This window comes from Triturus cristatus, chromosome 12 (genome assembly GCF_964204655.1).
Source record: "Triturus cristatus chromosome 12, aTriCri1.1, whole genome shotgun sequence".
NCBI classification, from domain to species: Eukaryota; Metazoa; Chordata; class Amphibia; order Caudata; family Salamandridae; genus Triturus; species Triturus cristatus.
The window spans coordinates 22,726,100-22,870,278 of record NC_140595.1 but is presented as its reverse complement, the minus strand read 5'-3'; the positions used below and the strand labels follow the sequence as shown (position 1 = coordinate 22,870,278).

Sequence of the window (144,179 nt, the reverse complement as noted above, 5' to 3'; positions counted from 1 at the left end):
CTAAAGCAAGGTTTCACGCGTTAGCGTGGCCCTGCTAATTAGGCGATAAAATTATTGCCGCTTTTCGGCCAAGAAACGGCCGCAAAAGCGGCGATAATTTTTTAACGCCTGCTTGTAAATATGCCCCCAAGAAAGTAACTGGACTCAAGGATGAAAAAACAAACACGTGGGAACGAGGTTTTGTGTGAACTGAAACTCAAGTGAAAAAAGTTGTAACAAGTGGTGTAGCCAGACGCCGCCTCTCAGGGAGTTTTGTGCCATCTGTGGGATCTATCGGGTGCATACCTGGAGTTTTCTGAGGTTTATGGTGCCATGTTACATGTGGGATTAGGGAAACCATGCCTGGTCACAGGCCATCAGCGATGACTGCTGCAAGCCCTTGGTACAGCTCCATGAAGCCACGTCGCCAGAGACAAATTAATCTATAATATTTTCAGTTTGATTGTAAGTGCTTCTGGCGGAAGTGAAGGAACGGATACGGCCTTCACAGAGGAGTGCACTTTTAAGAGCAGCTTAAATGTAAAGATATTTCTAAATGCATAATAGAGAACAATGTCACATTGTGACTAGATGGGAATGAGGTGAGTTATAGAAAACAATACACTGATCCCTGCGCTCACAGCAGATTCGAGAAACCATCGTTTGGAAGCATATTAAGAAACGTCATATATTATCAACAGGGTGATAGGTTCCAGTCACAAAGAAGATTGTAGTCTTAGACATGGCCTGAGACACCAGCAGGGTCCTCGAGTAGGTCACCCATTACAAGGTTGTAACGCCTTGCATTCTGGGACTTGTAGTTCTGATTTTACAACAAGTCTCAGAATGTAAAGCACAAACATGGCCTGGATGAGGTACTCACACCTGGACCCGGGCAACATGAGTACTCCGAACCTGCCCAGTGTGAGTAGCTACTCAATAGCTATGACTGGGCGACTACCATTCAATTAGGCAAATTTAACAGCGGAAATGTACAGCTCTTAGGGATGGAAAACACTGGTATGAAGCAATATATACACTGGAGATATGCTGCTGCCCCCATACTCAGATGGAGCTGTGGGGGGGGGGGGGCAGCTATGACCTTCTTGCCTTTTCCATCTCTGTTATGGGTTGGGTTGTAGGGCAGCTGGGATACCCATGTTCCCAACTGGTGCAAAGTTTGTGATGATGGGAAAGCCATTCTTACCTTTCTGCTCCTCATTTTACTTATCTGAAATTGTTAAACAACTTATGGGGGATTAGATTCAGAATGCGTGTTTTGCTGAATAAAATCATACATAGTTAAATAAGGACTTTTCCGCGCTGTGCAATTCTAGACTGTATACTCCCTCTGGGACGCGGCAGGCTTGACTGCACGTCATACCCTATAAGGTGGCTCTGTGAGTTAAGCTCTGGCCACTGACTGACAGCTGCTCTGATCTGGAAATCACGCCTGCAGGCTGGACTACGGCAACACTCTCTCTACACTGGAATCTCCAAACTCCAGAACACCGCCACAGCACACGTACTCTACCGCCCACGCCGCACCCACAGCACATCACACCTCAAGAAGCTTCACTGGCACCCCATTCACAAGCGCACCCAATTCAAACTTCTCACGCACACATACGAAGCCCTGCACAACACAGGACCAGAATCCCTGAAGAGCCGCATACACTTTCACCAATCCACGAGACACCTACGCTCTGCCTCACACTCCCGCATCTGCAAAAGCAAAACTGGAGGTGGCTCATTCTCCTACATCGCACCCAAGACATGGAACGACCTCTCTCAACTCATCAGAGCCTCCTCCTGACTTCAGCTTCGTGTGGAACTCCAGACCTGGCTCTATGCATAAGCACCCTGGGGACCACACACCTGCCCAAGTGCCTACATACAATCTCATGTGATTAGTGCGCTTTACAAATCAACATAACATAACAAAATGGTGAGAATTTTTGTGCAATAAACTGCTGCCATGTCACTTGTGCCATCAGGTGTATATCCTGCCAAGCCACCACAAAATATCTGGTGGCAATTCACAGCAGGGCGGTGGTTGGTTGGTCATCCCTCCTGCTGCACCCTCACAATCCGTAGGGTACCTCTGGCTGCATCGTGACCCTCTTACTTCACAGGCCAACTTCCTGTTGCACCAACACAATGACCCCCCACTGTGTGGACAGACCCTCATACACAACTGGCCATCTCCTTCCTCTTCCCGGATCCCCACACTCTACTGGCCACCCTCAAAGACCGCATACTCCATTGCCCATCATATACACCTGCATTCTCACACTCCACTGGCACCATACTCCTGTGCACATATCCTCACACTGGACCGGCCACCACCCTTTTGTGCCCTCGCACTCTCACTCCACTGGCCACCACCACCCTGTTCTCACAGTCCTACACTCCACTGGCCACCTTACTCCTGTGCACACATCCTCACACTGGACCGGCCACCACCCTTCTGTGCCCACACACTCCCATTACCCACCTTCTCCTGAGCCTACATACTCTCACTCCACTGGCCACAGCCATCCTTCTGAGCCAACACACTCTAGTGGCCACCATGCAGTAGCCACAGACTCATACTCCACTAGCTGCCAATCTCATGCGCCCACACCCTCACTCTCCACTGGCCACCACTATCCAAGGCCCACACACTCACACTTCAGTGGCCACCATCCACCTGAGCCCCCACCCTCAGACTCCACTGGCCCCCACCATCAAGTGCCCACACACTCTCCACTGGCCACCACCATCCAGGACCCACACATTCACTCTCCACTGGCCACCACCTTCCAGGGCCCACACACTCACTCTCCCCTGGCCACCACCATCCAGGGCCCACACACTCACACTTCAGTGGCCACCATCCACCTGAGCCCCCACCCTCACACTCCACTGGCCACCACCATCAAGTGCCCACACACTCTCCACTGGCCACCACCATCCAGAGCCCACACACTCACACTTCAGTGGCCACCATCCACCTTAGCCCCCACCCTCACACGCCACTGGCCACCACCATCAAGTGCCCACACACTCTCCACTGGCCACAACCATCCAGGGCCCATATCCTCACACTCCAGCGGATTCCATCCTCCTGAGCCCACACCCTCACACTCCAGCGGCTTCCATCCACCTGAGCCCACACCCTCACACTCCAGCGGCTTCCATCCTCCTGAGCCCATACCCTCACACCAGCGGCTTCCATCCTCCTGAGCCCATACTCTCACATTCCACTGGTCACCACCATCATGTGGCCGCACCCTTACACTCCATTCTCCTGAACCCTCACACTCCAGCGGCTTCCATCCTCCTGAGCCCACACCCTCACACTCCAGCGGCTTCCATCCTCCTGAGCCCACACCCTCACACTCCAGCAACTTCCATCCTCCTGAGCTCACACCCTCACACTCTAGTGGCTTTCATCCTCCTGAGCCCACACCCTCACACTCCAGTGGCTTCCATCCTCCTGAGCCCACACTTTCACATTCCACTGGTCAGCACCATCATGTGCCCGCACCCTTACACTCCATTCTCCTGAACCCTCACACTCCAGCGGCTTCCATCCTCCTGAGCCCACACCCTCACACTCCAGCGGCTTCCATCCTCCTGAGCCCACACCCTCACACTCCAGCGGCTTACATCCTCCTGAGCCCATACTCTCACACTCCAGCGGCTTCCATCCTCCTGAGCCCATACTCTCACATTCCACTGGTCCCCACCATCATGTGCCCGCACCCTTACACTCCATCCTCCTGAGCCCACACCCTCACACTCCAGTGGCTTCCATCCTCCTGAGCCCAAACCCTTAACAGTCCAGCGGCTTCCATCCTCCTGAGCCCACACCCTCACACTCCAGCGGCTTACATCCTCCTGAACCCATACTCTCACATTCCACTGGTCACCACCATCATGTGCCCGCACCCTTACACTCCATCCTCCTGAGCCCACACCCTCACACTCCAGTGGCTTCCATCCTCCTGAGCCCACACTTTCACATTCCACTGGTCAGCACCATCATGTGCCCGCACCCTTACACTCCATTCTCCTGAACCCTCACACTCCAGCGGCTTCCATCCTCCTGAGCCCACACCCTCACACTCCAGGGGCTTACATCCTCCTGAGCCCATACTCTCACACTCCAGCGGCTTACATCCTCCTGAGCCCATACTCTCACATTCCACTGGTCACCATCATCATGTGCCCGCACCCTTACACTCCATCCTCCTGAGCCCACACCCTCACACTCCAGCGGCTTCCATCCTCCTGAGCCCACACCCTCACACTCCAGCGGCTTACATCCTCCTGAGCCCATACTCTCACATTCCACTGGTCACCACCATCATGTGCCCGCACCCTTACACTCCATCCTCCTGAGCCCACACCCTCACACTCCAGTGGCTTCCATCCTCCTGAGCCCACACTTTCACATTCCACTGGTCAGCACCATCATGTGCCCGCACCGTTACACTCCATTCTCCTGAACCCTCACACTCCAGCGGCTTCCATCCTCCTGAGCCCACACCCTCACACTCCAGCGGCTTACATCCTCCTGAGCCCATACTCTCACACTCCAGCGGCTTCCATCCTCCTGAGCCCACACCCTCACACTCCAGCGGCTTCCATCCTCCTGAGCTCACACCCTCACACTCTAGTGGCTTTCATCCTCCTGAGCCCACACCCTCACACTCCAGCGGCTTCCATCCTCCTGAGCTCACACCCTCACACTCTAGTGGCTTTCATCCTCCTGAGCCCACACCCTCACACTCTAGTGGCTTTCATCCTCCTGAGCCCGCACCCTCACACTCCAGCGGCTTCCATCCTCCTGAGCTCACACCCTCACACTCTAGTGGCTTCCATCCTCCTGAGCCCACACTTTCACATTCCACTGGTCAGCACCATCATGTGCCCGCACCCTTACACTCCATTCTCCTGAACCCTCACACTCTAGCGGCTTCCATCCTCCTGAGCCCACACCCTCACACTCCAGCAGCTTCCATCCTCCTGAGCCCACACCCTCACACTCCAGCGGCTTACATCCTCCTGAGCCCATACTCTCACACTCCAGCGGCTTCCATCCTCCTGAGCCCATACTCTCACATTCCACTGGTCCCCACCATCATGTGCTCGCACCCTTACACTCCCTCCTCCTGAGCCCACACCCTCACACTCCAGTGGCTTCCATCCTCCTGAGCCCACACCCTCACACTCCAGCGGCTTCCATCCACCTGAGCCCACACTCTCACACTCCAGCGGCTTACATCCTCCTGAGCCCATACTCTCACATTCCACTGGTCACCACCATCATGTGCCCGCACCCTTACACTTCATCCTCCTGAGCCCACACCCTCACACTCCAGTGGCTTCCATCCTCCTGAGCCCACACTTTCACATTCCACTGGTCAGCACCATAATGTGCCCGCACCCTTACACTCCATTCTCCTGAACCCTCACACTCCAGCGGCTTCCATCCTCCTGAGCCCACACCCTCACACTCCAGCGGCTTCCATCCTCCTGAGCCCATACCCTCACACTCCAGCGGCTTACATCCTCCTGAGCCCATACTCTCACATTCCACTGGTCACCACCATCATGTGCCCGCACCCTTACACTCCATCCTCCTGAGCCCACACCCTCACACTCCAGCGGCTTCCATCCTCCTGAGCCCACACCCTCACACTCCAGCGGCTTACATCCTCCTGAGCCCATACTCTCACATTCCACTGGTCACCACCATCATGTGCCCGCACCCTTACACTCCATCCTCCTGAGCCCACACCCTCACACTCCAGTGGCTTCCATCCTCCTGAGCCCACACTTTCACATTCCACTGGTCAGCACCATCATGTGCCCGCACCCTTACACTCCATTCTCCTGAGCCCTCACCCTCACACTCCAGCGGCTTCCATCCTCCTGAGCCCACACCCTCACACTCCAATGGCCACCCTCACGTTCACTCTCACTCCGAGCGCTGAGAGAAGGGCTGAAGAACGGAGGGCTCTTGGCACAGCGCGAAGATCATGTGTCTGACACATCAACTCCTTAACAATGTCCCTTCCTCCGGGAGCCAGGCCGACCCTCCGGCTTCAGGGGCATCCGGCTGCGCAGGAAGGAGCCAAGGGTGCGAGGATGCACCCCGTCCACCAATGTAAACACCCGGGCTGGGGCAGAAGGGGAGGGCTGTCAACACTGGCCACACCCCGAGCATAAACCCATCGGCCCCTACGGGAGGGAGGTCAGTGCGCGCGTGAGCAGGGACTGAGAGTACAGGGCGCGCAAGAGAGAGCTCAGAGCGCGCAGGAGACAGGCCCGGAGCGCCCAGAAGCCCCGGGGCACCATGGACAAGAGCCCCTACATGTCCAAGTTCGGGCTGGAGTACAAGGACAGCCTGCACTCGAAGCAGAAGGGCTGCTGGTCTTACCTGAAGTACTTCTTCCTCTTCACCTCGCTCATCCAGTCCCTCATCATCCTCGGCCTGGTGCTCTTCATGGTCTACGGGAACCCGCAGATCAGCAACGAGTCGCACCTGCAGGAGAAGGAGCGCAGCGTGCACGACATGAACCGGCAGATCCTGGACCTCAAGGCCCAGAAGGCCAACGTCTCGCGGCTGCTGAACGCCACGGCGCGGGACGCGGAGCAGGCCCGGCTGCTCCACCAGATGGCGCTGCGCCACATGGCGGCGCTGAACCAGAGCAACACGTTCCTGCGCAATGAGAACGTGAGTCTTGGCGACGGCCCGGGGCGCCCAGGGCGGCACGAGGGCTCCTGTCAAGCAGGGGTCTCCAAAGTCGGTCGGGGGAGCACGGATCCATGCCAGATGTTTTGATCATCCCCATTTAGATTAATGTAGTTATCTTAAAAATCTGGCATGGAATCCGGCCCCCAGGACCGACTTTGAAGACCCCTGCTGTAAAGGCTCAATACAGTCATGTAGGTGGAAATGGAGTATGAGGGTAGGGGATTAATGGGTGGAGGGTGGTCTGTGAAGTAGGGACCTGTGCTAGAGGGGAGGTGCTCTCGGGGAAGAATGGTGGTGTGAGGAGAAGAGGCTGAGTAGAGGAGAGAGAGGTGGTTTGCAGGTGCGTTTAACACGGGTCCCTGCACCCCCTGCGGTGCATGGGGACCCTAAACCTTTCAGGGGGCCCTCCTTCAGCTCAAGGCCAATGTACATCTGTGAGATATTGGCGCCTAGGAGCCCCTTTTCACGTTCCTCAGAGGGGCCTCACAATTTTGCGTTACGCCACTAGTGGTAGGTAGGTGAATTTGGTCTAGCAGAGAGGTGGTGTGTGGATGGGAAATGGTCTGAGGTATGTGGGGGATTGGTGGTCTGGCAGAGAGGTGGACTTGGTCAAAAGATATTGGAACTTTGGGTGAAGTGGTTCACTTAGGAGAGGTGGTGTGTGGTCGAGAGTTGGTGTGTGGAAAAGAGTTCCTCTGTGGAGGAGAGGAGGCATTCTCTGTGAGATAGGTGGTCTGGGGAGGAGAGATGTCAGTGGAGAAGAGGCAGTGCGTGAAGGATTGATGGTCTGGTGGAGAGGTGGTCTGTGGAACAGAGAGATGGTCAGTGAAGGAGAGGCGATATGTGGAGGATTGATCTTCTGGCAGAGAGGTGGTCTGTGGAAGAGATTGGTGGTCAGCAAAGGAGCGGTGGCAGGTGGAGGATTCATGGTCGAGCGGAGAGGTGTTCTTGGTCAAGAGATATGGAAATTTGGGGAAAGTGGTCCACAGAGGAGAGGCGGTCTGTGGAAACTGGTAGTCTTTGAAGGAGCGGGGGGGGTCTGTGGAAACTGGTAGTCTTTGGAGGAGAGGGGGTCTGTGGAAACTGGTAGTCTTTGCAGGAGAGATGGGTCTGTGGAAACTGGTAGTCTTTGCAGGAGAGAGGGGGTCTGTGGAAACTGGTAGTCTTTGCAGGAGAGAGGGGGTCTGTGGAAACTGGTAGTCTTTGCAGGAGAGAGGGGGTCTGTGGAAACTGGTAGTCTTTGCAGGAGAGAGGGGGTCTGTGGAAACTGGTAGTCTTTGCAGGAGAGAGGGGGTCTGTGGAAACTGGTAGTCTCTCACTGGTAGTCTTTGCAGGAGAGGGGGGTCTGTGGAAACTGTCAGCCTTTGGAGGCGAGTGGTGGGCCTGTGGTACTCCTGAAGCCTGGGGAGGGGACATGAGCTCGAGGGGAGCGTGGCCTCGGACAGGTCATGGGCCGGAGTGGTGTGGTGTTGGGGGGTCGGTGTACCCCAGTGCAGGGGTGTCATGTGGCTCTGTCGAGAGTTCACACTCTTTGTGTGTTGCTGGGATGCAGCTGCTGTCACCCTGTCCCTGTGCCTCTCGGTGTTTGGGTGTTTTGAGCGAGATATCTGCGTCACGGCAGAGGTTAATTTTGGTCTCGCAGCATAGGTCAGACTGTCTTCATTTGGCGAATGCAGTGACGTTCAGCAGCATGTTCTTTTAATATAATCAACTTATTTTGGTTTTCAATTTTTAGGCATTACAGGATAAGAAGTTTGGCGGCACAATTTATTTACCTGTAAATATTCCCATGATGGCGGACGATTTATATATTGTTTGTGCGCTAATTCATTTGCCTATGCAATGTATAATAATGGTATATCATGTTAATAATTATATGCACGGTGCAATTTATACATTAGAATATGCTTTACCTGAAACATCGCTGATTTTCAGCTGAGAGCATTTATGAGAGGTTGTCAGTGGTGTGTGGTATAAATTTGAAAGTGGTGTGCGGTGTGAGAAGCTGTCACTGGTGAGGGATGTGAGAGGTTGTGAGTGGTGTGCAGCAAGCGAAGCTATCACTGGTGAGGGATGTGACATGTTGTCAGGGATGTGACATGTTGTCAGGGATGTGACATGTTGTCAGGGATGTGACATGTTGTCAGGGATGTGACATGTTGTCAGGAGTGTGCAGTGTGCGAAGCTATCACTGGGGAGCAGTGTGAGAGGTTGTCACTGTTGTGAGGGGTGAGAAGCTATCACTGGTGAGCAGTGCGAGAGGTCAGGCGAGTGCACTGGTGAGCTATGTGAGAGGTTGTCCGGCCTGCGCAGTGAGCCGGTATCCCTGGTGAGCAGTGTGAGGTTGCCAGTGGGGTCCACTGTGAGAAGCTATCGGAGGTGAGCAGTGTACGAAGCTGGCGCTAGTGAACAAGGCGAAAAGCTGTCCCTGAGGAGCCTTGTGAGTGGCTATGATGGCTGAGCAGAGAGGCTTGCCCTGACGGGCAGCGTGGGGGGCTATCGCCGGGGAGCAGCATGAGGGGCTGGCTCTGGTGGGCAAACTGAGGCTGTCACTAGTGAGAGCAGCTGGCACAGAGGAGCAGTCTGTGACTATCACCAGTGAGCGGTGTCAGGAGCTAGAACTGGTGAGCGCTGTCGGAGCTTCATTTAGTGAGCGAGGTGAGCTGCTGGCAGAGGCGCAGCTAGAGCCACATTTCGGGGGGGGGGGGAATTCTTCAAGCAATATGCAGAGTGGAGCTGCAGGGGCGCTAAGAAGGGGTGACAAACAAAGCCTCATTAACAAGCAAATTGTCTTTTAAAGACCTGTGAAGTGCTCGGGTGCGGCTGCATGTGCCCGGGAAGCTGTCTCAGCCCGGGCTGACACACACGAGGGGGGGGGGGGGGGGCTGAAGCCCTGTGAGCCCAATGGGCGTTGCGCAGCTGGCGCAGGTGAGCGGTGGGAAAAGCTGTCACTGGTGAGCAGCATGTGTGATGCTCCGGCCAGCAGCATATGAGCCTGTAGCTGATGAATCAAGAGTCATGCTCTGGTGAGCATTGTGAAAGGCAATCCGTGATGAGCAGTCTCAAAGTATGTCTGCATGTGAGCAGTGTGAAAGGCAGGCACTGGTGAACACTTACGAGTGAAGCTTTCACCGGTGAGCACTAGGAGTGAAGCTGAACACTATGAGTGAAGCTTTCACCGGTGAGCACTAGGAGTGAAGCTTTCACCGGTGAGCACTAGGAGTGAAGCTTTCACCGGTGAGCACTAGGAGTGAAGCTTTCACCGGTGAGCACTAGGAGTGAAGCTGAACACTATGAGTGAAGCTTTCACCGGTGAGCACTAGGAGTGAAGCTTTCACCGGTGAGCACTAGGCGTGAAGCTTTCACCGGTGAGCACTAGGAGTGAAGCTTTCACCGGTGAGCACTAGGAGTGAAGCTTTCACCGGTGAGCACTAGGAGTGAAGCTTTCACCGGTGAGCACTAGGAGTGAAGCTTTCACCGGTGAGCACTAGGAGTGAAGCTGAACACTATGAGTGAAGCTTTCACCGGTGAGCACTAGGAGTGAAGCTTTCACCGGTGAGCACTAGGAGTGAAGCTGAACACTATGAGTGAAGCTATCACCGGTGAGCACTAGGAGTGAAGCTTTCACCGGTGAGCACTAGGAGTGAAGCTTTCACCGGTGAGCACTAGGAGTGAAGCTTTCACCGGTGAGCACTAGGAGTGAAGCTGAACACTATGAGTGAAGCTTTCACCGGTGAGCACTAGGAGTGAAGCTTTCACCGGTGAGCACTAGGAGTGAAGCTTTCACCGGTGAGCACTAGGAGTGAAGCTGAACACTATGAGTGAAGCTTTCACCGGTGAGCACTAGGAGTGAAGCTTTCACCGGTGAGCACTAGGAGTGAAGCTTTCACCGGTGAGCACTAGGAGTGAAGCTTTCACCGGTGAGCACTAGGAGTGAAGCTTTCACCGGTGAGCACTAGGAGTGAAGCTTTCACCGGTGAACACTATGAGTGAAGCTTTCACCGGTGAGCACTAGGAGTGAAGCTTTCACCGGTGAGCACTAGGAGTGAAGCTTTCACCGGTGAACACTAGGAGTGAAGCTTTCACCGGTGAACACTATGAGTGAAGCTTAGGAGTGAAGCTTTCACCGGTGAGCACTAGGAGTGAAGCTGAACACTATGAGTGAAGCTTTCACCGGTGAGCACTAGGAGTGAAGCTTTCACCGGTGAGCACTAGGAGTGAAGCTTTCACTGGTGAGCCTTTTGAAAGCCTGGCTCTCGTGAGCAGTGTGAGCCTGGCTCTGAGATGGGGCATTTATCCCCGAAAAAGAGGGTGATATTATTCATAAATAATACGGGTGTGGGGGCCTCCATTTAAAACACACGCACACACATGTACATATATAACTTAAATACATAGATATTTATAGGTTTTGTTTTTGGGGGGGGGGGGACTTATTTAGCGCGAACTCGACTCAAAGGAATCGGAGCGCTTTCCATGAGCACCAGTTGCGTTCCAGACGGACCAATATACATCAGAAGGGAACAGTTCCTCTCTTGGGGCCTAAGTAGAGAGTATCAATGGCTTTCTACACGATTATAAATGGTATCTGGGGAGATCTGAAGTTCAGATCATAATGCCCTCGCACACCTGTTAGGGTGTCATGCTTCATCATTGGGCGCTCCTCGTCGGACCGGCGCTGCAATGTCCAACGGGCCTGGTGGCATCTTTATCGGAGATCTTCTGATCTGAGAAACGCCCTTTTGTGAGTGAGGTGTGTGGGGCTATTAGAAAACAATGTCTTCTGATATGTGCGGAAAGTGATTTAAAATAAGCCCTAACCTTGTTGATTCTCTTTAAGTGTTCAAGGTTGGGGCTAATTAAAAGTCAGTGAGGCTACGTTAATGAGTAAAGGTATTGAGGTAGCCTTTAGTTGACTTGTGTCAACATGTTTCGTGTATTAGTGCTCCAAGATAGAGCGACACTTCGTCAGGACCGAGGGGTAGAAATCTATATGTAATGACCTTCAATGGTCAGACAAAGGATGTGATCTACCCTTCTGAATAACAAGGCCCTAAATTTAGGGTTCTTGAACTGACGTTCCACCTCCCAGGAGTGAGGTGGAAGGCCTTTTAAAAAAATAGGAAAGACGACCGACCACTTGAACGGGTTCACCTAAGATGGGTGCGGGTTCGTAATAGATCCTGCTCGTCTTATCCGGTTAAGATGAGCAGGATCTATATAGATATAAACAAATATATAAATAGCTGCATTTTATATATATATATATATATATATATATATATATAAAACTTATTTATTTCAAACTCTAACCTCCTGCTATGAGGCACAAAGAAAAGCGGCACAGCAGTCACTTAAGGTGTATCGCCTCCATGTTTATTCACCGAGCTTATATATATATATATATATACATACATACTTAAAAGCCAGCAAGATGCCATGTAAAGGTACTCTGGATGACGGCTCTTTATTGTTACGCAACTCAAGAGTACTCTTTATCGACATCGACAGGATGAAGGCCTTAATGGCATTTGAACCTGGGACCGAGGGACACTGATCCCTGCAGTGGACGCATTCGGGCCCTGAGCCACAGGACCCAGTGTTGTCTTTGTAGCGGGACAGCACACATTGTCATGGGTGCTGCCAATCATCAGGTGGGGGGGTGGGCTACCCACAGACTCGCATCTTCAGTGTGTGCAGTGCTTAATTTGAGCCGGTGGTGGTGTTATTCTCGCCCTGAGGGAGGGCTCCCTCCCAGCCTCAGAGACCACCCTGCCATAACAACCAGGTACCACCGGTACCAGACTTGCCACTCTGCATGACCCACCTATGCCCCTTGGCTAAGTCTTGTGCAGGTTTTAAACATTTTTGCCAGGACTTATTTTGGGGTTCAGTCTGGCTCTGAGCACCAGGGCTGGAAGTCTCTGCCAGGGAAAGTGTTGGCTGCCTCACCACAGCCTGGCATACCTACCCAGGAACAGCATAAACCCTCTGCGGGACAGCAGTGTCTTCTGCCCAACAGCAGTGACACCGGAATATGAGGATGACAGACAGCAGCGAAACCCTAAAAGTTTCATCAACACCCCGCTACCAGCCTCACCTGCTGAACCACCACCAAATACTTAGAGAAGGAATCCTGGCCTGCCCTAGTAATACCAGGGCAATGTAGAACTGGCATAAGCATGGAGCATTTAACACTGAGGCATTGTGGGAACGAAGTGGGTATGAACAGTGCTTTGCATGGTGAGGTATTATGGGTACACTGTGTGGTGGCAATGTTACGTTATATACTACTGGAATGTTGATATTGGTCTACCATTAGAACTTCACATGCTAGGGCAATGTGTATTCTGGTCTGGCATTAGACCTTCCCGTGCTAGAGCAATCTGTATTCTGGTCTGGCATTAGATCTTCACATGCTAGGGCAATGTGTATTCTGGTCTGGCATTAGACCTTCCCGTGCTAGAGCAATCTGTATTCTGGTCTGGCATTAGATCTTCACATGCTAGGGCAATGTGTATTCTGGTCTGGCATTAGACCTTCCCGTGCTAGAGCAATCTGTATTCTGGTCTGGCATTAGATCTTCACATGCTAGGGCAATGTGTATTCTGGTCTGGCATTAGACCTTCACATGCTAGGGCAATGTGTATTCTGGTCTGGCATTAGACCTTCACATGCTAGAGCAATCTGTATTCTGGTCTGGCATTAGACCTTCACATGCTGGGGCAATGTATATTCTGGTCTGGCATTAGAACTTTACATGCTGGGGCAATGTGTATTCTGGTCTGGCATTATCACTGCACATGCTGGGGCAATGTGTATTCTAAAATAAAATACTAAATATTTACCTATCACAAGCCTAATGTTTGCTGTCACTTTGTTTAGGTTTCTCACCAAACTTTTTCTTCCCCTGTTGTCCCAATTCGCAGTTTCAACACCGAATGCTTACGATGAATTGCAGAAATGCAATAAATATAGCAACCAAGTGCGAACAACAGATGAAGGAGCTGAACCTGACATGCAGCGGTAAGAGAGACTCTGACAGATCCTTATTTCAGGGCTGTGAAAAGCCTCGTGGCCGGAGATGGAATAAGGTTGGGGCTTTCAGCAGAATAAAAACAACATTTAATAAAGAAGAATAAAAATAAAATGGAGACAAAAATTAGAAAAAGAACTGTGAAATATATATATTTTTTTTTTTAAATCGAAAAAAGATGTAAAACATGCCTGGGTATGTTTAGGGGCGAGAACTGAGGAGGTCGAGAGGAAGTTTAGGGTTAGTGGCAGTTATGTGCAGGGTATTTTTCGGGGTAGGTTATGCTTGAGCAAGGTCTGGTGCGAGTGATTGTGTTAGGTACATTGTAGAAGTTAGGTCTAGGGTATAGGAGGTGTTGGGGTAAGGATTGGGGTAACAGGGATAGAAAAAGAGTAAGGGGTAGATTAACTTTGGAACTTGGACCATGGATGGATTATGGGTAAAGGAGGGTGTAAAGGGTGATGCAGGAAAAGGTGGTTGTGGTTAGACTAAGGGTTTGTGTTTGGATTCTTTCTAGTAAGGGTTGTGGTAAGGAATTGGCTGAAAAATGATGATCGGTTTAGTTGGTGTAGGCTGGGAATATCAAACCCGAATTTCTAGGGGACAGAATATTGCCGACGCTACATATACATACCTAGGAGATATATATTTTTAGGGTACGTAGACTTGAGAATAGTACATCCTTGCCTCTCCCTGTGGACGTATCTTTAGATATTTGGTCCATCGATGTTGTAACAATGTTCGGTTTCAATATTCCCTACTACAGTCAGTTTAGTTGTTGGCATAAGGATGGCATAGTGGGAAGGGGAAGGAAAGTTTGAAGGTTAGGGTAATAGTAGGGTTTGGTTAACTTTAGGTGTAGGGTACAGGTTGCATAAAGCAATGGTGTGTGGGGGGGAAAGGTTAGTGTTAGGATGTTGGTAAAGGTAAGGGATGAATTAACGGTAAGTGAGGTAGGGAGTTTGGTCATAGAGTAAGCACGGTGGAAAGGAAAAGGAAACGCGGACAGCAGTATGGTGGTTACCCCGTCTCCCCACCCTTGTAAAATGGGAACAACGTGGAGTAAAAGGAAAAAAGTCTATAGTTACGATTACGTTTGTTGAGGGTGTAACAGGTAGGGGTAAGGGCTGGAGTTAATGTTAAGCGTGGGAGTAACAGATGGGGGGTATTTTAAGTATTAGCATACGTCTGGTTACAAATCTAGCGAGGAGTACTTGTTTACCTATTTGTGTTTCAATAAATATGACTTTCTTAACTCGACTTTTTCAACAGAAGTTTCTTAAATCTACTTTTTTGGTATTGCATATTTTTATGCACAATGGAGTGGGCCCCTAGGAAGCTCTCCGCCCACCACAAAGATCCTAAAAGTCTAGCACGGCTTAACCCAGTGTAGTAGAACCTAAGTGGTAAAGGGTAAACCGCTGTTTACATCCAGCGGCAGGCGGTGAGCCTCACGACATCGTCTAAGAGTATCATACGGTGGAGTGGCGGAGAGGGCTCGTCAATATATGCATCTTATGGCCCTGGGCTCCCAGAATAAAGATGCTTGCTGCCCATTGATAAAACCGTACCCCTACAGATCGGACCCCAGTCACCCAGAATCCTTTTCGCCCTGTAAACCAATTTGTACTTTTGAGGAGTTAAACCACTGCGAAAGTTGAGACTAGAAGTAATCCAGATCTTTAGAAAAATACATGAACATTTTTTTATATATTTTCACATTTCTTACCAGAAAAAAAGGTATAATCAAACGTGACAATCTCCGAAATCTGCAGAAACGTCAGTGAAAATCTATCTCAATTTTCCTATATTTAATGCTAAAAGCATTGAAACCAAGGTCGCCAAGCACACTTATTCCATTCAAAAATGTTTTGGAAGGAAGCTAATGGAAATATGTGAGGACTCTAATTCCTTCACTACATCTCTCCTCAAACCCTCTTTGTTTCTGCCGCATACGTTTCCTCATCTCCTGTGTCTTAGGTTCTCTGCCCCTCCACACTGTATCCTTCCCTAATATCGCATATTCAATATCTTTCTGTGAAAATAAAATTGGCAAAGTATGGATTACAACAATATCATGAGGTCTGTACATAGAGATAAGTAGAGCTTACTATTCTTAACTCCTTAAACGTACTTTGGTGATCTAACCATCTTCAAGGTATATCGGTGAAGAGCGACGTGTAGGACATCTCTAGCCGTGTGTACGCACCTACCTTGACGATACTGTGGTAGCCAATATTATGGATTAGATAATTTTTGCAGGACAATATTTTTGTACACAGTCAACTGACATACGACCATCTCCTACAGTTACGCGTCAGTTCCAGTTTGCATCGTTGGTTCCCATCCGAGAGCTTGCAACATCAAGCCATCCGATATTAAGCTTTATTCCATGGGGACGTGGGAGAGGAGACCTCCCTACAAAGATTTCCTCTTCAGGCTCCTCTCGTCACTCGGTCCAGGCTCTCAACTTATCTCCGCCTTTTATTACAAAATCCGTAGCTCTATCTGCGCCAATAGTTTGTCCGAGGCCACATTAGCCGCCGTGTCTCCACTTCTCAGCCTCAGTCATTCGCCCTTCCTTTCAGAATCAATTGCAGCAAATTTCCTAAAAGTCCAACATTTGCAGGAATTGCAAAATAACCTAAATCCATGGGAAATTCTCCAACCAACACAATCAGCCAGTAGCTGACAATTGTGTGTTCTCTGCAGAAAATCTCTCCCTGCAGATTGAGTAGAGACTATTCCTCGTTAAAATGGAGCTGGCGAGTAAGGCCAATTGTGTTACCGCACGCAGTGCGGAGGTTGGCCCAGGAGGAGTCTGTTAATTCTCGGAGCTTGCGTTTGTGCGACAGTGGACGAGGACACAACTACTTATTCAGGCTTTATTCTGGGGTGACCCAGTAGTAAACCCTGCCCATCACTGTCTCAAGTATCAGAAAAGACCCAGAATCAGTCTTATAGCATTGGAATGATGGGAGCTCCATTGAAGACAACCGAGCGGAAGAGGGCCGGTAATATCTGTTATAGGCCCCCTGCATTAACATTTTAATATGTTTGTGTTTCTCCTTGTTTAATTTAGAACATTCTACCCACAGTGTGTGGAATGTCCTAATAGCATTATAGCACTTCCTTCTTGGGGTATCCAGTCGTTTAAAGCCCTCTCCCCATGTTATATAACGAGGGAGGGTGATAAAATGCAATTTTCTCTCCAATAAGGGTAGAAAATGAAACGGAGAGGAAACGCAGAGTGATGGAGAAGGCGTTTATCAGCCATTGTTGGCCGAGCACTACTCCACTGTGATCAAGAGCTCCCAGCATGCCAGTGTTTTTCCTCCTGCTTCCAGGTTGTCACACCATGCATCTACGCCCAACACAACACCTGCCTTGTCTTCTTGTGCAACAACAGTGGTCAATGACTAAAGTTACAGCCGTGTATGCTGGGTGAGTTCCAGGCTATAGACACATTGTGTGATCCAAGGCAAACCTCTTTGCCTTCCTATAGGAAAGCGTAGTCCTTTTCAATAGACCCCAAACTTTGAGCGCCTGAGAGCATGAAAAGTAGTCCGCATCAAACAATTCTCTTAGTTGGTAATAAAAAGGATGAGTTTTTCTTCCGCTAACCCTGACCCTTCTTTCTTGCACGTCTAGCTGAGAAGTTGCAGCTGAGGGAGGAGAGGCATCGCTTGGAGACGAACCAGCTTGCTGCAATTCACAACTGCACCACAGGCAAACAAGCACTGGTGCAGACAGCAGATTCAGCGGTGGCGGAGCGCGAAAACTTCCACAAGCAAATGATTGCGTTGCGGGAAGATAAGAGATCCCTCTCAGACCAACTCAACCAGTTCAAGGCCTCCTGCTCGGCCATTGATGACCGGTTCCAGGAGGAGCTGAGGCAGTTGGAGAGTAACTTTAACGCAGCTTTGCAGAAGGCCATGCCCAACCAGGCCTCGTCTCCCTTCGAATCTCGCACTAGCGTTGGTCAACATTTTAACCCGCTCGGCCAGGACTGCAAGCTTCTCTCCGCCGAGATCAACAACATTGTGAAAGACTCGGTGGAACGACTCAACCGTCAGGTGTCCTCTGTCTTAGCAGACAACAGCCTGCTCAGGACACAGCAGGCACAGGCCACAAACCAACTGGAAGAATGCCGGAGGACCAAGGAGTCCATGGGGCTGGAGATGAAGGCGGCGACCCAGCGGCAGCAGGCCATGTGCGATGCCGAGATGTCCATCATCTACAAGGAGAAGGAGGGTCTGAAGCGAGAGAAGGAGGACCTGGGGAAGCGCTTTGCTGAGACGGGCCAGGCGCTACAAGCAACCCAGATGCATCTGTCTACTAAGACCAGGGAGGCAGAGCGCTGCACCAAGATCCCGGTAGGTGACCCGAACAACCCATTCATGGAGCACAAATACACTTGCTTTTTTATTGATATAAATTGATTGTTGAGTTAACAAGTTTGTCATTTAACAGAGTCCTCTTTAGACTAGAGTGACATAAAGTGGTCATGGGTGAATGATGTCACAATAGATCTAGAAACCCAAGCAGACGTCATCAGACAAACATTCTAGAATGCCTGTTCTTGCTGATTGTGAGAGATGTAGGCCTGAGTAAAAATAACTGTTTTTTGTTTGTAAAGATCTCTACACTGAATAGCTCCTTGAAGTTAATTTTAAACAGCACAGTCCTACGAGAGAGACCATTGTGGGACACTGCCACATTGACAAAGAGCAAATTTAAAGATACTCGAACGAGTTGGGTTGAGAAAGCCCTCGACATGTGCCCTCTCATTCTAAATGCTAGGAAGCTGACGGGGGAACGCATATCCAGTGCTAAAACAAAACCCCTAAATTGATAGTGAATTTATTGGTAGAATAATTAAATATGTAAAAACTACGAATCCGGACAATCAATTTATTATACACTTAATACATTCTAATATTTTCTACGCGAATTGCAGTTTACTTTTCCGATGTTTGATTTGCTGGAGTTAATTTGGTAAAGTGGAGCGAATTAGCTCCCATAATTAATGGCTATTATATAATTCTGGCAATTTACGTATTTTGGAACCTTAAGATCACGAAAGTAAACTGCGGAATGCTAGCGGTGGCTGTAGCGAAGCCTCCCGGAAGTGTTCGTGCAGGGACCGAGGCCTGTTTAGCATTGGATGAGCTGCAGTATGGGTATTTCCACGCTGGCCTGGTCTTGCAGACCGGTAATCGGGTATCTCTGAGCTAGTCTGGGCTTTGGGATGGGTTTTCAGGTTTTTCCGAGCTGTCCTGGTCTTTGGGACCGTTTTTTATGTATTTTCGAGCCGGCCTGGTCTTTGGGTCAAATTTTCAGATATTTCCTAGTTGGCTTGGTCTTGCGGAAGGGTTCTCGGGTATTTCCAAGCTAGCACCGTAGTTAGGGATGCACCGAACTTCCAAACTTTATTAAACTGCATATGTATCCAGACCACACTGGGATTAAGGATGTTCTTAATGGTGAAAATGATCCATCCATTTTGAAGGAAGGAGTTTAAACAAGCTCTGATTTTCTTAATAATTTGGGCAAGTACAGGAGAAACAAAATCCGGTTTAGGAACAAACCTTTTAAAATCCACACCACCTGTCTAAGAAAAACATCTGACATTGAGACACGCAAAAATGCTGACCGCTCTTCATGTGCATCTCTTATACAATCTAGAGACTTACTTCAGTGTTCCATGGGATGGATTCACTAGAATTATGCAATTATGTGGCTGCCGTGTTTTCAGCATTTACTGAGATTGCCACATAATCCACCATGTGCCGTATAATTTGCTAATTCAAAAAACTTTTTTAACTCGGGTAAACTGATCGCCGCGAGTGCTGCATTCGGGTCTCAAAGTGGTACTTAGGGTGCAAAACGCCCTCCCAGACAGTATTATTGTGTGTTAAAATGGCTATATGGCGAGATAGCATTGGCACAAAATGTTTCACATTAAGCCACAGATCTTGCCTTTATTTGTCGCCTAATGTAGTCTGCCCTGGCCAATAATTCTGTCTTTCTTTGCTGTATAATTTCAGTGGGACTACATATAGGGCAAATACATGCCTACATTTCTAAAAGTTTATTTATACCCAATAATAACAACGTAAAAGAGTAAAGTTTATCAGTAAGACGGTCTACAAGTTGTCAATGTAAAAATAAATTCACAATCCATTAGAGATAGTTGGGAAAATTAGAATATCTAACACATTATTAAACCATGTTCCACCAAGCTACAGCCAATTAAAGACATACACATTTCAAAAAGCAGACATACAAAAATATTGGGAAGCAAGAAACGACAAAAAAAACCATAAAGAACAATCACGAAAAAGCAAAGACAGAGATTTTTACAAAATCTTTAAAAAAAAAACCACATGCCAATTGAAGTTTAGTTAGAGACACATTGGCCTTTTCATTTTAGAATTTTGCCATATTTTAGACTTTTTTTTTTAATCGTTGTCACTGTTCACCAAATTCATGAAACTGTCACAAAATATGCATTTTTGGACCTTGTTTCTGGATTTTAACACAGTGAATTAGCCAACAATGTATGGTATATTTGTGCAGAAGGTTTACGCAGGACTCATTTCCGAACAAATTTAGACTAAATTGTCTGGATCAAATTTCACAAGTACACACGTTTCGGTCTCGTTCCGCACACCTTGTAATTAATGAAAATTATTATCGTAATACACTTTAAACTTTTGACTTTTATAAATTTTATGATTTTATACTTTTGACTTTGAAGATGCGCCTGCCTTTAAGATTCTAAGCCTTTAAGTGCCAGTTAACCTGCAGACAGTTCTTGGCACTTTAGATTAGGGGGAAAAGTTTGCCAATATATAGACACTGGGTCGCCCCACTAATCTAAGATGCCGATTGATTTTAGTGGTGAAATAATAAAAGTTGTGTATTCTTTAGTCACAAAACTGAAGATACAAATTTGCACATACTGGCCACTTCAAAAAGCACACCATTCACCTCCATCACTTACATGTTAGTACAAAAGTTGGTGCAAAACCGGGGAGAGTGGAGAGGAAGTGTGCGTGTGTCCGCGCACTAAGCGTACACCTATTTAACTGTATACAAAACTGGTAGGCAAAATTCACCCTACATGAGCATTCTAGAGTGTCATAAATCAGCTCAGTTAAGAAGCTCTTCTTACAGGTGTCAAAACGTATTTCTGATCAGAAGTTGTGGTGTAGCAGAGTGTCCTCCTGTACACAAGTAGTAGTCCGGTATCTTTTGCTGCACACAGAAACTATTTAAAGCAAAACAGAATATAATTTTTTTATTAAAAAAAAGAAAAAAACTTCACAAATCTGGATTTTAAAGTTACACAATCTAATGTAAAAGTTTCAAAACGTAGTAATTTCTAAAAAGAAATACCATATAAGTATTCCCACCTTTGTGCGACTGCCTGATGAAAGAAACACTTCCTTCCCCGGGAAGTCCATATTTTGTTGTTAAAAACAACATTAACCAGTTTATGGCAGAGGTTTTTTCCAATAAACATAGTCAAGTAAAAAATTGCCAATTCTGTGAAACCTTAACCTCAGACCGATATGAGCTGAATTGGGCGCACCTCACGATCCCTTCTGACTTTGAACACCAGTAACAAAGATTTGATTTTAAAAACTTGCTACGTAGGCAGTATGCGCTGTATCAATGATTATTACAACGAAGGGTTCAAATACCGCTGTTAAGACCCCAATGTTTTTTGCAGTTGCTCTTTGCTCCACGTTTGTACTTTTCTGATGCGTCTCTTGCTCTCTCCCACAGTTCGGCACAGGAACAGGCATGAAGCCAGCCGGTAAGTGTTTGCATCTACCTTACTGCGCAATCTGCACGCCTGTGAGGTGAATTCTGGCAGTCAGTGCCTGCTCCCGCGCGCCCGCCCTAACCGTAGTGCTTGCAACTCAAACCATGTGGGCATGATATTGGCAGTGACCTGCATCCTCAAAAGCACATAAACTTGGAAGAACCAGCTGTTACCAGCACATGGTACTGCCCTGATGGTTCGGCTGTCCCTCCCTGGTGGTTCGGCTGTCCCTCCCTGGTGGTTCGGCTGTCCCTCCCTGGTGGTTCGGCTGTCCCTCCCTGGTGGTTCGGCTGTCCCTCCCTGGTGGTTCGGCTGTCCTGCCCTGGTTTTAAGTGGGACTGTCTTGGTCCTCGGTGGTATTGCAGTTAGCAAGGCCGTGAAAATAAATGTGGCTCAAAAACACCGAGTTTAGAGCAACCGTACTAATAAACATGCATTCACCCATTTATTACTACAGTGCAAAGGTCAAGTTCCACGTTGTTGCCACAGTACGGCATCACTAACATGTGAAAACACTGGTTCCTGCCTCACGGATTCCATGCTACGATGACTACACAAGAAACCAACTCTGCTAACAGGGCCTATTTTGGGATATCATTTGAATGCCTGGAATTAGGCCTTTGTGTTCTATTTGAGTTTCAATACTTCTGTTTACAACTACTACACCTTACAACACAACACACCACAACATGAGCCTCCCATGCAGATCCACAGGGTCTAATATGCTAAAGTTATCTCAGGTCACTGCATATCAACCCGCTCAAAACTCCACCTCTGAGTTTGTGCTGACCTGTTTTTTCGAAATAAGTACACAAAACAGTGATGGATGGAATGCTTGAATTAATCTCAGCCACTGGAAATTACCCCAGCAGCATCACAATCTATTGTTGATTTGCCCTCCATGCCACCTCCGTTTGGACCCAGCTATACGCAAATCAGTCTTTACCTTGCACCTATAGGAACAGTCCAGCCCGAACTGCCACGCCAGGCCCTCCCTGAACCAGAACTCAAGCAGCCCAAGACAGGTTTTGCCCTAGTTATGGGCTCATCAGTGACACAGTGTGCACGGGGCCCATGTTTGGGCGTACACGTCCCACTTACGGCGGCACAATAAGTATACAAATCAGTGATGGCTGAAATGCTTGTTTCTTCTAAGCACTTATGCATTTTCCTGACCTTTACTGGCACATCTGTAGGCTCCTGGTCTTTATTGTCACACATGCTCTGCCCTGGTCATATCCGCGCCTACAACATCTGTCCTCTTCATGCCACAATGCAGACAAAGCACCAGTGCTTGAGGTGGACTTTTAAGTACTTGTTCGCAGCCAGCCTGTGACACGCGCTCCTGGATAAATGGGGGCATTCTCTTTTTGGGACCTTCTGATAAGAGGTCCACAGCCCCTTATATGTGACCCTAACCATTGCACTCATTCCTAACTCGGACAACAGGCTTTGCCCCTGCATAACTCAGGCCCTTCCTTGGATCCTGCTACCACTGGTCCCGAGCCCCACATCTGAACACAACCGCATTCTTGGCTTCAACCCTCATCCCTTGCCCCCGTCTCTTGCCCTAACCCTTGACACTAACCCTTCAACCATGCCCTCTGAAACCAACACCAGCTACGACAATATTCCTAAACCTCCCACAAACTCCTGTCTCTTGTCCTAACCCTTGATGCTAACTTAACCCTCTCTCTAAACCGAACACTGGCTCACTTTAATCCCACACTTCTCACAAACCCCTTCTCTTTCACCGACCATATCCCTTACTCTTAACCCTAAACCTATTCCTCACTCTAAACCGAACCCCATCCCTAAATCTAACCCTAAACCTTCTACAACCTAATAACCCTGCCCGCTGCCCTGGACCCTGTCCTTTTCCTTAACCCTGGATAAACGAGGGACAGTATCTGGCCTGGGTCTGCCTGTGACGGGCCCTTCACTCACCAAGGCAGCCGACCCCCGGCCACTGGGGTCAGGCTTGATTGTGCAGTGTGGTTAGGTGCCCTCCTAAACCAATGTCGATACCCAGTTGGGTGTCAACATGCTAGGTTCAGGGAAGTTTATTCATTCCTAACACTCCGGCCACCATCGACAAAGATGCCGCATGAAAATCCACATGTGATGCCACATTTCAGAGATTAACTTCGACCCCAAATGTCTTTAAACCCTCCTGAGGAGGGCAGTTCTTCTGACAAGTAGCCCTGGGAACAGACACAGCCACAAACTACAACCTGCAACAGGGTCAGATAACTGCACAACAGCAAGCAGTAGGTGGTAAGCCTATGGGTAGACCTCTTGGTATGGGGGTGGAGTAGAAACGTCACTTGTGAGATGGTGGGCGTCCCTACATGCCTTTCCGTGACAACTCTATTGGAAAATCTGAGTATGCATAAAGGTCAATCCACCCCTCAGTAACTTTAAGAACCTGTTTTTTTGTACCCACTGTATATGCTCTTTGCAAACTCAGCTGTGGTAAATTCTCTGTGTGCATCAGTCGACGCACCATTAGCACAGTCGGAGAACACAAGACATCCTGTGTATGGGTGGCTTATTGTGCGAAGTGATGGACATGAAGAAAGTGTGTATCAGGAGGGTTTGAATGGGGCAGGTGACCCAATATTCAAGGCATGTACTGGTAAATGCTTGCAGCACAACTCCCACCCTCCCAACCAAGCTTATATCTGTTCTTAATATTTTCTGATTTGTTTTTTTTAGGCAGTGTGAACCTAAATGATTTGGGTGATCAAATAAACAAGCTTTTGGGAGACAAATCCAGGAACCCGGGCTCATACTGAAGGTAAGAGGGGAAGAAACCATAGGGAGAGCCCTGAGAAACATATTGTGGTTTTTTTTTTCCTTTATTTCTACAGCGAACACTTCGGTTATTGGGATGGATTGGTATCGCTCTCGCCTCACTGGTGGTGCCATTCCTCACCGTTGCAGATAAGAGTCTGGGACTCCACTAAGGGTTTGTCTTCTGTTCTATGTCCAGGTTGGGTGAACATGTCCTTTTCAGTGACCTGAAGGGTGGATGAACACGTCTCGTTCAATGCCCTGAAGGGAGGATGAACACGTCTCGTTTAATGCCATGAAGGGTTGATGAACACGTCTCGTTCAATGCCCTGAGGGTGGATGAACACGTCTCGCTCAATGCCCTGAAGGGTGGATGAACCCGCCTCGTTCAGTGACCTGAAGGGTGGATGAACACGTCTCGTTCAATGCCCTGAAGGGTGGATGAACACGTCTCGTTCAATGCCCTGAAGGGTGCATGAACACGTCTCGTTCAATGCCCAGAAGGGTGGATGAACACGTCTTGTTCAATGCCCTGATGGTGGATGAACACGTCTCGCTCAATGCCCTGAAGGGTGGATGAACCCGCCTCGTTCAGTGACCTGAAGGGTGGATGAACATGTCTCGTTCAATGCCCTAAAGGGTGGATGAACACGTCTCGTTCAATGCCCTGAAGGGTGGATGAACACGTCTCGCTCAATGCCCTGAAGGGTGGATGAACCCGCCTCGTTCAGTGACCTGAAGGGTGGATGAACACGTCTCGTTCAATGCCCTGAAGGGTGCATGAACACGTCTTGTTCAATTATCGGAAGGTATATGAATTTTGAATCTGACAGCTGGGGAAGAGGTCGTCACTTTGAGGTTTGGGTGGCTTCCACTGAATCCACAGAACGTCCTCCTCGCTTTCACCGGGGAAAAGATGGCAAAGGATTGAGGACACCAGAGGGTCTAGGATGTGTTTAGGGTCAGTTCTTCCTACACTGGCCTTCGTTCAGGCGGCTGGCAGATCTTTCAGGACCTGCTCATGTCCGCGGGAAGGGAAGAGGTTAATGGGTCCTGCTCTATCTCAAGGCGTCTCTTGATGCTCCGGTGTAGTGATCTATCGAGTAGGAGCTCAAAAGCAACTCAAAGTTAAAATGTGGTCTCTGAACTGCAGGCAGAGGCTGTTCAAGGACAGGGACAGCACACACTACATGAACACCAGAGGGAAAAGAATGGCCATGTTACGAGTGACCAATCACGATTTTGTCCGAGAATCAACAGAGTCCTCACACAGGTTGCCGGATAAAAAAAACATGCCTGAACCCATGACAGTCACAAGGGCAGGAGGAGAGGATGGCACGATGCCCAAAGCTTTACTCTATCAATGACCCCGTGATCCTTTAGCAAAATGTATTTATATATATTTTTTATTGAACGTAAGCCCCATTAGCAATGAAGCAGCTTACATATCCCATACCACTAGACGGTATCAGACGCCATGTTTTTTCTTTCCCTGAACATTTTCTTCTTAGTACTTGGAAACAAGTGCTCATTGCACGTGGTAAGAACGAAAGAAGATCCGATAGGGCCCCACAATACGTTTTTGACCCAAGCCGCACAAGAACTTCTAACAAGCCTCCCTCTGCAACCAACTACCAGCCGCCACCAACTGGCAGCCTCGCCATAGCTAGTGTAGGGGCAGAAACTCTCCTCAACTAGGAATAACTTTCATCCTTGGATATACAACCATTCTTGCACGGTTTAGAGAGGACCCATAGGATGAAACAAATGTTTGAGTATCTCAAAGTTCAGGAGAAGTAAGACACACAGTTAGGTAATCCATTGTGTATATATACTGGAGGAAGACACGAGATGGACATTTACAGATACAAACTCATTAGAGAAGGAAGCTGTGGTAAGAGGCACCTAAATGCGTCAGGAGTAGAGATTGTAGGAATGGGAATCAGAGGCATGAAATAGACTTTAAAAAAAACTTACAGACAGACACGTTAGAGCAGGCAGCTGTGATTAGAGGCATTTAAATATATTGGGTATAAACAAATGGAGAGAAGGGCATGAGATAGACATTTATATCTCTCGGGTATAAACACACTGGGAGCAACAGACATGGGACAGGTATTTAAATATTTCATGGGTAAAAAGTACCTTACAAGATGGAGACCTGAGGTAGACTGAAATAACTCATAGGTATACACTTGTCAGAGGAGGGAGGTGTGATAAGAGACAATTAAATATTGGTGGGACATAACCTACTAGAAGTGGGAGACATGAGAAGGCGTTTTAATATCCAAGGGGTTTAATAAACACCCTACAAGTGTGGGGAGCATGAGAAAGTTATTTAAATAACTAATTTGTACAACCACACTAGAGGCGGGAGACGCAATATTTACTTATAAATTGATAATGGGTATAAAAACATCAGACGGGTGAGATGTGAAATGATAGATTTCTTTGGAGAAGGGACACTCAAAGTACGGCCCGGGGGCCCCATGCGGCCCTCCTGAACTATAATTGCGGTCCGCTGGTGACCAGCAGTTCTGGGCTGCTGTTCACTTGATGGATCAGGACCGTTCAGAAAGCTGTGAAACTGGCATAAATAAGGGTTTTCTGGTTTCACATTTTGCAATTCCGCCACCAGATGATTATCTTGTCCGCTTTCACATTTTACATTAGAAGTTAATGCTTTGACTTTAATTCTTGGTGCTTGAGAATAGAGCGTTGGTGGCGGACAGAAGTCACGTGGCTCAGGTTTGTTGTCCACACCATGCATCTGCCTCTCATCTCCTTATGCCCACCTTACATTACCTCGACTCTCGCCCTGTCGGCATAGGTGCGGCCCTCGGGCATGCCACAGACAGTACTTTGTGGCACCCGGGGAAATGTTTGCGAGCATCTATGCTTTGGAGAAAGGCTGATGAATGTGTGGAATGGCAGCTAGTTGGAGTGGTGGGACTTGTTCATGTCTTTCTTCACAGTTTAAATTATTTTCATATTTATTGAAGCCATGACAATAATATGATTTCTAAGATTTACGTGTACAAAACCGGTCATGAGCAGAGTTTCGTTTTTTTTAAGGAAGGATTAATGTTTCTCAAAAGTGTGCAATGTTGTGAAGCCTTCAACTTGCAACTTCAAATGCATTAAAAATAAACTTACTGAGGTTTATGAAGTGTGATGCTTACAAAGTTTGTTTTTTAAAGCATGGAAGTTTCATTGGCCCAATGCAGCAACAGGAAGTTTTTCCCCCCTGTTAAGAGAGGCAGTGGGTAAGCTGTTATTTTTCCCATTTCCAACACCTCCTCACCTGCCTCTGGAATTCCTCCCACACTCCACACCAAGGTCTCAGTGGCCCAGATCTCCCTAACGCGAATGCATGTCCCAGGACATGTCACCCCATCCCCACCCAGTCGCATGCCATGCCTTTCATGGGTAGGTAATCCTGCGGCTGGGAAACAGCACTGTTGTTGGGGCTCTGTGATCCTTTGACAAAGCCAAGTTTCCCAATTTGCCCAACATCGCGTGTGAAGGCTTTGCTGTCGCCCTTCCCTAGGTGCTTCTTCCATTCTGGCACCTGCACTATGGAGTCACTTTGAGTAGAGTGAAATTGAGAAGGGGTAATGTTTTGACCGTTTTTTTCTTTCTATTCTATATATAACTCTACACACGTCATGGTCCTCTCAGTTACTTTCCGTTCTTTTCAGAAAGTCAAAAGTTAGAGGACATGAGGTCCAGCGTCCAAGATTCAGACGGTTGGTGGAAAATCTAGGAGGGGTGGGACGGGGAAACACATCCTGAAGACCACTTGAAAACAATGAAAAACAATTTACGCAAAACCAGACGCAATTTGTAACATCCTTTATGACACATGCATTGTTTACAGAATCTACTGGCCATGTTTAATTCTGTGGCTTTTCTTTCCCACCTCAGGGGCCAATTAAACAATCTTATCGCAGGAGAAAAATGTGTTTGACTCAACAGGAAGCTCCCAAGAGAGACTCATCTGGGACACAGACTTGAGAACTTGCGTGCGTCGTTCCTCGTTTTACTTCTCCTGAAGGATGTGCCATCTATGAGTAAGGTCAACAAGATCCCACCGCTGACACCGATTGTTAGCCTGGGTTATACGGAATATTCCAAGTCTCCAGTTCCTCTTAGTGGGCGTCTCCCTTCTGGACTCTGAGACGCCACAGCCTTCATAGAAGCCAAGACAATAAACAGAATATTGCTTGGAGAGGGCACTACTCTTATTTGGAAATTGGCACGCAACAGGAAATCTGAGAGACAAGCAAGATGGAACATATGTAGGCCAAACCCACTTCTACGCAACTGCTCAATGTACAGATCTACAACTGCAGAGTTCCCAAGTACTTGTACATCACACCAAGCCTTCTCTGTACTCTAGTGCTGACTGTGAAATTCTTTTACAGGAGGTATTTATATCTAGCTGCTCTCCGCAGATTTTCCCATTGACTCTCATGGTTGACGGCATGTCCTCATGATTTAACATTTTGCCTCCATTGTCCGAATGCTATTTAGTCAATCTAGTACATACGTCTTGTTTCTCATATACATGCTCCCCATCCTCAGCAGGCCTCTAAATAATGTTGTTACAATATTTCTCAGCACAGTCAGGTACAAACTCTGCACAATAAGTACTGACATCAGTCTAATGTATGGCAGAATTTGAGAACACAGAGGTACAAAATACCTTAACCTCAAGACCCAGTTGAACCAATTTCTTTCCTTAAAATGTGTTCTTCTTTTATAATACATCATTATGGTGTGTATTTCTATGTCTTTTTGCGGAGTTCGTGCTGTACATTTAGCTGTGTTTGCAACATCAGTGCCTGTTATGTTGACACACGAAGCTGATTTCTCCATGTAGAATGAAGCCAGTTTCTTGTAGCAGTAAAGATATTTGGAGCTTCAAGCAAAATCTGAATTAAATTAGCCACATTTGTGCTTTCTTTTGGAAGAAATATAGTCTAGCCCTCAGGGGGTGAACTATGGAACCAGAACACCTGCACTGTAATCCCATTGTCAACATTTAAAAATGCATTGTGTGGTACTGGACAATGTGTTTAACTCTTTCTCACTCACTCACTGCTTCCCTGTATACCAAAGAGGGGGAAAGCAAGGTAATCTCCACTATCTTAAACAAGCATTGGAAAAGTCAATAGGTCTGGGTTTAATTTGTTAGTTCATGGAGCATTAGTTCATTAGAGAGGGATACACACATTTTGCACTTTGTGAAGCTTGTAAACATTCATCAGCTCCACAAACCTTTGCTTGTGGGACACATTTTTTCACAAAAGGAGTTGTCGCAGAATAATTCACAGCAAATATGTTATTTTAGCCAGAGAACCGTTCAAATAGAGGCAGGTCTTAGAATTTGTCCACCAAAACGTACTTTTGCCAGATTTCCCCTCATGATTTAAAATCTTTCAGAAGATGGTGGAGCTTGTGAAGTGCTGGAGGAGACACCTTGATGTTTGCGGAGTGTGTCTTTAAGCACACGTACCACAAATAGACACAGAAAAATCCCTAAATATTTTATCTAAGGTCTCCTTGTAAAGTAAACCTAGAACACACAATCGCATCTTTTGCATTCTTTGTTCTCACTTTTTGTTAATAAACCTGATATCTGTTGTCTCTGATCTTTGTTCTATGGTGACGCATCTTTCAGTTACACTTTTTATGGTGCAATTTTGTTGATCACCTGTAGAAGACCCACAGCAAACGTAATTTTATTGAGGTGCAAATGCAGGTAATATGACTTGTAAATATTTTGACCCTGCTGTGGATTTTGTTTTACAAATAAACACCATGTTCTTTGTAGTGACGAGGCTGTGCATTCCTCTGTTAGCCGATGTAACTTATCCTGATAACAGTAAAAGGCTACTGAAGAAATTTGACTTGTAAATATTTAATCCTTTGTGGTGCACAATAAAGATTTTATGTAAAGTCATTTGTGGTTTGTGGTTTCCTCACAAAGGTTTTACTAAAATACTTTATTTCGTGAAATGTTCTCTTTGGTTGTAACTGAATTCTCTGAGGAGTTATTTTTCTTTACAAAAACCTTTAGAACCACAAAGTGCCAAATGTAAGAATGAGGTTACCAAATACTACAAACTTATAGGATCTCATGTCCAGCTGGGTGGTCATGAAAACTCTTCCGCAGGAGAATCGATCATCAATCGGCAAATTGTCCTCCACCGCTGTATCCCCAGGAAGGTCAACTCTCCACCAGTGGATTCTTTTCCCCATTTAGCACTTCCAACGGGAACTTGAGGGTTTTCCATTACTATTCACCGCTACATCAGGCACTCTGCTAATCACAAGATATGTACATTAAGTTACAGATATGGTGGTGTTCTGACAATAGAGGAAGACGAAGAGTCCGGGTGAGGTGAGTTTTCGCGGTACATCTTACACAAGTCTTTCCTTGAACCACACCACCTCCAGCCTTCAATCATGGAATCATCCGCGCCCTTCGACAGACGGGTATTCCACTCCTATGGATATCAGCAGAGAGCGAGGTCCGAGCGCCTCGGTATTCTAAGTTAGTATATCAGGAAATCACCCGTGTCAAACTTCCTCTGCTGGTCCTAAGGCCTACTGATTGGCTGTCCCTTGTTTGATGGGCAGACAGAGGAAACCTTAAAGGCTTTGCCATTAGTGACCAGGAATGGCTCTCGTCAAGTGGAGTCGAAGTTTAAGACACAGATCTTAACCACCACCACCATTTTCAATTCACACCAATGTTTCTTTTTTTAAATCTTTTTATGGCTATAACACTGATATGGATATTAAATACATTTCCAGTACTCCTTTGATATATAGTAAATGTGTAGTCCTAGTAACTGGCCGAGCAAATTAGAAGTATGATTGTGGGATACTGAACGCCATGTTTTGGCCACCGGTTTCAACTGATCACAATAAACGCACCAGTCACGGCACCAAAATGCCAGGAAGAGCGAAGCCAATACGGAATAATAACTCCTGGGTTTCACTTTGCGAAGATTGATATCCTCACAAGCCTCACTCGGGTGAATCTCATATTATATATAGTTCAAACGTACAACATACAAAGTACACACACTCAACAGCGTGGCGATTAAGTGATTCGAGAAGGAACAAAGTGCATGAACGTGACTATGTCTAAAAAGAACTTTATAAAGAAAATTTTGCATATACGATTGTGCAGTTACTTTTTGGCAACACTTTTAGCACACAGTTACAAACATTTGAAGCACAATACACATTGACTTTTTTACATTCTAGCGACAGCATCTGCAATGCATTTTACTCCGGTGCGGAGCACAGATATAACATTTCATTTTATCATTTCTTTTCTATAAATGTTGATGTTTTTGATAATCCGCTGGAGCCGAGACAAGTTGGTGCTAAACTAAATCCGCCCTGCAGAATTAAGGTAGTGGCAGGTTCATCCGTGGGACCTAAGGAAGGAACTGAAAACAGTATAGACTCTGTAAAGGAACCGACGTATCCGATCAAACACCAGCGACCATAAAAGTAGCCATGGGTGACATTTAAATTTCGCCAGAATAATTCGCATAATTTCATGAGTTTCACGTAGTGTGTATTTAAAAAAATGTGTGTGATGAGCATAATTTGCAGTAAAAAAAACAAGTATGCGATCTAAAATTGATGCACAGATGCGGTTCATGCTAAAATATAGCGCTAAATGACGGAATAACATTCCACATAATTATGTGTAATTTCGCATAATGTCCAAATTTCACATAAATACTTGAAAGCAAATTACGCCCATTCTGCATACTCTACATAACTGAAAGGTGCACCAAAGAGCCAGGCACACCATTGCCTTCTAAACCAATGCCCTTTAGCAGCTGGTAAGTAGAATGAGACACTATATAAATGCAACGGCAATATGATGCAAAACCTACTTGTTTTGGAGAATAAAGCTACTGTAAAATCTGTTTTTTTTAAATTGGGAAACCTAGCAGTATTGATTTGCAAAGTTGCTAAGCCAGAGGCAATTCCCATTTTGGAAGCGGCTATCTAAGGGGCCTGCAGGAAAGACCTCCAAGGGAGCGATGGTCTGTAGCTGTCACTGATACCTCTCTATGGTCTACGGAACATTCTGGACCCCCCCCCCCCCCCCCCCCCCCGAGAAAGCGCCCTAGAAGAATGACAGAGCACAAGTGGTCACGAGTCCACTGGGCAGTGATGAGCCTCACATGAGGGATGCCGAGGAGATGAAGGCGCGATCTTCGTTCGCACCTGTACCGCTCCACACGCACCCCCCCCCCCCCTTTCCCATAGCCAGGCCCACCGCGGACACACAAGTAAACATACTCCCCAAAAAACTCGAATATGTCTCATTCTAGGACAAACAGAGAGGCGGACGCCTCCAAATTTCACGGGGATACAGGGAAAGGCGTTCCTACCAATGGAAACATAATTTTCTTGATGGAGAAAAAAAGAATACGTTTGAAAAGCAAATCCACCAACCTGCTTTAAGTACACTTTCAAGCAGTCTACGTGAGTGAACTAGGCGATAGAAGCGCACACGTAAATGTACAGCAATTTATGGGAATTCTAAAAAAAAATCAAGAATCTTTTCCAATCTAAGGGGGAAATCTCTACCATTAATTAAAACCACTTTAGTATTTTGTGCCCAAAGCGTTTCACTTTCATTCAGAATAAGAAAAGCCCAGTTGCATCCCTCGGTCTGAACTTTGAGGCTTGGATATATATATCTATATATATATATATTTTACTCCAACCATAAGGGTAAATACTGTTTCTAACATTAGCAGATTCGCTGGCCGCCACTGTGTCCTGGCCAGGCCCTCTCCAGCCTTCGGATATATTGTTATCTTACAAAAACAATTCCCCAGTTGTGTAAACTCGCGCCCATCGCATCCGATCTCTGGGGCGAGAGGCGCTTTACGTAAATAGTGTCCTGTCCGGACATGCAGGCGCTGCCAGGGCCCTGCCCGTTCCCGTAAACAGCGCTATTAAAATCTATACAAAAATAAATGAATATACGGGTATACACAGAGCAGAAGTGCGTGCTCCCGCGGACAGCGGTGCTCGTGCCAAGTTTACAGAAGCTCCCGGCTGGACGCCAAGGTCAGGTGTTAAATGTTTTATTTTTCAGCCCTCGTGAGACGGTAGCCGGAAATTTCACATCAATTTCTTTAAGAAGGAAACAAAAAACAGCATTGTTCGTCCTGACGTTAAATGTGCCTTTCCTGCGACAGCGGCGCTGCGTAAGAGCGTCTGGTGCTCGGGCCCCTCGCGGGGCGCGCGTCGACGACTGCTGTATTTTCTTATTTGTATATAGCGCTTAACCCTCTGGTATCGAAGCGCTGCTGGATCCCACAGAGGGGTGCAACACCCAGGGGCGAAAGGCAGGTATCTGAAGAACAAGGGCACACCAACCCTTCAGTGCCCTCTCTGCCCTTCAGAGGGCCGCAAACCCCTCAGGGGCCTCTCTGCCCTTCAGAAGGCCCGTAACCCCCTCAGGGGACACTCTGCCCTTCAGATGGCCCCTAACCTCCTTAGGGGCCACTCTGCCCTTCAGAGGGCCGCAAACCCCTCAGGGAACACTCTGCCCTTCAGACAGCCCGTAACCCTTCAGAGGCCACTCTGCCCTTCAGATGGCCCCTAACCCCCTTAGGGGCCACTCTGCCCTTCAGAGGGCCGCAAACCCCTCAGGGGTCACTCTGCCCTTCAGAGCGCCCCTAATCCCTTCAGGGGCCACTCTGCCCTTCAGATGGCCCGTAACCCTTCAGGGGCCACTCTGCCCTTCAGAGGGCCGCAAATCCCTCAGGGAACACTCTGCCCTTCAGACGGCCCGTAAGCCTTCGGGGCCACTCTGCCCTTCAGATGACCCCTAACCCCCTTAGGGGCCACTCTGCCCTTCAGAGCACCCCTAATCCCTTCAGCGGCCACTCTGCCCTTCAGATGGCCCGTAACCCTTCAGGGGCCACTCTGCCCTTCAGATGGCCCCTAACCCCCTTAGGGCCCACTCTGCCCTTCAGAGGGCCGCAAACCCTCAGGGGCCCCACTCTGCCCTTCAGAGGGCCCCTAACCCCCTCAGGGGCCACTCTGCCCTTCAGATGGCCCCTAACCCACTTAGGGGCCACTCTGCCCTTCAGAGGGCCGCAAACCCCCCAGGGAACACTCTACCCTTCAGACGGCCCGTAACCCTTCAGGGGCCACTCTGCCCTTCAGATGGCCCCCTAACCCCCTTAGGGCCCACTCTGCCCTTCAGAGGGCCGCAAACCCTCAGGGGCCCCACTCTGCCCTTCAGAGGGCCCCTAACCCCCTCAGGGGCCACTCTGCCCTTCAGATGGCCCCTAACCCACTTAGGGGCCACTCTGCCCTTCAGAGGGCCGCAAACCCCCCAGGGAACACTCTACCCTTCAGACGGCCCGTAACCCTTCAGGGGCCACTCTGCCCTTCAGATGGCCCCTAACCCCCTTAGGGGCCACTCTGCCCTTCAGAGGCCGCAAACCCCTCAGGGGTCACTCTGCCCTTCAGAGGGCCCCTAACCCCATCAGGGGCCACTCTGCCCTTCAGAGGACCGCAAACCCCAAAGGAGCCCTTCACTCCGGATATTCCACCTTTACCTGACCCTATATTTTTGCTGGCTTTAAAACTCTGAGTACTTTACACCTGCTAAACAGGAGTAAACGTGTTTAAGCTCACCCTTTAAACATGACTGAAGAGTGAAGACAGGAAGAGGTGTGGCGCCGCGGCCAGGGCTGGGGATCACGGTTCGATCGCCGGTGGCAGATTAGCCCCGCACCATGTGATTCTGGGCTGTAGCTTGCTTAATCTTCCCGACGGCCCCCAGCGCCTAGAGACCCTTACGGGGGATTGTTCGTGCTTTACAAATGTGGATTATTATTATTAATTGACTTATTTCTAACTGGCAGTTTAGACTAGCCTAAAAGTCCCTAGTATATGGTACAGAGTGTAAGTTAAATGCCACCAGCGGACTGCAGCACCGACTGTGCCAACCACTACAGTGGCAGTGCAAGCATGGCTTCAGGCCTACCCCTGTAGGCTGACTGTAACACTGCAAACCCTGCAATACGACTTGTCAAAAAGGCGTACGGTGAAATCTAGACTGGGCCGCCTTCGGTATGCGGCAACCCCGGCGTTCAGTGGCGCCCACTGTAGGCGCCTCAGGAAACCTGCAGGGCCACTGAACCCATTTTTACAATTGAAGTACCAAAGACAGATATGTCTCCTCACGCTCACAATGCCCTCTAATATGGGGATAGTCTGAAATAATAACCCAATACAATGCACAGCTATCGTGAACAACCATTGGCAAAGTCAACACGTCTGACTTGCACAGTGTAACCATCAGTGAAATGCTATGGCCCTGTATTGATGACATGAGAGCTTGGAACAGACAGCAAAAGCTGTCTGTAGTCAGATGATATATATATATATATATATATATATCTATCCACCAGCAGTAGCCAGAACATGGCTGCCGTGGCTAGTGAGTACATCTGGAATAGGCGGTTTTCACACTGAGTACAAATTGTACGGCATGGCTACTATGCACGCTGCCGTACTGGCAGCCTTGAATTACTGGATTCATTTAGGCTCTAGTGTTTGTGATCACATGAGCGCAGACCATGCATGATAAGGATGTATGCACCCATGCATGATGGACATATATGCACTTCCAAAAAAGATGCTCTTGGAATACAATATGTATTTGTTTGTCCTTTTTCTTCTTCTCTCCTTACAGGCAGAATTTTTCGTAACAGGAAGAAGGGAGATAAGTATTCTCCCAATTGCGATTGTTTTCACTGTATATCATTTTCACAAAGGTTGCAGCTTTCTGCAACTTCAAAACCAATACATAGGTTAGCTAACATTGCTTTTTGATCCAAACTAGGGAGGGAATCTCTTTTTTGCCCTGACGAAAGCCCAGGACCAATTTTGTCCAACCACTTTTGGGCTGAAACATGTTGGCAGTCTCTTAGGGTCTTAGGACCATAACTTCCAATAAAGACCCATTTTCTATTTTTAATATCCACTACATCACCACCAATTAAGGAATACCTGGCGGTGCAGTAGGATTTTTATCTTTAAGTCCCCCTGGCCTACATTTCCTAAGAGCTCCCTGAAATATGGTCTAGCCCACCCTGGCCGTTAGGAGTCAGGGTGAACCCGATGATGAAGCGTGACACCAATAGAGTGTGAGAGGGTTAAATACTCAAAGGAATCATTTCCTTCCCGCCACTGCGGAATACGCCATCTAAGTAGCTGAGAAGGCTTGTGAGCCAATTTGGGGTCAGGATACACTGTTGTGAGTATAGTGCAGACACTGTCCAGAGGTCCATCTCGGCTCCCCACCGTGGTGTGGATCACTTAAGTGCTCCTGTAGATTCTTCTTCCAGAGCCTGCGGTGTCTTCATCTGGAGGCTGAGACCAACTGCCACCCCTTTTCCTGGCCCTTCATGAGACCCCGCTTTAAAGGACTCCCCCTTCAGATATCTGCCTCAGTCCCACCAGTTCACAGTCTGCCAGGACCCCAGAGGAGGAAACAGGCTGGCTCCTGGCAGCTAGGAGACAAATGCCCCCCTGGGAGGAAATGGCTCATATCTCAGCTAGGAAAAAACAGAAGGGAGCCTTCAATTTCAGACCTCTGCTGTGAATCTTATCTAAATGTGCTTCCTGTTTCCCAGGTCATTGGAAATGGAAAAAGCAATGAAAAAAAACCTTTTTAGGAAGGGGGCATTTATTTTTCAGTAATTTTATATGTACGCGTTGCTGACAGGGGAAAGGAACAGACTTATCTAGAGGCAAACTCCAAATATTCAAATGTTACTTCAAAGGACTTCAGCAAGAGGAACAGTGCACTCTCAAAGGTGCGACCCTGCACTCTCAAAGGTGGGACCCTGCACTCGCCAAGGTGGGACCCTGCATTCGCCAAGGTGGGACCCTACACTCGCCAAGGTGGGACCCTGCACTCGCCAAGGTGGCACTCTGCACTCGCCAAGGTGGCACTCTGCACTCGCCAAGGTGGCACTCTGCACTCGCCAAGGTGGGACCCTTAACTCGCCAAGGTGGGACGGTGCACCATCAAACATGGGACCCTGCACTTTTAAAGGTGGGACCCAGCACTCTCCAAGGTGGGACGGTGCACTATCAAAGGTGGGACCTTGCACTCACCAAGGTGAGACCCTGCAATCTCAAAGGTGGGATCCTGCACTCACCAAGGTGGGGCGGTGCACTATCAAACATGGAACCCTGCACTCTCCAAGGTGGGACTGGGCACTCTCAAAGGTGGGACCCTGCACTCGCCAAGGTGGGACGGTGCACTATCAAAGGTGGGACGTTGCACTCACCAAGGTGGGATCCTGCAATCTCAAAGGTGGGATCCTGCACTCACCAAGGTGGGGCGGTGCACTATCAAACATGGAACCCTGCACTCTCCAAGGTGGGACTGGGCACTCTCAAAGGTGGGACCCTGCACTCGCCAAGGTGGGACGGTGCACTATCAAAGGTGGGACGTTGCACTCACCAAGGTGGGATCCTGCAATCTCAAAGGTGGGATCCTGCACTCACCAAGGTGGGGCGGTGCACTATCAAACATGGAACCCTGCACTCTCCAAGGTGGGACTGGGCACTCTCAAAGGTGGGACGGTGCACTCACCAAGATGGGATGGTGCACTCTCAAAGGTGGGACCCTGCACTCTCAAAGGTGGGACGGTGCACTCTCAAAGGTGGGACCCTGCACTCGCCAAGGTGGGACGGTGCACTCTCAAAGGTGGGACCCTGCACTCGCCAAGGTGGGACTGGGCACTCTCAAAGCTGGGGCCCTGCACCCTCAAAAGTGGGACCCTGCACTCGCGAAGGTGAGACTGTGCACTATCAAACATGGGACCCTGAACTCTCCAAGGTGGGACCAGGCACTCTCAAAGGTGGGACCCTGCACTCGCCAAGGTGGGACCCTGCACTCGCCAAGGTGGGACCCTGCACTCGCCAAGGTGGGACCGTGCACTTGCCAAGGTGGGACCCTGCACTTGCCAAGGTGGGACCCTGCACTGGCCAAGGTGGGACCCTGCACTCTCAAAGGTGGGACCCTGCACTCTCAAAGGTGGGTCCCTGCACTCGCCAAGGTGGGACGGTGCACTATCAAACATGGGACTCTGCACTATCAAAGGTGAGACCCTGATCTATCAAAGGTGGGACCCTGCACAATCAAAGGTGGGACCCTGCACACTCAAAGGTGGGTCCCTGCACTCGCCAAGGTGGGACGGTGCACTATCAAACATGGGACTCTGCACTATCAAAGGTGAGACCCTGATCTATCAAACATGGGACCCTGCACTCTCAAAGGTGGGACCCTGCACTCGCCAAGGTGGGACCCTGCACTCGCCAAGGTGGGACCCTGCACTCGCCAGGGTGGGACCCTGCACTCACCAAGGTGTGACCCTGCACTCACCAAGGTGTGACCCTGCACTCACCAAGGTGTGACCCTGCACTCACCAAGTTGGGACCCTGCACTCACCAAGTTGGGACCCTGCACTCTCAAAGGTGGGACAGTGCACTATCAAACATGGGACCCTGCACTCTCCAAGGTGGGACTGGGCACTCTCAAAGCTGGGGCCCTGCACTCTCAAAAGTGGGACCCTGCACTCGCCAAGGTGAGACTGTGCACTATCAAACATGGGACCCTGAACTCTCCAAGGTGGGACCGGGCACTCTCAAAGGTGGGACCCTGCACTCTAAAAGGCGGGACCCTGCACTGGCCAAGGCGGGACCCTGCACTGGCCAAGGTGGGACCCTGCACTCTCAAAGGTGGGACGGTGCACTATCAAACATGGGACCCTGCACTATCAAAGGTGGGACCCTGATCTATCAAAGGTGGGACCCTGCACAATCAAAGGTGGGACCCTGCACACTCAAAGGTGGAACCGTGCACTCGCCAATGTGGGACGGTGCACTATCAAACATGGGATCCTGCACTCTCAAAGGTGGGACCCTGCACTCGCCAAGGTGGGACCCTGCACTCGCCAAGGTGGGACCCTGCACTCGCCAAGGTGGGACCCTGCACTCACCAAGGTGGGACCCTGCACTCACCAAGTTGGGACCCTGCACTCACCAAGTTGGGACCCTGCACTCTCAAAGGTGGGACCCTGCACTCTCAAAGGTGGGACCCTGCACTCTCAAAGGTGGGACAGTGCACTATCAAACATGGGACCCTGCACTCTCCAAGGTGCGACTTGGCACTCTCAAAGGTGGGACCCTGCACTCTCAAAGGTGGGACCCTGCACTCGCCAAGGTGGGACGGTGCACTCTCAAAGGTGGGACCCTGCACTCTCAATGGTGGGACCCTGCACTCGCCAAGGTGGGACGGTGCACTATCAAACATGGGACCCTGCACTCTCCAAGGTGGGACTGGGCACTCTCAAAGGTGGGACCCTGCACTCGCCAAGGTGGGACCCTGCACTCGCCAAGTTGGGACCCTGCACTCTCAAAGGTGGGACCCTGCACTCTCAAAGGTGGGACCCTGCACTCTCAAAGGTGGGACCCTGCACTCTCAAAGGTGGGACCCTGCACTCTCAAAGGTGGGACCCTGCACTCTCAAAGGTGGGACCCTGCACTCTCAAAGGTGGGACCCTGCACTCTCAAAGGTGGGAACCTGCACTCTCAAAGGTGGGAACCTGCACTCTCAAAGGTGGGACTGGGCACTCTCAAAGGTGGGACTGGGCACTCGCCAAGATGGGACCCTGCACTCGCCAAGGTGGGACCCTGCACTCGCCAAGGTGGGACCCTGCACTCGCCAAGGTGGGACCCTGCACTAGCCAAGGTGGGACCCTGCACTAGCCAAGGTGGGACCCTGCACTCTCAAAGGTGGCACCCTGCACTCTCAAAGGTGGCACCCTGCACTCGCCAAAGTGGGACCCTGCACTCGCCAAGGTGGGACCCTGCACTCGCCAAGGTGGGACCCTGCACTCGCCAAGGTGGGACCCTGCACTCTCAAAGGTGGGACCCTGCACTCGCCAAGGTGGGACGGTGCACTATCAAACATGGGACCCTGCACTCGCCAAGGTGGGACGGTGCACTCTCAAAGGTGGGACCCTGCACTCGCCAAGGTGGGACGGTGCACTATCAAACATGGGACCCTGCACTCTCCAAGGTGGGACTGGGTACTCTCATAGGTGGGACCCTGCACTCTCAAAGGTGGGACCCTGCACTCTCAAAGGTGGGACTGGGTACTCTCAAAGGTGGGACCCTGCACTCGCCAAGGTAGGACGGTGCACTCTCAAAGGTGGGACCCTGCACTCGCCAAGGTGGGACGATACACTATCAAACATGGGACTGGGCCCTCTCAAAGGTGGGACCCTGCAATCTCACAGGTGGGACCCTTCACTCGCCAAGGTGGGACCCTGCTCTCGCCAAGGTGGGACCCTGCACTCGCTAAGGTGGGACTCTGCACTCGCTAAGGTGGGACCCTGCACTCGCTAAGGTGGGACCCTGCACTCTCAAAGGTGGGTCCCTGCACTCGCCAAGTTGGGACGGTGCACTATCAAACATGGGACCCTGCACTCTCCAAGGTGGGACTGGGCACTCTCAAAGGTGGGACAGTGCACTATCAAACATGGGACCCTGCACTCTCCAAGGTGCGACTTGGCACTCTCAAAGGTGGGACCCTGCAATCTCAAAGGTGGGACGGTGCACTCTCAAAGGTAGGACGGTGCACTCTCAAAGGTAGGACGGTGCACTCTCAATGGTGGGACCCTGCACTCGCCAAGGTGGGACCCTGCACTCGCCAAGGTGGGACGGTGCACTATCAAACATGGGACCCTGTACTCTCCAAGGTGGGACTGGGCACTTTCAAAGGTGGGACCCTGCAATCGCCAAGGTGGGACCCTGCAATCGCCAAGGTGGGACCCTGTAATCGCCAAGGTGGGACCCTGCACTCTCCAAGGTGGGACCCTGAACTCTCAAAGGTTTGACCCTGCCCTCGCCAAGGTGGGACGTGCACTATCAAAGATGGGACCCTGCTCTTTCAAAGGTGGGACCCAGCACTGTCCAAGGTGGGACGGTGTACTATCAAACATGGGACCCTGCACTCTCAAAGGTGGGACCCTGCACTCGCCAAGATGGGACCCAGCACTCTCAAAGGTGGGACCCTGCACTCTCAAAGGTGGGACCCTGCACTCTCAAAGGTGGGACCCTGCACTCTCAAAGGTGGGACCCTGCACTCTCAAAGGTGGGAACCTGCACTCTCAAAGGTGGGAACCTGCACTCTCAAAGGTGGGAACCTGCACTCTCAATGGTGGGACCCTGCACTCGCCAAGGTGGGACGGTGCACTATCAAACATAGGACCCTGCACTCTCCAAGGTGGGACTGGGCACTCTCAAAGGTGGGACCCTGCACTCGCCAAGATGGGACCCTGCACTCGCCAAGGTGGGACCCTGCACTCGCCAAGGTGGGACCCTGCACTAGCCAAGGTGGGACCCTGCACTCTCAAAGGTGGCACCCTGCACTCTCAAAGGTGGCACCCTGCACTCGCCAAAGTGGGACCCTGCACTCGCCAAGGTGGGACCCTGCACTCGCCAAGGTGGGACCTGCACTCGCCAAGGTGGGACCCTGCACTCGCCAAAGTGGGACCCTGCACTCGCCAAAGTGGGACCCTGCACTCGCCAAGGTGGGACCCTGCACTCTCAAAGGTGGGACCCTGCACTCGCCATGGTGGGACGGTGCACTATCAAACATGGGACCCTGCACTCTCAAAGGTGGGACCCTGCACTCGCCAAGGTGGGACCCTACACTCGCCAAGGTGGGACGGTGCACTCTCAAAGGTGGGACCCTGCACTCGCCATGGTGGGACGGTGCACTATCAAAGGTGGGACCGTGGGCTCTTCAAGGTGGGACCGTACGCTGTCAAAGGTGGGACCCTGCGCTCTCAAAGGTGGGACCCTGCACTCGCCAAGGTGGGACGGTGCACTATCAAACATGGGACCCTGCACTTTCAAAGGTGAGACCCAGCACTCTCCAAGGTGGGACAGTGTACTATCACACATGGGACCATGGGCTCTCAAAGGTGGGACCGTGGGCTCTTCAAGGTGGGACAGTGGGCTCTTCAAGGTGGGACCATGCGCTCTCAAACGTGGGACCCTGCACTCGCCAAGGTGGGACGGTGCACTCTCAAAGGTGGGATCGTGCACTCTCAAAGGTGGGATCGTGCAGTCTCAAAGGTGGGACAGTGCGCTCTCAAAGGTGGGACAGTGCAGTATCAAACATGGGACCCGGCACCCTCAAAGGTGGGACCGTGCACCCTCTAAGGTGGGACCGGGTACTCTCAAAGGTGGGACCGGGCACTCTCAAAGGTGGGACCGTGCACTCTTAAAGGTGGGACCGTGCGTTCTCAAAGGTGAACCGTGGGCTCTCAAAGATGGTACCGTGCGCTCTCAAAGCTGGGATCGTGGGCTCTCAAAGATGGGACCGTGCGATCTCAAAGGTGGGACTGTGCGATCTCAAAGGTGGGACCGTGCGCTGTCAAAGGTGGGACCCTGCGCTCTCCAAGGTAGGACCCTGCGCTCTCCAAGGTGGGACCCTGCGCTCTCCAAGGTGGGACCCTGCGCTCCCCAAGGTGGGACCCAGCGCTCCCCAAGGTGGGACCCTGCGCTCTCCGAAGAGGGACCCTGCACTCCCCGAAGAGGGACCCTGCACTCTCTGAAGTGGGACCCTGCACTCTCCGAAGTGGGACCCTGCACTCTCCGAAGTGGGACTCTGCACCCTCAAAGGTGGGACCCTACACCCTCAAAGGTGGGACCCTGCACTCCCCAAGGTGGGACCGTATGCTCCCCAAGGTGGCACCGTATGCTCCCCAAGGTGGGACCGTGCGCTCAGCAAGGTGGGACGCTGCGCTCTACAAGGTGGGACCCTGCGCTCTACAAGGTGTGACCCTGCGCTCCCCGAGGTGGGAGCCTGCGTTCCCCGAGGTGGGAGCCTGCGCTCCCCGAGGTGGGACCCTGCGCTCCCCGAGGTGGGACCCTGCGCTCCCTGAGGTGGGACTGTGCACTCTCCAAGGTGGGGCTGTGCTTTGTCAAAGGTGTGGCCGTGCACTGTCAAAGGTGGGACAATGCACTCTCAAAAGTGGGACCGTGCACTCTCAAAGGGGGGACCGTGCAAACTCAAAGGTGGGACCGTGTACTCATCAAGGTGGGACCGGCCACTCTTCAAGGTGGGACCGGGCACTCTCCCAGGTGGGACCCTGCGCTCTCAAAAGTGGGACTGTGCACTCTCCAAGGTGAGACGTGCACTCTCCAAGGTGGGACGTGCACTCCCAAAGGTGGAACCGTGCACTCTCAAAAGTGGGACCGTGCGCTCTCAAAGGTGGAACTCTGCACTCTCCAACGTGGGACCCTGCACTCTCAAACATGGGACCGTACACACTCAAAGGTGGGATCCTGCACTCTTGAACGTGGGACCCTGCACTCTCTAACGTGGGACCCCAAACTCTCCAACGTGGGACCCTGTGCTTTCAAACGTGGGACCCTGCGCCCTCAAAGGTGGGACCCTGCACCCTCAAAGATGGGACCGTGCACCCTCAAAGATGGGACCGTGCACCCTCAAAGATGGGACCGTGCACCCTCAAAGGTGGGAACATGCACACTCTGAAGTGGGACTCTGCGCCCTCAAAGGTGGGTCCCTGCACCCTCAAAGGTGAGACCTTGTGCTCCTCAAGGTGGGACCCTGCACTGCCCAAGGTGGGACCGTATGCTCCCCAAGGCGGGAACGGGCACTCTCAAAGGTGGGACCGTGCGTTCTCAAAGGTGAACCGTGGACTCTTAAAGATGGTACCGTGCGCTCTCAAAGCTGGGATCGTGCACCCTCAAAGGTGGGACAGTGCGCTCTCAAAGATGGGACCGTGTGATCTCAAAGGTGGGACCGTGCAATCTCAAAGGTGGGACCGTGCGCTGTCAAAGGTGGGACCGTGCCCTGTCAAAGGTCGGACCGTGCGCTCTCCAAGGTGGGACCCTGTGCTCTCCGAAGAGGGACCCTGCACTCTCCGAAGAGGGACCCTGCACTCTCCGAAGAGGGACCCTGCACTCTCCGAAGTGGGACCCTGCGCCCTCAAAGGTGGGACCCTGCACCCTCAAAGGTGGGACCTTGTGCTCCCCAAGGTGGGACCCTGCACTCCCCAAGGTGGGACCGTATGCTCCCCAAGGTGGGACCGTGCGCTCTCCAAGGTGGGACCCTGCGCTCTACAAGGTGGGACCCTGCGCTCCCCGAGGTGGGACTATGCACTCTCCAAGGTGGGACTGTGCGCTCTCCAAGGTGGGGCTGTGCTTTGTTAAAGGTGTGGCCGTGCACTGTCAAAGGTGGGACAATGCACTCTCAAAAGTGGGACAGTGCACTCACAAAGGAGGGACCATGCCCTCTCCAAGGTGGGACCATGCACACTCAAAGGTGGGACCGTGTACTCATCAAGGTGGCACTGTACACTCTTCAAGGTGGGACCGGGCACTCTTCAAGGTGGGACCGGGCACTCTTCAAGGTGGGACCGGGCACTCTCCCAGGTGGGACCCTGTGCTCTCAAAGTGGGACTGTGTGCTCTCCAAGGTGAGACGTGCACTCTCAAATGTGGGACGTGCACTCCCAAAGGTGGAACCGTGCACTCTTAAAGGTGGGACCGTGCACTCTCAAAGGTGGGACCGTGTACTCTCAAAGATGGGACCGTGCGCTCTCAAAGGTGGAACCCTGCACTCTCCAACGTGGGACCCCAAACTCTTCAACATGGGACCCTGCACTCTCAAACATGGGACCGTGCACACTCAAAGGTGGGATCCTGCACTCTCGAACACAGGACCCTGCACTCTCCAGTGTGGGACCCCAAACTCTCCAATGTGGGACCCTGTGCTCTCAAACGCGGGACCCTGCGCCCTCAAAGGTGGGACCCTGCATCCTCAAAGGTGGGACCCTGCACCCTCAAAGATGGGACCGTGCACCCTCCTAGGTGGGACCGTGCACTCTCCAAGGTGGGACCGTGCGTTTGCTCCCTGAGGTGGGACTGTGCGCTCCCCAAGGTGGGATCGTGCACTCTCCAAGGTGGGGCTGTGCTTTGTCAAAGGTGTGGCCGTACACTGTCAAAGGTGGGACCGTGTACTTTTCAAGGTGGGACCATGCACTCTCAAAGGTGGGAACGTGTACTCTCAAAGGTGGGACCGTGCACTCTCAAAGGTGGGACCGTGCACTCTCAAAGGTGGGACCGAGCACACTCAATGGTGGGACCGTGCACTCTCAAAGGTGGGACCCTGCGCCCTCAAAGGTTGGACCGTGCACTCACCAAGGCGGGAAGGTGGGACCGTGTACTCTCCAAATGTGGGACCGTGCGCTCTCAAAGGTGGGATTGTGAGCTCTCCAAGGTGTGATCGTGCACTTTCCAAGGTTGGACCGTGCACTCGCCAAGGCGGGAAGGTGGGACCGTGTACTCTCCAAATGTGGGACAGTGTGCTCTCAAAGGTGGGACCGTGCGCTCTCAAAGGTGGGATTGTAAGCTCTACAAGGTGGGATCGTGCACTCTCCAAGGTTGGACCGTGCACTCTCCAAGGTGGGACCGTGCACTCACCAAGGTAGGACCATGCACTCTCCAAGGTAGGACCGTGCACTCTCAATGGGGAAACATTTCACTTTGCAAGAGGACACCGTGCACTCTTCAAAGGGAGACTTTACAGTCTGCAAGAGGACACCATGGACTTGCAGACTGTGCACTTTCCAATGCGGACCGTGCACTCTCTAAGGGGGAGACTGCCATTTGTAATAGGAGATGTGCACACCCCAAAGGGAAACACTAGACCCCAAGAGGACATCACACACACATTAAGGGGGGACTGTGCACGGTCCAAGGGGCTTCCTTTTGCTATGCTAGAGAACATGTAAGGATGTAATAACCTTTTCGGAGATTGCGTGGTATTAACCGTTAAAACCCCGCAGCTCGCACAAATGATATTCAGCAGAGCAGGCAATTGTTCCATCTCAAGGCAAGGTATCAACTTAGTCCCTCTGGGATACTTTTACTAGCCTGCTAATAACAACTACAGCAAAGCATTTGGCGGGCCTGACAAAGTTAATCATGGTCCATTATATAACGTCCCAGTTCACAATCGATTTGACATACTCCCAAACTTAGAGGAGGTTGATTGACTCCCCTCAGTAGGCACTAGGTCAGCCGAGATAAGGGAAAAAACTCATATCCTTACACAAGCAATATGTTTAGGCATTCAGTCCCCAGGACCATCAAGTGCCTCAACCTATCTTAGCCAAACCACTATCACCTATCGATAGGGTTCCTGACATTTTGATCATGCCTGATGGCACCAAGACAGATATCGATAATCTTCCACCTTCAGTCCCATTCGATATCTCCATATTAACTTCAGATGGAACCAAGATAGAGGTGAATAAAGAACATAATAGAAACGATTACTGCCATGTAATGTTTTGGAGTGTGGCAGGTATAAAAACCAAGGTAGACAACCAGGTATGGTCTGATTTTGTTGGAAAATTTTATGTAGTCAGCCAACAGGAAACTTTGGTGGAAGACCCTATATACATCAATGGCTACAAAACCTATCATAAGGCAGCAGTTAAGTCGTCCCACGGAAGATCAAAGAGGGGCCTATGTACTTATGTTTCAAACTGTATGAGTACAAGTAAAATTGTATTGAATGTCGCAGATAGGTATTTCCAACTTATTACCATTGATGTTGACAAATCACTTCGTATTGCTTTACTGAACTTATATAATAATGTTCCCCATGAATTGATTGAGGGGGTACTGAGAAGAATAAGTTATCATCTACAAAGCCTGCAGGCATCCACATCAAAGGATTTACATACTGTTTGGGGAGGGCACTTTAACTCCACTTTATATCAACATGCTGATAGAGGTGTTTGTGGTATCTCAATTGATGAAGACATTAGTCTTTTACACTTCCCGCACACAAACTATGGGGACTTATTAAATTAAATAATTTTTACTGTTGATTTAGGATTAGCTAATAATCTGTGTTCCCCGCCTATTTCTGTTAGCCCCACATTTAACGGCCGTGGTACGTTTTCAACTATAGATTTGATCTTATTATCAAGCAGACATTCCTCTAGAGTCCAGGATTTTTGCACGCACGCGATTCCCCCGAGTGATCTTTTTCCATTGAGTGTCGGTTTATCAGTACATAGAAACGTGATAAACACAAGTGATAGTTCTACTCATATCGTTGAGAATATAACTTTGAGTGGGTCGAATGGAAACACGCTGCGTTGGGCAAATGTGGACTCTGATGAATTTACAAGAAAGGCTGTGGTAAACGGTAAAGACACCTTTCTTGCTTGCCTTGACGAGACAACTTCTCATAAAGACATCATAGAAGGCTTCTCTAAAATATCAGATTATATTTAAAAAAAAGCCCTTTTTGTGAAGACTGATAAAAAAGTTAACCAAGATAAAGCGTGGTTCGATTCAAAATGTACCAAGGCCTACGAAAAAATTAAACATATTCTACATAAATCAGTTAATAATCGAGACGTTATTAAAGAGGACAGAAGGGAATATAGGTGTGCTTTAAAAGAACGGAAACACGCACTAAAAGAAGTAGCTTGGCATGCCCTACATATAGCCTCTAAAACCAGAGATACTTCTGCTTTTTGGAAGGCAGTTAACGCTCCCTTTCTGGTGAAGAGAGACTCGGCGTCAATAGAGATAGCTATTAGCGAGGTGGAATGGGTAGAACATTACTCCAAATTGTACAATAAACCACTTTGTGATGCATCTAAAGAAGTTGGCATAGTTGACGAGTTAGAACTATTGCCAAGTAGTCGCCAAATCGACATATAGTTCGACCTTGCTGAGGTTAATCAGGCTAACATGTCAAGTATGGGAGGGAAGGCCCCCGGATCTGACGGTATCCCCGTGAATCTCTTTAAATCTAACATCTTGCTATGGGGCCCGCTTTTAACGCAAGTAATTAATGCAAGCTGCTCGACCTGTTTTTTATCGACATGGTCAGAATCGATACTGGTATCGATTTTTTAAAAAGGTGACATGGAGAATCCAGCTTGCTATAGACCAATTTCTCTGCTGGATTCTAAGGTCAAAGTCGTGGGCCGAGTCATTCTAACTAGATTGCAGGACTGGGCCGAGGACCATTTGATTGTTAGTGATGTTCAATACAGCTTTCGTAAGGGTTTGGGTATCGTGGAACAGAATCGTAATTTAACCATCCTCCTAGGCAAATATACTAAGGCAAAAAATGGCAAGTTATATCTTGTATTCGTTCATTAAACCGCAGCTTTTGACTACGTCACCCACAAAAAGCTATGGAGGATTTTAGAGGGAATGGGGGTGGAAAAGTCACTTATTTTATTTTTGAGACAACTCTATTCAGAGGCGAAGGCAAGAGTCCGTTATGGGGTTGGCGGGTAGTGTACAGAATTATTTAGTATAAAGAGAGGAGTAAGACAAGGTTGCGTCCTGGCACCCTTCCTCTTCACACTCTATATAAACGATCTAGGAGGTGTATTGGCGAAAGAGTACCAGGACCTACCGTTAGTTGATAAATGCCCCATACCCACGCTTCTGTATGCGGATGACACAGTCCTTATTGCATGCACGGCGCTGGGCCTCCAACGGGTAGTTTCCAGTTTTGCTACATTCATGTCTGACTTGGGTCTCACTGTTAATACCTCAAAAACATTTATAATGAAGTGCGGTAATAAGAACAGAGATTTCTACGTAGACGCCAAAAGGATTGAATGTTCAAAATCTGTTTCTTCCTTAGGGATTTTGTTTGACCGAAAGGGGACCTGGACAGAGGCAGGTAAAGCTAGAAGATTATTATTTATAAAGGCATTGGCAGCCCTATCAAATTTTAGCAGAAAACTGGGTAGACGGTCACCTTGAACTGCTGCAAATAAACAAGGCAAAGTGTGTGTCAATCGCCACTTATGGTGCTGGCATCTGGGGTTATGTTGATGTTAATTCTTTTCAGATTGCCGAGAACACCTTTTTTAGGTTCTTGCTGGCCGTCCCAGACAGTACTTCCACCCACATTTGCCATACAGAACTGGGCATGTCATATTTAACGGACATTATAAAAATCCAGCCGGTCCTACTGTGGCATAGGATCTGGACCAACGAGAAAACGTTACTTAATCGCCAAATCTTAGACTGATAGCGGGGGGTTAGATGGGGCCATGCACATTAGGTGGCTAAACTATATTTTAAAAAAAATCACATGCAATCTTGGCCATCCGGAATATTATAATGACCCCAACACTATGAGTAAAGTTGCCAGGAAAGATCTCAAAAGTAGTTGCCTGCGTTTATTGTAAACAAATAGAAATAGTTCCGAAATGACAAAATTAACTGTACAGGCGCACCATCTTACCTTAACCAGATTTAATATACAGCCGTACATAAGGATTATCACAGGCGACTACGACAGTTTCCTGCTAACCCGCTTTAGATTAGGCATTATACACAGATCAATTCGTTTTCCTGAATTAAATGATTGGTCCAGACTGATGTGTAAATGTCCGTGCGATGACTTATCTCCACAGTCGTCATTGCATGTATTTTTCTCTTGTAAATTGTATTCCGTCCAGAGAAGGAGGTGGAGCCTTCCGATTTTAAGATCATTCGGTCTTAGACAATGTCGTCCCGCGTTTCTGGTCTTACAATATCTAGAGAATGAATTTGGTATTACTTCCAGTATTGTGTTTTTTAAAAATGTCTTTAAATGTAGGAAAATCATTATGATGTGAGATCCTCTGAGCGTGATCAAGTGAATGGACTACTGTTTTTTATATCAAATGAATTTTTGAGACTGTATACCCCATAATTTTAAAATTATTTTATGAATTGATAATCATGCTGTCATTTTTTATGTGCTTTTATGATTCTTTCAAGAAATCGAAAAAAGCTTTATTTGATTTGATTTAGAGAAAATTGTGCACTTTCAACAGGGACTGTGCACTCTTTCTGAGAAGTCATGCACTCTGCAAAGAAAACCAAGCCCACTTTGGCGGTCATGTCCACTCTTCGATGGAGGTGTGTATTCTCCAACGTGAAGCTGTGGTCTACAAATGGGAGCCCATGCACTCTTCGATGGGGATGTGCATTCTCTGAGGAGAAACTGTGCTCTCCTGATGGGAGCCCCTGCACTCTTGTTGGAGGTGTGCATTCTCCAAGGTGAAGCTGTGTTCTCTAGATGGGAGCCCACACACTCTTCAATGGAGCTGTGCATTCTCTGAGGAGATGCTGTGCTCTCTAGATGAGAGCCTGTGCACTCCTCGATGGTGGTGTGCATTCTCCGAGGAGAAGCTGTGCTCTCTAGATGGGAGCCAATGCACTCCTTGATGGAGATGTGCATTCTCTGAGGAGACGCTGTGCTCTTTAGATGGGAGCCCGTGCACTCTTCGATGGAGATGTGCATTCTCTGAGGAGAAGCTGTGCTCTCTAGATGGGAGCCCCTGCACTCCTCGATGGAGATGTGCATTCTCTGAGGAGAAGCTGCGCTCTCTAGATGGGAGCTCGTGCACTCCTCGATGGAGATGTGCATTCTCCGAGGAGAAACTGTGCTCTCTAGATGGGAGCCCATGCACTCCTCGATGGAGATGTGCATTCTCGGAGGAGAAGCTGTGCTCTCTAGATGGTAGCCTGTGCACTCTTCGATGGAGGTGTGCATTCTCTGAGGAGAAGCTGTGCTCTCTAGATGGGAGCCCGTGCACTCTTTGATGGAGGCGTGCATTCTCTGAGGAGAAGCTGTGCTCTCTAGATGGGAGCCCATGCACTCCTCGATGGTGGTGTGCATTCTCCGAGGAGAAGCTATGCTCTCTAGATGGAAGCCCCTGCACTCTTGTTGGAGGTGTGCATTCTCCAAGGTGAAGATGTGCTCTCTAGATGGGAGCCTCTGCACTCTTGTTGGAGGTGTGCATTCTCCAAGGTGAAGCTGTGCTCTCTAGATGGGAGTCCACGCACTCTTCGATGGAGATGTGCATTCTCCAAGGTGAAGCTGTGCTCTCTAGATGGGAGTCCACGCACTCTTCAATGGAGATGTGCATTCTCCGAGGAGATGCTGTGCTCTCTAGATGAGAGCCTGTGCACTCCTCGATGGTGGTGTGCATTCTCCGAGGAGAAGCTGTGCTCTCTAGATGGGAGCCAATGCACTCTTCGATGGAGATGTGCATTCTCTGAGGAGAAGCTGTGCTCTCTAGATGGGAGCCCGTGCACTCCTCGATGGAGATGTGCATTCTCCGAGGAGAAACTGTGCTCTCTAGATGGGAGCCCATGCACTCCTCGATGGAGATGTGCATTCTCGGAGGAGAAGCTGTGCTCTCTAGATGGTAGCCTGTGCACTCTTCGATGGAGGTGTGCATTCTCTGAGGAGAAGCTGTGCTCTCTAGATGGGAGCCTGTGCACTCTTTGATGGAGGCGTGCATTCTCTGAGGAGAAGCTGCGCTCTCTAGATGGGAGCCCGTGCACTCCTCGATGGAGATGTGCATTCTCCGAGGAGAAACTGTGCTCTCTAGATGGGAGCCCATGCACTCCTCGATGGAGATGTGCATTCTCGGAGGAGAAGCTGTGCTCTCTAGATGGTAGCCTGTGCACTCTTCGATGGAGGTGTGCATTCTCTGAGGAGAAGCTGTGCTCTCTAGATGGGAGCCCGTGCACTCTTTGATGGAGGCGTGCATTCTCTGAGGAGAAGCTGTGCTCTCTAGATGGGAGCCCATGCACTCCTCGATGGTGGTGTGCATTCTCCGAGGAGAAGCTATGCTCTCTAGATGGAAGCCCCTGCACTCTTGTTGGAGGTGTGCATTCTCCAAGGTGAAGCTGTGCTCTCTAGATGGGAGCCTCTGCACTCTTGTTGGAGGTGTGCATTCTCCAAGGTGAAGCTGTGCTCTCTAGATGGGAGTCCACGCACTCTTCGATGGAGATGTGCATTCTCCAAGGTGAAGCTGTGCTCTCTAGATGGGAGCCCATGTACTCTTCGATGGAGATGTGCATTCTCCGAGGAGATGCTGTGCTCTCTAGATGGGAGCCCATGTACTCTTCGATGGAGATGTGCATTCTGTGAGGAGAAGCTGTGCTCTCTAGATGGGAGTCCACGCACTCTTCGATGGAGATGTGTATTCTCCAAGGAGAAGCTGTGCTCTCTAGATGGGAGCCCGTGCACTCTTCGATGGAGATGTGTATTCTCCAAGGAGAAGCTGTGCTCTCTAGATGGGAGCCCGTGCACTCTTCGATGGAGATGTGTATTCTCCAAGGAGAAGCTGTGCTCTCTAGATGGGAGCCTGTGCACTCCTCGATGGTGGTGTGCATTCTCGGAGGAGAAGCTGCGCTCTCTAGATGGGAGCTCTTGCATTCCTCGATGGAGGCCTCCACTTGGTTGCATTTTAATATATAATGTAGTATTGTTTGGCATCATGCAGGCTTGAATTAGCAAGAAATGGGTAATAAGATGCAACTGCTTTCCACACTGGGATACCAAAATATGTCTTTCCTGGAGCTCCTAAAATCCTTACGATAGCACTGGCTGGAGAGAGGCCACACTTTAGCACAATGACCCGCTTTCTTGGTTCCCAGCCAAAGTCACGTCTACAAGTACAAACAGAACACGAAAAATATGGTCTCCCAGAAAACCTTGTGCACCCTCGGAGCCCACGGGCTCCTCCTGACGCGAGTCTTAAAAACTAAAAAGAGATAATTTACTATTGTGGTTGCCAACTTCACTGTGAGGTAGGGACACTAGAAACATGCCCGGATGTGTAAAACCCCCTGTCACTGTTTACGGAGTAGACCTCAAACTAGGCATGTGTCTCTGTGACCCCCCCCCCCCCCTCCTCAGGAGCAAGCATGGGGTCGTGAATGTGAGGGGAAGAGAAGCAGGGCCCCCACTTATCAAGTATGAGGGTCCAGACGTGTAGGGCTCGCCGTGAAATAGGTTCCCCAGATCTCCTCCGTGTACATTGCAGGGGGGCCCCTTAAACTTTCGTTACGCCACTGCAGATCTCAGCTCCATCATGGCGTGGACACGTGCCAACCACCAGCTCGGAGTCTGACTCTGGCTCCGGAGAGTTCCCACAGTGACGAACATTCACACGTCCACACAAGGCCGGTGTCTATTGGAGTCTCGTTTATATGGTGCCTCCTACCTCCTAGCAAAGCAAGGAGGCACTTAGAACCGAGAGACACAGCTCCGCGGGTAGTGCTTGGTTGGAAGGGTCAGTGTGTGTAGTGTGGCCTTCGTGGGAAGTGTTTGTGTGTCCCTCCTGATGAGAAGTGTTGTGCTCTTGAATGTCACGCGGTCGTGAAGATGTGTTCTCGCGTGGAGCACACCAGGCGTGCACGCACCCACGAGAAGATACAGCTAAGCGGACCACCAGCTCCCCGGACTCCTGGGAGTGTTTAGAAGTCCCCACCCCAGGGACTGTGCGCTATGCGCCAACAGAGGTGGCGCACCATTGATAGAAACGGCAGATAAGCAGGAAACGCCCCCTGCGTGGGACAAAGGGACACCACCCGGCGGCTTCCCTAAGTAGGCCCCACTTCCGGCCCTTTAATTCGCGTCTTCCGTGCCCTGCTCCCAGAGGAAACCTCGCATTCCTCGGCCCGTCACCCCGCCCGCCTTCATGGGGTCTGCTTAGCAGCGTGAAAGGAGGGGCGCTCGGTTCACACTTCTCCACTTCCTCCCCAGGCCCCCGACGATATTAAAGCCCCTGCGGACCTCTCTCATACCGGATACAGGAAGCCGTCCCACCGGAAGAGGAGAAATCGGCCCTACCCCAGCCCAAGCTGCAGATGCACTTGAGGGATTGTGCGCCATCCCTGATAGCCAAAGCGCCCTGAAGCTGCACGCGTGGAAGGGGACTGCAGCAATAAACAACACACGTCGATGCCTCGTCAGGGGTAGTAAGCGCCTTATAAATGCAATTTAAACACCCATGCTTTTAGTAGGAAGAAGGCATGCAGCAGGTTTATTAAAGAAAGACTGAGGTTCATCTACTCGCCGAAAAAGCACTTCGATGCCTCGTCAGGGGTAGTAAGCGCTATATAAATGCAATTTAAGCAGAGAATATATTCGGCATATTAAGTTGCAGGAATTGATCAAGTAACGTCTGGGAACCCTCTTGAAGATAGATACGATTGGAATTTTGTCGGATTAAAGCAGGATGTCTACATTTATGCTGCATTAAGTTATTGAATTCGTAAGCAAATGGAAGCTGAATTTTAAGAGCTCACATTCCTTATGTATATAATTCTAGAATTCAACTGATACGCAAGCACGGATGTAAATTGTGCTTTAGATTAGGTTTATGATTAAATTCTCTGGTGAGATGCTCAGCTATCTAATTGTCCTGATGATGACCATGTACTTGTGACAAAGGTCGAAACGCCGTCGACGCATCTGTGGCCACAATTTATAGAGGACACATTGTTTTGTGTGTTGAAGTTCCAGTGTTGTCTTGGAACTCCGACTTTTATGTAAATCTCTGTTTGTGTACGCCATTTTTGTCTGGTTTTATATGTTTATTGAATTGTCTATTTGTACCAGCTTGTATGTCTGAGCATTATTTTATTTAAGAATATTTTATGCTGATGATTAAAGTTGTTTTTTGTATAAGGCCCTTATTTTCTATTTTATACAACTTTTTTGGTTTTTCACTATTTCTAGGAACAAGGTATAATTTGAATGGTTATTTGTTGATTATATATTTTTTATATGTTGATTATTTTATACACACTGTGAACCACTGTTAGGATACATTATTGATTGCCCCTGGTTCAGGTGGTTAGGGCTGCCCATGTGGTAGTTTATTATTTTTTTTAATAGAAAGAAGGCATGTGGCTGGTTTATTAAAGAAAGACTGGGGTTCATCTACTCGTTGAAAAAGTGCTTGGACGCCTCGTCATGGGTAGTAAGCGCTATATAAATGCAATTACAATACAATACAATTTATAGGGAATACAGCGCACTCAGCGATTAGTGACCTAAGCTGTTGCCCACGTGAGTTGAGACCTGGTACTGTTTAACTTCTGGAGTGGACTCAGACCCACTTCTAGACCCCAATGACTTGGAATTGTCCATCCGACGTGTGCTCAATATTTTCAACTGTTCCTTATCGTGAGGCCCCACTGAAGAGACCCCGAGACCTTGCAGTCCTCTTTGTGCCCATCTTTAGAGTCCTTTGCAGCGCCAGTGGCCTTTCGCTCGCCTATAACTCCACCGTGGTGGCAGCCGGAACATCGGTCACATGGGCTACAACTATAATGTAGGATCAAAACAAATTCCTCTTATCAGAAAATGTGTTGCCACAATTGACCATGAAACTAGAACAGCAACCCGAAAGCAGGTGTGCAGCGGTTACGTGCACCCATGCCCCGACACTTTTACTAACTGGTTCATCCTGCCGCTCGCTTGGTCTTACCACCGCCAGAACCAAATCAGATGAAAGGGGCTTGGCAACCAAATGAGCAGCTGCTGGGATGGGCCCCTTTCACAAGGTTTACAGGGTATTCCTTCAGAAGTGTCCTGTCTGCTAGAAGATTGCCTGGGAAGGTATCCATATCGCCTTCACCGCCCCCTGATCCCCCTTCCACCACAATCTGCCATTGCCCCAAGGTTACTACAGCGCCTGCCCCCCCTCTGGGTTCATGTCGCCTTTCTGTGTTCCTGGAATAGGGTCACGAGAGGCCTGTCCATCACTGGATTCAAGGGGGTCTGGAAGAGGGCATGGACCCCAGGGCACCTGGTGGGGTGCAGAGGCTGGGAAAGAGGGCACATCGGAGACAACTCCTTAATCACGGTCAACATTCTGCTCCTTCCTAAGCCCCGCTGGTGTGGGACTTTGGAACTCTACCTTATAAGAGAAAATCTAACTTCCCAGTCTTACAAAACACTCGCTCACCCTCTATCCTGCCCCTGGTAGGCTCTGTCCCGAGCTTCGAGGCAGGCGGTGCTCCACCTAAAAACAACGTAAAACCCCTGGTAAGAACCGGGAATGTGGAAAGTGCTTAGAGAGCCAGTGAGTACCGAGCTGCAAGGAATGGACAGAGCTTTCCTCTTGTTCACTCTCTTATGAACCCCTCGACAAGCCCAGTCCAGCGTTCTCTTTAGGAGACTTTGGCACTGAAGAGATCATGGGTGGTTCAGTGCCATAATCCCCTCCGGAACCAGCCTGGCTGCTCCCTTTCCCGAAACAAGATTGAGGGGTAATGGGTGTACTGGAACATGGGAAACAGCACTCTATTGTGGACTTCACCCCCTTTAATGCCACCCTGGATTCCAAAGTGGGCAGCTCTTACCAATGGTGCAAAGCGGAAGATCAGAAAAACTATGGGTGGTGGACGGCTTTGATGCCAGCAGGATGGCAAGGTGACCACACCACTCAGATCTTACTGACCTTGTAGAGCGCAGTGGCGTGGCTGTGGGTGGACATACATAGGAGTTGTTGGTGGATATGCAAAAGGGTGTGGGGGTATAGAAGAACATCACAATGGTGAGGAAAGAAGGGGAGAAAGGTGAGGGGAGAGAGGGACAAGAAACAGGAATTAGTCCAGGAGGGACCGAGGAACCTGGAAGCCATGCCTACATTTTATTAACAGACCCATCGAAGAGTGAAAGCGATTGTAGGATATCTACACATCTTCCCACTTCAAGGCTGGAACAGCAACATCATACAGAGCTCACTCAGTGCGTGAAGACAAAGGACATCGGACAGATACTGTGGTCTGTGCCAGGTAAAAGCCGCTCTATTGTTTTAATTGATAAAGTCTCCGGGTTAAGCTCTCCAACTTGGGTAAATTTTTGGACAGCTGTAAGGGAAGGAAACTCACTGCTGCGCCAGGTCTCGCTTGCTAAATGTTCTGCTATGTGGGGAAGAGAACTACGGCGCCAATTAACCATTAAATGCAAAACTTCTAGCCTTGCTTTTTTGAGACTTTTAATGTTTTTGGTTTTTTGACTTCAGAATACGTTATTGTAGGAAAGTGGGATTTATTGCAGTACTCCCCCACTTTTTGCCTGGTATTTGATGCAACTTTGACTGGAGTGTGCTGGGCTCCTGCTAACCAGGTTCCCAGTTCCAGTGTTCTTTCCCTAAGAAACTGTACAATTGTTCCCCCAATTGACAAAACCTTTAGCACCCTCTGTAAGTCGGTAGTAAATGGTACCCATGGTACCTAGGGTCTGAGGTACTAAAGAGGGCGCCTAAGGGCTGCAGCACAAATTGTGCCACCCTATGGGACCCCTCTCCAAGACCATGCAAGACTGCCATTGTAGACTGCGTGTCTTGGTGCAAATAAAAGTGAAACCACAACATGTCACGCATCCCTGTGTGCTATGTACCCTAACACTGCATGTGATATTTTTAAGTCACCCGTACAGCAAGCCCGACAGCAGGCTACTGAATATTACGCGTGAGAGCATACCTGCATGAGCAGATATACCCCTGTGCTGGTCAGTCCTATTACCATCCGGAACAAGTGACCAGGAAAGACATTTTAAAACGTGCTGGACACTGGTGAAAACGAGTTCCCCAGCTACATGATGGCTTCACTGAAAATAGGGATGTTTGGCATTAAACATCTCGTATTGATAAACCCACACTGATGCCAGTGTTGGATTTACCAATACATGCACCCAGAGGGCACCCAAGAGGTGCCCCCTGAAAACCTACCAGCCTCTGGTGTCTTTGCTGACTGGTTTCTGCCAGCCTGCCACCTGAGACACAGTTCTGACCTTTTAGGGTGAGAGCCTTAGTGCTCAGGAGACCCAAAACAAAAGGCCTGTCCGGGAAGAGGGTCCCACACCCCCTCCCACAGGAGGACCTGCTGATGAGCCTCCTTGGCTCGGCTAGCTACAAAGAGCTGTGGCCTCTGGAATGAGAGTCTGGCTCCCCTCACAGGAGAGAAAGCCCCCCCCCCTTTGTCCAGGACACCCTTAGCACCTGGACGTGTGGGAAAATTAGCTAGTCATGTAAGCGTACCACCTAAAGGCTAGTACCACCCCTAAGGTCGGCTACTGTGAGGTGGACATGATTTTTCAGAAGTAGCCATCTTTGTGACGGCATACTTAGGAATTCTGGGACAAGGTTATGCCCTCTTCCAACAGGAAGTGGTCGTATAGGGGGGCATAGTGATCCCAAGGGTTAGTAGCCCATTGGCTACTAGCCTAGACTCCCCTAACACCCCTAAATTCAGCATTTAGGAGAGGCCCTGGCACCAGAGAAGGAGATACTGATGACCTAAGAAGAGAGAGGACACTGGAGAGCCGCAAAAGCAGAGAGGAGATATGATGCAGCTGACCTGTTACTAACTCTGCCGGCCTGTCTGCATTGCTTGTCGAAAAGTGAGCCAAAGTCGACTTGTCCTGCAGCTGTTGACTCCATAAACCTGGGAGGACTGCCTGCCTTTGAAAAAGACCCAAGACCTTCCGTGAACAGCGAACCTGTTCTGAAGAACCTCCAAAAGAGAAGACTTTTAGGCCTCCGGAACTGCCAAAACCCGACACCCGAAGCCACCACTGCACCCGTCGCCTTTGGCCCGCTTTGAAGCGGGCCACCAGCGTCAAAACGGCCCCAGTCTTACAGAGCACAAGTCCATTGTGGTTTCACCCCTTCTGGACTCCCCAACGTCGCCTACATCCTTTGCACATAGGACCCCTCAAATGCGACTGCTCCGGTAAGGAAAAACCTGACGCCTCAGGACACCTCCGCACCCGTTGCCCCTGGGCCTTGGAAAAGACGACGAAAGGTGTTCCCCCATCCCCGAGCATCACAAGACCTGAGCCCACTTGCTGGTTCAGCCAGACTGACCTCCTGGCCAGAGCCTGCAGCCTCTTTCCTCAGTGACCGATCTCAATTAAAATACATTGGGCGCCTGACACTGATTTGCACCCTGCACTCTGATGCCCCCGTGCTGCTGCTGGTGTACTGCTTGTGCTGCCTCAGACCTTGCCCACCACTCACATGAACTCCTGGAGATTGGTCTTGTAAGTCGATGTACTCTACCTGTTCTTCCTTCTATAAGGTAACATTGCAGAATTCAGAAATTATTGTGTCCACTTTTTAAAGTAAAAAGAACTTGTATTTAAAAACGTACTTACCGTATAAAGGTATTTGGTATTTTTATAAATTGGTGTGGATCTCCTTCTAGAGTCGTGTGTGTCATTTATTGATCATTGTGTGTATTTGCAAATATCTTGCACTCCTCTGTGTTAAGCCTAAGGCTGCTCGACCAAACTATCCCTTAATAGAGCACTTTGGGGATGCATAGCAAGCCCCTGTCCACTAGTAAGGGAACTCCGGGACTCTTTACACAGTATATCAGATTTTTGATATTTCACATAAAGAACCAGCTTCCTACAGTTATGATTGGTTAACCTTCACTACAGACATACTAGATCTTTTGTGGTTGGCTGTGGGCACCTTTGTAGACTAGAGGTGGTGCTGCAGTGCCGCAGTTCACAGAGATTGGCAACGATCTTGACAACCACACTGTGGTGAGGAAGTGCCCAGCTCTGGCTTGACCAGTAAGTGTTGGGAGCCCGGATGGGTCTAGGTAATGGGAAGGCTGCGTGCAAGTCCAGTGATCAGGTCTCCTAAATCTGTTCAGAGGCTTGAGGGCCCGAGTATGTACCAGTCAAGCTGCCAGAGCACAGGGCTCAGATCGGGTCCTGACCGGGTTTAAGTACCTCAGCCCCTAATTCTTACAAAAGCAGATTCTTGGTGTCTGGAGCTCATTTGGCTATCACTGGCCGGGCCATGCGGTCTGTAAAATAATGAAAGATTAGGTTATCATGAACCAGATGTCCTCTGTGAGTGAGCTGCTGCATGGAATGTGTGATGTCAGAGTGTGGAATTATCCCTCTACTCTGGATCCCTCTATAAGAGAGATTCTGCGAGGAGTGGGTAATGCCAGTGGGTGATCCCTCCATAAGTGAGCTGTTGCCAGGAGTGGGTAATGTCAGTGTGTGATCCCTCCATGAGTGAGCTGTTGCCAGGAGTGAGTAATATCAGTGTGTGATTCTTCCATGAGTGAGCTGCTGCAAGCAGTGTGTGATTTCAGTGTATGTGTCACTCCATGAGGGCTCTACTGCAAGGAGTGAGTAATGCCAGTGTGTGGCTCATCTCCGCCCCGGGTCACTAGTGACCGTTCGAGGAGGACACACACATGGTATTAGCGGGTCACTGACCTATAGCTCATGCCTGCACTGCGTGGTCACCTACATTTTCACAGTGAGCAGACCGTGAACTCAGGAGAAGTCATATGTGTGAGGATTCTGGTACCCCTGGTCCTGGCTCTTCCTTCTTCGCCTGGAAGGCCACGCCAGCACCCAAAGGCATGGATGGAGCCTCTTCGAAATATACTAAAGTAAAGAACTTGGAAGGAGACGGCTGCACAGTTGTCATGCCTTGTACCAAGATCACACAGTGCGTCTCCAGTCATTTCCACCCAGGATCTAAATGCTCATTCCAACATGTAAGGTTGAAGCACAGCACGCATGCGGAAGGGGGAGGGGGGAGGTGAGCGTTCTGGACATGGAAGAACAGTGACTGAGAGCTCTGGAGTCACCACGAAGACACCTACTTCTCACTCTGTTGTCCAGCTTTTCTCTCCTCCTGATCCTGGTTATAACTAAACAGCCAAGGGAGGGCTTCAGGGCATGCCCAGTTCAACATTCCAGGGAACAGGTGGCATGAAGCCCCCAGACTGGAAGTAGCATCATACCTCGAGGGTACAACCACAGGGCAAGGCAAACAAGGGCAAGCTGCAGCCCTGCAGGTGTCCACAGCACATGCCTCTGGGTCATGATGCTGGTCTGTGCTGGTTGAATGGGCAGGAAGTCTCTCAGGAAGTGAATTCCACACATTACAGAATATTTGGGACTGTGTGTGGCTATCCACTGCCCAGAGGCGGCTTTCAGTGCACCGGTGATGAACGATCTGGTCATCTGAGAGGCATCGCTCTTTCAACAAGACATTCAAGAGGTGTGCGGTCATCCAGCCCGCGCTTGGTCTTTCTGTTCCTCGGTCTCTTTTTCTGACAATTTATTGTTTTGTTAATCACTTTATTACAAGCCTTTTCAACAGAAAAATCACAAAAAAGCTCGAAAACAGGCGGAAATGTTGAGGCCCAATTTTAGGACTGAAAGAAGCAACATTCGTAAGAACCAGTTTGTTTTCCACATTTTAGGAATTCATTGCCTCACAGTGCTTGTACGTGACCGTTCTAGAAGCAGATTTAAAACCCATTGTAGTATAAAGTCTTTTTTGCATCCAGCTGTCCCCTCTTTTAAAGTGGCATTGTTGACAAAAAATTGACCCGAATACTGAAATTTTACCAATGGCTGAGATTATTTTAACAATTTCACCCATCACATTTTTGGTTTTTGACCGAAGACCCTAACTGCGATGGGTATTGCTAGAAGTGGGTACCATGCTCGCAGTTCGAAGCCTGGAGCAGGCCCTCACCGATGAGGCCCAACGAGGTCGAAACCAGATTGGGTTTGCTTGTGTTCCCGTCCAGGGGAATGCGGTCGGGCAGTCCCAGCTGGTCTAATCCTACTGGAGTAGGCGCTGCATAGAGCTTGTCCATGTCTAAAGTGACACAGTAGGCAAAAAATGATGGACTCCTCCGCAGCCTTGAGTAATAACCGGTGGCTGAGAATTTCACCCATCAGTTTTGCTTTTATCTAATTGATTTTTGAGTATTTACATGTTTTGCTTTCTACAAGATAAGTAACTTTCACTCAGTTTTGTGCTCTCACCAAAATATACTTAATGTGTCAAGTGTAAGTGGTTCAGGAATCCTTTTGTACTAAGGTACATCTCTAGAAGCAAGTCAATTCACCGGTGAAGAATATGTCCTTCAAGCTGCACAAACGTGGAAAAAAGTCGAGCTCTAGTGATTGATCCAAGAGTCAAGACAAGATTACACGATGCTCAGCTTCTTCATGTGCCATTCTTAAAAAATTCTCTATCAACTTCAGAAGATGCAGAAAGTGGATCCAAGGCGGACGGCTGACCTCAGAAAGAGGGGCTCTATCGGAGACTGTGTGAGGGCAGTTTTCTACTTGCTATCTGCAGGCGGTGTGAAATGTGGCGGGACCGATCCCCGAGTGCATTATTCTTCTTATTGCTGTTTAATTGCTTGTCAGAAAAAAGTAGCGTACAAAACGTATGATTTTAGATTAGTCCATCAAGGTCTCACTGACAGAACTGTAATAGTTAAGAGAAAGAGAAATGTGCTATCCTCCTTCTTAACAGGGGTGTAAATTTGTTGGTCAAGCTCATTCAGGGTTCAGTCCTTTGCACTTCTGACTCCTGGAAAGGGACCTGTTCATGGAAGTACAGAGATCAAGAGCTGGGGATGTGTGGGCATGTTGAAGCCCCAGCGCAGCCTCATGCAGGTTCCTATTGGTTGAGAACCCCGGCGGTATTCAGGTGTTTGTGGCCTAAGGTCTTCGGAGGCATGACAGGGACAACGGAAGCCCTGCAGCTGCCCCTCACAGTTCTACATATTTAGAAGAAACAAGGGCACCCAAGCTATCTGGAAGGGACCTTGGGTGTGAGCATTTGTATAGGAACACTGGACCCTCACAACATAAATTTACTTTCACGTTTAACACAGAGAAACAATGACATCTATCTTCATATATTAAAATGGATGTTTATTATTATAATTTAATATAAGAAACATGCAAGAACATAAAAGTGGGACAGTTTAAAACAAACAAAACAGGTAGCCAAACTTGGACTTTGCACATGTTGGCCAGGATACAGAAAAGTAGTTTGGGCCAAGGAACATACGCATTAGCCACATTGCGCTTTATAACAACAAAATTCCCAATTGTGTCAAGGTGCTGGAGTCAACGACGTTTCGATCCCTTTACTAGGTAATTGGATCATCATCAGGACATTACAATTGATGCCTGAGAAAAATGCTTGCTTTAGGATTCAAGATGCAGGTCTCTGTAAGGATAAAGCTACCACAGCAAGATGAGAATTACGAAGTCGGTCTGGGCACGAACTTGTACAAAGAGCAACCAAACATTTAACATACTGAGCAGGTCGGCCTTTATTGTACGAAAAAAAAATTCACACAACATTTTTCCATTGAGGGTCATCCAGACGATTCTATAACTGATCCTGGGTGAACGCCTGCATGGAGACGTTTGATGCACGACTGTTTGGGACGCTAATGAAAGTTTATGTTCCACAAGGAGCCAGATGGTGTTCAAATGCATGAAGATGTAATGAAAATACGAGCAATAGGCCCAATTAGACCCCCCCTCAGTCATAGCACAGAGATATGAATAAATGTTGCACGTAGCACCTCAAACAGAACCCAAAAAGTAAAATAAAATTCAGATAGACTCAACTGCCCAGCATGATTTTGAAACTTATAAAGATTCAACCTCTTTTGAGTCACTGAATGTTGGCAAGTATGTACTAGCACAGTGGTCTGGCAGAAGCCTTGATGACACGGTTATTACAGCCCTTGCAGGCAGGGGTGTAACACAGACTCCTGCAGCCCCTGCTGTGGAGGGGGTAATTGTTCAGGGGCCCCTCAACCCTTCAGGGGGCCACATTCAGCCCAAAACCAATGAACATCTGTGAGATATGGGAAGTTTAGGGCCCCTCTTCACAATTTGTGGGGGGATCCTTTTGTGTTACACCTCTGATTGCAGGACTATTTGTGCAGTCAAGCATGGTGAAGATATAAAACCACTTGCACCGTCGCATGCTCCTGCAGCCGTGAGATCAGTGCAGTGCGGTCTCTGAACCATTTCCAGCTGTGATTAGCCGTTCTCTATGCTCAACCCATAGAGGAACATCCTGCAGCTCACTGCGGTCAGCAGTTGGACTTCCTTAAGGTGATCAGAGCGAGTGGGAGCCACATCAGCCATATATCATGGGTCAGTATTCCTCAGCTTAGCTTGAATGTATTGCTCATCAGAACGGGCTATCTCAATCCTGACCTGCAGAAGCCCTTACTCCTTCAGTACCTGAAGCCGAAACATGTAAACAGTAAAACCTACTGCTGTCCCTCTACTGAAGCAACACAGCTTTACCAGTGCACCCCAAATCTGGCCTGCAGCAGCCCTTGTTCCCACAGTAATGAAAGTCAACACAGCTTTACTTATGCATTCCAAACCGGACCCGTAGTAACCCTTTTGTGCCGCAGAACTGGAATTAAGACACCTTTATCACTGCGATCCTCTTCTGACCTCCTGTACCCTCGGGACCCCACACAGCTCTGTCAATGCACCTCAATCCTCACCTGTAGCATTTCCAGCTATTCCTATACAGAGGATCACAAACAATTATCTCAATACATGTTATCCCAATACATTTCCAGTACGGTACCACACATAGCTCTGGCATGGCGCCCCAGTCCTAAGTTGCAGACCTTTAGTGACTGTCATCGGATCGACTTGCACAGCTTTCTAGTGCATCAAAAGATGTCCCCGCAGCACCCCCACTGCACTCCACTTGTGAGGCCTGCACAATCATACACAAAAGCATGCCTAGGCTGATTTACTAAGCCATGTTTATTCTCACACTAAACCTATAGACATACCTCTCCTGACGCACCTCAACCCAAACCTAAAGCACACAGCCAGTGATATCCTTGCCCTAGCAACCATGCAAGCTCTGTCAGCTCATGTCAATCATGGCTTGCAGAAACCGGTCTGTGTCATTCTTGTGTTGAGACCCATGCACAGCTCTGCCAATGCAGAACCATGAGACATTCTTTTGCTGAGACCCATGCACAGCTCTGCCAATGCAGAACCACAAGCCATTCTTTTGCTGAGACCCATGCACGGCTCTGCCAAAGCTTTTCTATCCTGGAAGGCAGAGGCTTGTGCCTGCTCATGGTATAGCTGTTCAATGCAGAGATCCAACAGTGCACCTCAATCCTGCCCTGCTCCAACACCTGGTGCAGTCTGTACATTCACACCCATACACAAGAGAGACTGTGCCTCTGCCTTCATCTGGAAACAGGACCCTGCTGCCTCAATACGTCCATTGCTCCTTGAAGCAACATCTTCTCTCGACCTCTGCTTCCTGAAGCTCTGAGGGACACCGATAGTTCACTCCCAATTCTCACGGTGCCAGGCCGGATCTGGGGTGGAAGTCTCACATTCGGACACCCACATCATTTCCCAATGCAGAAGTCACGGAATATGACGTCTAAAATGTCCTCTGCGCCCACCTTACCGGTGATCTTTCCAAGGTGGCGCAGGGCGATCCGAAGTTCTTCCGCAGTCAGGGCCAGGTCCAGGTGCCTGTGACTGTGAAACCGGGTAAGGCACTCCAGGCAGCTGCCCAGGTGCAGGCGGTGCCGGGTCTGGGTGAGACTGGGTGAGCCCACAAGAGGGTTCCCACACCTGGGAAGGACAAAAGCAAACAGTGAGGCTCAAGCAAGAATTTCTAGATGGCGTGACACAGCTTGTATATTACAGTTCTAGAGCGCTTTACTATACAACGTCTGGAGTCGCAAAACCACTTGTACATGTAAGATCAACGTACAGGAGGACATGGTTTGTTTTACAAGTGCAAATGCAAGTTTGCTGTTTGCAAAACCAAAATTTGCATGTGCAAAGAGATGTTTGCATCATATTATCAGATTGTGTAATACTACGAAAATGGAAGGATGTTGACGTGCCAGGGTGATAATGGTGTGCAAACTTTGGGTGCCCTCCTACAAACTTGTGGATACTCACAAACGTGTTTCCAAACTATTCACACACTGGATAAGGACAGAGATTTAGTCATTGCACAGGCAGGTTCACGTCCAGGAAAGGACAAAGAAAACTTCCAACACTGGTGAGTGTATATTATAAAACGTTGCTCCGGGGAGGGAGAGTGGGGCTCTGATTGGGGGGATATTTTCCTTGCTTAAAAAAGCACAATTTCATATTTTCCATATTATTTCTTGCATAAGCAATTGTACAATATGTACAATTGCACATGCAGAAAGCTGTTCCCATGAACACAAGTGGGAATTGATAAAAGTGGCCTACTAGAACGTTAGAAAAACCTTGTACATTTCCAAAAAATCATAAACATGCACACATGCCGGGTAAAAATGTCAGGCATAGAATTCCAAATTGTGTGTGATTCAGGCCCAAAGTCTCAAACCACTACAAAAATAAAAATGAGTGTTGGGCAAATTCAGGACTCAGTTGTAGAAAGCCATACAGAGACTGCTAATGGAGCATAGAAAGAACAGGGCGGAGCATGCACCACGGCCAGGTTGAGCCCTCGAGAAGACCTCCTTACCATAATGTGTGATGAACTTCGGCCATGGACAGCGACTATGTTCTGTACAAGGTAGAAACAGGGCATGAACGGTGTACCCTAAATGTCTGTGATGAGAATTCTTCAGAGTAGATTGCTCTGTGCCACAGATAGCAGTTAAAACTGCTCAGGTGGTAATAGTGTAAATGGATGGTTACCGGTGTCCTTATATCAAACTAATTATTTCATGCTATTTAATTGTTTATGGACTCCATTAAAAATGTTTAATATAAAACTACTAAATTCACATAATTGTTGGCGCTATAATTTGGTTCCAGCTTCATTAAAACATATGCTTTTCGAATGTAATATTGTCTTTATGTTTTGGAAAAAGGTTTGGGATGTTATTATAAAAAAAATATTTTATCAGATAAACGTTCATACAATATGTTGATTTGTAAATTGATATTGCTTTCAACAAAACTGTCAGATTCAAATAACAAGCTCTTTGACTTCCTGCTATCCACTGCTCTAAAGTCAATTACTGTCAACTGGAAAAATGTTTCATTATTGTCAATTCGTACATGGTGGTCATGGATAATCTTTACCAGAAAAGGAGCTGACCTGACTATGTTGGGTGTTGTTCATAACACATTTACTTACCAGTCATTTTGGAGACCAATTGACAATTATATAGCATACTACTATTAATTTTTTATATTATGTAATAAGTATAGTCTGTTAGATTTTATTATGTAGCTCAGTTATGATATACTTGTTATTGCTTCCTCCCTTTTTTTAAATATTTTTAAATTTTAGTTCTTATTATACTGCAAATGTCAATGTATAGGTACAAGTATTATGTTAATGTAACATCATACATTTCAATGCATCTCATCGGTGCTCTTTTTTGTTTGGTCTATTGCCTTATCATAAATTCATTAAAATATTTTGAACTTAAAATTGCTCAGGTGGCGTGTTGTTTCATGACCGGGCTGTTCGAGCAATTGATAGTCGCAACATGACAAATACAAAAGCGAGCGGAGAAGACAAACATGAAAGAAGGACAAGCAGGAAGGGAGGATAAACACCAAAAAGGACACTTGCATTTCTTCCAGTTTCCCCGTCAGCACGTGCAGGAAGCTCTCCAGTCCTTCTCCGGTTCGGCAGGATAGAGGGCAGACCGATGGAAGGTTCCTGGTGCTGCACATCTCACGTAGGCTGTCCGGAGCAGTCGCTCCCAGCAAGTCCACCTTGTTTAAGACCAGGATGCAGGATGTACCAGGTGGGTCCCTGGTTTCAGGGGAGCATTCACAAGGAGGGGATGGAAGGATGTCCTCAAGGGATCGCTCCAAGAAAGGCCCACCGCCCACCAAGCCTGCAGGGATCTCTGTGGCATCGATCACGGCCAGTATGAGATCGGCTTCCTCCAACCTAGGACAATGCAGCAGAAGAAGCGTGAGAAACAGAGTGCAATTCATATTTTCACGAGGACGCAGGCTAATATGATTTGCAATTACAAAATATTAGAAAGCTTTGGCGCTAAAATTAGTGATATATTTGTTTCAAAACCATAGTAACGGTGTGATCATAACCCCAAAAGATGGAGAATTCTGATACAATCCCATACGAAGGAAGTACATGTGGTCGATCGTAACAACTCTGGTGCTCGCTCCTTGTCCTTCTGCCCGCCTTCCCACTGCCCTGCATAATGTGTTCCAGGCTCGGACACATAAGGGGGCAGGGGTACCTCATTCTAGTAAAGGAGAGCACAACAGATCTGCTCAAAAGGAACATTTCCAAATAACATCAAATCAAATTGTGATCAGATCTGAAAATGGGCAGAGGATTGAAAGTTACCCCCAAGAAATTACAAAAGATACGGTTTCTGGTTAGAATGAAGTGAGCGCTGCAATTCTACAAGGTTCTGTGTTAGCTCAATGCTTTTATCATTTTTAAATGAGTAATCTGCAGACAGGGTATGAAGCAAAATATTGTAGGAGCCATGAACAATACATGTATGACTGCGACAACTCCACTGCCATCTAACACTACACTTCTCTTCTGTTTCGCGGAGTACGCATCGCTGCTCACGATGACTCACCTCAACTAAAACGCCCATCTCCAAGCTCAACACCTCTTTACTCCTCGCATCTCCTCCTACAGTCACAGACCTTTGCCCTAAAATCTTCCACAAACTTCCTCACAACCTCTCTCCTCGAAGCGATAGCCTACCCCACAGCCTCTCATCTCTTTCTTATCCCCGACTCACCCCAAGATTATCATCGTATCCAACCACAGATACACGTTGGAAATTAATCATTAGTGGGACGCCATCGTCTCGCATGAGTTATTTTAAATATTTTTTAACATTTAAAAAAATGTAGTCATTAATGTGAGTCGATGTTTTTTTTTTTGTTAACAAATTTTATCCGTCAAATACACATTTTGGCGGAGCTCTGTAACTCGTAGCACCAATGAACAAAATCCAGGCTTTGACATCTTTCTCATGAAATACCAAAAGAAAATTAGATAAGGGACGTGCATAAAAAAATGCAACCCCACTAAACAAACGAACATAGAACACCCCCCACCCCATGTGAGTCGATGTTTTAATTTTCTAGAAGACAGAGTAGCCTGGTGCACGCTGAGCAGCGCATGCTAACATCACGGAGATATTGAGGGAGGATCCAGAGGCGGCCGTCACCTCCTACTACTGCAGCTTGAACTGACTGCAGACCTGTACACCAGCTACAAATTCACTCCTCTGCCTGTACATCATCAATATTGTTACCCCAACTCAATGTTCTCTTTTTATCAATTCCACAAAGATCAACGGTGGCATCGCTGGAAATCAAACTCATGACCTGAACGTTCCAAATAAATCTCTTAGGTGGAAAAAAGAACCCAAGGAGATACATTAATTATTAGGTAATAAGTGACGTAATAAACAAACAATATCAAAGATCTGGGAGAGCGGTCGATCAGCAGCCAAATGGTGGACCTTACCTTCCACGTGCACGTCGCACTCCTTCCTGCTCGACGAGGTCCTGCGTCACCCGAAGCCCGGCTGTATCACTTAGGACTACAGGATAGCCGCCAACATTCAGTGCTGTCTCCACGACGTCCCTCGTTGTCCCAGCAATCGGAGAGACGATGGCTGCAGGCTTTTGGCCTATCGAAAGGAATCAAAATGTTGATACCAAGTGTTCTAGAGCGCACAACACACATCACTGGAGTGTCTGCTTGGTCCTATGGCAGGTTAGACGTGTTGAGGCAGTTTCAAGAGAAAAGTTACACGCCTTTACTAGAGCGGACGTGGTTCTCAACATACGACTGTAGGAGGGCTATCTCGAATGTATTACCGTCATTGGACTACTCGGTTGAAGAGAGCACACAGCCTGAAAGTGCACAGGACGAACAACAGGAAGCAAAGCCAGTATAATGTCGCAAAATTCCAAGGAATGTGCCTACATAGTCTAGCAGCATCAATGTAGTCTCAGAGGTGGCGGGGAGACTATATGATGGCCAACACCATGGAACCCAATTGTCCTAAAAAAACACAAATGTAACTTGTAAAAAAAAAAATAAAGGTCAACTGGTGAATCAAGCAGTTGTAAAGCACTAGGACTTGGCTTTAAAAGGACTTAGTCAACTTTTTGTTTTGCCAATGCCTGTCGTTGAACAGCTACAATGCATGGGCACTTCTGCATCATGATGTTGCAGTGGCCATTGTGTTTTTTTTTACCGTTCCGTGAAGGTAGAGATCAGTCTTCATGTGATAAATCTAAAAATAAAAAGTGTTAAAAAAAAGCGTATCAAGAACAAATCAGCTTAGTAGGTGTGGGACCTCCAAAAACAAGAAATAAAAAAAAGGTACAGGGGCAGCAACATAGGATTAGTTGGGCGAGGGTGAAGCAACCAAAACAGAGTAGCCGGAAGACTCAGAAAATGAAAATAAACAAAAGACGAGCACGTACAGATGGATGAAGCAATGAACAAACAAAAAACACACATGCAGTCCCACAGTTCTGATAGAAAAAGAAAAATAGTTCCCTGAATGAAAGTGGCGGAAGGATACAACTCATCCAGTCAACGGGATGGTAAAGAACCTATGCTCCAGGGAAAGCACAAACATACAGCAAGGAAGGAAAGTCATCAAGGAGTGGCGCAGCAGCCAGAGTGGCTGATGCCAGAACAAGGGGATCACGGTTCGATCCCTGGCGCCGGCGGCAGCTCAGCTCAGCGTCGCATGACTCTGGGCAATAGCTCACTTAATCTCCCCGATGGCCCACAGCGCCTTGAAACCTTAAGGGGTGATATGTTCACGTTTTATAAGTAAGGATTATTTTTATTATTATCAAACTAAAAGTAAGCAAATGAGATTGATATGAAAGCAAACAAATAATAAGAAATGGTTGACGAAAAGCCCATTCTAAGTACTGCTAATGTACACAACAGGTCTTTTGACAACAGAATGAAGAAGATGCCTGTACGGTGGACGTCAGAAAGAGATGGTTTACAGATTCACACAAAAGTTGATAGGGACTATGAGCCATAAAATCTTGGATTCTAGAGGGATTGTAGCTTCACTCTCACCCACTGTGCATGAATTATGGAGGGCAGGTAACCAGCGGGTAATTTATTTAATAAATAAATAAATAAACGTGCCGGGGCTCTCGTCAGGAGGCAGCTTGCACCAGCCTATTTCTCCTGTAAGTGAAGCCTAAAACAGAACTCCCGGGCCTACCAGAAATGAATGTGTCCGTGGTCCAATACCTTTGGTCGAGTTTGCGCTATAAGCGCCAGTGTTCATGATTAAATGCCAGTGCTGAGCACCGGAAACTCAAATTAAGCACTGCAGGTAACACTCCTTCCACCCACAGTCTGTGACGGAAGCTGTGCTGGCACTCGCTGTCGAACCGGACACCCTGCAGGATGCGGCTTCACCATCCCTGTATGTGGACGAGTGGTGTTATCATGAAGTTTTTAGGGAAACATTTGAGTTGGTAAAGTTGGAAACACATATAAAAGCGTAGCACATAACCTGAGCATGGCCAAAAAATACACCCTGTGGTGAATTCGGACTCTATTCCTACTACCAAACTCTTGTTTCAATGGCTGAGCCTTTCATTCATATCTCGCGTCCACTGCAGGTGAATGGAAAGACGCAGTTGCCCATTATCCACGAGAGCCACGCTTGGACTACAGCACAGTTGTACAATGGGTTTCTCGTTATTTCTCGGTTGAACAAATTTTGCTAAAGTTTTGAAACACAAATCACTTGAATACAAGTACTGGGAGAGTGATCAACCATCATATCCAATAAACTATTTTAATGGATGACAAATCAGCTCATATTAAAATATAAATAGACCACGACACACAATGACAACCCTTTGTAAGAACAAGACCAATGATAATAAGACCTGAAATAGCGGGTACTGTGATTTGAAACAGACCCGGTGACTAGCCAAGTAAAAAGAGAAGACAGTTCGCTTGGCATTCAATCATGGTTTACAAGTAAACATAAGTATTGTACACAACTGTGTAAAAAACAATTATTAAAGATATAAACTGTCATCCAAGATGTTCACAGTGTTTGGGCCCTAAATTATACACCCGAGCCTTCATCAGGACAACAGGAATGTTGGCCATTGATCAACTATAATATTGCGATAGCTGTGCTTCCACTCACATCAAGAGTAGATTGTGTGTAGCTTAAATTATAAGGGACTCTGTATGTTAATGAGTTCCATGATATTTCCTCCTGTTGGCGGATCTATGTTCCCTGGCTCCTCCTTGCTTCATTCTTCACGCTACCCGTTATGACTGTCCAGGCTGCGCAGTCTCAGTACCTGAGAAGTATCCACGTCACCTGTTGACATCAGAGGTTTGAAGAGCCTGACAAGCGGTGAAAACACTTCCATTTTTTTCAGGAGGAGTCGGTGAGAGGAGATTCTTGAATTATTCTTTTAAAATAAGGCCAAGAATCTTTCTGAAAAAAGGTTGGCCGTGTGTTGTGGTGGCGGCAGGCGACGGAGAGAGCTGGACGGTCTTCACGGATACCAACCAGATAGGTCTTCAACGCCTCTTAACTTCTTTACATGGTCAGAGTAAAAAGAATTCTCTACCAGTGAACTTATCTTTGACACAAAAATGTGTCTTTTGGTAAGATTAATAATAAATGTACATGGTCAATTACAGGAGTCATCTAGAACATGTAAATTAGGGTATATATTGTAATATAACTCTACACTCTAATTTAACTAAGGCCGAAAATGGAAACCTTTAGATTACAGTTGTTAAAGGCAAATGGTGAAAGAAGAACTAGTTAAGGTTCAGTCGGGTGATTTCCACGACATCAGTATGTAAGATACTTAGCGCAGACATAGATTTAGGAAAAGTGCTCCACAATCACTGATCAGACAAGAGCTGGGACATAATCTGGTCGGTAAATCAGAGGAGGACGCTGCCCGAATACATCTTCACAGCTTCCACACTGCTATGTCTTTTCGATATACATTCCATAAGCCATCTCATGGAGTGAAATATCTATCAACAATTACAGTCCACCTGCAAGATATCTGGAAAATGTATGAACCCAAGTATGGTTGAATATTGTTTTTAAAACGTTTATTTAAGATGGGTTTGCAAAGAGACAAGAAATCAACATTTTAATCAGGATTGTGGCACTGAACATCGGTCTATGGGTGGAGAAGAAATATATCTTAGCTCAGTGAAATAGGAACACAGTTATTTCACTTACTCTTTACAACCAACTACCTGTCAGAGTTGTTTTTATAGTTTAGAGTGTATTATAGTCAAATATTGGTTTATATGGATTACAGGTAGGAAGATGTCAACCTGAATATATATATATATATATATATATATATATATATATATCACCGCAACTCGCCCACAATCCGTATGTTTTCTGGAAAGACGAGGCGAACCCAAATTCTGTGATTATGAAGATTTATTTCGTGCCCAGCACCGCCGCCATTACGCGTTTCAGCTCCACAAGAGCCTTGATCACATGATACACCACATGATTGACATTACACCTTTTAAAGAGACAATACACGGGAAGGGGACGGCGTACTCTGCCGCGTCATAGTCATAGACATAGAGAACATCTTTGCCTAATGCATCGTGATTCCCTCGATAACTGTACAAATTCAAGTTTGTAATTTTGAAAATACAGTTTTTGTAGTATAGACATAGTACTACATGTGCAAAATACTGCTATGTGCAAAAAAGTGCAAGTGTTATGGTCTTCTCGTGGAGAAGTGTGGCTCAATGGTTAGAACAAGCAGAGTGGAGAAGTGTGGCTCAATGGTTAGAACAGGCAGACCTTGATGCAGAGCTCTTGCCAGGGACCAGGGTTCGATTCCCGCCTCGGTGGGTCTCGGGCTCATAAATTCCTCTGACCGGATATTCTCGCCTCAGTGTCTTTCTAATCATGGGTCCCATGCTGCAACTCTGGGCAATAGCTTGCTTAGTCTCCACAACGGCCCCCACAGCACGAGGGATGCCTGGTTTCACCATGGGGGTGCCCAGGAGTGGACACTTCACAAGGAAAACCAGGAAGGGTTCCCTTGTGGTATTCGTACAAGCGCCGGGAAACCCACTGCGGGTAGCTGTGCGCTATACAAGTACAAAAACATTTACATTTACATTTACAATACCAAACGAAATACATGGTCAAATGAGATATGAATAAATAAATAAATATATAAATATATTCATAAAAAATTCACATATGGTTAAAAGACAGGATTAAAAAACAGGGTTTAAATAAACACTCATATTGTTTTATAAAAAAAATCCTAATACATATAATAGTGGTTTAAAAAAACCATCTATAAATAACCTTATTGACACATGAAAAAACCTGCTACATTGTTGTATTTTCGGTTTCCATAGTGGATTATTGCACATAGTGAAACACTGGTAGCACAATGAAACTAAAATCTACCTGGTGTCATCTTTAAATGGTGTAGGGTAACCTATAAGTGCAAAATTGTGCTATAAATAACATGAATCATAAAATTGTGTGTGTAAAAAATGAAAAAAGAAAATCTTATATTATCATAGGTTAAAAAGAACAGAGAAGAGAGGGAGCGCTAGTGATTCAGTGGTCAGTAGACAACAGGATTGAATATTAATAGAAATCAGTATATTATAAGTGAGTAAAAAAATCCTCACTAAAATTCAATCCATTTGGAATCTTCCTGTCTAATTGGATTATATATCGTGTTTCAAGTTTTCTTAACAAAGAGTCACGATTACCACCTCTCCTTAAAGGAGGGACTGAGTCAATCAAAAAATATTTAAGTTCACTAGATCTCCTAGAGTGTGTTTCATCAAAATGACGTGCTACTGGATAACTAGAGTCCCCATGGTTGATGGCTCGAATATGCTGCAGAATTCTTTTATGTGCTTGCAGTTTTGTACTGCCCACGTAGCGTAAGCCACATGGGCATTCCAGTACATAAATAACAAATTCTGTTTTGCAAGTGAGTTTTTTTATCAATTTTGGTCATCCTGTCACTCCATGGTGTAGTGTACTCTGTTTTGTTAATCTCGTGTTTACATGCCTTACAACTTGCACACTTAATGAAACCTTTACTAGTGGATAACCACGTTGCGTTGTCTACCAATTCAGGGCTACTACTGACCAATTGATCCCTCATAGAGCGTGCCTTTCTAAAGGTCAAATTGGGTGATCGACACAAGGTGTCCCCCAAAATTGGATCACTTTTGACCAACGCCCAATTCCTAGTTACAATTCTTCTTATAGTATGCTGTTGTTGACTATATGTCAGAATTAATCTAAGTTATTCTGAGGTATCTGGGTCAATAATATGACCACTGGATGGTTTTTGGGTTAGTGCCTTAAGTCCTGCCCTGATTATTGGCTTTAGATATAGCTGTATCTATCATTTTCGTGGTATATCCCCGATTCAAGAATCGTTCTCGGCATTCTGATTGTGCCTTGAAACAATCCAAATCGGTGGTGCATATTCTTCTGAAGCGCAGCATCTCCCCAAAGGGGATACTGTGAATCAGGTGTGCAGGGTGATGACTAGTTGCATGTAGGAGGGAGTTTCCAGCAGTCATTTTCCTATGGAGTCTAGAGTGTAGGTGGTTATCAAGGATAAATAGCTCAACATCAAGGAAACAAATACTGTTGCAACTTATTTGACCTGAAAATTCAAGATTCAAATCATTACTGTTGATGTCATCAATAAATTGGAGAGCCCCAATCTCCGGGCCCTTCCAAATGATCAAGAGATCGTCAATGTACCTGTACCAACGGATTATGTGATTGCAAACAACCTCTTGAAATGATGCCATGAGGACCCGCTCCTCCCAAAGTCCCATATGCAAACAAGCATAGCTCGGGGAGAAACAGGCCCCCATCGCAACGCCTCTAATCTGCTGTTAGACAATTTTTTGAAATAAAAAGAAGTTGTTTTCTAGGCACATGGAAACGATTGACATCAGCATTTTGTTGTGCTCAGTAAAACAAATAGGGCGTTTGTTCAAGTAAAACTCTACAGCTTTAAGTCCGTCTCTATGGTTGATGCTAGTATATAGCGAAGAGACATCTAAAGAGATGAGCAGATAATCATCATGCCATACAACATCATCCAACTTACACAGGAGATCACCCGTATCTAAGATAAATGAGGGTAACTGTCTCATAAAATCTTGTAGAAAAAAATCCACATATTTACTTGCATTCTCTAAGATACTGTTGCGGGCTGATATGATTGGCCTCCCGGGTGGTACAAGGGCATTTTTGTGAACCTTTTGGAATAAAGTACAAGACTGGCATGACAGGGTTATCATTTTTAAGAAACCGGAAATATATATATATATATATATATATATATATATATATATTCACTGAAAAAACCATAGGTTTCACACATGTTATAGTTAGCTGGACATTTTACTGATAAAAAACCAATGAAATTCCCCCGTTATAGTTACTGTAGGCAACTATAACTCACGCGACCGCAATCCTCTGCTGATGCTAATACTGTATTTAGACACTTATTTGCCCATGTCTTCTTCCATTAAATTTTAGCTATACATATATTACAAATATTTTTTTTTCATAAAGACACATATGTCATCAGCAGAGGATTACGGTCGCGTGAGTTATAGTTGCCTACAGTAACTATAACGGGGGAATTTCATTGGTTTTTTATCAGTAAAATGTCCAGCTAACTATAACATGTGTGAAACCTATGGTTTTTTCAGTGAATTTGTACGGTTTTTTAAATGCTAAGTTACTTTACGCCATTTGTGGCGTGCGCGCCCACTTAACGCATTTCGTTCCATGCGCGCACGGTGCGCTTCGCGCACCGTGCGCGCACAGTGAGCACGCGGTGCGCTTCGCGCACCGCGTGCCCACATTACGCTAGATGGGCCATGAACGCACGATGCGCTTCGCGCACCGTGCGCACATGGAGGACATATGAAGAGCAAACTCTTAAATCTGCTTTTCATTTTTTTTTTTTTATTTTTTTTACCGTACGCTTACCGTAAGCTTACGGTACGCGTACCCCGTGATTTTTTTTAAAATCAATAAATGTTTTTTTTGTACTTTTCTGTCCTTCTTTGACCCCCTTACAAATGTTAGGGGGTCTGTAACTCTCCTCATTGCCCCCTTTCCTTGTTTTCTCTGTTTTTTTTCTGAGTGAAACACACAAAATGGCGGCCGCCGCTTCCTGGTTTCGGCCGATTCGAATGTTTACTAAGATCTATGGGCCAATCAGAATCTCCTTCGCGCACGCCATGTTTCTTCCGTACGCTTACCGTAAGCTTACCGTACGCGTACCCCGTGATTTTTTTTAAAAATCAATAAATGTTTGTTTTGTACTTTACAGTCCTTCTTTGACCCCCTCACAAATGTAAGGGGGTCTGTAACTCTTCTCATTGCCCCCTTTTCTTGTTTTCACTCTTTTTTTTTCAGAGTGAAACACAGAAAATGGCGGCCGCCGCTTCCTGGTTTCGGCCGATTCGAATGTTTACTAAGATCTAAGAGCCAATCAGAATCGCGCTCGCGCACGCCACCGTACGCTTACCGTAAGCGTACGGTAAGCGTACCGTAAGCGGGCTCAGATATATATATTGATTTAAAGGCTATTTTCTCAGAATCTACTGAACGGATTTACACCAAACCTACAAAAGGCACTTCCTTGACCTAGGGACTACCTCTCTGCCAAATTTTGAGTAATTCTGTTCAGCCGTTCGGGCTGTAGCTCGTTCTAAAGGTCCTATGGAAAAATGCATGGGAAAAACGCGTTTTGGGACCCCCCTTTTATCTCAGCCCCCGCTTGACGGATCCCCCCGAGACTTTCAGGGTAGGAGCGGAGCGTAGCGCCCCACCTATTTTGAGAAATTCGCGAGGATTCGTCGACCGGCGCCAAAGTTATTCAAAATAGAATGTTGAGGTTTTCCTATGGAAACGTGGTCCTAACTATAACTACCTACTGGCGACCGCCAGTAGGTAATATATATATATATATATATATATATATATATATATATATATATATATATATATATCAAAAAACACCCGTCCCGATAAAGACGAAGGCTGTCTGCTGGGCGGTCCGTGTGGGGGTAATCGGCAACCCCAATTATGCAACACCATACACTTCTCCTCCAGGAAGTATACACGGACACCAGGGATATTTGCAGTTATCAAATTGGTTTAATGGACTGCACAAACAACGCGTTTCAGCTTTCGCCTTGTTCACGTTACAATGACGTTTTTTTGTATAAAGTTAAATACAGTTCCTGTGCACAAAAATAAACAAAATAAACAACAGACTCTTAGCACCAGAGAATGTGTAGAGTGGCAAATTGGTAAACTTGGCGGCCATCTTAGCCTAGTGCAGAAGATCAAACAAAGGGTATCAGTTACCCAGTAGCATTTCGAAAATTACACTTCATGCTTAAAAAGTTAGTACCCAAATTTTGTATATTCAAAGTAAATGAACATATCCACTGCCGAATTACAACGTGATTGAAAACGCATTGTCATGTTATATAACATAAAGACGTGTATTCAGCCCTAACTGCAAATATCCCTGGTGTCCGTGTATACTTCCTGGAGGAGAAGTGTATGGTGATATATATATATATCAAAATGCCCCAAAACAACGAAAATATATATCGACTTTTAGCCGCTATTGATTGATGAGAGTCATTCTTTATGAAAGGGATGTGAGGTGGAGGGTCATGAAAGGGGTTAGGTTGCTTGTTTCTGCACTTTGCATTTTTATGAGAGGACTTCTAAACAATCACAAGTCAGACAGAGGGAGCCGATCTAGATAAACGAGAAGGCAGTGTGGGGGGGACGGGGACGCTGGTTTGCAGCACTTTGGGAAGTAAGAGGTGTAGGGCTGGGTGCCATACAAAGAAAATACTCTCCGAACTTGCCAGTGGTCTGGCCGTAAAGGTGACACGATTGTGATGGACTAGTATATGGGGAAACGGTCCATTTCAAAGAAGCCAGGTACCCTACAATCGGGCATGGCCGAGGCAGAGTCACTGGCGTGCCAGCTGTGCAGGGCAACAGGATCGTTTTGAGAAATCCCTCAAGATGTCTGCAGGCACGGGCACCGGTGTGCGTAAACTCCACCTGGCTGACGGGCGCTGGCGCCCTTCATCAGCTGTGTGCCTTTAACCCCAGGACGTGGAGAGGGCGGCCACGAATGTTGATTCACAACGCAGAAGAGACAATGCAAGCCACCAGCTCACACTCTAAAAGAGACAAGCACTCACACCCTAGTCTATCCATCAATGCCACATGGCAAGAGTAGACAACCCTCCACCACACGCCTGCAAAAGGAAACTAAACTGCTTGCAAGTAACAGCACTGCCACAGGCCCTCTGAGTAGGATAAAACTGCACAGCTCATCCATGCAAGAAATGCACTATTTATTGATCGAAAATAACTTGATGGGTTTATGGACCTTGTATGCAAGAGACAACCCCCTTCCAGATTTTCTGTGGAGGACAAGAGATGCACAGCAGAGACATCCCCCCCCCCCCCCCCCCTGTCCTGATCAGTAAAGGATGTCCAAGGCACAGATGGTGGAGCAATGTAAAAATGCGCAAGGGCTGCTGCGCGGATGGTATGTGCCCAACACCCTAGGGATGAGGGTTCCACTGGGAGGACGGCAGCAGTCAGTTCTCTGGGGCGAGGGGGGACAAGCGGTGCCGCTGCTTGTGTCGGATGCAGGAGTCCCAGAGTAGCAGCCGCCCTCAGTCTGAATAGGAGGAAGTCAGAGACCTCAAGAGCCATCAGCACAGAATGGCAGGTCAGCCCTCCTTGCCCATTAATGCAGAAATAGCCAGTGTGGCGCACACCTCTGACCCCTGCAGGGTAAATTTAGAGTCACATCCTGTGAGGCTGAACAGGAAACAGGGGCGCGAGGAACAATGAGGGATCTGCTGACCAGGGCAGCGGGGGTGCCAGACCACAGACCACTCCCCGCTGCTGGGACACCGCTCTGCGTTAACAAACAGCTTCTACTTGCTAGCAAAAAATAAGGTAAAATATGACATTCAATCAAAAATTATTTAAAATATCTATGTATACTGGGCACAAATTACTTAATTTTGCAAGCCTTAAATAGTCATTTTTATACTTTGGCAAGATTTAATCATTTTTATGGCTAGAAAGACAGCTCAGCAAATTAAACCACTCGCTGCTGACATCTGATGTTATCAGCCGCTCCCAAATTTGAATCCTTGCAGAAACTTCTCAGCATTTAATTCTTTTGACATCTTATTAACAGCGCTTTAAAATGTCGAAAATGGTGGAACAAATGCTATAATAAAGCATGTTATTGCTACCGCCATGCGCTATGCAAATAATGCTAACTTTATATCTGCATTGCATAAAATAGGTTGAAAACGTAACACTAATTATATTTAGCAGCAATACTTGAACAGAAATCATCAACCTGTTTCAGTAGTCTACAATTTAGAAACAATTTTTTAAGGCAGTTGTTTGGAGCTGAAACAAGGAAAGCATCAATGTTTCACACTTTTATGTGTAAAAAAAGACACCAAATTGACTGGAGGATGAGACATTTATGTAACTCTGTAGAGAAAGAGTTTGGCTGAGTTTAGGTCTTTGATTTGACAGGGATGTAAATCTCATGCACATGAGACCCAAGCAAGGAGTCGTTGCCGCGATGAGCTACAACTCGATGAAAACTCACAAACCCTACACAAAGGTGTGTGATACTCTGTACTCTACTCTGATGCTTCCAGATCACACCAGTGTGAGGACTCACAACTCTGTTAGCTTTCAGTGCTCATCTCACACCCTCTCTGCACCTGGCACCCGGGTAGGTCTGAGCCACCTGGGGGATTATGGAGACGTGAATGTTGGCCTGGCTGCCATACTCCAGGTGAGGCCTCCTCAACAATAGACACAGTGGAAAGACGGCCTCCTCCTTGCTGGTTACACCTCTCCCAGGGCCACCTCACAGTGAGAGACACAGACACAAAACAGTCTTGACCTACGCTCACAGAGACAGCAGTGTCTATCTTAACTTCATATAAAGTTTTTGCATTATCTTTGCGGTTCCCTCAAGAAAACAAATATTTCTTTTTATTCACATGTCATGGAACACTTGTTCGGCTCTACCTCTGCTTAAATCAAGTGAACCTCCTCAGACCCCACAGAGAAGCCCCTAAATAGAGGTGTGTACACATATCAATAGGTTGCAGACCCCTTAAAACATGTCCTCAGAAGCACCTCCCATGTTACCCCCATAGAACAGTCCACTGAACAAGAATCAAGTTTCTGAGTCACAATAAAATAAAAATGTCAATCTACACCTTTAAATGCTGACGAAATAATAATCTGTCGACACTCCACGCATATCTGTGATGCTGGATGAATTAATCCCAAGAGAACTCCGCGCCTTCTGCATAAAATGTGGTTTTTAAAGAATGAGGCGGTGCTGCCCTTATCTCAGAGGCCATTTCACTTGTGAGGAAATTACTGTCCCGTCTTTTCCTTCCTCTGCAAATCTGGAAACTCAGCATTGACGGAGTCACGCCAACGCCAAACTGCCGCAATGATATATGGACCCGACACAACGCAAGGCTTCAATAGGGCTTTGAGCTGTCCGCCTTCAGATAAAAAGACAGACTCGTCGCACCCTAGACCTTGGTGGCTCTTAGCCATATCAGCAAAGACACACCAAGGCCTCTGGAAGAAGGCAGACATACTGGGGTTTGGGCAAACTTTGGGGTCTCTGTGATGCATGGGAGGGTCCTTATTGGTCCAAACAGTACCATTACCTCCACATTTGGAGACATTAAGGGTTGGTCACTGTCTGCCACCATCTGTCCGAAAGGAGTAATATATTTAACCAACCGAAGGGGGCGTGAATCTGTGTAAGTGGTTCATGAGGGGGGGCATTAGCACCCATTAATCTTCAGTGCTCGTCCGTGTACGTTAGTCGTTTCAGCCCCATCGCTGGTATAAAAAAAAAAAACCCAAGCCTGTGTAACCAAGGTTCCATTTGGAATGAATCTTAAATCAACACTGCAAAGAGGCTCTGCTTTTATATTGAAAGAATTCCTCCAGCTTTCCTATTACAGACCGGGGCCCATGTTGGGAAGCAAATGTCCCTCACAGTCACAGGAGGTGCACCACACGCGCAAACAGTACAGCTTTCCTTCTTCATAAAAAGATTGAAACGTGAAAAACTCCTGCAAATAGAATTCAATGCAGGGCTGTGCAGCCCTGCCAAGCATCACGCATCCGGCGTTAGACTAACGCATTTCAGTGTGGGGGTCCGCATCACCGCACTAAAATGCGTAGTCATGCATAATAGTGCCTCTTCAGCGGTCAAGGAGCGCTAGTAATCACCATAACAAAGCACTGAAAGTGAAGTGGCAGCGCGCTGCACGCGCTGCTCCAGTGGGGGGTGCTGGCTCAGAGTCCGCAGCTCTAGCAGCTGCTACTCTAGTTTCAACAGTAACAATATTATTAAGGATCATTCACCGCCCCGTCACAGCGCAGTGCGGCACCAAATTTCAATGCATTAGCCGCCGTGTCTGTGTGCCCGATCACTACTAAGGAGACAATCAGCCTCTGGGGTGGGGAGTTTGTGACACACAATAGGCAGAGGCGTATGTGACGTCAAGTCCTACCGCGGCCACGCCCGTGGCAGCGCGAATAGCAGTCAGTGAATGAATAATGTTTTGGCAATGGCAGTGCTGCTTGACGTAGCGCGTTATGGTCACATTGCAGGCCGGGTTGGCTGCCCCAGATTCATACAGGTATTGTGTTGTTGACACTTGTGTCAACAAGTTTCCGATTTAAGTTTGCTGCTCTAACCTTCCCAGGCACGTATGCAGGGAGTGCGGGTCTGTGCACTCGCCACACTTGCTGACATTCATTTGTCCCACCTCTCTGTAGGAACTGGCACACATGCTGTCTCGTTCTACACCACAGACTTGATTGTGACCCAGCTTCGCCCCAAAGCACCGTGTTGCCCCACTCTGCCCCTTAGAGAGTGACTGGTGTGAATCTTTCCGTTAATACAGAGAGTCCTTATTCGGAATTCATACGGGAGCGCGTCTTTAGGAGGTGTTTTCCAGTCCAGTAGAGTTTGTTTATTGTATGCCGTGTTAATAACTCATCGTTTGTCCACATTTATTGCAGTGGTTTTCAAGTGCAGGGCATTATGACGAATATAACAGAAATGCCTGGTGTATTGGCCAAGTCGCCTGTCATTGCAGGGTTGAAGGCGTTTCAGATTTTCTGTGGGTGCCGGTGAACTTGCTGACTGGACTGGAGGGGTCCAATCAACGAGCAGCTGCTAGAGGCGACATGGGACCTTACTGCGGCGCAAGCGGAACGTGCAGCAAGCAGAAGCGCAGTCTGAAAGTCAATGGGGCACCCGGTGGCACAAGTTGAAACCATAACATTTGTGGCAGCGTTTAACAGCATTACACTTTTAATTGTAAAGTTTATGCAACGGTGCATTCCAAATGGCAAACATTCTGTATGCGTCATTAGTGTGCAGAGACATTTAAAAGAAGTCGGAGTGTATTATATTGTAATGCTGAGCGGGGCAGCAAACTCCGTTGTGGGGCTCGGCTTCCATCTGCTGCATTAATGGAGGGGAGGGCAACATTCTAGAAGGCAAGTTGGTTTGTATTGAAAATAAACGCTAGCCACCAGAGTGGCACTGCAGCCACAGTTTACAGCATGTTGCCAGTGAGCTCACTGGCCCATCTGCCCAAGAACACTAGCCAAAGAGGCCCTCTGCCTCAGTCTGGCACTGCAGGGAGAACTTACTTGTGGTGGCACAGGTGAGTCCACAAGAGGGTACTCACTGAAGAGGACAGCAATGAGAGCCATGTCTGTGAGTTTGGGAGAGGGGTCAGGATTCTTTTCGAACTTCACTGCTCAAAGGGGTCTGATTTCCATTATTCATATCTTTCCCTGCACTCCAAAGCTTGTATTTACTTGCGAGAAAGTGTCACTCCAAGTGTCACATATTTTGCAGAGTGCTGGAGCACGGTCAGCGTTTAGTCTAGTAACAGTTTTCACAAAGGAGCATGAACCACGCATATTCGCAAAACTGTATTTAGCGAGGATAGCTCTGAGTTGCTGCTTTTTACTAGGTCAGAGCCCTTCAATTGCTGGTGCTTTGCAGCAGTTGTAAGATCTTATTCGTTTATTGTAGCTCAAATGGGTGCAATGTCTTATATTTATATGTTTCCCTCGTCTTCATCGCTTGATTTTGCTCACAAGAAAGTGTCACTCATAGTTACTGAATGTCACTCATAATTGCACTGAAATTCTGAAAATATCACACATAAGCAGTCTGAAACCTTGGCAGCTATGGGCCATGACTTTGCAAAAGTTAACTGCCCATCCTTCCCCTCATGATTGCCATGTTCAGCAATTACAGTGGTGAGAAAGTTGAGAATGTATTACCAATATCTGCAATTGATGGTCTTGGAGCAGCAGAAAGCACACACCTTTCATATTCAAATGGAATTCAAAGATGGCGGAAAGAATGCTACATACTTCGACACGAAAAGGTTTTGTCGCAGTTTGTGTTTACGTCGCAGGGCTCTCAAAGCGGCAGCCATTTGAAGCATCGACTCACAATCCAGAAGGCTGTCGAGCATTCTGCCTCTTTTTAAAGCCTCATTTCTTGAACCTTTAAGGGTGTCCCCTAGATACACCTACATGATACATGTGGAACATATAATCTGTGCTGCAGGAAAGAGGGGGTTCACCAGTCCTACAGACTCCCATTCAAGAGACAGCTTTTCAAACACACCTGGCAGGGGCTGAATACAGGCAGGTGCATTTTTTTTTCAAAAGAAACTGAGAGAAACAATGTGGAAGTTTTTAAGTTTCAAAAGATAGGTTTATTAAGCACATAAGGATATACAACAATGCTTCTTACAATTAGTCATCAAAATTATACAAATCCAGAAAATCAAACATACAATGTGGAAGTTTTAACCAAAGTATTTTACTCTGGAGGGCAGAAACAATAATGTCAATAAAAAGAATCCCTGCTCACCTGTGTGGAACAGTAAATCAGTGCCTATTTGGTGAATAACATTTTGTCAGGATATTCTGCAGATTTGGTTGTTAATGTGTTTTATATAGTTTTAAGAGGTCAGCTGAAGGTCGCCCCTGAGGACATTGAGACAACAGCAAGTGCTTGTTTAAAAAATAAAAATAACAGCAAGACACTCGTGGGTGGGGAGGATGAAGGGGGGGGGGGCATTGTCTTTGTTTCCCAAATGACAGTAGTTCTTGTCGGTCCAGAGAGATTTCCAGAGGGCTGTCCTACACTACTTGTGTTGAAGTGAATCTATTGCTAGAACACTATGATGTCTCAAAAAATAGGACGTGGGCTTTCCAAGTTACAGTGAGACTTTAACGAGAAGTCTCCAGATGGGCTTTACATTATCAGCTAGAGATCGCACACACGCCCAAAGTTCCCAAACAGATGTAACTTCTTCAGGGACCCCCTTAAAAAGGTGGATGGGCAGAGAGGACCACGGATTAATACTGGGGTCTGTGATACAGTGAAAAAGAGAAATGAAAACGCATATGGATGGAAATGGAAGCGTGTGGTGAGCAGCCAAGAAAGATGTTTAAAATGTCAAAGTTGAAGCTTCATTAAATGGCAGCACCCTGATGTAGATGGGGACTGCAACACTACCAATGTATGGGATCATGAGCCCTAAATGAGATAATGGGCAAAGAAGGCGTTAGAACCAGTACTTAATTTGTAAAATAATTAGTGTCAGCACCCTGACGAGGAGGCCACAGCAGCCTGAACCACCCGTTGCCCCGTCATCACTGCCAATGGCACCAAAAAAACTACTAACCATCCCTCTCGCCTGCAAGTGCGACAGTCAAGGTTATTCCAGGTCCCCAAAGCTTAAGGAGTGGCTGGGGAGGCAGGGATTAGTATTGTTTTTATGCCTATTGTATTCATAAACAACACTTGTTCTGCTCATCTCTAAATTAGATGAGCAGTGCCACCATGTGGCAGACTGTCTTAAGAGTGGTGACGACAATTAAGTGGAAGGTGCCGAGCACCGGAAAACACCTGCTCAAATTAAACACTGGTTAAAACCTACGCCACTAATATGCACAGCAATGTTTTTCTTCCTGGTAACTGGAGACTGAGGTGCAGAGCAACTAGAGATTGTGCGGCTCCGCAGGAAACTAGAGCTGTGCAATTATTTATGGCACACTGTGTGGAGGGAAGAGGGGCAATGGGCAAAGAACCCAGGGGGCCTATATATCCAGGAAGAAGACTTCTAATAATACAGCTAAGCAGAGTGGGGGGGGGGTCCTGTTCTGTTTGCTTTAAGTTTTTTTAGCCTTTATGACTCTCGACAGTGATGGACTGCCAATAAGTTCTTGCAACACGCTAGAATCCGATCTGTGCGGTTAAGTGAATCTACATTCACGATATATAACAACACACATGAGAGTTTCACCTCTATCTCGGTATCTAAATGTTCTAAAAGCCTTGTATACAAATGCAAATTAGTAAAAGCTGTAAAACAACGACCGCAATACTCCTGTTTACATGGCGAGGGGCTCCAACCGTACAACATGTGGTGGTTTCTGAAACAGGGACGGAGATAAGGTATTTCCTAATTCCACCACTGCCCAGTGTGGACACGAATGACAACATCAAAATGCAGCTCTAAAAATTGACTTGTCTGTATTCTGCGCACCACAAAGCGCTCATTTAGATAAGTGCCTGAGTAAGGCCTGTAAGCACGGCAGCAGATGCAGAAATGGAGAAACGTGTAGGTCTGATCAGCTTTGTCTGTCATCATTTATACTGAAAGGTCTTTGTAACAGGTTCTCCCCTTAGAATAGCTTTTGAAAACAATGCAAACTGAATTGATGCTTTGACTGAACATTTTTAATGCTTGAAAAGAACACACACTCACTTCTTAACCTCAGAAGAAGGGATCTGTTTATTTCTTGCTAAAATTGTTGTACGTTTGACACTGGGGGCAGAGATTAAGCCCCTTTCTTGTGTTTAAGCTGTTTTCATTTGTCTTTATTAGAACAAACTTTATTATTTTGTGGTGTGCTCCTTCTGCAAGAGTCCTTGTGGGTTTTCGGAAGATCTCTTAGCCAATGGGTGTCAGAAACAGAAGCTGGCTCAATCACAAAGTGTTTTCTCAAAAGAAAATACCAAAAACAAGGAGAGTGTCAAGATAAAGTTAAGCAAACAAAGCAGAAAGAAGCCACTTTTGTTGTAAATGAAGTGCCACAGACAGCTTGTGTAAACAAAACAGAAACACACAGAAAGAAAGGATGTGCAAAAGATATAAATATTGAGGTCACAGAAAAGGCTTCCTTTACGGCTAAGGTCCCACCCAACTTGGCGAGGCAACCAGCTATGTGCTCAGCAAATGTCCCCTTCACATGGGAATGCATCAGGAGGGGGCACTGGAAGGTCTCTAGCTGGACACAGAGTCAGCTCATGGGATCTGAGAGCCCAGGGGGCACTGGAAGGTCTCTGGCTGGACACAGAGTCAGCTCATGGGATCTGAGAGCACAGCACCCCCTGCTGGGGCACTCAGCGATCTGCTAGTGGGAATAAGATGAACAGACTGTTCAATATACTGCAAGTACTCTGGCTTTATGGTGGGTAAGGCGGCCCACGCTCAGTCAGCACAGCTCATGGTCCCTCCAGCGTGAGCGCCAATGCTTGGTTTGTAAACAAATGAGGTGCCAGGGCTCAAGGTATTACTCCCTGGTCCAATGCAGCTGGCACAACCCACACCACTTTAAACTGCAGGTTTTCAGTTAAAGTTTTATCACTTTTTTAAAGGTATACCAAATAATATAAAGCTCCACTATTGAACTTTTCTTACAAATACGCTCAGACTGCGCCACCATGTGGTAGTTTCTCGTAAGTATGTGCTGGTGTTTATAAATAATTGCAGATGTCCAGCACCGGACAACTCTGGCACAAATTAAGCACTGGCGAGCTGGTACCTCATGTCCTCCACTATCAGAACTCACATATGGATTAAGCAGTTGAGAGTACTCACAGATCGCATTCAGCAAGCTGCTCTTTCCAGCGTTGGTCGCCCCTGCGATCACCACCTGCACACCACTGCGCAACCGCTCACCGCGACGGCTGTCCTGCAAATGGGCAGCTATCTCCGCCTGCAAAGACCTCACAGCGAGGTCAACTGAGAAAGAGTTTGTGTTACTGCTGTGCATGCGTACAAAGCACCTGAGAACAACCTCACCTGAGTGGGGCTGGTGTTACTGTTCTGCTACTTTACCAACCACTCTGTTAGCGATTGACTGCGGTACCACACACCTAAGCGGAACATCACCTGAGAATGGTCTGTACTAATAGCTCACCACTCAACCAATCACCTCAGTTTATCAGCTGAGAATGTCTGTGTTACAGTTTTGCCACCATACCAACCACTCTGTTACTGCACTACCACTGTGCTAACCACTCTGTTACTTCTCGGCCACTGCAGCAACCACTCTGTTACTTCTCTGCCACTGCACCAACCCGTCACTTCTCTGCCACTGCACCAACCACTGTTACTTCTCTGCCACTGCACCATCCACTCTGTTACTTCTCTGCCTCTGCACCAACCACTCTGTTACTTCTCTGCCACTGCGCCAACCCGTGACTTCTCTGCCACTGCACCAACCACTGTTACTTCTCTGCCACTGCACCATCCACTCTGTTACTTCTCTGCCACTGCACCAACCACTCTGTCACTTCTCTGCCTCTGCACCAACCACTCTGTTACTTCTCTGCCACTGCGCCAACCCGTGACTTCTCTGCCACTGCACCAACCACTGTTACTTCTCTGCCACTGCACCATCCACTCTGTTACTTCTCTGCCACTGCACCAACCACTCTGTCACTTCTCTGCCTCTGCACCAACCACTCTGTTACTTCTCTGCCACTGCGCCAACCCGTGACTTCTCTGCCACTGCACCAACCACTGTTACTTCTCTGCCACTGCACCAACCACTCTGTTACTTCTCTGCCACTGCACCAACCACTGTTACTTCTCTGCCACTGCACCAACCACTCTGTTACTTCTCTGCCACTGCACCAACCACTCTGTTACTTCTTTGCCACTGCACCAACCACTCTGTTACTTCTCTGCCACTGCGCCAACCACTCTGTTACTTCTCTGCCACTGTACCAACCACTGTTACTTCTCTGCCACTGCACCAACCACTCTGTTACTTCTCTGCCACTGCACCAACCACTCTGTTACTTCTCTGCCACTGCACCAACCACTGTTACTTCTCTGCCACTGCACCAACCACTCTGTTACTTCTCTGCCACTGCACCAACCACTCTGTTACTTCTCTGCCACTGCACCAACCACTCTGTTACTTCTCTGCCACTGCACCAACCACTCTGTCACTTCTCTGCCACTGCACCAACCACTGTTACTCCTCTGCCACTGCACCAACCACTCTGTTACTTCTCTGCCACTGCACCAACCACTGTTACTTCTCTGCCACTGCACCAACCACTCTGTTACTTCTCTGCCACTGCACCAACCACTCTGTTACTTCTCTGCCACTGCACCAACCACTCTGTTACTTCTCTGCCACTGCACCAACCACTGTTACTTCTCTGCCACTGCACCAACCACTCTGTTACTTCTCTGCCACTGCACCAACCACTGTTACTTCTCGGCCACTGCACCAACCACTCTGTTACTTCTCTGCCACTGCACCAACCACTCTGTTACTTCTCTGCCACTGCACCAACCACTCTGCCAACCACTCTGTTACTTCTCTGCCACTGCACCAACCACTCTGTTACTTCTCTGCCACTGCACCAACCACTCTGTTACTTCTCTGCCACTGCACCAACCACTCTGTTACTTCTCTGCCAGTGCACCAACCCGTCACTTCTCTGCCACTGCACCAACCACTCTGTTACTTCTCTGCCACTGCACCAACCACTCTGTTACTTCTCTGCCACTGCACCAACCACTGTTACTTCTCTGCCACTGCACCAACCACTGTTACTTCTCTGCCACTGCACCAACCACTCTGGTACTTCTCTGCCACTGCACCAACCACAGTTACTTCTCTGCCACTGCACCAACCACTATGTTACTTTTCTGCCACTGCACCAACCACTCTGTTACTTCTCTGCCACTGCACCAACCACTCTGTTACTTCTCTGCCACTGCACCAACCACTGTTACTTCTCTGCCACTGTTACTTCTCTGCCACTGCACCAACCACTCTGTTACTTCTCTGCCAGTGCACCAACCCGTCACTTCTCTGCCACTGCACCAACCACTCTGTTACTTCTCTGCCACTGCACCAACCACTCTGTTACTTCTCGGCCACTGCACTATCCCCTCTGTTACTTCTCTACCACTGCACCAACCAGTTACTTCTCTGCCGCTGCACCAACCCCTGTTACTTCTCTTACACTGCACTATCCCCTCTGTTACTTCTCTGCCACTGCACTGCAGATATCACCATTAGTAGCTAGCAAGACTGACGCGAAACAGAGCTGTACTGGGGTGGGTAGAGAGCCGGTGTTGCAAGTCTGAGAGGCTTGCGTACAGAGCTCTGTAGAAACTACTCTCAGAAGCAGTTTCGAGGGGCGCCTACAGAGCAAGTATCACATCTGCCATCCAGCGCTGAGAAGCCAGTCTTTTACCAAGAACGCTAACCTTGCGACAGCACGCCTTCCTCCACGCTGTCGTCCTCGCTGAAGTCGATGTAGGCTTCGATGTAGGCCAGAGCCTGAAAAAACCCAGAACAAGCAAATGTTAGCAACCAGAACACACAGCAACTGCTGCCCATGAGTGTGCGTCCTCCTACAAATAATGGAATGAATGTATAACTGCAGGAACAAACACAATACTGCTGAAATGCAGCTCTGGCGGTGGAGGTGGGAGGCTGAGGAACAGCCCCCCGTGGACCCTGGAAGAGGAGGTTACAGCGGCCGCAGTCATGGATTGCCTCGCTGCTGGAGACCGCGCTAATCCACCGAGATAGTGGAGTGGCCAGGGCTACAATTGTACTCATGACATTTAGAAGACACAATTGGGATGTTTGAGACTGGTGATGAGAAGAAAGTCAGACTCCGGGACCTGTGAGAGGCCAGCAATGATGAATGGGTGAGACCTTTTTAAGGCATAGGACGTCGGTGTTGTTTAATGGGTGAGACGCTAAGGAAGGATACAGGTCCAGGGAAGGGCAGATTGGGAGACTTCACTGCAGGGTGTGAGGCCACTGAAAGGCAATGAGTGAGACCCCACTGAGGATAATCAGGCCAATCATAGGGACAAGAGGGAGACGAGGGAGTGATTTACGCATACCGCTGCAATGTATTTTGTAGACTTCAATCACCGCTTCCTCTCTGTGTACAGATGGTCACTTTATTATTTAGACACAAAGGAGGGAAGCTGGGCTGACCTTGAGCAGCTGGTCACTCCAGCGTCGGTACAAGTGTCCCAAGTCTCCGGCCATCTGCCGCAGAGCCTGCCTCCGCTGCGCCTCGGTCTCCGCATGGATGAGGTCCCCCAGGCCCTCCACCTCCGTCAGGTCCAACTTCCCATTCTGAAAGGCTCGCTTGGTGAACTCGCCAGCCTCAGCAGGTCGCAAGCCGGGCATCGCACCTGAGGGTAAACAAGATCCGAAGATGACGTACAGAGCATCGCACCTGAGGGTAAACAAGATCCGAAGATGACGTACAGAGCATCGCACCTGAGGGTAAACAAGATCCGAAGATGACTTACAGAGAATCGCACCTGAGGGTAAACAAGATCCGAAGATGACTTACAGAGAATCGCACCTGAGGGTAAACAAGATCCGAAGATGACGTACAGAGCATCACACCTGAGGGTAAACAAGATCCGAAGATGACGTACAGAGCCTGTAGCCCGAGTGAAGACCAGTGTGTTAAGTTACGTCAGAGGTCTCCAATCTTTTCCCTCATGAGAGCTACTTCCGATCAGTGACATCATTGTGAGCAACTGAAAGCTAAGCAACTTGCGCATTGTTACCACATGCTCCCACACCCAGAATAATTGACTTTAAGCCTAATGTCCATAGAGCCAGATGCTATGGTTTGAACAAAATACTTTAACGAGGGACACGATTACAGTACTGTCACGTGTGTCAGTGAGAGCGTGGTCTTTGGGGGTGTATGAACATGCGTGCGTATGCATGGGATATATGTGTACGGGTGACTGAGAGACTGTTTCATATGTACTTGTGGCACAGGACATCGATTCACCATATGTGGCACCATTACATGTATAACAACATTTAAAGTGCAGAAAAATGCTCTGCAAAAATGTTCAGATTATGGAACATATTTCTGCACTTTAAATTTCTTCAACTAAAAACAATGGCCGCATTTTTCACTTATAAATATGTCACTGTATCAAAAAAATTCAAATGAAGAGTTAACTTTGTTTATATGGACTCCATAAAACTCATCATTTAAATTCTCTCCCATTTACAAGTTTCATATTTACAAACACCAAGCATCTTGCCATCAGTGGCCTGTAGACTTGGTGCCATACTTGTATCTGAAAAATACATTTGTTTAAATGGGAGGAATTGTAAGTGAATAAACATGCTTCACAAAACATGAAGACGTAGTTGGCTTAATTGAAAGTGGAGACATACCTTAATACTTTTTTTTTTTCACAGAAAAAGTTTTCTTAACTTTAAATTTCTCCCATTTGAAAAAAAAAAAAATTCAGTTATAAATATGGCACAGTGTCTACTGGCCACTGGGTGCAACATGCCTGCTACCTGTAATTTCGACACTTTGAAATGGGATAAAATTAAAACGAAGAGTTATTCATTGAGGTAACTTTTCCCTTTTATTTTTTTCCATTTAAAAGCATTTCAGAAACCCCGTGTTGTTCTCACTCCAACATTCAGTCGAGAGGGACTTTTCGTTAAATACTTCAGATCTTCGCCTCTGTGAGCCGGCCTGAGTCATACATCTGACTGAGCCCTGCTCCCATCAGCCTCTGCCGTCTGCAGCCGGATGATAACAACGTAAAGTAAACACAGCCTTCCCCTCGCATCCAAAGAAAAATGTGACCCTGCGCGTATTTAAGAATGAACTCGAGCTACGTTGAAGGTGTCTGGGCGCTACTGGCAGCGCGCAGTCCACTGCTTGGAGACACCTGTGTTACGTGTCCTGTAGAGAACAGTGGCTGCTACTCGTGGGCGCAGCCGTGAGCCTCAGAAGGATACAATATGTCCCAGAGAAGAGTTTCTAGAGGCTGGTGAAGGGAGGGTACAGTCTAGGCACCTTCCACCCACCAGTGTGCGTGCGTCCTTTTTAATTGCATACGATTCTCCGCGAGGCGCTACACCCCACCTCGGAGCTGGCTCTTCTACACACACACCGACAGCAGAATCGTGCCCGAGTGTGCGGCACTGAAGCTCTTAATGGCCACGTGCCCCCTGAACTGTTATCAGCCAGATGAGGTCACTCCCATTCGGGTCCAGCGCATGCCTGGGTTATGGTACATTAATGGAGATGTGTTGTCCAATCACAATGCATCTCGAGCGCCGCTTCTAAGAGGAACAGAACTGTCTGGACACCCTACAAAAGGAATGGAGCTAACAGCCGAGACTGGGGTGAGCAGGAGGAGCCCTGCCTCGCCCAGGGTCAGGGGGAGGTGGGATGTAGGAAGCGCCAGGAGCAGGGCGCGAGACAGCAGCGCATTCAGCTATTAAGAGGGGAGCTCCTGGGGCAGCGAACAACTGCGCTGGCTATGGAGCGCCACGAAAAGAGGCATGCAGGCTTCTCACCACCAGGGGGCAGCAGTGACCCGTCTCATCTTGTTCAGACTGGTGGAATATAGATTGTGCACTGCACTGAGACTGGCAGAAAAATGTTATACTTAATTTAACCATTATTTCCCAACCTTCAGACACAGCTATAGGCAAATATGAAACAGTGCATAGTACCTTATTAGACAGTGATAGGCAGGATATCTCAGTGGACTGAGACCGAGCCGTCACCAAAGGTGCACAGGTTTGCACTGGCTGCTTCACTTCTGCCTCCTTTTCTTCGGCGGTCGAATCCACTTGTGCCTCTGAGAGAGCTCACGACAGCAGCAGGCTGATCACACTGGCCTATGGTGATGTAGCGATGTCTCAGTGAGCGGACAGTGGTTATCTATCGATTATTGACACTTGTGTAGCACACAATCTGCATTAAGGCTGCATCGAAGCGCTTTCTGTACTCTAAACTGCACTAGGAACAGCAGTTTAAGACACTGAAATATCAAATGTAAACATTGTATTGTGTTAGAAGGCCTAAAAGGCTGCCTGTGACTGCACCGTGTATTCACAAGCTGAACAACCCTGCTTGAGAAGAGGCAAAAGCACAGAAAAGAGAAACATAAAGATGGTTGTGAACATGGTTACGAGCTAAATGCCCTACTGATATTTGTTTAAAAGGACAATTTTTAAAAACGGTATTTATATTTTTTTATCTATTCTAGGCACCTAAAGTGTACTTTTAATGTTTTTGAGAAGGAAAATGCTACTTACCCAGTATGCACCTGTTCTTGGCATGTAGAGCTCCAGATCACATGCTTTGCATAAGTCTGCCATCTAGTGTTGGGTCCGTTTGTTTCCACTTTGTTTTTCTTCGAAGAAGTCTTTTCCAGTCACGAGATAGGTGACTCCTCCTTTCGGTGATAGTGCGCTTGGGCATCGACTCCACTGTTAGATTGTTTTCCCACAGAGGGTGAGAATGGAGTTAGTAAGAGTAGAATAGAGATGTCCATGTGTATGTATCTAAGTAAGATATAACGGCAACAGGTATAGGAACCCGGGGAGGCGGGCGGGTGCCTGTGAATCTACAGCTCTACATGCCAAGAACAGATGCATACTGGGTAAGCAGCATATTCCGTTCGAGGCATGTGAGCTGTAGATCATATGCTTCGCATACTCTATACGTGGCTAACCTGTAGCTGTTGCAGTGGTTTGAAAGAGCATACGAAGAACTGCCACGGCCTACATCAGCTTTTTGTCTTGCTAACACATCTACACAATAGTAAATGTGTATGGTGTAGACCATGTTGCAGCTTTACAGCTATGGGGACATTCCCTAAGAATGCCATAGAAGCCCCCAGTTTGCGAGTGGAATGCGCTCTAGGGGAAATAGTTAAAGTCATTTTTGCTTTTGCATAGCATGTCTAAATACATTTGACTATCCACCTTGCAATACCTGATTTTGAAATGGGATTGCCCTTGTGAGGTGGAGCAAAAGCAACAAAGAGTTATTTAGTTTTACGAAAAGGCTTTTTACTTTTTATGTAATAGAGTAATGCTGGTTTAACATCTAAGGTGTGTAGAGCACGTTCTGCCACAAAATCTGGTTGAGGAAAGAAAATAGGCAACTCAACAGATTGGTTGATGTGGAAGGCAGAAATTACTTTGGGTAGAAATTTAGGGTTAGTACGAAGAACCACTTTGTTTTGGTGATCTTGTAAAAATGGTTCTTCAATGGTTAGTGCCTAAAGCTCACCCACTCTCCTCAGCGATGTGATAACAATGAGGAAAGCAACTTTCCAAGTGAGAAATTGCAGTTCACATTTATGCAATGGCTCAAAGGGTGGACTCATTAGTCTGATAAGAACAATATTAAGATTCCACAATGGGGCAGGTGGAAGTCTGGGGGGAATAACTCTTTGAGTCCTTCCATAAAGGCCTTAATAACATGCACTCTGAAAAGAAACAGATGTTGACTATTCTGAAGGTAGGCGGCTATTGCAGCGAGTTGTAAGCTTACGGATGTGTACGCTAAATTTGACCATTGTAAATGCAGTAAATAGCAAATGATGTTCTGAACTGAAGCACCAAGCGGGTTGATATGGTTGTTTTTAAATAAATAACAAGCTGCTTTCATTTTGCTGCATAGCAAGCTCTTGTAGTAGGTCGTCTAGCTTCTTTAATAATGTTCATACAGTCTGGCAGAAGATTGAGGTAGCTAAACTCTATGACTCCAGGTGCCTGATCGGTAGGTTGAGATGTCTGGGATCTGGGTGTCTCATCTCTCCATGGCTCTGCGTGAGGAGATTGGATGTGAGATGTCGTTTTTGATGAGGATCTACTGAGAGTTCCAACAGGGTGGTGGTGAACCAAGGTTGACGGGCCAATGTGGAAGCTACTAGGATTAGTGTGAGGGACGTTTGCCTGAGCTTCCGAACCACTAGTGGAATGAGTGGGAGAGGCGGAAAAGCGTAGGCAAATATCCCTGGCCAGTTCATCCATATCGCATTGCCTCTGGACAATGGGTGTGGATATCGGAGGCGAAGCGTGGGCATTTCGCGCTTTGGTGTGTGGCGAACAGATCTAGGTCTGGCAAGCCCCACATCTGAAAGAACAGGAGGAGAACTTTAGGGTGGAGTTCCCACTCGTCAATCTGTTGTCTCTGCCTGCTGAGGTCTGCGATCTGATTGTCTACTCCTGGAAGGTGACCTGCTAGGAGATAGATTTTGTTATGTATGGCCCACCTCCAAATGGCCTGTGAAGGTGTGACAGTTGGACAGAGTGTGTGTCTCCCTGTTTCTATATAAAATACATGGCTGTCATGTTGTCTGTGTGCATCAGGACAGCTTTGCCTACAAGGTGAGTTTGAAAGGCTTTGAGCACTTGAAATACTTCTAGGAGCTCTCGATGATTTATGTGAAGTTGCTTTTGCTGCTGACTCCACATGCCCTGAATTGTGTGCGTTTGGAGATGAGCTCCCCAACCAGTGAGCGACGCGTCTGCTGTTAGCACTGTCTGTGGAACTGGGTCGATAAAGGGCCGCCCTTTGGAAAGGTTTTGTGGATTCCAACACTGCAGAGAGCGATAAGAGCGGACGTCCACCAACACTAGATCCGATAATTGACCCTGAGACTGATTCCACTGACGTGCTAAGCATTCCAGAAGGGGACGCATTTCAAGTCTTGCATAGGGAATAATCAAGATGCAAAACGCCATCATTCCTAGTAACAGTATGAATACCCGAGCTAGTAATGAGAGGTGGGGCTGTAACTGGGAAATTAGAGCCTGAATGTTGTGGATTCTGGCTGGATTGGGACAGGCTACAGCTTTTTGTGTATCGAGAGTGGCTCCCAAGTGCGTTTGCGTGTTGGAGATGGGACTTGGACAGATTTATGGTGAATCCGAGATTGTGGAGCAGCTGTACTGTTTTGTGAGTGTGTTGTAGACACTTTGCTTGTGAACTGGCTTTGATGAGCCAGTCGTCTAAGTATGGGAAGACATGAATATGTTGTCTTCGCAGGTGAGCTGCGACTACTGCCAGGCATTTGGAGACTCCGAATGGAAGCACTTTGAACTGGTAACGTGGTCCCGCTACCACAAACCTGAGGTATTTGCGATGAGCGGGATGTATTGGAATATGGAAGTACGCGTCCTTTAAGTCTAAAGTAGACAGAAAGTCACCTTGCTGAAGGAATGAGAGCCCTTGTTGGAGTGTTACCATGTGAAAATGGTCTGATTGGATATACAGATTTAGGTCTCTGAGGGCTATTATAGGCCTGAGGGAGCCGTCCTTTTTGGGTATGAGAAAGTATAGGGAGTATACGCAGGTCCCTTGAAACAGTAATGGGACTGGCTCCATAGCTCCTTTCTGCAATAGAGAGAAAACATCTTGTTTGAGAAGGTTCAAATGCTCTTGTGAAAATGTGTGTGATCTTGGAGGAATGTTTAGGGGATTGGCGGTGAGCTCCAGGCAATAACCAGATCCGATACTTTGTAGAACCCATTTATCTGAAGTTATTGTATTCCAGACGGGTAGAAATTGAGTAAGACGTCCTCCGATAGGTGTGGAATGATCGGAGGTGGAGGAGGCAAGTCACGGTTTGTTGGCTGCCGGGGAAGTACGTGTTGAGTTACCTCTTCCCTTGCCGTTGTCGCCTCAAAATCTTCCTCTAAAGTAGCCTCTAGAAGAGGGTGACTAATTGTTACCCCTGTAAGAGGTAGAGGTATTGTCCGAGGATATGTTCTTTGACCCTCCCCTGTAAAAGGAGCGGCGAAAGGAGCCCCGATTGGAAGGTAACTGCAGAGCCCCCATGGATTTTGTAATGTCTGTGTCCTTCTTAATTTTTTCTAAAGTAGTATCTACTACTTGTCCGAAGAGGTGTTCCTTATCGAAGGGTAGATTTAAAATGGAAGCTTGGACTTCAGGTTTAAAACCTGAAATTCTGAGCCGGATGTGTCTTCTTAAAAGAACGCTAGTGTTAACTAAGCGAGCTGCAGTATCAGCTGCATCTAAAGCACATCTAATGGATGTATTAGAAATTAGCTATGTCATAATGTGCTAAAAGAGCCTGGGTGTTGGCAATACGCCAGCGATTGGCTGCCTGTGCAATTACTCTCTTGCCGGAGGCACCTATAAGTTTGGATTCTTTATCAGGAGGAGGGGCATCTCCTGTGGTTTGAGAATTTGCTCTTTTGCGAGCGTTTGAGGAGGAGGAGGAGCGTTAGTACCAACATTTTTCTTTTTAAGTGGAATGTGGTAAGCTTCTTCCATCTCTGGCTTCCGTTTAACTGGCAGTTTTATGCGAATATGTCCAGTTTTTGGATTAATCACTAGTTCTTTGTGTTTTTGGTCTGTATTAGAAGGCAGGACAACAAAACGAGGCTCCTTGGATGGGGGAGGAGCGGTTTTGTCTTTCGGGACCAGAATTTTCAGTGCCGAAGGGTTCGGCTCTGAGGCTTTCGGAGCCGAAGATTTAGGTTTCAGTGCCGAAGGGATGGTCAAGATGATGTGCTTGGATTTCTGTGCCAAAGGTTTCGGTTCCCAAATGAGGCAGACTCTATCCCCAGCCAGAAGGCTTCTATGTGTGTTTCGTTGCCGAGCTAGGCCCGAAAGCAGAGGAGGGCCCGGAGCCTTATACTTCGGCATATTTTGGGGCAGGAGAGTATCAGTACTCACTGTACGCTGACCCAGCGGAACGTCTTCTTCCATGTTGGAGACGGCTTCGGACATGGAAATGTGTTCCTCCCCTTCCGCGGCTCCTTGTGCGTCGAAGACTTCAGGGTCGCAAACTTCTCCGAAGATATCCAGTGTGGAGCTGCTTTGTTGTTGCATTTTGTGACGTCAAGCCCGATCACTGAGCGTCTTCTTGGACCAAAAAAATTCGGCACACGTTGCAGTCCTGTTCGTTGTGTTCTGGGGATAGGCACAAGTTGCACACTTCGTGCAAGTCAGTGCGCGGATACATACGGCGACACCTGGGACAGAATTTGAATGGAGTCTGTTACATCTACTGTGAGCTGACCCGACACGGTTAGTCCCAACGGCCATCCACGAATTTTCTGATCAAAGACTTTGAACCAATACAATACGTGGAAAATGGGAAAGGCGATCGAGAAACAATACCTTCGAGGGTAGTGGATTGCGTACCGAGGGGAACCTGGGAAACGGTGTCGAACCGGAGCACAGCAATTCACATCAGAACCAGATGGCGGAAAAAAACAAACAATGGAGTCGATGCCCATGCGCACTATCAACGAAAGGAGGAGTCACCTACCTCGTGACCGGAAAAGACGTCTTCAAAGAAAAACAAAGTGCAAACATCCAGACCCAACACTAGATGGCAGACTTATGCAAAGCATGTGATCTACATCTCCCATGCCTTGAACATACTATTCCACATGCGGCCTAGACATGGCTGTGGTGCCAAGAGTTTGAGCTTTCAGAGTCAGTATTCATCTTGTGATGGTGCTCAAAAAGCAAGCTTTGCAAATATTGGCTAAAGGGGGCTCACCCAAGGCTTCCAAGACTCCGCTGACCACAGCTGGGCCTCCGTGAACGTGAAACTCGCAGCAGTCCTCGCCTGTGAAGCTCTTGGGACCTGAAAAAAAGGGCCACAATAAGCTCTTCCGCTGCCTCCGCACTGGCGCGACCAGGCCTTGCTCCCCAAACCATAGGCATCAACATTAGATGTGGGAACGAAAGTGTGGAGGTCACAATAAGGAAAACATTTTTATAGGCAGAGTCCTTAACAGGGCTTTTTAAACACTTGTCAATTTTCTGATAAAACTTACAGGCATTTAATCAGACAGGGGTTTACTGATCAATAAATGCTTTGCCAAGTAGAGATTATATTGCACACTTCATCCCCCCACTTCCAGCAGCCTGCAGAAGGCAGAACGCAGTAAAATACATGTTTAAAATGTTTTCTGCAGTCATGAGAGATCCTTGTATGTATAGGACAGTTAGTGAGTGAAATTACAGATCAGCTCCCAAAGAACACCACTCAACATCCAGATATGTCCAAATTCACTTTCCATACATTAGAAGGTCCACTAGATGTCACTGCAGAACAAGACTTCCCTCTCAGTCCCTCTATCCCTTGCAGTGCCTGAGAAGCAGGGTAGAGTTATCCGGCAATGGCATTATGGGTGCAAGGTGTGAATAAAGCCAGATTTAAGGGCAAACAATGTCTGTCAATTACTAGCACTTTGATTTGTTGCATGTCAACAATCTATTCTGTGATGTTTAAGACAGGGATCTTTCCCTCTTTGTGGAAATCAGCCTCAGTGCTCCCAGTGTTAAAAAACCCAACCTTAATGTGATGGAATCGAACTACCACCACCCAATATCTCGGCTTTCTTACCCAGCAAAGCTGGTCGAGAAGGTGATGAACGTGCAACTCGCTTCATTCATTCATGGAAAGTGCAACTCGCTGCATTCATTCATGAGAATAATCTCCCCGATGACACTCAGTTTGGCTTTAGACAGGGCCATAGTACAGAATCTGCGTTAATTGTGGCAACCGAGGAAATTAGAGTGACACTGGGTGGAGGAGGAAGTGCCGCCCTCATCTCGTTAGACCTGTCCGCGGCCTGTGATACAGTCAACCACGGGCTCTTGGTTGAACATATGCGCAGTCAGGGGATAAATGGACCAGCACTTGCCCTTCTACAGTCTTGCCTCTGTAATCGGCGACAAGCGGTCTCTCTGGGTGTGTTTACTTCGGAGCCCTATTCTCTGCCTTGTGGAGTTCTGCAGGGCTCATCGTAGAGTCCTTCGATGTTCAATTTGTATGCGACTCCTTTGGCCACACATCAAATCGTTTGGTTTATCATTAGCATCACATGCGGATGGTATCTAAATTGTGGTTTCTCTTTCAAAGAATGATGCCCACTCGAGATGTATTCAGGAGTTGTAAGGTCGCAGTAAGTGAATGGATGGACTGCAATTGTCTTAAGTTAAAATCTTCAAAGACTGCAGTTCTCCTGTTTGGGAATAACCTGTCTTTCTGGACCCCAGTATGGTGACCACCCGACCTGGGTCCACTAATAACACCTGTCTCTAAGCTTAAACATCTTGGGGTCAATGCATTAAAATATCAGGAGCACATGACAGGATTACACCATTCTTTATTCATGACATTAGAGTGATATATTTTTTTTTTTAATGTTACCTTTCGGTCTTCTAAAAACAGTGGTCATAGCTCTTGTTCTGGCGAGACTGGTTTATTGAAATAGTCTCTATTAAGATTTGTCTAAAGGTTCTTTTAAAAAACTGCAAACTCTTCAAAATGCTGCTGTCTCAAAACTTAATTTCAATCAGCAAAATAGGCCATAATAAAAACCATAGCGGTAGCCGGTGAAGTAACGTGTTATTTTTAAGGTTCTGTGCACGGCTTATAAGACCCTTGAAGGGCAGGGCCCTTCTTACTTTACGAAGAATGTGAGGTGATATACGGCCGGCAGGACTGTGCATTCCAGCTACGCTACCTATTTGGAGGTGCCATCTTTTCAAAGCTCCTCTTGGGGCGGTAGATGCTTTTTTAGGTCCACGGCACTTCATTGCAACCGGCTTCCTCCTCAACGTAAAACAACTGTTTATCTTTAAGTCTTTGGAAATCGTTGAAAACCTGGCTCTTTGTCCAGAAATATTAAGTTCCACTGCCTGTTAGCGCCAAGCCAACTCTGTGTAATCGTTGCGCTGAATACATTTTTCATTCTTTCATTATGTACCTTTATATGGAATCAACTTCATCGCCATGGACCGACGTTTGACAAACCTGCCAGAGTAAAAAGTTTCAAGTAACACCCTACAGATCCTACACATTGAACAGTGGAAGGATAAAGAGAACTACTGTTCTGCTTTGTGCAACATAAAATATTATCAGAGCACAGCCAAGATTTCAGATATCAAACTGTACAAGTTTTTCAAAATTTCAAAATGGTGCAGCATTCTTCTGGGAGAAATTCACCTGCTCTTTCTTGGATAAAATGTCTACATAAGTAAAGCAAGCACGCTACATGTCTACATTTCTTAAAACCGAGCATGTGGCCATGAAAATAAAAGAGAGCCTGGCTGTTGAATTTTGTGAAGCAAAGCCTATGATTAAGATGCCTTTGGCATCGAAACTCGCCAGGCAGCAAAATTAACTTGTGGGTGCCAAGGAGAGTCGGAAATGAAGACCGGATGGCCAACTTGTAGCTGAGTGCCTTCCTGAAGCTGCAGGGCATTTGATGGAATATATATATCATGTGAGCAAGGCTCGGAGGAGCCGAAACGTTATGGCTGTTGCTTTTGGCAATACATTTTAATTTGCACTTTACCAAGGTCCGTGTACCCTGTTTTGTCGCTATCCGGAGGATTGCCAAGATTCGCAACACGGTAATCAGGATATATATATATATATATATATATATATATATATATATACACACATACATGTAGAGAGCAAGAGAGACACTTTTTGAACATGAGCAAGTACTTAAGTACTTTAAACTCAAGTGGGATTGGCGCCATTTCAAAGCGGTTGAATTTTTAAGCACAACTGCTGCACTGTGTAAAAATCTGCACTTGTGTGAAAGTTTTAAGTGTGCAAATCTTTGTGGGCAGCACTTACATTCTGTGCAGAAATGTAGGCGATTTACATATAAATCAATCAGATCTCAATATAATTCGAAGTGCAGAGAAAGTTTCAATTCTAGTACACAACTCCGGCTTTTCACAGACTGCTCCTTTTATTTGTTACATATCCTTAAAAAGATTCCCTATCCTAACACATGTTCATGTTGCAATTTTAGACTGCAAGGGGTTCAATATCCCTTAAAAAAAATAATGAGGTAGGAGGCCATGTGTTGTGCGGGACAGATGAGGCGGACAAATTAAAACTGTAAATCTGGGCACACATTTAACAGACGACAATGCCACCACCACAGATGATGCAAAAACACAGTATACGTAATTCAAAAAAGCTACATTTCCAAAGAATAGCAAATAAAGGATTGTGGGTTGATCTTGTTTGTTGAGACACGAAAGTTCCAAAGGCTGTGCCCAGAGCCGGATGCGTACAAGGTGGGGAGAGCCACAGAATCATAAAAATAAAAATTCACTTAAAAACACACACTTGCTGGTTTGTTATGATTCAGTGGATACAAACATCGTAAAATCCCTGAAATTGGCCGCTTACTGCATATAATGCACACGTAACACCATACCTCATAAGTGCTATGTTTTGCTCTCAAAATGTGTGTTTTTTCTCATAGAGACACATACATTGCTAATTAGAGAGGCATATGTATCAGGCCCTGGGCCTGCTCCGTCCTGTGACCTGGAGGGATGCACCGAGCATGCTCTTATATTGAACTACTTTCCTTGTTCAGGGTTTATTACGTAAAGCTGCAGTGGCAGAGCACCGTCCTTCATGATATGTAGTCTGAACAGACCTTTTCATCCTTGATCAGTAAAAGAGTGACCCGTGGACCCTTCACATATAAAGTTCCACTGTTATGTGAGACATGAACCTTGAGCCTACATATTGCGTGTATGTCGAGCGCATGTAGAGTGAAGCTTGGATACATTTATGGTAGCAGGACTTTTTCTAAGTGCGTGTCAGTCTGAGTACTCTAGCCAGTGGGATCCATTTTCAACGCCCCTCCTTAAATATAGCTCAAGGTGGAGAGTGAGGAGAGCTACCCAAGGCAGGAGAAGTAGGCTCAGGTAACAGCTGTGCTCACAAGCTAATATTGATCTAAGCAGACATACTGCAAGCTGTCTAACATATGTTGGTTGGTGGTGTGTGGGCATCAGACCAACTAGTACCGACACAGAATGATAAATGCCCTTGTTTATTTTTGGTAGATACAGAGCGAGCAGTCTAACAGATGTTCGACGGTGGTATTTGCAAAGGCAAATATCCTTCTATGAGCTATTGTGAGAAAGCACGTTAAGTCATTGTGTCCCTGTTCTACTCAGAATCTACTATAAAAACGAAGGCTGTAAAATGCAATTGAAAGTCAGTTTGGCAAAGCATTACATGGTGAATCTGAGATGACTTTACATTTCTTCTAGTCGAGAGTAGGCCTGGGCGTAAAATTCTGCTCCGCTCGAAGAGTTTGCAGAGTTTTGCCCACTCCTCGCACTGTATAGAACGCGGAGTTCCGATAAACTCCACAGAGTTTTTCCTCTCACATGGTTCACAAACGTTAAGGTGGTGAGTGGGACCAAGGGAAATCATACGCTAGACCACCTCCTGGAAAGATTTCTCAATGCGGGTGGTAGCGGCAGGTCGCTACCTCACATGTTGAGTAACATACCGCTCGCGTTCAGGAAGCTGACACTCGAGTAGAACATCTCCTCGAGCGGCAGAAAGAAGCAGCGCCCTCTTGTTCTGTGCATGGTGCTGTTCGAGCTGATTTTACAGCACAGGACAAACTCCTGGCGCTAAAAATCAGCTCAAGCAGTGTGACTTGCCTTACTCCACCACTTGCACAACTCCGTGGAGCGCAGCAGAGGTTTTTCAGCACTTTGCAGAGTCCTGCCTAGCAGAACTCCGCCCAGGCCTAGTTGAGAGTTGCCTCTTACCTGGGAACCAGAGCACGAGTCCCCTGTCCAAGGGCTCTGCCGAGCTGGGGTGCGAGAGGAGGCTCAGAGTGGCAGATCTAGGCCGGGGCAGCTTCTTTTCTCTTGTCAGCCCCAGTAAAGCTGTCCTACTGGCTGGGCCGCTTGTTCTGATCACAGCAACGCCACATTTCCCATGTCCAGAAGACAAGGCAAAAATTGTGTTCCTCAAAGAATCCAGGCAGAAGGGTCGGCGCAGAAACCTGAAGATGGGTTAATAACGAAACATAAAAACAAAGCGACAAACAATCAGCATACTGCAGGTACAGAATATCATAAACAAGAGTGATTATTGCCTGACAAGATAAGTCCATGAATCATCAAAAAGACAGAACAGCTAGGTAAAGGCAGGAGGGAAGAAAGGGTAAAGCCAGGACAGGGTCTTGGATAATGGGGCATGCCAAGAAACCAATATCTAACAAGGATCAAGTGGATTTAAACTGCTACAAAAATCTAGAGTACCAACTCTAATCTTAGGAGTCATGGGGCTACACAGGAGTACAAAAAGTGATGCTTTAAAGGCTGGAATTAATTCCAGACTCTGGTGGCACTCTGTCTGACCTACTGTGCCCCGACAGGCGCAAACCAAAAATATATAAATCGTCATGGGCCCGGCCACCCAAACAAGGAAAAGACCAGTCAGAACTGCTAGGTAACATTCACAATGTATTTATGTATTAACAAATAACTGCATATATGAAGTATTGTTTTTATGATCATAATAATCTTTTCAATAAACCTTTTCTTGAACTTAAAAAAACATTCACAATGTATAGGAACAGATGCTCCCCAAAAAGGCCTCTGGGGTGCACCTTGATTCCTACAACACAGCCAGACAAGGGTCCCTTGTCTTGGATAAATAAAATATTTTGTAACGGTTTACATGAGCACAGCAGGAAAGCTATGTAAGCCTACAGGAACTAAATTTGCCATAAAATTGACAACGTTAATGGTTTTTTTTTATGATTTGATCTACGTTTATATTTGATAAAAACAAAATAAATGACACAAAAGGTTTTGTTACATGGTGAGGTTATGTGACATTTTATCATATATTCATGCCCTACTTCATGCATTTTGAAAAGACTAATGAAAGAAAAAAATAAATTTATCACACTGTGGCTAAAGGACGGAGGAACAAACAGTATGAGATAGAAAGCAAACACATTTCATGCGCTCACTCCCTGGCAATGCAAATATACCAAAGTCTGCAAACATTAAGAGGTGGGTCGAATGCGCATGAAGGCTTTGCCGCTTCAAATATTTCTGCTTTTATGCAAGCTAATCAACGACTGCCGCCAATGGAAGGATAGACTTCTTCAGTAAAAATGCCTAGTTACAAGGTCGCCCACTTCCACTCACACCAAGCCCAGAGCTATCAAGTTTCATAAATCCATGCTTGAGAAACTCAGTAAATGCAAGACTAGGAAACTTGAGTGCCCAGAGAAGCATGTCTCCTAGGACAGAGACACCCCCTCCTCAGGCAGGATAAGAGACTCCTCTCTCCACCTTGAGAGACACTCGCCCCAGAGAGAGATACAAGGAGATATCGTTAGCATGAGGTGGCCAGTCATGTTACAGGACGAACAATACAATAGCAAAACAACTTTAGGCCTAGTAATGGTACTGAAACCCAGGGAGACACCTAGGGTCCAGAAAGTCTCAAGCCCCAGGGAGAACCCCATAGTCTCCTGCCGGGAGGCCTCTTTGGCACAAGGACACCTTTTAAAGACTCAAAGTGGTCTTTCTTAAATACCCTGTAGATGAGATACTACTGAAAGATCACCCTCAAGATTCAGATATTTAATCTTCAATTCAATGGAAGTTACAGCCCCAAGTCCATGCTGAGTAAACAATCCTGGCTAGGTTTTTTGCTTTGTATCTTAGGACTTGCAGCCAATTTATATAGTAATAAAATCAGGAATACAAATCACAGAATGCAAACCGAACCTGCACTGAACGAGCTACTCACACAATACCTGGGAGATTTGAATGCTCTGAAAAATGGCTGTAGCTTGAAAGTGGAACTAGTCGGTGCCACAGAGGAGCACACTCAAACACACAGGGAGACATTCCCATGGCTCGAGGAGTCCTACCCGTGGAAAGGACACCCAACCCACCCCAGGAAGACATCTTTCGCAGGGTGCAGCTTTGCTACCATCCAGATGGTCGAGGGATAGATTCTGTCATTGGGTGGTAAGCCGATGAGGTTGCTATCCTTGTCTGAAGAAAAGATATTTAGAAATAATTTAGTCAACTCTCAGATTCTTTTTATGTGATTTCTTCATGTGTCTGTTTTTTGAAGTTGATATCACCTAAACGAAAAATAACGTATTTCACGGATTGTCCAATTTTTTTATTTACTGCCCTTGACATTAGAATACTGTTCTGAAAGATACAATACTTACCAAGTGGTGGTCCACTATTCTGAAAATAAATCTGACGGCATTTTCCTATCAGTTTTTAGAACAAGCTCTTACATAGCCACTCTTCTTGAAAATGCAAATAAACAATCTTCCAAATCTTAGAGGTAACCTTGCCCTCACATGCTTACATTTCTGGATCTAATGCAGAGCTCTCAATAGTACCTATTCCATGAGTTGAATAACGCGTCAGGGGCACGTTTTTTTCTTTCAATATTGGTATTTGCAGTCATGGTGACGTCCTGTCATGGCTCAATCAAGACTACAAGTCCCAGAATACAACTGGGCTGACAATATGAAACGATAAACCCTAACCCTCTGCAGATGCATCTTGGAGGGATTGGTATTCCAGGTGACGCACTAACGCTGGGCTGTTTATTATAGCACACATTACACTGACCTGGGCAGGTCTGGGCCCTTTCTGCCCCCGAAGCAAAGTCTGAACAGCGCCAGGGGCCACATCTGCCAGCCACTACCGGGGAGGCACGTTCTGTGCACGGTACCACGAACCCCTCGACACCGGGAAGAGACGTAGAGCACCGGCCGGCCTTGTAAACCAGAAGCACGTTGCCCTAACAGCCCCCGTGGATGCACACTTCAAGACAGACCTCCACAGTCCTTGCTGTGCCATTCACTTCCGCCAACCGAGACGCCATGCGCGAGGAACGGCTGAGTGACCGGGACAAGGCGGCCGCCATCTTAGAACGGAGCCGATTATAATACTCTGAACTGAAAGGGAGAAATAACTGGCAAAAAGTGACATTTCTATATTAATTAGTCAATCTAGCTCAAATAAATACTTTATTATTGGGCAAAAGTGTTAACCAATAATTTCTTAATTAATATTATATATTTCATGTACAATGCTTGAATTTAATGGTGTAATTCTAGTTCTTCCTATAGTTGAAGGTAGTGTTTATTTTTACCTATATTTTTTTAGATTTTCCTGAGGACATTGGACTCATTGGACAAAAACAGGTATCCATTCCAAGATGTCCGCCACTGCTGCGCACACACTGGGACGAGGCCATCTTGGGCTTGGAAGCTCTCAGAGGCTGTTGAACCCCCATTTGTGCTATTAATACAGAGTAATGCATGAGGTTCAGATGGAGCCTTGGAAAGCGCTAGATCAGTTTTCCATTCAGTATATGGACGTCACTTGAGGAAAAAGATGTGAAATACACTGTTATTATCCTCATATGACTTCTGATATGTATGGTGTTTTACCGTCTGAACATTTAGGTTTTAATACTGAATACTTTAGAGTTCTATTTTGGTTTTAAATTTATTAGCACTTTGTTTTCAGGTCTGCACTTGTTTTGCTCAACTACACTACACACATACGCGTACATGCCTGCAAGAGTATTTGTATATTTCTGTTTATTGTCAGTTTTATGAAACAACATTTGCCTAAGCTGTTTTGCGATTGATTGGTATTTCTGGAAGGTCAGAGCCCAAACCTGCTTAGTGCATGCTAGAATAGATGTTTACTTGTAAAACATGTATTTGTAAAACAGTAAATGCTTTTCAATAGTCCACACTAAGTATGTTTTCTGGGGGGTTTTCAAGTGGGACAAGGGTTTGAATATGAAGATTGCACTCAAAAAATCAAATGAACCGTATAACAATGTCTACGAGCGTTGATGGCCCGAGACCAGGACACCACTTGTCTTCCCCAAAACATCAGAGCTTTCCACAGAGGCCTGCGTAAACAGAAAATGACTTACTGAAATTAAATGATGTACAGTCTTGGAATCACTGGAAGCAAACAGAGTTGTATTTCCTCTCCCCGGTCCTCAACCAGCACATGCAGACGAGGCAGCTGTTTTTTAGTGCCTAGACCAGTAGAATGTAAGTTACTGGCTTAACTCCAATTGGCTGTTGCGAACTAAGTAGTGTGACATTTAATGTGTGCTGGTATGGCAGAGGAATGATATGTGGTGATGAGGGATGAGCAGTAGGGTTGAGTAGTAGTGATGAGTAGTAGGGATGATGCCTGAGAAGTAGGGATGACAGATGAGAAGTAGAGTTGAGTAGTATGGATGATGCCTGAGAAGTATGGATAATGGATGGGTAGTAGGGATGAGAAGAAGTGATGAGAAGTAGGGATGATGAAAGAGAAGTATAGATGATGCCTAAGAAGTAAGGATGATGGATGAGAAGTAGGGATGAGTAATAGGGATGATGCCTTACAGTAGGGATGATGGATGAGAAGTAGAGTTGAGAAGTAGGGATGAGTAGTAGGGATGATGCCTTAAAAGTAGGGATGATGGATGAGAAGTGGTGATTAGTAGTAGGGATGATGCCTGAGAAGTAAGGAAGGTGGATGGGAAGTAGGGATTAGTAGTAGGGATGATGGAGCAGGTAAAACAAAATTTTGTATACCTCCTCTAATTTGCGTGAAATTAATGACATAACCATATTAAACATTAACTCGTACTAACTAGTGTGAAATGGCATGACGAATCAACCTCTGCACCTTGATAAACATGAGATTCACGTGGGACAAAAATGCTAATTGCACGGCAAACAATTAAATGATTAACTGCGGTACGCAAACTAACTGTAGAATGAGGTGAAATAGAGAATTGCGTGATTTATGTTGCTTTTGTGATGGTTTGTGCTTTCAGCAGAGAAGAATGGTGAGTATTATTGCTTTAAATGTTGCTACAAGCTAGGAAAATACTAATATATATTGGGATTAGTGTGGGTTTAAACATTAGAATCTTCACTTCTATATTTTAACTACTGTTATTTTTGTTTTGCTTAAGTTGGCATTCGGGCCTACTAGGCCGCAGTACTTAAGATGGAGTTCTGAAGATGCCACTGTCATGTGAGCGCGATGTCTACTGCGCAGAATCGGATGGCTCTGGAGATCTCCAAGCGACCTCAAACATGAACCCAAGTGTTCCTTGTCAAGGATAGGAACATGGAGGACTGCCAAATCAAAGAATGGTGCGAATGATTGAGGGGATAATGAAGGACCTGTACAAGAAGGCTTGCATGTTGTTACTTCAGTACTTTTGCCTGCGAATTACCAAAAAGAATACAATTGAGAAATGTCATTCCCGGTCTCATGGGAAACAGGCAAACCTGGGAACATTTGGGAGACTTGCAAATTGAAATTGGTTTAGCCAATCAGAACACTTTCTACCCCTAAATTGTTGCACATTGACCTAAAAGTAAGGAGAAAAAAGGTATAAAATGTCCATGATCTGGCATAGGGAGGTTCGTTCGTTGGGATGATCGTCTTTGGTGTTGGGACTGCGTTGAACTGAAGGAGATTTCCTGGTTCATCTGGGTTTTCTTTGAATTCAAAGAGAACAATTCCATCTGAAGGGTTTTGATTCTTGCCGTGGGTTTGAAAGTTTCTCCTGGAGATTGTCGCAGAGACTGGAATAATACTCTGTGCGTTCGGAAGGTCACCAATGTTCGAAATTTGATAAATATAATGCAATGCGAGATTTTATGCTAAGGATCTAAAGATTTGATGTCACTTAAATAAACGCACTATTTGAACTGTAACTCCGAATATGCTAATGCAGAGTAAATTAAATTAGATAAACTAACATTTGGATTAATAAGAATGAGTTTGTGATTCTTTAATAAGGTATTGATGATTAATTGAATGTTTCCGAAGCTTTAATTGTGTTTTAGCTGGTTCTAAATCACCATCAACCAGTCCAACTAAGTGGTCCATCGACCAAGTGGTGGAGTGCCTTGATGTCAAAGTTAGGATTCTATAGGTGCTAATGTATATAATGTGTATAATGTAAAGGAATTATTTCCGATAGATAACAAGGTACCCCCACATGTCCAGCGCTTCTTTTTCTCCTGTGCACAGATTCGAGTGAGACGTATGAGTGTTGGTGTTATGGGCCCCACCAATGTATGAATGAGTTAGTGTGGTGACGAGTCTGTGACATAGGGGGAATATGTAAATCTGCCCTTTTCCGCTGGAGCAGGGACAATGCCTCACAAGTAGGGATGATGAATGAGTAGTAGGAATGCAGAGTAGGGATGGTGCCTGAGAAGTAGGGATGTTGGATGAGAAGGTAAATGATGGATGATGCATAAGAAGTAGGGATAAGACATACAGAGAATGTATGGTGGGTGAGAAGTAGGGATGAGGAGAAGGGATGGGGAATGAGAAGTGGAGATAGTGGATGAGAAATAGGGGTGATGGAGGAGAAGTAGGGATGAGAAGTGAGGATAATGGATGAGAAGTAGGGATGAGAAGCAGGATGGGGAGTGAGGAATGAGGATGTGCTAAAATGGATATTGTCTGTGAATATTCTGAAATTCTGGAATAATTCTGGTCCTTCTGGACCTACATTGGACATCCTTGTGTAGTAGCATTCTAAAGATCTGGACCTTTATGGCTTTGGAAATCCATGACAGAATGCAGAGGGCAGTATTTAACTGGTCAGGGCACAAACTTGGTGTTTCTTACCTGAAAAGTAAGTGATCATAGGCAAACAGGCCTAGCCTTCCTTTAGGGCTGGGGTAGATGAACCACATGTGAAGCAAGTCTGAAGTAGAAGCAGCATCTCCAGTCACTTTGAGGCATTGATGAGTCTGGAGTTCCCGTACTGGTCCATCCATGCTCATAGCTCACTTACATATAGTGTGAGTCAGGAGTGGAGGTAGGGGGGGTATATTGCTCTAAGCCAAATGTGTTAAATTTAGGCACTTAAAGGCGAATTCATGGCAGATTTTCAGGATACGTCAACACGCCTCCAGAGCTATCCAGGGAAGGGAACTGGATGCCATGTGGGTCTCCATGGTGAGCTGGCCTCCAACCTACTGTGCACACAAAAGTTTAGCCACCCAAGAATTATATTCAGTTATGTTACATCACCGTGTACCTCTTAGCACAACTTAATAGGAGGGCTGGGCATACAATAAAATTTAACGGGTTGTCCTCACACACTACCAGGTGTCATGCTTCATCATAGGCCAGCCCTCGCTCGCCAAAAACCCGGTTTGATGAAGAGCGGGCCTACACCTGAAGACAGGGAGGCACTTCTTAGTTAGAGTGGGCCCATGTGAAGAGTGAATTTAAAACCAAATTGGCATCCTAGATTTCATTTATTCATTGGACATACCACTTGGTATTAAAAATTGAGAATATGGGGATAAGAGGAACTATCCCCCCATCACCTTTGTTACCGTCGCTGACATGTTCCTCCCTTGAGCCCTACTGAGTCCACGGCATTCTTCAGGACGAGCAAACAAGCTCCTGGTGAGGCAATGTTGCACTAAGAATTGCCTTGTTGTTAGGGTGACCTGTGTCTACCTCTAACTAAAGTTCGGTTCATAGATACCTGTGAATACATAAATGATTATTTAAGGTGCCTTAATTAAAAAGAACAAGCATTGGCATAGCCAATAGGTCTTGCCTTTGGAACCTTATAAGTGTTTAGTTATCCAGCACAATATCCTTGGTGCAACAACATCAAGTGTTGCATGGCTAAACACGTATAAGGTCCCAAAGGCAAGACCTATCGGCTATGCCAATGCTTGTTCAAGGGTAGGGGCAGGCAGAAATTTGCTGCCTCTCTTTCCCAAAAAAATGTCATTAAAAAAGGGGGATAGGTGGACAAGAGAGGAGCAGATGGAGGAGTAATAGGTAGTGATCAGGGGGAATAAACTAATGATAATGCTAAGTTTGGGAAAAGGGGGAAAGCGGCACACAAGGGAGAGAACAACTTAGGGTGCACATGAAGGAGAAAACAACATGAAGTGTGGAGACATTTTGTAGCGGGAGAAGCACATAGAAAAGAGAAGCAGAAGAGGGAGAGAGCAACGTGGAGCTTGAGGGCAGGTATTTAACTGGGAAAAGTACACAAAGGAGAGATCTGGAAAACACATGCACTTTCATGAAATGCTTAATCAAAAAGAAAAAAGTGGTTCCCTAAAAGTAAGCAGTGGAAGGATACAAGTCAGCCAAGCAAAAGGACAGTAAACAAGCTATGCCTCATGGGAGGGACAAATACAAAAAGAGGAAGGTAAGACATCGAATACGAAGCACGTAAATGAGAGTGACAATGAAGATAACTGATGGTAAGCAATGGGCAGTTTGTAGGTCCACTGCAAGTTCTTGGTAAACCTACAATAGTTCTTCTGCAACCAGACAGCGTACTCGGTCTGCTACGCAATACCTAAAAACAAAGGTGAGTCAGGTGCTCAGATCTGCCAAGTGATCACTTAGTGAGAAAACAATCAAGCTGACTGGTAATGGTGACCCATGGCACCTTTGTATGGCTAGAGTGATCCGGTCGAATTTCATTGTCTGGATATGACAATGGCAGCAGAGTGGGGAACTGCTTTTAATGGTGCAAGGAGGGGCATAGGAGGCAGTTCTATATTTGGTTCTCGATATGACCACGGCTTGAACTAGGTTCTTAATAATTCTGGATTGATGCTTTTGGACAAGAAAAAAAAGGTAGAGAAGATCAGAAATTAAAAAAATGCAGGATGGCACAGGAAATGTCGATCATATAATATTCAAAAGGTATGGGACAATAACTTTGAAAAGATCATTGATCAGTGTGTGGGTGTTAGTGGTGGGGCTGTGGGTCAAAACAGCTGAAGAAAGAATTCTGGTGTAGTCAAGGGCAGCGTATGGACATAACCTGGATAGCCTTTAATGGGAGTTGGATAAGGACGAAAAAGGAGTAGATTTTTAACTTGATGGACTGAGGAAGAAATGAATTCTACTTAATCTTTGAAAATATCTTTGCTAACAACATGAGCAGGAAATATTGGAGACCTCCTTGAATCCAGTTGGAATGTAGTTGACCAGCTAGGTTGCAAGCTATTGAGGCCAATGTAGTGTCTCCTGGGAAACTCAATAAGGCCTACTGTGGAGGCACCCATGCTGTCTCTTGCCATCACACTCCAAGTCTTGGTATTTTCTGTCCTAGTAGGCTTCGTCGAGTGGACGTAGTTTGTTTGATGGGGCCCTGGTTGGTCCTTAAATTCCACTTCATTGTTCGTCTGGCTAAAGCTCCTAAATCTTCTGTAAAGTCCAGATCGCTCCAGCTTGATATTGTTTTTTTTCTGATTTAGTAGCAGCACGAGCACCTCCTGAGCTAACACGTTGGAGGTGGCCATGATATTCTTCTTGTACCAGGAAGGCACTTTCATGATCAGGCATCACAGAAGTGAGCTAGTGTAACTACCTCATGCAGTTCAAACATCTCAATGCCCAGACTCGGTGAACTATGGAGATTTGGCAGCCAGGGCACTACACTCTTAGCCCTTTTTGAACAGGGTGGCTCATGCTGGGCAGAAAGTAGGTGGGGACGAGCTCTCGGCCACATGTTCAGCAAACATACACAGCGTGACCTTGAATGCATATTTGAACCATTCAGGCATACCATTAGTCTGAGGATGAGACCCAGTGCATGGCAGATTAGAGACCTGATAGGCTTACCAGTGGGTGTGCGTGAAGTGGCTGTGAAATGGAGGGCTTCAGTAGAGCCAGCGGCGCAGCCCCCTCTGGTAATCACAGCCTGCACATCATTGGCTGTAATGCGTCTGTGAGAGTGCAGGCGACTGCCCCTGGGGACCGGGGAGCAGAACGGACTATACTCAGGATCGATTATTTCTAGAAGATCAAAATTAGAGGGGTGACGTCCGTCCGATAAAAAGCACATGACGAAAACGAATACCTAAGAAAGCCGCTGCTTGTCATCTCAAACTGCCTTAAGCAATGCAGTGAGGTAAAATATCAGAAGATACAAGAGGGAGAAACAGAGGTGCACATTGAGTGCACTGAGACCCACCGTGGATAAGCTTGCATACGACCATACGACAAACATGTTATGGGGTCAGCTGGTTATAGCTCTATAAGTGGAGAAGTGTGGCTCACTGGTTAGAGTGGAGAAGTGTGGCTCACTGGTTAGAGAAGGCATACCCTGAAGCAGAGGTCAGACCCGGGACCAGGGTTCAATTCCCGACGCGGCAGGGTCTGAGCCCAAGTGTCCACGGACTCGATAATTCTCACTTCGGTGCCTATTCGAATCATGGGTTCACACTCTGCAACTCTGGGCAATAGCTTGCTTAATCTCCACTATGGCCCCCCCGCGGCGGGATGCCTGGCTTTCACCTTGGGGATGCCCAGTACGGGTTATCTCACAGGGAAAAGCCAGGACGGGTTCCCAATGCAAGCGCCGAGATGCCCAAGGGTAAGTCGAGCGCTATATAAGAACACACATACATACATACATACATATTGAGAACAGGGGGCAGCGATCCTCCGTTACCTTGACCCGGGCAGAGCCCACTGCTGCACTGCCATCAAGCCCCATGCCTGGAAGAATGCAGCACTTCACTGAAGGGAGTCGGAGAATGAAAGGATGCTAGTACAAGATGGGACATCAATACTGCGCTCTGTGTGAGAAGGAGATGCGGTGAAGAGCGCCGGGTGCGAAGGCAGGCAAGGGCACACGTCTGTTTTTACCAAAGAAGGTATTGCAGCTGAATCGGCTGCTCCAGCCACGGGGAGGCCGCAGGGGCTGTGAAATGCAGAAGAGGGGCACTCTCTGTTCCCCTCAAGTGTCCCCACCGTCACTGTCTCCGACTCTGAGCAGCAACTGGGCTTTCCCAACACAGGGGTGAAGGGGGGATCTCAAGGAGCCCCCAAGGTCTTAGCACCGGAAAGGTCGGACGTGTCAGCTACACCTATGAGTGAGAAGGATTTTGTGCCTGAGAGACCTGTGAAAACGTTTTTATGATAGCGGAAGGGGGCTGTTAGTCTGTGCACTTTGAGGGTGTGTGAGCTGTGCATGTTTTGTAGAGAAGCGTCACGTGTATGACAATATCGTGTGGGATGTTAGTGATCTGCATTTGAGAAGCTTCTGTGAGAGAAACCTGAGTGAAAACGACGTGTATGCGTGATCAGGGAGTATTGGTGAGTGAGCTTTGTAAGAGACTGAGTGAGAGTGCTGTGGAAATACACAGCCCACGAGTGGTTCGCACGTGAGAGAGAGGGGGAGCTGGAGGTGAGCCCGCGAGTGGCGTGCGCGCGCTTGGGAGAGCAGTCTGCTCATTTTCAAGCACTGCACTCGTGCTTGTGGCGCGCCGCTGCTCGCTCCCGCAAGGTGGATGTCACCACGAGCACAAGTGTGTGCTTGAAAATGAGCAGACCGATGGCTAAAGGCCCTCCTAGAGCAGCGCATGCGCGCTGCCTAGGGGAGACCTAAAAAGGAGGGGGGACATAAGTAACGTTATATGATATGTAAGCAAGCAGTATTGCATGATAATGTGATGTTGTGACACTGCGCACGGGAGTCAATCGTAAAAGCATTTCTTTATTCAATGGTGAGACCAGCGCACAACCTTACCCCAAAGTAGGGTCTTCAATGCTCCACGGAAGAAGGGTTTAGAGACCCCTATAGTCAAACTCTATGGATAGTAATTTTTTATATATAGAAAGTACAAGTTATACCATCACGTACCTACTCGCGTTCAGCAATAGCCAGGGAGAAACTCCCTTCACTCATTCATTCTCTTACTGCCACAAGGTGCATCCCTCGCCGTACACCTTCATGCGCCTGCTCCTTCCTCCCGATGATGTCAGAATGGAAGGGAAGGTGCATATTTAACTGTTTTCCATCTTGCGGGTAAGTGAGACGCACAGCACCTGCGGTTAATTACTATGCGCCGGTGCAACTGTTCGTGTCCGATGCCACCCCTGCCTGGGGAGCGCGTAATGACGTGCGTCTCCAGGAGGCGTTAGTATTACATTAGTGTATTAGTAGTACAAATACCCTAAAGTATTGTCAACAATTTTTTCTTTTTTGGTATGTCAGTGGGGCTCACAAGATATGCCTAATATTTTGAGCCAGTGCCTTTTCAAATATCCCAAGTAGAGACTGTCTGGGGGCCGCGTAGTGATGTGGCTTCCCCAGCCGTCGCTTTATCTTTCCCTAAGGCTCATGGGAGTTGTAGTTGTCATCCATCGACCCATATTGGCTGCTCGCAGCTTTTGATTGAGAGGTGCCATGGTGTGCCTGTATGTTGGTGTCTTTTTTGGTATGTTTGTTATACATAATAAATAAATGTACATGAGCTATATAATTCAGTTTTGATATGGCAGACTATGTCAAATTCCAATTAGATCCACACAAGCTTTTTATAAAAGATGCCATGATGTACTATAAGTAGGTATTATATCTTTCATATAGGATTCGATAGGTGTACATGCCTCATCTACCGACCCATACCAGTAAAATGGGCTGTTTGCAACTTGTTTCTAAGAGATGCCATGACATGCCAAGGTGCTAATGTTTCGATATTATGTTTGCTATACATGATAAATGTACATGGTCCATGTATTTCAGTTGGGACACGGCGGTATATGTCAGATGTCGATTGGATTCTCGCAGGTTGTAGCTAAAGTTGTCATGATATACTATGTGCCAACTAACTGTATTTACAGTTTATCTGTTATCCACAATGTGTGGTTGTGTTTATTTCAAATTATTTCATGATCATGGACATCTTTTTATGTGATTTGAAGCCAGGGGATTTCATTATTTAGTCCTTTCTCCCATGACCTTAAACGATAAACCCATCGCTGTTCTCAGGTCAAACGTTTTTTCGCAATGTCTGAGTAGTTTGTATTTACTTTCTCCAGGATCACCCATGTCAGATCCACGCCCCGATTACCTTGTTTTAGGTAGTGGCATGTCAGTATTGTGTTATTCTTTTTACATCAGATTGTGCTTCTATGTTCGTTGATTCGTATGTTTATTTTGTGTGTGATCATTTCCACATAAAATTGACCACATGGGCAAGTGATTAGGTAGCCAACATTTTCACTGTTGCAGCTTTTTAAATTCTTAAGAATCCATGGTCTCACAATCTCTTTTGTGATTCTTGTGAATTTGCAGGATTCACAGTTGCCACGTGGGTAGTGGCCCACCGACCAGTGGTTGTCCCTAACATGGTTTGTGGGTTAGTCTGTGGTGACGGTGTTTTTGCGTGAACCAATTCATCTCATAGGCTGGTGTTTCTTTTGAAGGCGAAGAGTGGTTGGGCTCATTGTTTAGTTCCCCTGTTCAAAATCTACCAGTTCCTTTTTATGATGTTCTGGACTTTGAGATTGGAGTAAATGTTGTAACACAAACAACCCTGTCATTTTCAGGTTTACTGTAGCTTTCCAACAGGGCTTCTCTATTATTTTTCATTGCTTCTTTCTTAGCATTCTTTACCGCTTTCTTAGGGTAATGGCGTACCACCAATTTTTCTTCTAGTGCATTTGCTTGTGTCTCAAAAGCATCCATCGTGGAGCAATTCCATCTCACTTGCAAGAATTGGCCCACCGGTAGGTTCTGACGGAGTGCTCTGGGGTGAAAGCTTTCATATAAGAGTAAGCAGTTCTTGTCCGTTTTTTTGTAGTGGACATTGGTTCTGATTCCTCCCTGGTCCATAGTAATCACTAGGTCCAAGCATACTGCCTCATCTTTGCTCATTCTGTGTCTAAATTTTAGATGTCTGTCCCTGATGTTGACTGACTCTGCAAATTCAGTCGCAATTTGTTCACGACCATGCCATATTATTAACACATCATCGATGTACCTGCGCCACAGTTCGATGTATTCTTTGTAGGGGTTTTCTGAGTTGAAGATATAGTCTACCTCAAATTGGTGTAAATACAGACAGGCCATACTTGGCGCAAAAGTGCTTCCCATCAAGGTGCCTTGTACTTGATGGAATATTACTCCTTCAAATTGAAAAAAGGTTTCAGTTACGGATAATTCTGTGCATTCCATGACAAATGTCTTGAGGTCATGAAACCCCAATCTTTCTCCTGCAGAATGTGTTCCACCACTTCAAGGGTATGTGTGGTAATTGCCTTATGTGTTACTGTATAACATTGGGCTGCTTTTATGTAGAATACTCTTCCACTGGGGCTCTATAATGTAGAATGCTTGGTCCCTGTTGCCTAGTGCTTGTAGCCAGTTGCTGTTGGGTGCCCTGTGGATAGGACGTTACTTTATGAGAAGCTTGAATAAACAGGTTCATCTCTACACCTCCCTGCCTCCTGTACTTCTTCACACTGGCGACGAGGTGCTCCTCACAGCGTGCCAAAGCATGTGGCCGGGCTGTCATCTCTCGATCTGCGCTGGCACGCACAGCTTGGTTTTCATTACGCAATCAAGCATAAGCATAGCTGTTACGTGCCAATTTTGCTATTGTGTCTTATTTTACTGTGACTTTTATATTTAGTTCTTCGATTGCAAAATGCAAAATGTCACTCCTCCACCATTTTTCCTCTCTAAGCCTGGTGATTCTGCATTACGTTGGTCGAAATGGAAAAACGTTTTCCTAAATTATGCAAGAGTTTGTGGGGTATCTCTGAGTGCAGAGGGAAAATCTGCATTATTATTAGACTGCCTTGGTTCTGAAGGACAGGAGGTGTTTGAACATCTTCCTGATTTGACAGATAACGAATCTGATAGTCTCAATGAATTCGAGATCTGTCTTAAAAAACTTGCAAACACTACTTTCTGAAAATCAGTACAATATTAGAGCGATACCATTTGTTGAGGCTTATATTACTGTTCTTCGTAAGTTGGGTGCTACCTGTAAATTTGATTGGTCTCTTGACAAACGCATTCGCGATCAATTAATGCTAGGATGCAATATAGAGAAAATCAAAGATGAACTTTGGCAGAAAGATGACCCAAAGCTTGATGAGGTTGTTGCTATAGCCAAGAGGATAGAGCACTCCCTTGCTTGCGTTGACGTCATCAAAAAAAGAAAATGGTGTCCTGGAGGAGAAGGTTCACTCTGTTACGAAGAACCCGGTTAAGTCTTCTTGGAAGCAATGTGAACCTTTGCACTCCTTTTCATCTTCCTCTAAACTCAAGGGAAATTTCAAGATGAAGTGTTACTGATGTGACTCGATCGGGCATTTTGCCAACGACAAGTCGTGCCCCGCCCTCTCCTCGAAGTGTCTCAATTGTGGGAAAATTGGTCACTTAGCCAAAGCTTGTAGAGGTCAAAAGAACAAAAAAGGCAGACGAGTCAAAGAGGTTTCTCTTGAGTATCAAAGTGATTCCGCCTATGATAAACTTCACTGTGGGGAAGTCATATTACAAGGGGGTCTGAACAAGACTAAAGGACCTGTAGATGAAGTACAAGTGAATGATTGCAACATTAAAATGTTTTTGACTCAGGGGCAAAAATCTCCCCTATCCCCAAATAATTATTTGACATGAAACCGCATGGGAAGTATACAAGCCTGATATCAAGCCTCTGGCCTATGGTGGTCAACCCATAAAATTGTTTGGCTATTTCTTAGGTAATATCGAATACAAAGGGAGAATAACTGCTGGGAAAATATATATCTCTTGTAGAGGCGACAGCAAAATTAGCTGGGCGTGAAGTTCTCATGGTCTCCCCAGTGCCAGTTGGAATTCGAGGGTGTCAAGAAAGCTCTGAGTTCAGCTCCCTCCCTTCAGAGCTTTGACACTTCTTCGAGCTCTATCCTGGTTACTGATGCCAGTTCGAAGGGCCTGGGCGCAGTCCTTAAGCAAGTGAGAGACGGCAAGGCAGTGACTATCATGTTCCTCTCCAGAGCCCTTGTTGGTCCAGAACTTCAGTACTCTGTAATCGAGAAGGAGGCACTCTGCATCTTCTGGGCCATCAGGAAATTTTAAAAAATCCTCTGGGGTAGCTCTTCCGTTGTTCATTCGGATCACAAACCGTTAAAAGATGTGTTCTGTAAGAAGGGTCTAGACGCTGTCTCCTCCAGAATATGCAAGTGGGTAATTGCCCTGCAAGATTTTGATTTTGTCTTGAAGTACATCCCTGGGGTGCATAATAAGGTCGCCGACTGTCTTTCTCGCTTAGTGCCTAAACAGTGTGAGGAACTCTCACCTGACCCCGAAGATTAGTGGGAAATTGATGACTTCAAGGTGTGTGAAATTGTTGAAGGGATAATCTCCGAGGTTGAGTGGAAGGACGCCATGAAAAGTGATACAGACATGCATGCAGTATGTAGATTGGTGTCTGAGGGTTGGACAGGCATCAGGACTTTGAGTGAAGGTGTCAAGAAATTCTGGAACATTCCAAATGAACTTTCTGTGGCTAGAGGATTACTCTGGAGGAGCACCAGGCTTGTCCCTCCATCACCTGTTAGAGAAACAATTGTTCACTTGGCTCATCGGGGACACCAAGGTATTTTCAAAACTAAGGAAAGGGTTCGATTACACTTTTGGTGGCCAGGCATCGATATCCTAGTTGAGCAAATGATAAGAGACTGCACAGAATGTAATACTTGCGATAAAGTTTACAAGACTAGAGTACAACCTGTGGTCATTCGAGACACACCGACAACATGTAGCCTTGGATCTCTTGGGACCTGTCCCCAGTAAAGCTGGGCAGTCCTACGTCCTTGTGTTAATCGACATGTACTCTAGATGGCCTGAAGTTAAGGTGACACAGAGTATTGAAACTAGGGACATTACCAAATTCTTGGAAGACATTTTCCGCAGAGAAGGTCTTCCAGAATCTCTTCTGACTGACAACGGTGTTCAGCTTGTGTCAAGAGAGATGGAGGAATTTGTGGCGAGAAAAAAGGATTGTACACAAATGTTGTTCTCTCTACCACCCTGAGTGCAATGGAATGGTAGAGAGGTTCAACCGTGTATTGAAGGGGTCAATTTAGCTAGCTAAAGATCAAGGTAGTTATTGGAGATCTGTAATACTTGAGAGAGTTATGGTCTATCGCTTGACTCTTCACTCCACCACTGAGGAAATTCCCTTTGAATTGTTTAGGGGTCGCATCCCTAACACGTATATGTTCCAAACTTGGATGAGGGGAAAGGGTGCCGACATTGTTGTTCGTGAGGATTCTCAGTGGCGGGAGCTTCAGGATCTCAAGTCAGCCAAGAGGAAAACTAATTTTGATGCCAGGCATGCTGTCTCTCACACGATTGTACGTGTGGGTGACCGTGTGAAAGTACATTTTCCCCAGAAGTCTGCTGGTGCAAAAGTCTCTCCTCCTTTTAGGGTGACTAAACTGTTTCGCAACGCTGTGAAGCTTGCCGATGGGCGCATTTGGAATTTGAGTAGAATTGCTCCCATGTGTTCCAATGCCTCTTCTATTCAAGGTGTCCTACCTGTTCCCTCAAAGGTTGTCTCTCCTCTACGCAGGAGCTCTTGTACCTGAAAAACTCCTGGGCATCTACGAAACTTTTTGTAAGCTGATGTGCATGTGAATTTCCAGATTTGGAGCCCACTTATGTTTCCTTGCTTCTTTGTGTTTATATGCTTTTCTTTATGTTTGGGGGGAAGGTGTGTGGTAATTGCCTTATGTGTTACTGTATAACATTGGGTTGCTTCTATGTAGAATACTCTTCCACTGGGGCTCTAGAATGTGGAGTGCTTGGTCCCTGTTGCCAAGTGCTTGTAGCCAATTGCTGTTGGGTGCCCTATGGATAGGACGTTGCTTTATGAGAAGCTTGAATAAACAAGTTCATCTCTACACCTCCCCACCTCCTGTACTTCTTCACAGTATGTCTCTGGGGAATGTTTGTGTATAGCGCTTCAATGTTCATCGTGATGATCATGTCATCGACCATGTTGATTTCAGTGCCATAGACTTAACAAAGGATATCCTTGGTGTTGCATAAATAGGAAGCAGATGTTTTTACTATAGGCCTGAGGAACCAATCACAAAATTGTGATAAGGGTTCTAAGAGCGACACAAAACCCGAGACAATTGGTCTGCCAGGCGGGGGCGTCTTGTTTTTGTGAATCTTTGGGAGAATGTAGAATCTTAGGGGTTCGGGGTGTGTCTGCAATTAGGAATTCTGCCTCATGCTTAGTGATCCAATCATGTGTGAGGGCCTCTTCTACCATAGATTTTATCTAGTTGGTAAGTCTCAGCATGGGGTCCCTATGGAGGATCTCATAACTCTCTCCATCCGATAGCAGCAGGAGGCATTCTGCGTCATACATGATCCTGTCCATAATCACTATTGCTCACCCTTTATCCGCAGGTCTAATAACCAAGTCAGTGTTCTTTTTGAGGGTTTCAAGTGCGTGTTTCTCTTCTTTGTTAAGGTTTTGAAATGCCTTCTGGTTGGGGCATTCGACTGCATCTACCTCCTTTCGTACAGCCTGTTCAAATGCTAGTACCTCACACAGTATAGCATGTGTTGGAGGCATAAAGGTTGACTTCCTCCTTAAACCGGTCTTGATCCTCCAAGAAACTCTGTAGTTGAATACGACTAAAGAATTAGGCTAATTCTATGTGTAAGGAGAAGACATCACTTCTTGGGGTTGGTACAAATCCGAACCCCTGCAACAAGACATCTTCCTCAATCTGTGTGAGCTTGTTGGTGCTAAGATTCACTATGTTGGAAGGTTTCTGCTCATTGTTGGTGCTTGCTCCTTCCGATTGCTTCTTGTTACCACCTGATTGGTTACCTGATCTTCCCACTGTACCTTGGAGTTTTGTCTGCGGGGCTTTTGTTTCCCGCTTCCCCGGCCTCTGCCTCTATATTAAATTGTGGGCCTTGGTGGAAGGGGAATCCCCGTGCTTGCGGTTGGACCGGTTGCTGTCTCAATATCCGTATGGCACCATGGCTGGATTTGTTGGTAGATCAGGATAGGATGGTGTCCGGGGTCCCCTTGTTCCTCCTACATCACTGCTACCACTGCTGCTCCTGTCATCACCTGAGCAAATGGTCCAGTCCAGTGGGGTTGGTCTACGCCTGGCCTGACGTTTTTGGACTGTAGGGGTCTGGGATTTCTCATAATGTCCATTCGTCACATACAGGAACACTTTCTTGTGACTGCATTTTTGCACATCTTTTTTGAGTTTGGTCAACTTGGATTGTGACGGATATTTCTTGTATTGTGAGTGGTCTGTGATTATTTGCTTTAATTTCTTCTTAAAGACAGAAGTGTGTGCTGAGGTTTTAAGTTTGCTTTTGCATGTCTGTATGTCTATTACTAGTAGATCCGCGATTTTTTGGGCTGTGTTAATGATTAGCACCAGCCAATCTTTTGTGTATTTCCATGCAATATATGACCAGTTCCTTCAGAATTCTTTGCTATTTAGAAAGATTTGTGGTTCATTTTCAGAATAAGTACTAACTATGTATTTATGTATATTTAAATTCACTGTGCGAATTGGCATTCATTGACCAACTTTAGACACCCCTGTTTCAAGAGGGCGATGTTTCTCTACGCAGCATTAGAATGCAGATATCCGGATCACGGAATCGTGGAACAGACTTTGCTATGTCAGGGATTTGCGCTCAGCCCAGCACTGCAAATCCTTACTCCGGCAGCAATCGCGTGTCTGACAGTCGCGCTGCCGAAAAGATTTATATATTTTTTTGCAGATGTTGGCTTGGCAGCCAGGGACTGACATCTCCTGACTGGATTGTAACAAACAGTTCCTGGTCCTGCAAGTGAAATTGTATTACAGTTTTTATTTAAAGGCACACTCCTCCGGCGGCTCAAACTGTGTAAGCGTTCTTATGGTTGTTATTCTATAAATTACATAAAGTTACATTATCAAAGTGTCCCTTTCCTTTGATATTTCATCATGTAAATGTTGGAATCCATCCTTACAGTAATTGGATAATTTAAAATTGTCTGAGAGGAGTAATAGGTATTGGTGACACCAGTAGTGCTTATTTGGTTAAAAAAAAAAAACATTGACTAAACCAATAAGTCTGGCATTGACAAGTGTTTGATTTTTGTTGCAAACAAATGCCATATATGCGAACAATTGGCAACATATATAAAATATAAATATAAAGAAGGGGTGATAGCCCAGGCACACCGGCCCAGGCACTGAAGTGCACTCTTTCTCAGGTGGCTGTTCATATGTGTCAGGCAAAATGTGTTCAGTGCAAGGCAGCAAATACAGCAGGCGGGCTGGCCCATTGCTCCATACTGCATGCTATGGTGGGCAAAAAGCAAAATGTGAATGACAGGAGGGGGAGGGGAGGGGAGGAGAAGAGAAGAGAAGAGAAGAGAAGAGAAGAGAAGAGAAGAGAAGAGAAGAGAAGAGAAGAGAAGAGAAGAGAAGAGAAGAGAAGAGAAGAGAAGAGAAGAGAAGAGAAGAGAAGAGGGGAAGGGAGGGGAGGGGTTGAGGGAGGAGCAGAGAATGGGGAGGGGATGGGAGGGGAGAGGAGGTGAGGGGAGAGGAGGGGAGGGGAGGGAAGGGAAGGGGAGGGGAGGGGAGAGGAGAGGAGAGGAGAGGAGAGGAGAGGAGAGGAGAGGAGAGGAGAGGAGAGGAGGGGAGGGGAGGGGAGGGGAGAGGAGAGGTTTGAGGCATGCACTGCACATTCTATGAACACTCACATCGAACTTTGTTTTGGGGGTTCGTAAAAACATAAGGGCACATCCAAAAGGTTTGGGGGAACACCTCTTTTAAAACTAAATCAGCTTAATGAAAGAAGGGGTGCGATGAATTGGAAAACTATTTTGTTAGGAGAAAAGTGGAAGAAAGTATGATTACAGAAATAGGTGTAAGTTATGCTTGGTGGTGAAAGCCAAACTGAGACACCACTTTTGCCTCTAAAAGACTATTGGTGACCCCTGATATCCCAGATAGACTGACACCCACCTCAAAGGTCTCTGAGTGAAGGAGGGACACCACTGTGACCTCTAAAAGACTGCTGGTGACCCCTGAGATCCCAGATAGACTGATAGCTGCCTCAGATGTCTCTGATAGACTGATGACACCACTATGACCTCTAAAAGACTGCTGGTGACCACTGAGATCTACGATAGACATATAGGTGCCTATGAGATGTCAAGTAACTGACAGCCTCAGAGCTCTCTCATTGACTATTGGCTGCCTCCAATAATCTCCTCTGGTATCTCAGCTAGGCCGATAGCTATTAGGTCTCTAATAACTAACAGCCGCCTCTGAGATCTCTGATAGACTGACAACTGCCGGTGAAATCTCTAATAACCTGGTAGCCACATCAAATATCTCTGACACGCTGACGATTGCAGCTGGGATCCTGCTAGACTGACAGTTACCATTGAGATGTTTAACAGACTGCTTGTGATCGCAGACAGACTGCTAGCCACCACTGAGATTTCTGGCAATGAGTTGGCCTTCTGTGACATCTCAGGTAGACTGATAATCGGCTATGAAATCCCAGACGGACAGACGGCCTTCTCTGACATCTCAGGTAGACTGATAATCTGCTCTGAGATCCCAGACAGACGGACGGCCTTCTCTGACATTTCAGGTAGGCTGATAATTTACTCCAAAGTCTCAGACAGACGGACGGCCTCCTCTGAGACCTCAGGTAGACTGATAATCCACTCTGAGATGCCAGACAGACGGACGGCCTTCTCTGACATCTCAGGTAGACTGATATTCCGCTCTGAGATCCCAGACAGACGGACGGCCTTCTTTCACATCTCAGGTAGGCTGATAATTTACTCCAAAGTCTCAGACAGACGGACAGCCACCTCTGAGATCTAAGGTAGACCGATATTCTATCTGAGATCCCAGATAGACTGACGGTATCCTCTGAGAACTCAAGTAGACTGATAATCCACTCTGAAATCCCAGACTGATGGACGTCCACCTCTGAGATCTCAGGTAGACTGATAATTCACTCCGAGGTCTCAGACAGATGGACGGCCACATCTGAGTTCTCTGATAGTCATGTTTAAGATCTCTGATAGACAGTCATGTTTGAGATCTCTGATAGTCATGTTTGAGGTCTCTGAAAGACTGTTGGATGCCTCCGAGATCTCTGATAGACACTCATGTTTGATGTCTCTTATAGACTGTTTGACGCCTCCGAGATCTCAGATAGGCAGTTATGTTTGAGGTCTCTGAAGACAGTCATGTTTGAAGTCTCTGATAAACTGTTAGACGCCTCCAAGATCTCCGATAGTCATGTTTGAGGTCTCTGATAGACTTGTGAACACCTCTGAGATCTCTGATAGACCGTCATGTTTGAAATCTCTGATAGACAGTTTTGTTTAAGATCTCTGATAGACAGTCATGTTTGATGTCTCTTATAGACTGTTGGACGCCTCCGAGATCTCTGATAGACAGTCATGTCTAAGGTCTCTGATAGACTGTCGGAAACTTCAAAGATCACTGATAGACAGTCATGTTTGAGGTCTCTGATAGACAGTCATGTCTAAGGTCTCTGATAGACTGTCGGAAACTTCCAAGATCACTGATAGACAGTCATGTTTTAGGTCTCTGATAGACACTCATGTTTGAAGTCTCTGAAAGACTGTTAGATGGCTCTCAGATCTCTGATAGACAGTCAAGTTTGAGGTCTCTGATAGACTGTTGGATAGCTCAGAGATCTCTGATAGACAGTCATATTTGAGGTCTGTGATAGACAGTCATGTTTGAGGTCTCTGATATTATTTTATACAAACAAGGGAACCCGAAAAATGGCTAAGGACCACGGGTATCAATTATATATGTAGAAAACAATGGTCCTGAGCAGACACTAAATTTTACATAAAATTAAATATAGACCACAATGGGTTACTATACACATCCGATGTCCAGCCGGACAGGGGATTTTTATTTTGCAGATACTAAAGGATATGGTCAAGGATAATGAAAACACTACATTTATCGTGGGGCACAATCCTGCACCCTACAGCATGGGGAACGTGCGGGGGGAAAAAAGGGAATAACAATGCAGACAGTTTAGGACAAACAACAGTTACAGGCAAAGACTGAGAGCTGTTGCAACTTGCAGGCATAAATGAAGTTGTAGCAAGTCTGACAAAATAGAGACCACAACGAGTAAGCACAATGGATATTTGTGGCACTATTTTTAAAAAGTCGACGTTTCGATCCCAAGCTCATTGATTAACGGGATCATCTTCAGGACTAAATTTATAACATTTGCCTGGTTTTTAACGCCCCAATTGAGGACATAGGGGTATCACATATGGCAGTTCAGAGTGGAAACTGACAATGAAGAACAGCGTTGTTGCTTTTGGTTTGGTCGCTTGCAGTTAAGGTTTCTATAAAACTTAGTGGGCGCTGGAGCGTGCTGCTCCTTGCCTGGATCGGCTGTTGGGTGCCTGCCATTGAGCCGGTTACTACACAGCACATTGTTGCTGAGGACAGAGATCTCCATTGCTGTATCTCTCCACAGCTTGGACTGTAACATATTAGTATATTGAAGCAATACCTTGGCGCATTGAAATGTGGCCCATCTGCACCACAGTCTAACTACCCAACAGCCGATCCAGGCAAGGAGCAGCACGCTCCAGCGCCCACTAAGTTTTATAGAAACCTTAACTGCAAGCGACCAAACCAAAAGCAACAACGCTGTTCTTCATTGTCAGTTTCCACTCTGAACTGCCATATGTGATACCCCTATGTCCTCAATTGGGGCGTTAAAAACCAGGCAAATGTTATAAATTTAGTCCTGAAGATGATCCCGTTAATCAATGAGCTTGGGATCGAAACATCGACTTTTTAAAAATAGTGCCACAAATATCCATTGTGCTTAATCGTTGTGGTCTCTATTTTGTCAAACTTGCTACAACTTCATTTATGCCTGCAAGTTGCAACAGCTCTCAGTCTTTGCCTGTAACTGTTGTTTGTCCTAAACTGTCTGCATTGTTATTCCCTTTTTTCCCCCCGCACGTTCCCCATGCTGTAGGGTGCAGGATTGTGCCCCACGATAAATGTAGTGTTTTCATTATCCTTGACCATATCCTTTAGTATCTGAAAAATAAAAATCCCCTGTCCGGCTGGACATCGGATGTGTATAGTAACCCATTGTGGTCTATATTTAATTTTATGAAAAATTTAGTGTCTGCTCAGGACCATTGTTTTCTACATATATAATATGAGGTCTCTGATAGACAGTTTTGTTTGAGGTCTCTTGAAGTCATGTTTGAGGTCTCTGATAGACTGTTAGACGCCTCTGAGATCTCTAATAGACAGTCATGTTTGAGTTCTTTGATAGACTGTTGGATGCCTCCGAGATCTCTGGTAAACGGTCATGTTTGAGATCTCTGATAGACAGTTGTTTTTTAGGTCTCTGATAGACTGTTGGATAACTCAGAGATCTCGGATAGACAGTCATATTTGAGGTCTGTGATAGACAGTCGTGTTTGAGGTCTTTGAGAGACAGTTTTGCTTGAGGTCTCAGGTAGCCATGTTTGAGGTCTCTGATAGACTGTTAGACGCCTCTGAGATCTCTGGTAAACGTTCATGTTTGAGTTCTCAGATAGACAGTCGTGTTTGAGGTCTCTGATAGACTGTTGGATGCCTCCAAGTTCTCCGATAGATAATCATGTTTGAGGTCTCTGATAGACTGTTGGACACCTCCGAGATCTCTGACAGACCCTATGTTTGAGGTCTCTTATAGACTGTTGGACACCTCTGAGATCTCTGATAAGCAGTCATGTTTGAGGTCTCTGATAGACTGCTAGATGCCTCTGAGATCTCCGATAGACAGTCATTTTTGAGGTCTCTGATAGACTGTTGGACACTTCTGAGATCTCTGATAGACGGTCATGTTTGAGGTGTCTGATAGACTGTTGAATGCCTCTGAGATCACCGATAGACAGTCATGTTTGAGGTCTCTGATAGACGGACATGCTTGACATATCTGATAGACTGTTGGATGCCTCCCAAAATCTGTGATAGAAAGTCATGTTTGTGGTCTCTGGTAGACAGTCATGTTTGAGGTCTCTGATAGACTGTTGGACACTTCTGAGATCTCTGATAGACGGTCATGTTTGAGGTCTCTGATAGACTGCTAGATGCCTCTGAGATTTCCGATAGACAGTCATGTTTGAGGTCTCTGATAGACTGTTGGACACTTCTGAGATCTCTGATAGACGGTCATGTTTGAGGTGTCTGATAGACTGTTGAATGCCTCCGAGATCTCCGATAGACAGTCATGTTTGAGGTCTCTGATAGACGGACATGCTTGACATATCTGACAGACTGTTGGATGCCTCCCAAAATCTGTGATAGAAAGTCATGTTTGTGGTCTCTGGTAGACAGTCGTGTTTGAGGTCTCTGATAGACTGTTGGACGCCTCCGAGGTCTCGGATAGACAGAATGGCCTGGCCCTGAGGTCTCTGGCTGGGCCTGTGCGGACAGTTTGTAGCTGCCTGACCTAAAGTGTTGTTACAGGTACATAAATAATTCACATTCTGCCATTAATTCCACCTTTTAGCATTAGTAGTCCCTGTACCTTCTGACTCTCGCTTCCAGCCTGGCTGTGAAGATCAGCTTCAGGTTCTGTGTATTTATATTTTTATTGTGGTGGCATTTTTAGTGGGTGTATGGAACCAAGGACACCATTCGAGCAACTGGAATGTATTTTCCCCAGACAAAGATTACAAAACTCTCATCACTCTCTCACACCTCCTGCCTCAAATGGGGGCACTGCTATCTATGGTGCAGCAGGTGCAGTGACACCAGAGCCTAGGATATCTTATGAGCCCAATGCGCCAATCTTATAGCTGGATTTTACTGTGCAGCTAGTGACCGGGGTGGGCGAGGAGGGACTTGTGGGAGCTGTGAGTGAAAGGGCCGGAGAGAAACTCACTTCCAGCTTCAGAGATTTCAGCCAAAAATGATGACATCGCAGTGTCCCTTGGTGTCGCTCGATTTGTGCACACACACACACACACACACTTTGCTGAGGGGACAAAAAACACATCGATTCCCTCTCAGCGGGACCCAAGAAAACTCCATGCATGTACTGCACCGCCCCCACTGCTCCGTCGCTGGGGGGCTCTCCCCAGGCAGAAGCTGTGGGGGGAGTGCACTTAGGCAGGGGTGGGCGGAGTGCAAGGCCCCCACTGCGGCACGCTGCAGCTCCCAAAGGCAAGAGTAAGCAGAAAGGGCAGGCGCCTTCCAGGGATGTGCCTGCCCTGCGCGTGCTCGTGACAGGCGCGTGCCTACGGCGGTCGGGAGGGACACCTGCCGACAGAGGGTATCCGCCCCTCCCGCAGAGCCTGCATCACTAGAAAGTGTTCACACACACACCTGTGTCCACCTCGCCAGGAGTGCGAACCTACGTTGCTGCGAAAAAAGAAACATTTAATGTCACTTTTATGGTAGCGCCAAACATGATGTCCTGCATCCCCTTCAGAGCACATTTCCAACAAATCAATACAATCGTGCACAAATATTTGATGAAAACAATGATGGACATGGAGAGGTGTGAGCAGGTGAACCACGAGTGTGAAAGACTCTAATTTAACTCATTGTGCACACGTTTAATGTCAAATGTATTTATATAGCGCTTACTACTCCTGGAAAGGCGTTGAAGAGCTTTACGGAACCCAAGTTAGAGTTAAATCGTCAGTAGAGTAGTAGTTATTTTCTCGCACGGATATTCCAAACATCCGGCCTGGATCTAGCTGGTCAGGGACACCCTGAGATTGGGCTATTATAAAGAGTATATACTTGGATTTTATATAGGCTGTGTTTACACCCCACACCCTTTGCTGGACGGGCCTTTCGTGCAGTCTGGCCCTGCCAGACGAGCCAGGTGGAAAAAACCAGTGTGTGGCTGTGTTTTCCCATCACAGCCCTTGGCATTACGGGTGGGTGAAGAATTGTGCTCCGCCAGCAGAGTTCGCGGAATTTTGCCCACTCCGCACGGAGTTCCCAAAAACTCTGCGAAGTGACGTGAAGCAGAGTTTTTTCTCTTGAGCGGCTCACCAATATTAAGCTGGCGAACGCTCGTGAGAGAAAAATTACGAGCTAGACTTCCTCCCGGCAAGATTTGTCAACGTTGGTGGTCGCGGCAGGCCGTGACCGCTTGCATTGGGAAATCTGCCCTTCGCGTAGAATGTCTACGCAAGCTGCAGAAAGCATAGTGCAGTTCGCATTCATTTTACAGCGCGGTACAAACTCCCGGGGCTAAAAATCAGTACGAGTAGCGCAACTTAATAGACTCAGCCGCTGGCGGAACGCCACAGAGAGCGGTGGAGTTTTTCTAGCACAGTGCGAAATTCTGTGGAGTAAAACTCTGCGAACTCCACGCAGGCAACTTGGTATGCACATGAAACAGACCAAACACAGGACCTTTCATGCTTACCCAGCTCCCAGGTTATGTGAGAGAGCATTGTATCAACATCACAAAGAAGAAAGGTTGAGTCAGCTCGATTGTGATTAAAATACGTGACTAGTAGGTAGAAGACTGCTCCCAGCGGTGGGAGTTCAACTCAAGGCACAATATAAGCACTAGAACCTGGCCACCACATGAAAGAGCCACCCTGCTGGGAGACCTGCCCCTCAATGGGACAAGGGAATGGCAGAAGGGTTCTGCTCTGACAGAAGGATCATGGGACTGGATTACAAATGAGGGGGAGGGGGTAAGGGGCGTGGCTACCTGCCACCTTTGGCTTTGAAGGGAAGCAGCTGGCACAGATATAGGCCTGCCAGGGAAAGCTCCCAGCCCACCTCTGCCAACCCCCCCCCTTACACTCCTAAATCCATTAACCATATCCGCCCAAGAAAAGAAAACACTTAGGCTGCACCCCTCCCCCGCCTCCTCCTCCATCTCTCGTGATAAATAATTTATTGGCAAAAACTCAAGTATTGATTTCATGTCTGGTAGCAATGCAGCTGGCCTCGGAGGGAGGCTTCAGGGGAATGTAGGCACACACACCTTTCATTGCCACTGAAAGACCCACGAGAAACACACATTTATCATATGTAATGTGCCTAGATAGCGCGCGCCACAAAACTGAATTGTCTGTTTGCCATCAACTAATAAAAGCCATTTTACCAGGGTTGGTGGTACTCCTTCCTTATAGGATGAAAGGCAGAGTCAGTGGTACTCCTTCCTTATAGGATGAAAGGCAGAGTTAGTGGTACTCTTCCCTTACTGGATGGAAGGCAGAGCCAGTGGTACTATTTCCTTATAGGATGAAAGGCAGAGCTAGTGCTACTCCTTCCTTATAGGATGAAAGTCAGAGTCACTGGTACGCCTTTATAGGATGAAAGGCAGAGTCAGTGATACTCTTTCCTTATAGGATGAAAGGCAGAGTCATTGGTAATCCTTACATACAGTAACATACAGTACAAATAATAGGTTGCCTGGTGCAGAAGCAGTGTAAGGGAAATAGTGAAAATATAAAGAGCGCACATGAAATTCTATACAATTACCAAAGGTCACATGGACAAAATTAATCAGCCACCCAGATGTACACAGGTTCAGGGGTGCAAAAGTACAACATTTAATGAGTGACCAAAGCAAAGAACCGTCGACGTTTGGACTCAAAGTATGTTTCTAAAGAAATCCATGTTTGTGTGTGTGTTTTTGCTCTCTCGCTTGTGTGGTGCTTCCCTCTTCAAAGACTCGCCCCATGTGTTTCATGTTTGCGTGTGTGTTTTCTTGCTCTCGCTCTTGTGTGCTGCTTCCCTCTTTAAAGACCCGCCCCATTCACTCCATGTTTGTGTGTGTGTTTTTGCTCTCCCTCTTGTGTGTTGCTTCCCAATTCATAGACCGGCCCCATGTGTTCCATGTTTGTGCGTGTGTTTTCTTGCTCTCCCTCTTGTGTGCTGCTTCCCTCTTCAAAGACTCGCCCCATGTGTTTCAAGTTTGCGTGTGTGTTTTCTTGCTCTCGCTCTTGTGTGCTGCTTCCATACTCAAAGACCTGCCCCATGTGTTCCATGTTTGTGCGTGTGTTTTCTTGCTCTCCCTCTTGTGTGCTGCTTCCCTCTTCAAAGACCCGCTTCAAGTGTTCCATGTTTGTGTGTTTTCTTGCTCTCTCTCTTGTGTGCTGCTTTCCTCTTCAACGACCGGCCCCATGTGTTCCATGTTTGTGTGTTTTCTTGCTCTCCCTCTTGTATGATGCTTCCCTCTTCAAAGACCCTCCCTATATGTTCCATGTTTGTGCGTGTGTGTTTCCTTGCTCTCTCACTATTGTGCTGCTTCCCTCTTTAATGACCGCCCCATGTGTTCCATGTTTGTGCGTGTGTTTTCTTGCTCTCCCTCTTGTGTGCTGCTTCCCTCTTCAAAGACTCGCCCCATGTGTTTCATGTTTGCGTGTGTGTTTTCTTGCTCTCGCTCTTGTGTGCTGCTTCCATACTCAAAGACCTGCCCCATGTGTTCCATGTTTGTGCGTGTGTTTTCTTGCTCTCCCTCTTGTGTGCTGCTTCCCTCTTCAAAGACCCGCTTCAAGTGTTCCATGTTTGTGTGTTTTCTTGCTCTCGCTCTTGTGTGCTGCTTCCATACTCAAAGACCTGCCCCATGTGTTCCATGTTTGTGCGTGTGTTTTCTTGCTCTCCCTCTTGTGTGCTGCTTCCCTCTTCAAAGACCCGCTTCAAGTGTTCCATGTTTGTGTGTTTTCTTGCTCTCTCTCTTGTGTGCTGCTTTCCTCTTCAACGACCGGCCCCATGTGTTCCATGTTTGTGTGTTTTCTTGCTCTCCCTCTTGTATGATGCTTCCCTCTTCAAAGACCCTCCCTATATGTTCCATGTTTGTGCGTGTGTGTTTCCTTGCTCTCTCACTATTGTGCTGCTTCCCTCTTTAATGACCGCCCCATGTGTTCCATGTTTGTGCGTGTGTTTTCTTGCTCTCCCTCTTGTGTGCTGCTTCCCTCTTCAAAGACCCACCCCATGTGTTCCATGTTTGTGTGTGTGTTTTCTTGCTCTCCCTCTTGTGTGCTGCTTCCCTCTTTAATGACCGCCCCATGTGTTCCATGTTTGTTTGTGTTTTCTTGCTCTCCCTCTTGTGTGCTGCTTCCCTCTTCAAAGACCCACCCCATGTGTTCCATGTTTGTGTGTGTGTTTCCTTTCTCTCCCTCTTGTGTGCTGCGTCCCTCTTCAAAGACCCACTCTGTGTTCCATGTTTGTGCGTGTGTTTTCTTGCTCTCTCGCTTGTGTGCTGTTTCCCCTTTTAAAGATCCGCCCCATATGTTCCATATTTGTGTGTGGTTCCTTGCTCTCTCGGTTGTGTGCTGCTTCCCAAGACCGGCCCCATGTGTTCCATGTTTGTGCGTGTGTTTTCTTGCTCTCCCTCTTGAGTCGCAGCATTCTGCCCTGTCTGTCCTATCTGTCTGTTTGTTGGTTTATCTGTCTGTTCCCCGGTTTTTGTCTCTGCACGGGCCAATGCCTGTTGGGTCGCAGCATTATGTTTGTTTTTCTGTCTGTCTCTTTGCCGGTTTAGTGGTTGTGATTCTGTTCTGGTTGGGTTTCTATGACTTCTCTTCAGTGTGTGTTTGTCTGTCAGTTTGCATTAGCTGCATTCTGTGTGTCTGTCTCTTGGTTCGGTGGCTGTGCCTTTGTGTGGCTTCTTAGCAGCGTGCTCAGTGGTTTGCGTGTCTGTACAGGTCGGTGTGTGGGGCCTCGCTGCTTTGCGCGTGTGGCTCTGTGCGCGTTAACACGTGTAAGTGTCGGTGGGTGCTGCCTCGCGCGCTCCAGCCCCTCCAGTGCGCATTTGCGCGCCTCTCCTGCGCAGACGCAGCTCTCCAGGGCCCTGTGCGGCTCTCCTGCGCAGACGAAGCTCTCCAGGGCCCTGCGCGGCTCTTTATCGCTTCCGATTAGGATCTGACGGCCTGAAAACGCGAGCTCGGAAGCAGAGCGCCCAATCCTCCGCGCAGCCTTTGAGCCCCCTAATCCCTCGCTGTTTAGGAGAACTTCAGCTACCGGCCGGGCTGCAGGAAACCTGAGTGCGCGGCGCAGGCGGAGGGCGGCTGGGCACGGTGCCCGGGCGAGGCTTCCGGCTCATCCGCGCCCCTCTCAAGATTTTCTGAGGGCAGGCCGCGTGAAGCCGAAGGCGCAGGCAGAGCAGGGACCAGGGCTGGTGCAAGAAGGTGCTGGGCGTACGGAGAGAAGGGCGCGTGAAGCCAGGGGGCACACTGGCGCAGGGCTAGGTGCAGGCACAGCAGGGCGCAGGGCTGGGTGCAAGCAGGGCCGGGTGCATGTAGGAATGGGCGCACGCAGAGCAGGGCGCAGGGCTGGGCGCACGCAGAGCAGGGCGCAGGGCTGGGTGCATGTAGGACTGGGCGCACGAAGGGCGCAGGGCCGGGTGCATGTAGGACTGAGCGCACGCAGAGCAGGGCGCAGGGCTGGGCGCACACAGAGCAGGGTGCACGCAGAGTAGGGCGCAGGGATAGACTCACGCAGAGCGCAGAACTGGGCATACGTAGAGCAGGGCGTGTTGGACAGGCCACACAGAGGGCTTGCTCCCTCCCCGCACGACAGGGCCCGAGCTCCGGCCCACCAGGAATACCCCCGCGACAAGCACCTGTACCCCGTCTCCCGACGGATCTTCTGCCCTCGGACCACTACTCATCACGGGGTCCAGCCCCACCGGCTTCCCCGGCCGGGTCAAGCCTCCATCTTGGGCCCTGCACCACGCGGCCGCGTGGCCTCACCCCGACCCCAACCCCGGGCCTGGCCGGCCCGACATCCCGGCACCACCATCCACCCAGGAGGTGAGCGGACCACTTGGCAGGTCAATGGGAGAACGAGGTGTCAAAGGCTCTCCCCCGCCAGGTGCCGATCGCCCCCAGCTCCCCCAGGCACTGGCTCCACCCCCTGCTGGGTGTCTGGACACCTTCATCCCGGACCCTCCGACCTCCAAGTGCGAGGGTCCGGACATCAAAGGGCACCAGCCCTATAACTGGGGCAGCTCCGGAGCAGGAAGGCAGTTGTATCCTGGAGTCGAGAGACACCGAGTGAACTCAGCCTTGACGGTCTACTGGCGCTGCCGTAGCCCGCTCTTGTGACCCATCGTTCTGCCTGCTGGTGCTGCCGCGGCCTTCTGCAATCTCCATCCTCACCGGGACCTGCTGGCGCTGCCGCGGACCGTACGTCGACCATCTTCCTGGGACCTGCTGACGCTGCCGCGGCCCGTTGTAACAACCATCTTCACCGGGACCTGCTGGCGCTGCCACGGACCGTACATCGACCATCTTCCTGGGACCTGCTGGCGCTGCCGCGGCCCGTTGTAACAACCATCTTCACCGGGACCTGCTGGCGCTGCCGCGGACCGTACATCGACCATCTTCCTGGGACCTGCTGGCGCTGCCGCGGCCCGTTGTAACAACCATCTTCACCGGGACCTGCTGGCGCTGCCGCGGACCGTACATCGACCATCATCACCGGGACCTGCTGGCGCTGCCGCGGCCCGTACCACCTAACCACCAAGCTCGAGGATTGTGAGCTCATCATCTCATCCGAACTACCTGACTGGTAAACAGACTGTCCCGCTACCCCCTTTCCTACCTTGCGAGACTCGAATCGAGGGGACCCCTGAGTCCAGACCTCCTTGTACCATTCAACCGTACCTTAAGAAGTGCTTATAAAGAACACTGAACCTTATCCGTGTGTGGTATCTGTCTGTGGGGGGGAAGTTACTTGTCTGTACGATCGCTGGAGACGGTTCTCCCCGGAGACCTCTCCTCCTGACCCCGGCCGGCCCTCCCGGTCCGTCTACCTTTTCTAACATTGGTGGCCAGCGGCGCGATCCGAATCAACGCGTAATCGTACAGAGAGTAGCTCACCCCACGACAAAAACACGATGTCGACCAAAGATAGCAGCCTCACCGAGAAATTCCAAATGGAGAAATTAGAAGAATACAACCACCGCGAACTGAGACAATTTTGCATAGAACTTGGCATTGCTACCACCGGCCTAAGTACCAAGGATGATCTAAAGCGCGCCCTTGAGTCATGGACAGAAACTGGGGTCGCAGGACCCTCCGACCAAAGCAGCGTCACACCAGACCAAAACAGCATCACACCAGAGGGGAACGCCACGGCTCCCGAGGAGCGGGGAACGGGCCTCTCACAGGAGGAGATCCGAGAAAGAGACAGAATCAGATTACACGAGTTGGAGATGGCACGACTCAAGATGGATGGGGAACTCAAGTTAGCTGAACAGAAACTCAACCTCGAGCACATGCGGCTCCGAGATGAACGAGAAGAGAAGCAGAGACAGAGAGAGCTGGAGGAGAAAAAAATAACGCTCGAGCAAGAGCGCCGACTAGCGGAGATAGAACTGCGAAAACAGAATAAGGAACTGGGGGTGCCTGAGCGACCACACACCCCGGGGCCAATTGAGAAAAAAGTCCATATCCCCAAGGATGTTGTCCGCGAGTATGTCCGAGAAGACGACATACAGCAATGGTTTAAAGCCTATGAGATCGCCATGACCTCCCACCGGATCGACCGGAGTGATTGGGGAGCCGGACTTTGGGGGAGGTTTATCAACGAGGGTCGCGATGCCCTACTGCAGCTCCCAGATCACCAAATGTCGTCCTACGACCACATGAAGGCTGCCCTCCTCACCCGCTACGGCCTCACACCCGAGATGTACCGCCAGAGGTTCAGAGATTGCACCCGGATCCCAGGTACAACTTGGGTAGAATACGTGAACTATTTCAGCCGTGCCTTCGAGGGTTGGATCAAGGGGAGTCAGGTCACCACCTACGAACAACTCTTCAACCTTATGGTATGGGAGCACCTGTCAAACAACTGTTTCGTCGAGCTCAGGCAGCACCTCCTCGACAGTAAGCTGACTGACCCCCGGCAGCTCGCCGCCGAAGCTGACCGATGGGAAAGCACCCGAGTGGGCCGGAAAGGGCCACACGACCAGAACAGAAGCAGCCAAGGCCAGCACCGTCCTCGGGGAGGAGGAGGGGGCCAGGGTCGAGGGAGAGACGCCTTGCCAGCAACACCCGTGGCCAGCACCCCGCCTCCGGCCGGCCGGGGCAACCCCCCGTTGCGGCCCGGGTTCCGAGCCAACGTCACGTGCCACCGGTGCCAGCGACTAGGCCACTACGCCAATGACCCGAGCTGCCCGCTAAACCAAACACCCAAGCCCCGCCAGGTAGCGGCCGCCGCCCTGGGGGAAGAGCGATTATCGGAAGAACCCGAAGAGTATGAGCCGGCCCAGCAAGGGTGGGAACCGGCCGCCATGGTCCTGGCGTGCTTAGGGGGAAGAGACATGGTCCCGCGGGCTCCCCTACCCGCCAACACCAGGAAATACGGTCAGTGGGTGACCATTAATGGACAGAGGGCCGAGGCCCTGCGTGACACCGGCGCCAGTGTGACGGCCGTCCGCTGTCACCTGGTGAAGCCCGAGCAGATCCTGCCGAACATTCTCTGCCCCGTCCGCTCGGCAGATAACTCTGAGAGTATGTGTAAAATGGCCTGCGTCCCATTCGAATGGGGAGGGGTCTCCGGCCTGCTGAAAGTGACGGTCCGGGACGATGCCCCCGTGGACTGCCTCCTGGGGAATGATCTCGAGAGTTCCCCGTGGGCCACCGTCGAGAGAAGAGAGCACCTGGGGATGCTGGGCCTCCCGGACTGGGCCTGCATAACCACCCGGTCCATGGCCGCCCGTGCCGCCCCCCGAGCAGAAGAACCCGAATGGCCAGCACCTCCGCCCCCGGTCGCCCCAGTAGAGGGCAACGGCGAGGCCGGCCTCCCGGACCCGACGACCGAAGAGGACGCGCAACCCCAGGACCTTCCGGATCTGGCTCAGTGGCGTCAAGAAGGGGGGCCCACCCAAGAACAGTTCCGCCAGGAACAAAAGACCTGTCCCTCCCTCGAGGGACTCCGCCAACAAGCCAGCGCCCAAAACGCAGGGGACGCCACTGGAACTCACTGGGTCTACTGGGATAACGACCTGCTCTACAGCGAGCAAAGAATCGCCGAGCTGGGGGCCGGTCGAGTTCTGGTGGTACCTCTCCGCTTCAGAGACTTTCTGCTCAACTTAGCCCATGATGTCCCCCTGGCTGGACACCTGGGCCAGGACAAAACGTACAATCGCCTAGTGACCCACTTTTTCTGGCCAAAAATGAGGAATGACGTCCTGAACCACTGCCGATCTTGCCCCACATGCCAAGCCAGCGGGAAGAGTGGTCGGAAGCTGAAAGCCCCTCTGCAACCCTTCCCTGTGGTCACCACCCCGTTCGAGAGGGTGGGGATAGACATTGTGGGGCCTCTGGACCCCCGCACGGCACAAGGACACAGGTTCATCTTAGTGCTAGTGGACCATGCCACCCGCTACCCCGAGGCGGTGCCCCTACGGACCGTGACAGCTCCGGTGGTTGGCCGGGCCCTAATGGGGATCTTCTCCCGGGTAGGCTTCCCCCGAGAAGTCGTCAGCGACCGAGGCACAAATTTCATATCCAAATACATGAAGTCCCTCTGGCAACAATGCGGGGTCACCTACAGATTCACGACCCCCTATCACCCCCAAGGGAACGGACTAGTGGAGCGTTTTAACCGCACTCTCAAGGGGATGATTGGGGGATTGGAAGAGCCCCTCCGTCGCCAGTGGGATGTACTACTCCCGTGCCTCCTCTTCGCCTACCGGGAAGTTCCCCAGAAGTCCCTCGGTTTTAGCCCTTTCGAACTCCTGTACGGGCACCCTGTGCGAGGGCCCCTCAGCCTAGTCAAGGAAGGTTGGGAGATGGCCCCCCTAACAACCCCTCCAGACGTCTTCAAATACATCCTGGCCCTACGAAACCAGACCCGGCGCTTCAGGGAGATGGCCAAGGCGAACCTCGAGGCCAGCCAGGAGGACATGAAGAGGTGGTATGATCACAATGCCTCCTCCGTTGAATTCGAGCCTGGTCAGCAGGTATGGGTGATGTCCCCCACCGAACCATGTGCCTTGCAAGATAAGTGGACGGGGCCCTTCAAAGTGGTCGAGCGCAAAAGCCCCGTCACTTACCTCATCGACATGGGGACCTCCCGGAACCCCCTTCGGGTCCTCCACACCAACCGACTCAAACCACACTTTGTGCGCTCAGAACTCAGCCTCCTGATGGCTACGGACAGTGGGGCAGAGGAAGACTCCGAACCCCTCCCGGATCTTCTGAAGACTCAGGAGAATGACGGCTCCGTGGACGGGGTCCGGCTCTCTGACGCCCTCACTTCGGAGCAACGCCAGGACTGCCGGAACCTCCTGCTGCAGTTCGCTGCCCTGTTCTCCCTCACCCCCGGGGTCACCCCTTGGTGTTTGCACGACGTAGACACCGGGGACAGTCCCCCTGTCCGACACCGGGCCTACCGCGTACCAGATCGGGTACGGGCCTGCATACAAGAGGAAGTGGCCAAGATGCTCACGATCGGGGTCATCGAGCCCTCGGACAGTCCCTGGGCCAGTCCGGTTGTATTGGTTCCCAAAGCCGCTGCCCCCGGCACCGCACCTGAACTGAGATTCTGCGTCGACTACCGGGGCTTGAACGCTGTCACCCGGACCGACGCTCATCCCATCCCCCGAGCAGACGAGCTGATCGACCGGCTGGGGGCCGCCCGCTACCTTAGTATCTTCGACCTAACAGCGGGCTACTGGCAGATCGGCCTCACACCCAGGGCTCAGGAACGGTCAGCCTTCTCTACCCCCGATGGCCACTATCAATTCAAGGTCATGCCCTTTGGCATGAAGAATGCCCCCGCCACGTTTCAACGCCTTGTGAACCAGGTCGTGGCGGGGCTCGAGGAGTTCAGCGCTGCCTACCTGGACGATATCGCTGTATACAGCCGCCACTGGTCCGACCACCTCCGTCACCTCCAAGAGGTCCTACAAGCCCTCCAGCGGGCCGGCCTCACCATTAAGGCCGGCAAGTGCCAAATTGGCCAAGGGTCTGTGACCTACCTTGGGCACCAAGTGGGGAGCGGGCTGGTGGCCCCCCTACAACTTAAGATTGTGGCCATCCAGTCCTGGCAGCCCCCCGTCACCCAGACCGAGGTCCGAGCCTTCTTGGGGCTCACCGGCTACTACCGGCGGTTCGTGAAGGACTACGGCAGCATCGTGGGGCCCCTCACGGGTCTCACGTCCAAGAACCAACCGAAGCGGATTAACTGGACTCCTGATTGTCAAGCGGCCTTCGAGAAGCTGAAGGCCGCCCTGTGCACCGCCCCTGTGCTCCAGGCCCCCGATTACAGTCGGGAATTTGTGGTGCAGACCTACGCCTCCGACCACGGCATCGGGGCCGTCCTCTCTCAGTTGAACCCCGAAGGTCATGACCAGCCGGTGGCCTTCATCAGTCGACGTCTCCTGGCCCGAGAACAGCGTTGGAGCACCATCGAGAGGGAGGCATTTGCAGTAGTGTGGGCCCTCAAAAAGCTCCGACCCTATCTCTTCGGTACCCACTTCCGGGTACAAACCGACCATCGACCCCTGCAATGGCTGATGCAGATGCGGGGGGAGAACCCAAAACTCTTGCGCTGGTCCATTTCCCTGCAGGGAATGGACTTCACCGTGGAGCACCGACCAGGCCAAGACCACGCCAACGCGGATGGCCTGTCCCGCTTTTTCCGCCTCGACGAAGAGAGTCCCCAAGGAGATGGGTGACTCTCCCCGCCTTCAGCTGGGGGGGACGCATGTTGGACAGGCCACACAGAGGGCTTGCTCCCTCCCCGCACGACAGGGCCCGAGCTCCGGCCCACCAGGAATACCCCCGCGACAAGCACCTGTACCCCGTCTCCCGACGGATCTTCTGCCCTCGGACCACTACTCATCACGGGGTCCAGCCCCACCGGCTTCCCCGGCCGGGTCAAGCCTCCATCTTGGGCCCTGCACCACGCGGCCGCGTGGCCTCACCCCGACCCCAACCCCGGGCCTGGCCGGCCCCGACATCCCGGCACCACCATCCACCCAGGAGGTGAGCGGACCACTTGGCAGGTCAATGGGAGAACGAGGTGTCAAAGGCTCTCCCCCGCCAGGTGCCGATCGCCCCCAGCTCCCCCAGGCACTGGCTCCACCCCCTGCTGGGTGTCTGGACACCTTCATCCCGGACCCTCCGACCTCCAAGTGCGAGGGTCCGGACATCAAAGGGCACCAACCCTATAACTGGGGCAGCTCCGGAGCAGGAAGGCAGTTGTATCCTGGAGTCGAGAGACACCGAGTGAACTCAGCCTTGACGGTCTACTGGCGCTGCCGTAGCCCGCTCTTGTGACCCATCGTTCTGCCTGCTGGCGCTGCCGCGGCCTTCTGCAATCTCCATCCTCACCGGGACCTGCTGGCGCTGCCGCGGACCGTACGTCGACCATCTTCCTGGGACCTGCTGGCGCTGCCGCGGCCCGTTGTAACAACCATCTTCACCGGGACCTGCTGGCGCTGCCGCGGACCGTACATCGACCATCTTCCTGGGACCTGCTGGCGCTGCCGCGGCCCGTTGTAACAACCATCTTCACCGGGACCTGCTGGCGCTGCCGCGGACCGTACATCGACCATCTTCCTGGGACCTGCTGGCGCTGCCGCGGCCCGTTGTAACAACCATCTTCACCGGGACCTGCTGGCGCTGCCGCGGACCGTACATCGACCATCATCACCGGGACCTGCTGGCGCTGCCGCGGCCCGTACCACCTAACCACCAAGCTCGAGGATTGTGAGCTCATCATCTCATCCGAACTACCTGACTGGTAAACAGACTGTCCCGCTACCCCCTTTCCTACCTTGCGAGACTCGAATCGAGGGGACCCCTGAGTCCAGACCTCCTTGTACCATTCAACCGTACCTTAAGAAGTGCTTATAAAGAACACTGAACCTTATCCGTGTGTGGTATCTGTCTGTGGGGGGGAAGTTACTTGTCTGTACGATCGCTGGAGACGGTTCTCCCCGGAGACCTCTCCTCCTG

General features: G+C 47.8%; 2 protein-coding genes across 2 annotated transcripts; one reads left to right on the top strand and one right to left on the bottom strand.

The window, feature by feature from the left end:
• The first annotated feature begins 6,191 nt into the window (after nucleotides 1–6,191).
• PLVAP (plasmalemma vesicle associated protein) lies at nucleotides 6,192–30,367 on the top strand. The gene is made up of 6 exons (XM_085638878.1): nucleotides 6,192–6,709; nucleotides 13,660–13,756; nucleotides 17,418–18,142; nucleotides 21,564–21,594; nucleotides 24,322–24,403; nucleotides 28,327–30,367. The coding sequence occupies exons 1-5, from the start codon at nucleotides 6,329–6,331 to the stop codon at nucleotides 24,399–24,401; spliced, it is 1,314 nt and encodes a 437-aa protein (XP_085495004.1). The 5' UTR covers nucleotides 6,192–6,328; the 3' UTR covers nucleotides 24,402–24,403; nucleotides 28,327–30,367.
• Nucleotides 30,368–63,096: 32,729 nt separating this feature from the next.
• Nucleotides 63,097–108,242, bottom strand: GTPBP3 (GTP binding protein 3, mitochondrial). Its single transcript, XM_085637784.1, has 9 exons — nucleotides 107,995–108,242; nucleotides 105,136–105,374; nucleotides 100,070–100,156; nucleotides 91,719–91,921; nucleotides 90,971–91,043; nucleotides 88,331–88,474; nucleotides 69,704–69,869; nucleotides 67,802–68,128; nucleotides 63,097–65,841 (listed from the first exon to the last, which is right to left on the bottom strand). Exons 1-9 carry the CDS (start codon nucleotides 108,054–108,056, stop codon nucleotides 65,610–65,612), a joined length of 1,533 nt encoding a protein of 510 aa, XP_085493910.1. The 5' UTR covers nucleotides 108,057–108,242; the 3' UTR covers nucleotides 63,097–65,609.
• Nucleotides 108,243–144,179: the final 35,937 nt, after the last annotated feature.

What these genes read in the sequence shown, in the direction of transcription:
- PLVAP (XM_085638878.1), top strand. Translation starts at nt 6,329, where the DNA reads ATGGACAAGAGCCCCTACATGTCCAAGTTCGGGCTGGAGTACAAGGAC. An exon ending in CGTTCCTGCGCAATGAGAAC is followed by an intron (nt 6,710 to 13,659) that starts GTGAGTCTTGGC and finishes CCCAATTCGCAG; the next exon opens with TTTCAACACCGAATGCTTAC. An exon ending in AACAGGCATGAAGCCAGCCG is followed by an intron (nt 21,595 to 24,321) that starts GTAAGTGTTTGC and finishes TGTTTTTTTTAG; the next exon opens with GCAGTGTGAACCTAAATGAT.
- GTPBP3 (XM_085637784.1), bottom strand. Translation starts at nt 108,056, where the DNA reads ATGTGGCCCCTGGCGCTGTTCAGACTTTGCTTCGGGGGCAGAAAGGGC. An exon ending in AAGGGCCCAGACCTGCCCAG is followed by an intron (nt 105,375 to 107,994) that starts GTCAGTGTAATG and finishes ACCCATCTTCAG; the next exon opens with GTTTCTGCGCCGACCCTTCT. An exon ending in GTGCGACGTGCACGTGGAAG is followed by an intron (nt 68,129 to 69,703) that starts GTAAGGTCCACC and finishes GCATTGTCCTAG; the next exon opens with GTTGGAGGAAGCCGATCTCA.